At 48.3% G+C, this 128,787-nt stretch overlaps 6 protein-coding genes across 13 annotated transcripts in view; 3 read left to right on the top strand and 3 right to left on the bottom strand.

The window, feature by feature from the left end:
- The window catches only part of Man1c1 (mannosidase alpha class 1C member 1), a 134,314-nt gene extending 132,122 nt beyond the window's left edge, over positions 1-2,192 (top strand). The window contains exons 11-12 of the mRNA XM_051173778.1: positions 668-783; positions 1,403-2,192. Coding sequence (XP_051029735.1) covers positions 668-783; positions 1,403-1,529 — 243 coding nt within the window. The 3' untranslated portion in view covers positions 1,530-2,192. The remainder of the gene's footprint in view (positions 1-667; positions 784-1,402) is intronic.
- A 9,731-nt stretch (positions 2,193-11,923) lies between these two features.
- On the top strand, positions 11,924-24,663 carry Selenon (selenoprotein N). Its single transcript, XM_051173622.1, has 12 exons — positions 11,924-12,150; positions 12,565-12,682; positions 15,950-16,083; positions 18,396-18,605; positions 18,786-18,910; positions 19,448-19,585; positions 21,171-21,252; positions 21,402-21,590; positions 21,880-21,985; positions 22,940-23,052; positions 23,140-23,241; positions 24,434-24,663. The coding sequence occupies exons 1-12, from the start codon at positions 11,968-11,970 to the stop codon at positions 24,602-24,604; spliced, it is 1,671 nt and encodes a 556-aa protein (XP_051029579.1). The 5' UTR covers positions 11,924-11,967; the 3' UTR covers positions 24,605-24,663.
- A 6,572-nt stretch (positions 24,664-31,235) lies between these two features.
- On the top strand, positions 31,236-38,903 carry Mtfr1l (mitochondrial fission regulator 1 like). 2 transcript variants are annotated; one of them, XM_051173509.1, is made up of 6 exons: positions 31,236-31,370; positions 31,709-31,813; positions 33,463-33,572; positions 33,755-33,966; positions 35,211-35,496; positions 37,982-38,903. In XM_051173509.1, the coding sequence occupies exons 1-6, from the start codon at positions 31,356-31,358 to the stop codon at positions 38,085-38,087; spliced, it is 834 nt and encodes a 277-aa protein (XP_051029466.1). In that variant the 5' UTR covers positions 31,236-31,355; the 3' UTR covers positions 38,088-38,903. The 2 variants fall into 2 exon arrangements, with proteins under 2 accessions (XP_051029466.1, XP_051029465.1); XM_051173508.1 differs by having other exon boundaries at positions 35,175-35,496.
- A 2,249-nt stretch (positions 38,904-41,152) lies between these two features.
- On the bottom strand, positions 41,153-55,684 carry Aunip (aurora kinase A and ninein interacting protein). The gene is made up of 3 exons (XM_051173520.1): positions 55,607-55,684; positions 43,434-43,563; positions 41,153-42,084 (listed from the first exon to the last, which is right to left on the bottom strand). The coding sequence occupies exons 1-3, from the start codon at positions 55,682-55,684 to the stop codon at positions 41,264-41,266; spliced, it is 1,029 nt and encodes a 342-aa protein (XP_051029477.1). The 3' UTR covers positions 41,153-41,263.
- A 1,643-nt stretch (positions 55,685-57,327) lies between these two features.
- On the bottom strand, positions 57,328-71,441 carry Paqr7 (progestin and adipoQ receptor family member 7). 5 transcript variants are annotated; one of them, XM_051173502.1, is made up of 2 exons: positions 71,086-71,441; positions 57,328-59,225 (listed from the first exon to the last, which is right to left on the bottom strand). In XM_051173502.1, exon 2 carries the CDS (start codon positions 59,202-59,204, stop codon positions 58,167-58,169), a length of 1,038 nt encoding a protein of 345 aa, XP_051029459.1. In that variant the 5' UTR covers positions 59,205-59,225; positions 71,086-71,441; the 3' UTR covers positions 57,328-58,166. The 5 variants fall into 5 exon arrangements, with proteins under 5 accessions (XP_051029459.1, XP_051029464.1, XP_051029461.1 ...); XM_051173507.1 differs by lacking the exon at positions 71,086-71,441 and adding an exon at positions 70,914-70,975; XM_051173504.1 differs by lacking the exon at positions 71,086-71,441 and adding an exon at positions 70,813-70,948.
- A 21,510-nt stretch (positions 71,442-92,951) lies between these two features.
- Positions 92,952-99,310, bottom strand: Stmn1 (stathmin 1). 3 transcript variants are annotated; one of them, XM_051173488.1, is made up of 5 exons: positions 99,059-99,310; positions 97,501-97,573; positions 96,887-97,059; positions 93,821-94,012; positions 92,952-93,459 (listed from the first exon to the last, which is right to left on the bottom strand). In XM_051173488.1, the coding sequence occupies exons 1-5, from the start codon at positions 99,293-99,295 to the stop codon at positions 93,388-93,390; spliced, it is 747 nt and encodes a 248-aa protein (XP_051029445.1). In that variant the 5' UTR covers positions 99,296-99,310; the 3' UTR covers positions 92,952-93,387. The 3 variants fall into 3 exon arrangements, with proteins under 3 accessions (XP_051029445.1, XP_051029446.1, XP_051029448.1); XM_051173489.1 differs by having other exon boundaries at positions 99,155-99,310; XM_051173491.1 differs by having other exon boundaries at positions 99,193-99,287.
- Between the last annotated feature and the right edge of the window lie 29,477 nt (positions 99,311-128,787).

The following is a 128,787-nucleotide window of genomic DNA, read 5'->3' as shown; positions in this document are numbered from 1 at the left end:
ACAGCGCCATGTATAAGGTTGGGATCAAGAGGTCCCTGAGGCAAGTTATAATTGTGATAAGATTTGTTATTGTAGGAGTGCCAGGGTTCTGAAGAGGGTTTAGTCACACTGATGTAGGGAGTTGCCCTGTTAGACGATTTTGAGAAAGGGGAAGGCCCCACACCACGCAGTTTATAAGTAGTCTATAATGTGTTCTAGCAATCAGATTTCCAAGTGGCAAGATCCATTTTGCCTTTTGTGACTGCAGCAACAGCAGGTGGCCTGCCATCCCCAGCAGGATGTTTGGCCCACAGACCCTACAATGTACAAAACTGCATTCTTGTGTGGCGCAGGATACACACATCCACCCTGACACAGAGACCTCAGCTCCAGGCTTCCGAGTCTGCTCTCTGGATCCCAGTAACCCCTGCAGACTGCCAGCAACAGTTCTGGACCTCATCATCTGGGTGGTGACAGTGTCCGTCACCTGGTCACCGGGGTCCCTGGAAAGTGGAGAAGCCTGGGCTAGACTCTGACCAGGGAATTGCTTAGTTACTTGGGAAAGCATCTGGGCCGAGTTCCCAGGTGGGCAAGGGTCATGTGGGCAGTGGGAGAAGGACTCCCAGATGGCTAGCCAGGGGTTGGGATCTGTATATTCCTCCCCACACTAACTGCTCCCTTCCTCCAGGCCCTGGAGAAACACTGCCGGACAGAAGCTGGCTTCTCAGGGATTCAGGATGTATACAGCAGCAACCCCAACCATGACAACAGGCAGCAAAGCTTCTTTCTGGCTGAGACACTGAAGTGAGTACAGCTGTTCCTGGGTCAGGCCAGCGGCTCAGGAGTCACAGAGAGGGAACCCATGTGGGGTGGAAGCTTAGGTCCACAGGGCTACGCAGCAGGCTGAGCTCCGGCCAGGCCTATTTCTTCCCAGGAGTCCCAGCACTGGCCACAGAGGTACTGTCACAAACCCCTTCACCTGGTCCTTTGCCCCCTGTGACCTCTGCAGGCAAGCTTGGAGTGCTCGGCACCCTCCTGCCTGCCTCGGGTATTCCACTGCCCTATTAGCCCACTGTTCTTCCACTCACAGTCCCTTCCAGTAAGTGCCCACACCGGAGGCTGGGGTCCCCAGAGCCCGGCTGTGTCACTGCTGCAGGAGTAACTGTCGCTTGGGAACCGGGTGAGAGTTTGGGCAGTGCAGACCCTGGACCACCTGACCAAGAGCGAGACTAGGCCCAAGTCTGCAGGGCTCACAGCAGGGCAGCCAGGCGAATGAGGGCCGGGGTTAATCAGATCTTCTGACCCCACTCCGAATCCGTGTGCTTCCCCAACACCAGCCAGCCCTGGCAGGATTGGGTGAGTGTCCCCTTCTGTGACCCTCCTGCCCGCACAGGCACTGACTGCTCTCTCACCTGCCACACAGATACCTCTATCTTCTGTTCTCTGAAGATAACATGCTGTCACCAGAGGACTGGGTGTTCAACACTGAAGCCCACCCGCTGCCTGTCAATCACTTGGACAGCTCCAGCATGGCTGGGCACCGCCACTGACTCACTGACCCCACACCCGTGTCTCAGGGACGCCTCTACTCTCTTGGGATCCGGGACCGTTCTCAGAGGCACTGAGGACGGAAGGCCCATCGTGGGCAGACCCTGGACGGATGTGTCGGACAGGCGACTTCTTTTCCTCTGTGAGGAGACAGGAGCTGGTGATGCACCAGTGTCGGGCCTGGGGCCGTGGTCCCCGGCGCCCACACGTTCCTTTCTATGGGGGAATTTCTGCGCCCCCACACACTTGCTGTCACAGGGCCAAAGGACTGGAGGTTCGCATATCCACCCCATGTATTTGAGTCTCTTCCTTTTTTGATTTAGGGAGTTGGTTTTGCTTGATTTTGCATTTTTCCCCATTTTGAGTTTTATGCCGATTATAAATATAATTTTATAATTTTCAAAATCATGCATCTTCTAAAATGGTGTCACCTAACTCAAGGAGATCTTAAGTGTCTGCACACATGCACTCTTGACCCATCTGTTTGTAATGCCTCTCACCCACACTGCCTCTGTTTTACCATGTTGTCTCCTGCTTTATCATTTGAGGAGGTACCCCTCCCCCTTGATTTGGTTCCAAATGTTACAAATCACTAATGCTATTTTCATTACTGTAATGGGAAAATATGTGAAGTAGAATAAAGGAGTTTATTGAATAAGAAATAAGGTTGAACTCATTGCCTACCAGTGGCTCCTGGAAAAAGTGTTCCAACAATGTCATCAGAAACAGTCACCAGCTTGGCAGCGGAGCAGAGGTGTGATTTAGTCAACCATTCCGCCTCTGTAATGCTCCCTTTAATTGGCCCGAGAAGATCCAGGAAGTGTGAGGCCGGCCCTTTGAGTAGAGTTGAGTATGTATGCTCCGATGGAGGATTGGCAAAAGCCCAGAGAGGTGAAGCTGTTTGTCCGAGGTCACACAGTAGGAAAAAGGCAGAAGTGAGCCTTGCTTCTGGGAGCTCCTGGCCACTGTCCTTTGTTCATCTGCTGTCATTCTGCAATGCTGATGAGCACCTGTCAAGACCAGGTGCTGCACTTCAGGCCAAGGACAAGGCTGACAGTGACATGATCACTGGCCTGCAGGCAGGGGACTCAGATCAGATGGTGCCTGCAGGTCAGTGGAATGGCTTCAGCACTTTGGAAGTACCAACAAGGAAACATGAGGTTGAGCCAGCAATAGCCAGGACCTGGATCGGGTTTAGAGACAACAGGTGGCCTTGAAGCCAAGACCCAAAGATAAGTAAGAGCTATAAGAAAGGCCATAGTGGGGTGAGATCTGCCAACCCAGACTCCTTCCCACCCTCCCTGCGCCTACCTCTGCTGCCCTATGAACCCAGAGGCCATCTGCATGGCAAGGAGTCCACGTCACTACACTGAGGTGCCAGGGTTTCCTTTCCAACCCAGTCCCACTCACAGCCTGGCCACAGCTGAGGTCCTGGGGAAAGTTGAGCCTTTCCCAGCACCTTCGCTGGGTTATGCCTGTCAGCTGGCTATCAAGGCATTAGAGCTCTGGGCTTGGGGATCGTCCCCCCCCCACCCCCAATTGTGTGAGCTTAGGCAAATCACCTCACCTCTCTGGGCTCTTATCCATCAGCATAAATTCAACCAGTGAGATGTTCCTGCCTCCAGGATATACTGCCTCCTTGTTCTGGAGGCTCAGACACTCCTGCTCCTCCTGAGCAGAGCTGTGCATGCACAGTCCCTGTAGCAGGTGCCCCGGGCCTCAGAGCATCAGTCAACTCTAATCAGGTGTCACAGAACGGGATCTCTTGCTACCCACAGCACACACTTCAAAAGAAAAGGGAAACTCACTGCACAAACACCGTAGGACAATTTAAAAACCAAGATGATCAGAAAGAAAGTACAGCCACTATCCCACTCTCCAGAATGAATACCGTTATATTTTCTTCTAGACCTTTTTCAATGAATATATAGAATATATATTTTACAAATATGGTATCAGCCAAATGCATACTGTTTTCTGATAACCTGCTTTTGCGCTTAACTATATATTGTGAACCTCTCTCCACTGTCAACAAATAAATATACATGTATGTCAGCACTCCATGTGAACAAATATACATGTCTGTCAGCACTTTTTCTGGATGTATAGTTTTCCACCGTGTGCCGTCTCATGCTGTGTGCTGGTGGGCATTTGGGTTTATGAATTTGGGGGCTCTTTGTTAAACAACAACAAAAGTATGCATTGGATTACCAGCGAGTGGCTCCCAGAATCTGGGGAACGAAGAAACTGCTAGACCTCAAGAAGGACAAAAAGTCTGGAGAGATGGGTCAGTGGTTAGAGATACTTACTGCTCTTCCAGAGGACTCAATTTTATCCCAAGCACCCATGTCAGGCACTCACAACCACCTGTAACTCTAGCTGCAGCTGATCTGTTCCCTTCTGGCTTCCGCAGGCACCCATATACATATGACAGACGCACATACATACACACAAATCATAAAGAAGAAAGAAGAGAAGGAAGAAGAAAGAAAGGAAGGGAGAGAGAGAGAGAAAGGGAGAGAGAGAGAGAGAGAGAGAGAGAGAGAGAGAGAGAGAGAGGGAGGGAGAGAGAGAGAGAGAAAGCCAGCCAGGCAGTAGTGCCATGTGCCTTTAATTCTAGAAAGAAAGAAAAGGAAAGGAAAAAAAGGATTCGGTGGCCAGGGGTCCTCCAAGAACCAGGGATGCCTTTCCAGGTTCCCAACAGGATGGCTGAGCCCAAAGCACTCAGATTCTGCTCTGTCTCTGTCCCACTGGGCTTGGCCTGGGTGCCAGCTGGCCCATAGCAAGGGTGGAAAAGCATCTTGATTGGCAGGCACATCCACCAAGGCCTGAGTGTCAGATGTTCATGGAGAACATAGTGAGGTCCACTCTTACATAAGGGGCCTTGAACTGAACAGTAAGGAGAGCAGGTGGCTCCATTTGCCTGCCTTTGCCCAGAAGGGTAAAGAGCTGTGAAGAGTCCCCTGGCCTCTCATCCTCCCACCCTGCCCAGCTCATTCCTGGGCTATGTCAACTAGAATGTCTCTCCCTCCAAAGTCCCCAAGCTCCCCCTCTGGGCCCATGTCACATCCTTGCCCTTTGTCTTTCTGCTGGGAGCAACTTGTAAAAAGTGGCTATTTTACCATCCATCCTCCAGGAAGGCCCTTGCAGGTGGTGAAATGCTATCCTTCCAGCATAGAGCATCACACCAGGGATAAGAAATTAGGAAGGCCCGAGGCAGCTATAAAAAGACAGGAGCTGGGGATGACTCAGACCCAAGAGGCAGGAGAGAGCCTGTGGCAGGCCCCAGGCCACCCTTCCCCTACAGCAGTCTGCACCTCACCAACAGCTGCCACCAGCCTCTCTCAGGAGGCCTCACCACCTGCCCAGGTCCTGAGCCCTGGAGCATCATGGTAAGCAGAGAACATAGCCTAGCCAGGCATCTCCATCAAACCTTGTGCCTGTGTTCAGATAGCCAGACATACGGAAGCAGGCAGAGGGGAGGCAAGTGGCTGGGAGACGGCTTAGTTGGTAAAGGGCTTGCTGCACAAGCACGAGGCCCTGAGTTCAGATCCCCAGCACCCATATGATGGCCACACTGAGTGGCACCTCTCTATAATCCCAGAGGTGGGGAGGGGAACGGGTGGCTCGCTGGAGCTCCCTGACCGACCAATCTAACCAAACTAGTGAAGTTCAGGGAGGGAGAGACCCTGCCTCAAAACTACAGCGGAGGCTGGAGACATGACAGGGTTATCAGAGCCTGTGTTGGCACTCCATAACTGCCTGTAACTCCACATAATCCAGTGGCCTCTTCTGCACTCCTTGGGTGCCGGCACTCACACATACCCACACTCAGACACACATAAAAATAAAAAAAAAAAAAATTTGATGGTGGAGAGTAATAGAGAAAAACATTAAAAGTTAACCTGTGGCACCCACACACATATGCCCATATAGGTGTACCCACACTGGGGATCTTCGGGGAACATCCTGAGGCCAAGATGGTGTCTCACACTAGGGGTGCAGATCAGTCTCACAGCACTATCCACACTTGTGTCTGGCCCTGGGTTCCATCCCCAGCATCACAAAGAAATGAGCTTCTTTCTCATGCTTTTGCTTTGGGAGGTGGCAGTCAGTGTGACATGGGGCTGCAGCTGTCCCGGTACCGGTCTGTGGGCCCCTGTGACTAATGCTTACTCACTGGCTGCTGGTGCCACAGCACTGTGGTTGCTTGGCTAGAAACACGCTTGGCTTCCTAGGTTTGAAGCAATGTTTACACCTGCTCAGCCCGGCTCCTAAATCAGAGCTTCTTAAACTAAATGTGCACACAAAGCACCTGGGGACCTTATTAAAGAGCAAGATGGGGAGATAGCTCAGTGGACAAAGTGCCTGCCTCCCAAGTGTGAGTACCAAAGTTCAGATCCCCAGAACCTGTGTAAAAAGCCTTTCTCAAAAGATAAGTTTGTACGCAACTGAGGGAGGTGCCTTACATTGACTTCTGGCCTCTGTATACGTGCACACACACACACACACACACACACACACACACACACACACACACACTAGTGTGGGCAGGCTAGTGTGGGTACGGATCTCCTAGCAGAAATGAAATGAATTGACTAGGGTTCTGAGCAACCAGGCCCTGCTCTGGGGCCACCCCTAGATTGGCTGGCTTCCCTTTGCACCCCTGAAGCTTCAGCGGCTCTAGGATGGAGTCCAAGGACAATCATTGGGTGACATCTATAGGTGTCTGAGCTGTATGCAGGACCTACATCAAAACAGACGTGCTCTGTGACGTCACCTCTGAACAGAACAGCAAGTGAGGTAGGAGCAGCAGCTGGTGACTGAACAGAGCTGGCCAGAGGGATTTCTCGAGGTTCTGCGGCCCAGGCTTGGCCACGTGCCTCTGAGATGAAGCGTTGAAGTTGTGGCAGGTGCAACAGGAGTACAGCTTTAATTTTCTTCATTTCATTTAAACAGCTGCATGTGGTTACAAGCTGCCGCTTAGCCAGCACGGAATTAGAAGGTGGATAGCGAGTGCCCACCTCAGACCCTGCCTCTCTGCCTCAGCTCCACTGCCAAAACGACCTGAGCACAAGACGTTCCATTTGGGATCTCAAGTGTCCCCTGGTACACAAGTGGTTATTTTTATACTGTTTTCTCCTTTGGCTGATTGCCAAGGACACCCCTGGGTTTTGTCCCATTTTGGCTTTTTCTTGCTCGCAGTTTATCTGCAGATGGCTGAGGTAGGTCAAGGTAAGCTGAGAGAAGGAGTCACCTCAATGGAGGGCCAACCCAGTCTCTGAAGCCAGGTGGAGTCTGCCCTGGGCTGTGTGGTCTTGGGCAAGCCCCTTAACCTCTTTGGGCCAAGTTTCTCAGGTGGTGGAAACATTGGGATTACTCGAGTAGTCCCCTGTAGGAATGTTATTCCCCCGCTTCAGCAAGGCAGCAGTGACAGTTGTTATTGTTACTATGCCAACGTCTTTGTAAACTGTAGAGCCCCGTTAAATGTGAGGCAAAACACTGCCATCGGAAGTTCTCCTTTTTTAAACACAATGCTTCGAAACTTAGAGAAAACAGCATGAAGCAGGCCCAGGAGATGGAACAAACTCTCCAAGCAATAAATCCAATGCTTTTCTGCTTTTCTCATTGAGCAAGCATTTGCTGTTAGCCCGAGTCGGCTGAAACTGGGAAATGGAGATGAAGATTTGCCAGCTGCCCATGGGCAGGAGGAGGAGGCCAGGCAGGGGCTGCCACGAAGGAAAGTGCTGGCCCCCTCTGCCTGGGGGGTGTTGGAGGCCCAATTCATTCTGGTTCTAGATGCTTCCTGCTGCTTGGGAGGGATTAGAGACAGGAAATGCCAGCCCCTCACCTGCAAAGAGACAAGGTGGCACAGGCCAATCAGCTGTTCCCCAGAGGCAGCTGTGCCCGCTGCTATTCCCCACACTGTGTCTGGCACCCCAAGTCTGGACAGCTCACATTCCACTCACTAGCCCAGGACAGTTGAATTTTGTTTTTGAAACAGGGTCTCATGTATCCTAGGCTGGCCTTGAACTCCCTATGTAGTCGAGAATGGCCTCTGACTCAACAGGTCCATGATGTTCCCAGTATGTTGTAGAGCAGAACCTGGGACAGTAAGTACCAGCTGCCCATCTGACTTTAACTCATGGAAGGCCGCAGATGTCAAACTGATGTCAGCTATCTCCATTTTCCTGTCTACTCTGGCAGTAGGGTGTGTGTTTGAGGGGCAGAGGGCTTGAACATGGGTTATATAATGGTAAACTCTTAGATCAGACATTCAATGACCAGGGACAACCAGGTGGTCCTCAGCCCTGTCCAGCGATGCCCACAACCACTAGAGGTGTGGCCAGCACAGTGTTTTTTTGTTCAAAGGCCCCAGGAAGCTGGTGGGCAGTGAGATTAGCTAAGCCAGGCCTCTGTTCCAACCAGACTAGAATCAGTGTCTATTTGAGACATCTTTGGGCATCTGCCTTCTTCCTTTGAAGAGTTACACAGGAGCTGCAGGAAAGAAACCTCTCCCCCCTTCCCTGGACACCACAGGAGCCATGCCATGCTCGTCCAGGTCCCCAGTAGAGATCTACCTTCTAGCTAATTAGTTCCAGCCCTGCCTGTGCCTGTGAACCCAGCCGAAGCCATTTGCCACCCCCAGGCACAGTGTCCTGTAGTCACACAAGCCAAAGGCCGATTCTCTTCAGCCCCCTCCAATGACCTCATTGGATCTTGGGGCTTTAGATGCCATTTACAGGCAGCTCAGGAATTAGTAGCCCATGACCTACTTCTGTGTGACCTACAGTCACGCAAAAAGGTGACCCCTAACATTAGCAGTGTGGACCAGCCTGGCAGACTGGACCAACCTGGCTTCTCCCTCAAGATGGCACCACCAGCCAATGAGCTAGAGACCATAGTTGGAACTCAAGAGACATACCGCTTCCTCTCTCCCTCCAACCCACCAGCAAGTGCCAGCTCTGGCTCTAGAACATTCTCTGCAACTTCCAGCCTCTCTCCTGTACCTACACTGGCCCAGCCCACATGATGTTACTCTCAAGGGACAGCTCTGGCTTTTGTGTCCCCCTTTCCCTTCTAATTAGAATGGGGTGATGCAGGCTTTATAACCACAACACTCGAGAAATGGAAGCAGGAGGATCATAAGTTCAAGGTCACCCTCTGCTACATAGCAAGATCCAGGTCATACAAAGAAAAAAAAAGTAGCTTTGCTGATATCATTTACATGCCACAAAAATCTATTCATTTGTTGTGTGTGATTAATATTCTTAGTATATTTATAGTCATTCTGTCATCACCCACATCTAATTTTAAAATACAAAAGAAAAAAGAAAAGAAAAACTGTCCCCATTAGAAGTCACACACACCCTCCCACCCCAGCACATAGCAACCCCTTATCCATTCTATCTCCATGGATCTGCCCACTGTGGGCATTTCCTGTTAATGGACTCCTAACATCTGTGGCCTCTGCATCTGGCTACTTCCCCTAAGGCTTAACTATGCTGTCATATGTATTCAATGGTGAAAATCTAGGTTGTTTCTGCTCTTTGGGCTAGTAGAAGGGTTGTTGTTGTGTCATGTTTTTGGGTTTTTTGTTTGTTTGTTTGTTTTTTGGTTGTTTTTGGTTTATTGGGTTTGGTTTGGTTTTTTCAAGACAGGGTTTCCCTGTGTAGTCCTGGCTGTCCTGGAACTTGTTTTGTAGACCAGGTTGGTCTCTAACTCATAGAGATCCACCTGCCTCTGCTTCCCAAGTGCTGGGAGTAAAGGTGTGGGCCATCACTGCCTGACTTGGTTTGTTTGTTTGAAGTGGCAGCAAGCCATCATAGTACATGCTTGTCATCCCAATTCTCAGGACACTGAAACAAGGTAGTCATAGCAGAAGGCCAGACTGATCTACACAATGAGAGCCTATTTCAAGGGAAAATAACTAGCTTGTGTGTGTGTGTGTGTGTGTGTGTGTGTGTGTGTGTGAGAGAGAGAGAGAGAGAGAGAGAGAGAGAGAGAGAGAGAGAGAGAGACTGTGTGTATGTGTTGCAGAGAGAGACGTGCACAGATAAAAACATGGATGTACCACAGAAAGGCAGGCCAGGACACAGAAACCCTTCCACCCCTGCTTAAAGTGTGGGCAGCCTGGTCAGGCCCCTGTAAGAAGGCTGTGCCCTCCTCAATTCCCACCCCTGCCTGGGCAGCAGAAATCTATGCCCTTAACATAGCAGGGAATCTATGCCTTTAACAAAAACCCAGTGTGATAAATAAAAGGGGCCTGGCAAATCCATCTCCCTCCTTTGTTTCCTGGGAACCTGGCTCATCCGTCTTCTGTCCTGACCTGCACTGTGTTAGCTGTGCTTTCGCGTAGAACAGAATTTGGTTTCCTAATGGCATCTGTTTTGTGTAGGGTGTCCCCAAACATTAGCTATAATGAGTTGGAAGTGGCAGAGTTAGGAGCTTGGGACATCAACACCAGATGTCAGGCCCTGTGAGTCCTCTGAGGATGTGTAGTCAGAGCATAAGGCAAGGCTAGGCCAAGCCCACAGCCCTAGAATGTTCCTGGAAGCCACCTATCCAACAGACATGGGGCATACCCACCTCTGGAAGGCATAAATGGGTGCTGGGAAGACAAGGCTCTGCCTTCTTGGCACTATGGCAACTAGTGACCCAAGTGCTACAGAATATCAGCAACATCAAGTTTTGCTCACTGTCTCGTGTTTTGACCCGGAAGCTCAGCAGTTGTCTAGGGTTGCTGGCTTGTGAGCGCCTCCAGCGTTGGGATGATTATAGGTGGGCCCTACACTGACTTTTTGCATGAGTGCTGGGAATCTGAACTCAGGTCCTCAGGGCTGTGTAGACCACTGAGGACCCAGGTAAACAAAATAAGACAATATTATGATCCAACCAATCCCCATCCAGCACACAATGGCCTGGCCCCCGTTAGTGCTCAGACCCCAGGGGGTTGGGTATGCAGGGTGTGGGGTGGGGTGGGATAGGGTGGGAGTGTCGTGCATGGTGCATGGAAATTGGTGGTGGTCTCCAAAGGCTACGCCTCTTTCCTGTAGCCTGAGTTTTGTCTAGAAATTCATGCCTGATGCTCTCTGGGAAAGAGCAGTCACCTTGGGCCCTTGGAGCCAGATATAATTAAAGGAAGCCTGACAGGAAGCTGGACCCCTGGGGATGGACCGATAGGGAAACATTTCCTCCAATTGCATCCCTGTCCTTGAGCATGCCCAGTGTCCTCCAGAAAAATAAAAAATAAAAAAACCCATTATTCTCCATGTCAGCCAGATCCGGCTGGTACCCACTGGCACTACATACACCACCCGCCAAGGCTATAGTCCCAGCAGCCATTGACTCCTTCTCTCCACAGACCTCAGAAGGGCCTCTGGGACACTCCACACAGGAGGAAACCTTGGCCCTGGGCTGTGAAAGCCTCGGGGCTCACCAGCTGTGTGTGATCAAGAGCAATCTGAAGAAGGGCCCTTCAGCTGGACCATGAGGAGAGGTGGGGGGTTCATCATATGTTGCTTATGCTCCAGATGCCTGAAGGTGCTGCAGAGAACAGGCCAGGTCTGGTCATCATGGTGACCACTGAGCATCAGCCTCGTTTTAATGTATGGCTAAAACCTGGTCAGCCACGTTCCCTTCTGATATTATAAAGTGTGTTTGTGGATAACTGGTTCTGTGAGTGTATGTGTGCATGTGTGTGGGCACGCACAGGCCAGAGGTTGATGTCATGTGCCCTCCTCTATCACTCCACCATATTACTTGGAGCCCACCTGTTCAGCTAGTGTGACTGGCCAGCAAATTCCAGGGATCTTCCCGTCTCTGCCTTCCTATGTTACAGATAGATGTGTTCCGGTACATCTGGCTTTATACGGGTGCTGGGGATCCGAACTCACAGTGGGTTATGCAACAACCCACTGTGCCATCTCCCCAGTTTTTTTTTTTTTAAACCCAATGGGTATCTTAGATCACGATTTCAACAGCATTCTTCAAAAACGACACACACGTTTTTGCAAAAATAACTGACGTCTGGATGGAAGGGAGGAAGGAAGGCAAAGACAGACAAGTTGTGTGTGCAGGGGTGAGAGTGATCATACTTGAAGGCTCGGAAGACAAAGACAGGAGGATGGATCATTGCAAGTTTAAGGCCAGCTTGGGCAACACAGCAAGTTCCAAGCCAGCTTGAGCTACAGAGTAAAAGGATGTCTAAAGCAATTTATTTTATGTATCTTATTTTATTTTTTAGAGAGGTGAGGTAAGGACAGGGACCGTGGGCCGGCTCAAAAGGCGCTTTGCCCTCGGGGCCTCCCTCTTCCCCTGGGCAGAGCCCGGCCGGCAGAGTGGGCCCGGCTGACGCCCTCTCTCCCGGCTCCGCCCCGCGCTGCCCGCGCCGTGCGTTCCCCGGTCCCCGCAGCCGCCGGGAGCCCGGGAGCCGCCGCCATGGCCCGGGCCCGCCCAGCCGCGCGCCGCTCGCACAGCCCGGACCCCGCCGCGCAGCCCTCGCCTCCCCGCAGCCGCGCCCGCGCCCTGACGCTGCTCGGAGCCCTGGTGGCCACAGTGGCCGCCGCCGCCGCTGCCCGGGCCTGCGCGCTCCTCGCCGATGCCAAGGCGGCCGCGCGGCAGGTCGGCGGGGACTGGAGAGGGACGGTGCGCGGGGCTGCTGGGACAGTGGCTGCAGACAGAGGCGCAGAGTGAAGCTCTGCCCCCCACCAGGGAAGGGGACTGGGGAGGCTGGAGGGGACAATGGCCAGGCCAGGGTGTAAAGTAGGACTGGGCCTTTGGAAGGGGTGGGAAGGCACCCACAGTAGACAATGGATGGAGGCGTGGATGTGAGGCAGGGACCAGCAGCGACTGAAAAGGGGACAAGGAACTCTGGGACTGTTGAGCTGGTTATTTGAACAAATGGGCTGGCAAGTATGGAGGGGACTCTGGAAGATGACGCTACTTTATCAGGAAGCAGCTGCACGCTAGGGGACTGGGATGCAGAGGTTGGGGCCTGGCAGCGGCCTGGCAGCTCAACCCCTTCCTCCCAAACAGGAATCGGCATTGAAGGTTCTGGGTACGGATGGTCTCTTTCTCTTTTCCTCGCTGGACACTGACCAGGATATGTACATCAGCCCAGAGGAATTCAAACCCATTGCAGAGAAACTCACAGGTACTGGAGAAGCTGAGCACCCGAGGGCATGCATACCAGGTCGGGTCCCCCCCCCATTCTACCCACCACCACCACTACTTTCTGGCTAGTGGGTGCATGAGCTACTTTGGCACCCAAGCCCATTTCAGTCGTGGTTGTGAATGGTAACACCTGCCCTGCCACATCACCGACGTGTAGCACGTGTAGCAGTTTGTGGAGATTCAGCCTTTACACCTGGCACAGGCCTGGGGTGCTGGACACTGTCCTGTGAGCTAGACTACAGGAGATGGAGACACCCACTTGCCAGGCTAGGAGGCAGAGAACCAGGTTAGACCTGGCCATCCGATTGAGGAGCCCTGCCCTGGCTCACAGGGATGGTGATTCAGACAGGCTGTGTGCAATGGCCAATATGCCTGTAGTCGCCAAACTAGGAGTCACAGCTGCTTGCACTGCTCTTGGTGTGCGAGATTCCTAGCACCTGCCAGCCAGTGGTGCATGGGTGCAATCATTAATTTTCTTAAAATGAAGAACGCTGCCCCCCGCCCCCGGCTGTCAGTGTGTGTGTGTGTGTGTGTGTGTGTGTGTGTGAGAGAGAGAGAGAGAGAGAGAGAGAGAGAGAGAGAGAGGGAGAGAGGGAGGGTGAGAGGGCAACCTTAAGTGTCAGTGCTCTGACGCCTTCCATCATTTGTTTGAGGCAGGGTCTCTCACTGGCCCAGGACTCCTCCACTTATGCCAGGCTGGTGGCCAGTAAGCGGCCAGTGATCCTCTCGTCTCCACCTCCCTCTCATAGTGCTGGGGTTACAGGCGTACACAACTCTGTCTGACTTTTTCTGTGAGGTCTGGAGATCTGAACTCATGCTTGTGAGGCAAGTGAGCCATCTCCCCAGCTGCCACCGTCACACACCCGCCTCCCAGCTTTTGGAGATAGTGGAGGTTGAACATACAGCTTTGCTTATGCTGCTCAAATGTTTTACCACCGAGCTAAGCTGTATAGCCCAGGCAGACCTCTGGCTCAAATGTTCCCTGCCTCAGTATCCCCAGTTCCCTTTTATATTCTCAGACTTATGATCTTAGGTACCCAGTTAGACACCAACTGGTTGTGGAAGTCTGTCAGGGGGTGAGAGGCAAGGAGAAAGAAAGCAATTGCTTTCAGGGGCAGATACACCATAGTACTGTCATGGGCTTGCTAGCTTTCAGGGATGGGGATGAAGGATGGCCACTTGCCGACCCAGGATGCTGTGGTCACTGCTAGAGGAGAACAGTCAGGTGAAAATGCAAATTTTAGAAGATTTATTTATGTGTTTGCATGTATGTCTGCATGTATGTGCACCATGTGCATGAAGTACCTTCCAAGGCCAGAAGAGGGCATCAGATCCCCAGGAGCTGCAGAGAGCAACCAAAGTTCCTAACCACCAAGCCATGTCCAGTCCCATTTTTTTTTTCTTTTGAGGAGGGATTTCAAGACCAGGTTTCTCTGTGTAACAGCCCTAGCTTCCTGGAACTAGCTCTGTAGACCTGGCTGGCCTCGAACTCAACAGAGATCCGCCTGCCTCTGCCTCCCGAGTGCTGGGATAAAGGCGTGCACCACCAACGCCCAGCACAGCCCCATCATTTAATTCTGAAATAGTCTCACTAAGATTCCCAAGATGGGTTTCAGCTCACTCTAAATTCCAGGCTAGTCTTGAACTTTGAAATCTCCTGCCTCAGCTTTTCAAATACCTGGGATTATAGGTCTGTACCACCATACCCAGTTATCTTTGTTTTGTTTTGGGACAGGGTCATTACAACAGTAGCAACAAAGACCTGAGCCAACCAAGGCCCAGTTGTTCTTAATAATTATCACTAAAATCAGTTCGTATACAAGGCGAACTATAAAAACCCTGCATAGCCCTCCCTTCCTTTCTCTGATGCTCAGATTGCTGTTTTAAAATCCTACTGGTGGTAGTCCACACCTGTAATCCCAGCTCTTAGGGGGCAGAGAGGGAACTGTAACACAAATTCAAGGCCAGACTGATCCTCATAGCAAGTACCAGGCCAGCCTAAGACCTTGTCTCAAATAAATAATAACAAAGGTTTTACTTCATTGACTTGCAGATAGCGAAATGACATAAAATTGTTTATATTAGTACATAGCATATGCACATGCACACTCGTGAGCCATAACTCACACCTGGAAGCCAGAGCACAAGTTTTGGAAGTTGGTTCTCTTCCTTGAGGCAGAGCCTCTCTTTTCTTTCTTTTTTTTAAAGACGGTTTCTCTGTGTAGCCCTGGCTCTCCTGAAATTCACTCTGTAGACTAGGCTGGCTTCAAACTCAGATCTGCCTGCCTCTGCCTCCGAGCGCTGGGATTAAAGGCCTGCACCACCACTGGCCTGCTGAGGCTGAGCCTCTCTAGCTTTGTCTGTGTAGCACATGTTCAGGGAAAGGCGTCAGGTCAGGCTTATGTGGTAGGCGCTTTTACTCAAGTCTTGCTAAGCCATCTTGCCAGCCCAGGGCTGCTGTGGGCTTGTGGTTGAAAGGACGGTTTCCTGAGCCTAACCTTGGGGAGTCCACGAACTAGGCAGAGATGGGCTCTGAGCAGCCAGTGTGAAGAGGGAGCCTGGGTAGTCTGGTGACTCTGGTTGGCGGGTGCCAGGCATTGTCTCTGTACCTTCATCAGTCTTGGGAGCCTGTAGGATAGAGCCAGCATGCTCATTCTGTCATAGACAATCATTCTGTCATTGCTTTGGAAGTTAGCTTTCCTCCCCTTAACCCTGCATCGTGGCTCCGTCCACATGGGAAAGATGAGGGATTTTGCATCTCCCTATGGGAGAGCTGAGAGAGGTTATCCAGCCTTAAACTCCTCATGCAGGGAGGCCACGGCCGGCTGCCAGAAGAGCAGGGAGAAACAGGTCAAGTCTCCGCCCAGCGGTGCTCACCCAGTGACATCATAGCCTGTAGCCTGATATGTCTTGCTTCTCTCTTTGCCAAGTTTCCCTTGAATGAGTCCCTCACAATCCTCCCCTACGATCCAGAAGAGGGTCATAACTAATCATGAATTCAGAGTGACACTGGTCTGGCTTTGAGTCCTGACTCCCTCCTTGCCTAGCGTGTGACAGTGGGGAAGTGGCTTCATCTCCCCTGCGCCTGGGCTGTGCTGGAAGGAGGATCGCGTGCACAGTGTTTGTCACCTTGGTGACTGTTAGTTACCAGCCCTGTCCTGAGCCTAGCTCCCTCATCCCAGGCATCCTGAGAGAAGTGAGGCCTGGAGCCCTGGGCAGAGCCTCTCCAGCCACCTCTGTCCCACAGGGTCAGTTCCTGTGGCCAGCTACGAGGAGGAGGAGCTGCACCATGACCCCAGTGAGGAGACTCTTACCATCGAAGCCCGATTCCAGCCTCTGCTCACAGAGACCATGAGCAAGAGCAAAGATGGCTTCCTAGGGGTGAGTCGGGGCACCGGAAGGACCACTGGTGTCAAAACTGCTCCCGAGGACAGGCCTGCGCCCTCTTCCCCTGCCAGGGTCCCCACTACATCCAGGAAGCTGAGCTTGTTTTCCAGTTCGGTCTGGCGGAAGAACAGGAGGGAGGTGCCGGAGCCCCTCTCCACCCAGGGAAGTCTGAGAGAGCTTCCTGGCATGGGTGACCTCTCACAGAGGCTGTCTCCTGGGACAAATGGGTGGGCTGAAGCAAAGAGCTAGAGTCATGGAGCCCTGCTGATGGGCACTGTCTGTCTGTTTCCTGGCCTCATTCCTGGCATGTGGCAGGTGTGTAGTTCTGCATCTGGCAGGGACTGTGGAGGGGACAATCTCCTGCGGGAGAGGAGGGGGGAGATAAACCTGTGTTTGTGCTGCAGCTTCTTTCTAGCTCCAGGCCCTGAGGACACAGTGAGCCCACTGCAGGGTCACTCCCCCCTTGCTGGCTGTCACCTCTCCTATCAGATCCTCCGGGTTCCTTCCTAATCACTGGGTCCGCATCTCTCCTCCTCGTTTGCCCTTCTTTCTGCCACGAGCAGCGAGCGGTCCCTCTGTGCCCAACCTGTACCAGCTCAGCCACGCCCCACTTCTGCGTGAGCTAGAGCCTGTGGCAAAAGGTGGCAGAAGGCCAGAGGGCAGGCGTGGCTGGCCCAGGGCCTGTGAGTGGCATGCTGGCCAATGGGACATGGAGAGAGGAGCCTACAGCAAAGGGCCTGGGGGGTTGGCCGCGAAGTCAGTTTTGTGCTCTCCAGGCTAGGGGTGGGGGAGCAAGCAGACCAGTTCCTGGAGTGGGTAGAGGCAGGGGGATGGATGGAGGGAACAGCCTGGAGGATGCAGAAGGGAAAAGAGCAGAGTGTGGCTGCTGATGCAAAGCCGGGAGCAGAGCAGGTGACTCAAACTCCTGGCTCAGGACTAGTGCTCGGTGTGCTGATGAGAGAGAGAAAGAGAGAGGGGGGAGAGGGAGAGAGACAGAGAGGGAGGGAGGGGGAGAGGGAGGGAGGGAGGGAGAGACTATCACCACTTAGGACACCGCACATTGGGGGGGGGAGTTCTGTGAGTGGAAACATAGTTTCAGCTTTCTGTGGGAGACTGGAGTGGAGGAGGGGTCAGTAGTGATAGCCCTGCCTGGCAGGTAGCTCCCAGGGTGGTGGCAAAGGTGGTGGGGATAGGAACCAAGGGGGTCTTGTGTCCTCAGGGAGGTAAGGCAGTGCCCCAACCCCACCACAGCGCAGAGCCCTCCTCTGGCGCCATGCCCTGCAGGGTTGGCAGGCAGGCAGCTCAGCCTGGCCCTCCTTTGAGAGCCTGCCTCTTTGGTTCTTCTGGATGGAAGCTCCATGGACCAGTCTCCTCCTCGTCGTCCTCTTCCTCCTCCCTCTCCTCCCTCCTCCTCCTTCCTAGCCTGGCTCTTGCCTCTGTGGAGGGTAGAGGGAGTGAGGAGCCTGCTGCCCAGCAAGGATTGGTAGTTTCCCGGTGGTCCAGATCCCCCAGGGGAGGGTGGTGGCCCTCCTGCCCTGGTAATGATGTTTCAAGGGCACAACACCTGCCTGTACCCACAGGACCATGGAGGGAGTACAGAAGGGTGTACATGAAGGAGGGCTCACATACCTCCAGGGTCCGGCCTCTGAGCTGGGTGGCACATGTGGCTGCTGACTGAGCGCTCTGCCCACACACTTTGCACAGGGAGGAAACGGTGTGGGAAGGTCTTGCTCAGGGTCCCAACATGATGGAGCAGGTGACTGGAGGCAGGGTTTTTCTGGAGAGTGACCTAGCTTCCGTTTCCCCCGGTTTTGCTCGTAACTCTGGAGTTTTCTGGATTTTTCATTTCTCTCCATCATCACACTCAACGGCAAACCCAAACTCTTGTCTGCTGTGGTTGCAGGGAAAGCAAGCCTGCCTGAGGGAGTCAGATAGCCTGGGGCAGGCAGGGCCTGGCACCCTGGGGCAGGGCCTGGCCCCTGACACTGGTTGAAGGCTTATGCAGAGGATGGGAACTTTGTGAAGCCATAGCTCAACCACCCTGGTCTAGGCCACTTTGTACCTCCAACTACTCAGCTACCTGCCCTGAGCAAGCTGCCCTGGCCTAGCCTGAACCTGGGAAGCCGCTGAAGCTGGAGCAGGGTGTGTGTGAGATAAGCCTCTCTGTGGCAGGACAGTGCTGAGATTATGGCCATCTCTGAGGCATGACCTTCCCCATGCTCCCTCTGCTGTCCCAGCCTATGGTCTGGGTGGGCTTGAGAGACATAAACAGGGCATCCTTAGAGCACTGGTGTCCCTGTCCCCAGGTGTCTCGCCTGGCTCTGGCAGGCCTCCGCAACTGGACGACTGCAGCCTCACCAACTGCAGTGTTTGCTGCCCGCCACTTCCGGCCCTTCCTGCCCCCTCCAGGTCAGGAGCTGGGCCAGCCCTGGTGGATTATCCCTGGAGAGCTGAGTGTCTTCACGGGCTATCTGTCCAACAACCGCTTCTACCCGCCGCCGCCCAAGGACAAGGAGGTAAGGACAATGCAAGATGAGGCCTCCACCTGGCCCCAGCTCAGGAGTGGCCTTTCCTATCTGAACCTAGACCCAAGTACCGTGCATCCCTCCCCTCAGTCTCCCTCCCTCTGGGCCTCAGCTTACAGATCTAGGCCCCAGGGTCTAACAAGCCAGCCAGGATCTCACTGTTATCCCTAGGTCATCATCCATCGTCTACTAAGCATGTTTCACCCACGCCCCTTCGTGAAGACTCGCTTTGCCCCTCAGGGCACCGTGGCCTGCCTAACTGCCATCAGTGACTCCTACTATACTGTGATGTTCCGGTGAGTGTCACAATACTTGGAAAGGTAGAAGAAGGCCTAGCCATTGACCCCAAAGTTTACCACCTCTCTCCTTGTGGGCTCAGGCTCTCTGAACCCTGGTTTCCTCCTCGGTGGGTCAGGGGAGTGATGACTTCCTCAGAGGGCATACAGTTTGGTGAGAGGTGTCTGGAACTTGGCTTAGCCCTGAACTGGAACTGTTTGGTGGCAAGGGTAGTATCATTCACACAGAGGGTAGATATGGGACATGCGTGTGCACGCTCATGTGCATAGACACACGCGCATAGACACACACATTTGTGTGCGCGCACACACATGTGTACCCATCCTGGAAAAGGGCATTGACATTGAGGGGAGAGAATCAGGGCAAGGCTTCCAAGAAAGGCAGCACAGAGATTGAGCCTTCAAGAGTAGTGGCATTTGAAATGTATCCTGCCTTCTTCCTGCCCCTGACCCCACAGGAGTTTGGCTAAGGCTCCATAAGCCCTGGGGGAGGGGTGTTGGGGGAGGGTCCAGGCTTAGCAAGCCCATTCCCCACAGGATCCACGCCGAGTTCCAGCTCAGTGAGCCTCCTGATTTCCCCTTCTGGTTCTCACCGGGCCAGTTCACTGGCCATATCGTCCTGTCCAAAGATGCTACACACATTCGTGACTTCCGGCTCTTCGTGCCCAATCACAGGTAGGAGCTGGCTCCAGCACAGCCTCAGCACCCTACTACTGCAGCTGCCATCCTGTTCCCTGAGCTCAGACAGCAAGGGGCCCAGAGACCCTCCAGCCCCTGTCATTTCGCTCGCTTTTCAGCACCACCACTTCCGGGGTGGGGGAGGGAACGGGAAGGGGAAGGCGGGTGGGAGTACTTGCTGACCAAGAAGAGGCAGCATGAGGTAGCTAAGTGGCCCCACTATCTACTCACGGACATCTCCAGGAACGCCTCCCACCTCTGTGGGAAGCTAACAGTTTGCAGATGGAGGCCCTTGAGCCCAACAAGCCAGCCGGCGTCTTCACTGTCCCATAGTGGACAGTAGAGCCACCCTGAGGCTCCCTGTCCTCCTAAGACAGGCCAACCTAACCTACTTGTGCCGCTGAGGGGAAGGTCGGCAGCTGGACAGTGCCTAGGGGAGTCCAGGAAGGCTTCCCAGAGAGGGGACATCTAGTTCAGGCCCTTGGGGAGCACAGGAAGTGGCACATGGAGAGGCCTGAGGGAAGGGGTGACCAGAGTCTTGGTGGGACTTCTGGGACAGCTCTGTGCCAGCTATCTGCCTCATCAGAGGACTTGAGTTGGGTAGTGTGGAGGGTGGGGATGGCTTCAGTAGCATTTTCCTGGGTAGCAAGCAAGCTTTAGCAGGCCCGTGAGAACCTGGGCAAGGCTGAGACCGGAGCTAGGAGTCCTGAGGCCCCAATTCAAAGCTTGTTCTTGGTAGCAATGGGCTGTGTGGCTGTGGGCAAGGCCCTGGCTTCTCTGGGCCCTAATTTCCTCACCTTCCAGACAGAAGACTGACTGCTGGCATGTTTCACCCATGGAGCAGGGGTAACCATGGTTGGGAGAGCCTGAACCCACTGTGAGAAAGAGGCAGGACAGGGACACAGTAGTACACCTACCCTCATGAGTTTTGCCCAGTGGGGTGTGGCTGGCCTCAGTGTTCCTGTTTCAGTGTCCTGGACTGAATAACACAGGCAGGAGCTATTGCTTCCAGGCCTCAGGGACAGCTCTGAGGGTATTCAGTCACTTTCACAAGAACTATTGCTTAACAGCGGTCCTGGGGCTCCCCCGTGTGGCTGACCTTCAGATTGCACCACCAAGCCAGACTGCTGTCTTCTGCAGGAAGAGCCAGCCTGAGAGGTTCTTCCAGGGACCTCAGTACCAACGTGGTTCTTACTGCTGCCTCATTCTGTGTCCTGAAGTGATGCAGTGGCCACCTCTCTGCTGCATAGGGTTGTGAGCAGTGTATGGGTCACACTATGAAACCCCTTGTGTACTGCTAGGCCTGACCCAGACTCTGCTGTCAAAAATCCCAGTGATATCTGTGGAGTCTCGATGTCTCCATCTCTTAATAGGACATCTGCTTGCATTAAATTAGATGGCACCAGCTGGACAGTGGTGATGCACACCTTTAACCTCAGCACTCAGGAGGCAGAGGCAGACAAATCTCTATGAGTTCCAGGCCAGCCTGGTCTCCAAAAACAAAACAAACAAAATTAGATGACAGCTGATGTTTGACTAATGGGCTTGGATGGTGATGTTCTTTTACCCTCGTCATCCTCAGGTCCCTGAATGTTGACATGGAGTGGCTGTATGGGGCCAGTGAGACCAGCAACATGGAGGTGGACATTGGCTACATACCCCAGGTGAACACTCAGGTGCCCCCACCCACGTAATATCCAGTAGCAAGGCCTTTCCCTGAGCCCCATCTCCCCACTTCTGCAGAGCAGACCACCCCTGAAGGTTTCTCAGGGCCCCTCTCTGAGACACCCATCACCACTGTCTTCTGGCCCAGATGGAGCTGGAAGCCATGGGCCCCTCAGTGCCCTCTGTGATCCTGGATGAGGATGGCAACATGATTGACAGCCGCCTGCCCTCGGGAGAACCTCTCCAGTTTGTATTTGAAGAGATCAAGTGGCACCAGGAGCTGAGCTGGGAGGAAGCTGCCAGGCGCCTAGAGGTGGCCATGTACCCCTTCAAGAAGGTGAGACTGGGCATGAAGACCAGGGCAAGGCTCCAAGAAGACCAAGGCTTGGAGCTTTGGTCTAGCTATGGGCACTTTGCTGGACCCTTGGGGTTCAAGGCCAGCTTAGGAGTCAGACTCCTGTCTGCTCCTCTAAACTTGGAGAAGGGTCGCATGTCTCAGCTGTGCCCCTACACACTCACACACGCACACACACGCACGCACACGCATGGATAAATATGTGCTGCACATTCACAACCCCGAATGGGACCCCAGCCCCTCAGCGGTTTCTCTCTTGGTTTGACCACAGGTCAACTACCTGCCATTCACGGAGGCCTTTGACAGGGCCAAGGCTGAGAACAAACTTGTGCATTCCATCTTGCTGTGGGGAGCCCTGGATGACCAGTCCTGCTGAGGTGAGGGAACCCCCTGGTCAGTTCTAAGGGAAAGTGGGGAACTTTGTACCCAAATGGAATTGGGCACAAGAGGCTCTGGTACAACCAGGACATGGAGCCATGAGGACCTGGGCCACCTAGAACCGGATCCCAAGGAGGTTTGCTGTGCTTGGGCTGTGCCTAGAAAATGATGCCAGGCAGACATGTTCATATTCAACCTTTTTAGTTTAGTGACCTTGACCAAGCAACTTCCCCTCAAGCCTATAAATCTTGAGTAAATGGGCAGAGTGTACCGACTCCCAAGTCGTGACATTGGGTGTCAGTGTGTCTTGTACTCACTCACTCTGAGTGAGACGAAACAGTGCCAGAAGCTAGGCTTGGGTTTCTTCTGGAAAGTTCTCTGGGTGTCCAACAGTTAGTTCAAAATGGATTAACAGAAGTGAAGTGCGGTGGGGGCAGTTGGACGACTTCTTAGAGAAAGTGACTTTTAAACTGAGACTCTGAGCAATGAATAGAGACTTAGTCACATGACAGGGGAAGAGGGTTTGGGGTAGAGAGTGCCTGTGTAAAGGCCCTAGGGACAGAGTAAGTGGGATTGAGAAGTTGGTGCTGCTAACAAGCTCCCAGCGCAGCCCACGGTGCCAGTGGGTTCCTGTGGTTCCCTCTTCATTTAGCATCTACTCCTTGGGGTCTGCTCTTAGCTTCTTAGCTGTATCACTTCTTGAGACAAAGTCTCAGTAGCCCAAGCTAGCCTATAACTCACTCATCATGTAGCCCAGGCTGGCCTTCAATTCATCACCATCCTCCTGCTTCAGCCTCCTGAGTGCTAGGATATGGGTATGTGCCACCACTCCTGGATAGTATCTACTCCTTCCATCTGGGTGCAGAGACATCCTGCAGCCTGCCGGGATTTACCCAAACTGAGGTCATTGCTCTAAAATCGGCGCTACTCACGCTTGGCCTTGCCCTGAACAGGTTCGGGGCGGACTCTCCGGGAGACTGTCCTGGAAAGCCCGCCCATCCTCTCGCTCCTCAATGAGAGCTTCATCAGTACCTGGTCCCTGGTAAAGGAACTGGAAGACTTGCAGGTGAGTGGGGGGTCAGGGAGAGCAGCCTGTGGAGTGTCCCAGGACGGCACTAGGCCCCGGTACCAGGAAGTATCATTGTCCTCACAGATCCAGCAGGAGAACCCATTCCACAGAAAGCTGGCAGGCTTGCATCTGGAGAAGTACAGCTTCCCTGTGGAGATGATGATCTGCCTGCCCAACGGCACTGTGGTAGGTCCTAGGGGACAGGGAGCAGCGGAAAGGGACAGGAGGGGTGGTCTCTGCCTGAGCTGGTCTCAGCTGGTCTGAGGCTGTCACTTCCATCAATGGCTTAGGGATCCTGAGCCAGAGATCCTGGAAGCACTTTGTGGGGAGGTGTGGGGCAGTGGGGGTTGGGGTTGGGAAGGGCAGCAGAGTCAACAAGTCCCCAAGGGAACCTCATCAGTTCAGCAGACAAAACATGGCCCAAGGGAAGGCTCCCTGGACTACTGTAGCCACGGAAGGAGGGTAGAGAGAAATAGAGGAGGATCTGGCCTGAGCCAACATTCCAGAACCTCCTCTCCCTGGGGGCTTCTTAGAGGGCCTGGCATCAGGTCACAACAGCTTTGGAAAATGTGCCCATTTTCAGAGTAGCAGAGCCAGGCTGCAACTCTGAGCAGCTCTGCCCATCTTCAGTATCAATGTGGCCAGAGTGGAAAGACAGGACTATGAGAGGGTGGTGAACTGGCCAGCCTGTAGGGGGCGGTAGCCAGGAGCAGGAGCCCAGGAGCAGGAGCTGGGTGCAGGGGAAAGAAAGGACAGTGTGCTTAAGGCTTCTGCTGGCCCAAGCTCAGGGGAGAAAAACCCCTGGAAGTGTTGGGGAGTAAAGGCCTGGAGGGACAGTCAGCTGGCTCATGCATGTTTCTGGCTCCTACCCTGAGGTCCTGAAGACAAGGAGACAGGGTTTTGGGAGACTCTGACTGGCCTTCATCTCACACCTCCGTTGCTTGGGTTCTTCATCCATGCCTCACACATTTGTTCATTCCCTGCATACACGCTCCACCAAGCTCTGCAGAAAGGCAAGGGCACGATGGCATTCTGACTGGAATAGAGAGACTCTAAGAAATCACCCTGAGCTCTGGGCACTGGGATAGGTGTTCAGGGGTCATGAGAACAGAAGGAAGGCCATTTGTAAGGCATAGTAGAGGAAAGAGTGGTATTGAAGGTGAGTAAGGCGGGGAGGGGAGGTACTCCCTCGGTAGAGGCCTACATGGGAGCTGAGGAAGAGGGGACCAGCCTGGCCTGGGCAGCTCTAGCCAGTGTGACCACCCTCAGCGTGCTAGCCTGTCTGATGTCACCCGAGTGAAGTTCATGGAGGCTGAGATGGTCAGGGCAGACATGACCTCTGGCCTCTCCAGTTCTCCTCACCCAGCCCCTCCCTCAGGTCCACCACATCAACGCCAACTACTTCCTGGATATCACCTCCATGAAGCCTGAAGACATGGACAACAAAGTCTTCAGCTTCTCATCGACCTTTGAGGACCCGTCCACAGCCACGTACATGCAGTTCCTGAGGGAGGGACTCCGGCGTGGCCTGCCCCTCCTCCCGCCCTAGCGTGCTTAATCCTCAAGAAACTGAACCTGGTGAGAGCCTGGCAGACTCTCGCCACACGCTCTGGAGCCACAGGGTCCTCTGTCCACTTCATACTGGAAATGGTCCCCACCTCATTCCCAGGCTGCCCGGAGAGCTCCAAGGCTAAGTGAGGCTGCTCCCTTTGCTTAGCCCGACTGATGGGGGATAAACGAAGGAGCCCGGATGAGTGTGTAAGTGAGCCAAAGGCAACACTCTGGGGTGATCTCCCTGGACCTTCCACATAGTGACACAGTTCAGGGCCTCAGTGTGAAGAATAAGGAGTAGGCTGGAAAGAAAGACTGCCCCTTCTTGCCTGGCTCCCCTCTCAAGCCAAAGAAATCCAAGAGCTTGGGCCTGGGGGGCCAGGCTGCCAGCCCCATGCCTGTTTGGAGCCTTCTATCCTGGCCATCCCCAGCCAGCTTTCTGTGGCCAGTGCCCACAGCTTGGGGTCATTGTCAGCTGGAGACAGCTGTGGGGAGCCTTGCACAGAGCCCTTCTACAGAGGCGGAGACCGTAGTGTCTCCCTGCCAGCCTTCCCAACACTTCATGGACCTGAGGACCCCAGCCCAGTCCTGTTGGGAAGTTGGAGAAGTTCACTGTGAAGTAGGTTGTACTTCAGCAATGGGGTTCTGGGGGGGGGGGTTCTACTGCCTGCTCCAGTACAGGTTCATGATGTGACTGTTGGAGCCAGTGTCCCCAGCACACCTCCTACCCTGCCCTCTACTCCACACAAGTGTAGCCCAGCCAAAGAGCACAGCCAGCACTGCCTAGGCCCCCAGGATGCTTTGGACACATTCATTTGCCACTACATCGTCACCAGTTCCCCTTGGCCACACTTAGGGACTTGGTCCACATTCTGAACCACTGACCACAGCCAGTCTTTTTTATGCCCACAGAAAAGTGTTTTTATATGAACTTTCTCATAGTTTATAGGTATTTTTTATAAATCTGAATGCTGAGGAAAAAGAAGGGGACAGTGGCTCCCCCCAGCAGCAGCCGTATGATGGCTGGGTCTGAAATCCCAGGTGGATCCTGCCTGATGTCCTCGCAGTTGCACATGGGGGAAAATGTATCCATCTTCTTTCTCTTCCACGTTTTTTACAAATAGTCTTCCAAGGGTCAGCATTTCCCCAGCTCGGTCCTGCGCTTCACACTCCCAAGAGCTGCCTTCATCTTAACCTCGTTAAGGCCTTCTTTACATCAGCCAGTTCCCTGTGTGCCCAGGTCTTTTCCCTGCCCTGTCTTCAGCCTGGCAGAGGCGGAAGTCAGGTACCCATTCCCTGAGCCCAGCTCCCGCTGTCTGCCACTGGAGTCACAGCCTCTGGGGTGCCCTGCAGAGAGCACCCCATGTTTCTCATCTCGTTCTCACAACAAACCAATGAATTAGAGAATCGCCCCCATTTTCAAGCCAGGATCCCTCAGTACTGGAGTTGGGAGTCAAACCCACGTGTGACTCCAAAGGCTGTATTTGGGGTGGAGAGGGACTTTGCTTGATTCAGCATCCGTGCTGACTTCCCCCCTGCGGTGGCAAGGAAATCCTTTGAAATCATGACTCCCAGGTGCTGGTGCATGCCTTCAGTCCTAGCACTCAGACACAGAGTTCCAGGCCAGCCCTGTTTACAGAGTGAGTTCCAGGACAGGCTCCAAAGCAATACAGAGAACCCTGTCTGAATAAATAAATAAATAAGTCGAAATCATAATTTATGATCTGACCGAACAGAGCAGGTGCCAATAGCTCAGCCGGGTTCTCTGTCTTGGCCGGTGGAGGTATGTGTGTGAGCTTCAAGGTGCCTCTGCTGCCTAGCAGGCATGATGTGTATGTGCCACCCAGCCTCAGAAGGGGTCAGAGTGGACTCCACATGGAGCAATTCTGTTCCTATGTGAAGTACTGATTGCTGGGACTTTTGTGACTTCAATGATGCTTCTGCACATCCCCAGCTGCCATCCTGTCACCCTCTGCCCCCATCCCCAGCATGTCCTGTAATAAAACTGGCGCATCTAAGGAAGCTTGGTGCTTTTCCTTTGAGCAGGATGTTTGGTTTCGTCCTTCCGAGGTCTGACTGCTGTCCCTATTGGGAGATGGGCAAGGATGAACACATTTGAATTGGACTGTCTTTGGAGCCTTGCCTGTCAACAGAGGGCTTGAGTCACATGCCTAAGGTGAGTTTGTCATAGAATGATAAAACATACAATGAACCTGGACCTTTGTGTGGAGAATGGTCCTAAAGTTAAACCCGTTGTCTTCAAAGTGGAGCCCATGACAGGCATTAGGTAGTCACGGGAGGAAAGGCGCCTGTAGGGTGGTAAGATCACTCACTGGGTTAGGGTGCTTGCTACCAAGACAACCTGAGTTCAGGCCCTGACTCCCACGTGGTGGAGAGAGCAATTCCTAGTTATCTTTGTTCTCCACGTGGGCATATATAGCGCTCACACATGGCGAGGAGAGTGTAGGGAGAGGGAAGACCTGTAAAAAGAAGGCTTGAGTCAGAGGAGGGCAAGGGAAACATGCAGCGCCAGAGCGTCAGCCACCGCCTAGCCTTCTGCGGAAAAGGGCTCTGGAACACAAACCAGACGGCAGAGCCAAACCAGCCTTTTGTACTTGAATCACTTTGACTAGTGTGGTGAGGGGGATTGATTATAATCATTACATTTCTTATGGGGACCAGTGCAAAATGAAGTACAAAAAAAAAAATGTAAGAAGTATTTAGTCAGGTGCTATACAGTGGCGGGGCTTTGTCAGTGATAGGCTATTTGACAATCCTACAAAGACACTGAAAACTTCTTGTTATCTAGAACTTGAATGGTGCTCCATCTGTGTTTTTTATTTATTTTGTTTTTCGAGATGGGGTTTTTCAGTGGCTTTGGAAGCTGTCCTGGAACTAGCTCTTGTAGACTAGGCTGGTCTCAAATTCACAGAAGCCCGACTGCCTCTGCCTCCCAAGTGCTGGGGTTGCTCACCTGCTTACAATTGTGACACAACTGCCCTGGGATTCAGCACCAGTAGCAGCTGTGCAGGTTTACAGCCTGGAGCAATAGGCTACACCATTTCCTCTAGGTGTGTAGTACATACATTGTTAGGTAGGTGTGTGTACGCACACTCCCTGATGTTTGCATAACTCAGTCACCTAAGGACACATTCCTCAGAGTACCCTTTCTTCAGCAATGCATAACTGTAACTTCAAGGGGACAACAATAGAGAAATAAAGTATACATGGGCGTAGTAAGGCAAGTCTGGGCATAGTGCCCATTGTGACTGCATCAGGCTGTCCACCCACCAAGCCAACAGTTTTGTCCCTGGCAGATGGGGATTACAGGCTTTGGGACCAAGGCAATGCAACTGGTGAGTTAGGCAAAGCCATGTACTGAGGGCAGAAAATGAAGTGTCCCTTTAACTGGATGCCATGGAGACCAGCAGCATGAGCCTGTGAGCTTGGAAGGAGTCTCCGGGTGTCACCAATCCACCCATCTAATCCACAAACTGAATTATGCAGCATGCGTGTGTACGTGTATGCATGTGTGTGAGACAGCGAGCTTTTAAACAGAAGAAAGCTACTCAGAAGCACTGGAGGGTATGCATCGAAGGCGAAAGCATCCATTTTTGCTGGGGGCCGTATCAGGGAACCAATGGGACGAGAGTCGACTAGACAAGAATGGCAGAAACGCCAAGACGAGGATTCGGAGACTTGCAGCAGTGAGGACGACACCAACCACAGTAGGTGCTGAACTGCAACACGGGCGGACCACCGTTGCCCAGAAATTTGTAGAGTACAAATGCGGCCCGCAACACGGAAGCAAAGTCCAGCGAACCGCTCAGCGCCCCAGGAACAACCCGCTACGGGGCGTGGCCTACGGGGGCGTGGCCTCCCGGGTGTGCCGTCCACTCAGAGGCCGCGTCCGCTCCGGCCCCTTGTTAAGCCCGCCTCTCCTGGGCGTGCGGCAGGATACGCAGTTGCGAACGATTGCTTCCGGAGGCGGGTCAGCGGAAGTGACGTTCGAGGCTCGGCCGCCTGCCGGAGTAGGAGGGGCTGAGGTGAGTCCGGAGCTTGAGTCTGAGGTGAGCCCATCGCGGGGCGCTGCGGCCAGCAGGCGCGGTGGGCGCCGCCGGTCCGCCGCCAGCGCCTCCGTCCCGGCGCAGGGGGAGCGCGTGATTGCTATTCTCGTGCGAGTTCTCGCGGGAGGCGCCGCTGTCTGCCCCCTCCCCCGGCGGGGACACGAGTCCCGAGGCGTAGTTGCCCGCCAAGTCACCCAGCCGTTGGGGTCTACCCAGCCGTTAAGGTTGCGACCCCAGGCTTCGCGCCCCGGCCGCGTGGCCTCTGTAGGACCTGCGCCGGCCTGGAGGCACCGACCCGGCCCGTGGGTCCAAGGGCCACGGACACGCCGTGGGGACTTGGCCGACCTTGGCCTTGACCGGCTCGCCTTCGCGGGGGCGGGGGGCGCGCCGTTGGGGACGCGAGGCGTTACCTGGGCTGGCCGTGGGCCCCTCGCGCAGTGGGCGCGGGTGTCCGCCGGGCGCCGCCGGGCAAAGTTCCTCCCTGGCCCGGGACCGCCGGGACCGCCGGGTCGGGGCCCTCCTTGTAGCGGAACGGGTCCGCCGAGAGAGACGGCGCCTACACTGCCACCGTGGAAGGGGCTGCGGCCGCGCCGAGGTGCGAAGACCCGGGGCTGCCGAGCGGATAGCGGGCACGCGGGGGGCGGGGCCTCGGAGCTAAGTTGCTGTCGACTACGGCGGTTTCTTAAAGCTGAGCGCTTGCGGTGCCTGGCAAAGGCCCTGCTGTGGCCGATCGGTTGCTTCGTTTCTGTCTTGAGCAGCCTGGGAAGGCAACCCAGGCGGCTACGAATGATCTGAGGACCCGGCGTGATGCATGAGCAGAATGCTGAGAGACTGGGATGAACCGGATAAGGTTCTGCTGGGTCTCACGGAGGCAATGGTGTGGACTGGGACTCAGGAGGCGTGTTGGGAGCTGATAGCCAGGTAGCAAGCAGTGTGGCCCAGAGCAGAGGACTAGGGAGGGCGTGTGGCACCAAAACGTGCACTGACAGTATTAGAGTTTGGCACCAAAACGTGCCCTGACAGTATTGGTTTGGAGAGAGCCGGATGATGGGGTCCGGGCTATTTGGTAGGCCCTGCTGGCAGGAGGGCTGTACAGTTTAGAGAGAGCTGAAAGGTTTATTAAACACCAGAGCAGTAGAAAGAGCAGTTTGTTAAAAAGTCTGCCTTTGCCTGAGGATTAGATTCAGCTGGAGTCTCTGGAGCACAGTTAGATGGTATTCAGCAAGAAGTCTAGCACACAGGGACTTTGCAGGCTTCAACAGCACTGCATGTATGTACCAGAACCTAGCCCAGACTCTGGGCACTGTCTTCTGTACAGCTACTGAGTGACTGGCCAGGCAAGTCCTTTCTTTTCTCCGTGTGTATAAGGTGACAACTTTGCCAAGGTAGAAGAGGAACTCCAGGTCTCCCTTAAGTGATACTGCTTGTCAAATTCAGCTCATCCCCGTTCAGCACCAGACCTGGGTCCCCTAGGGACTTCTCACCCAGGCATTGCAAGCCCTCATGACAAGACCCTTGGTCTACCTTTTGCATTGGCTTAGGATACTGTCATATTTTACAGGTCGCTCTCCAAAATCGACATGGGGTCTTCTTGGACTGAAATCGACTCATGCACACCTGCCTAGTACACCTCTTAATGATGCCCAGCTTTACTTAGAAAAATGTGTATTCTTGGTGTTTGACAGACATAAGGCTCACCGATTGAAAGCATGCGAGGGCAGCTGTGAAGAATGCAGTCGGGAGTACTGCTTTGTGTGTTAACCTTAGAAATGAGTTTTTATAATAATACTCATGAGTAACTCCGTTTTAAATTTTATTAAGCACTTCACCCACCTACCCCAATTTCACTGACCTTTAGGGTAGCCTAGAGTGGCACTTTTCCTCTTTGTTTGAGACAGGGTTTCTCTGTGTAACAACTCTGGCTGTCCTGGAACTTGCCCTGTAGACCCAGCTGGCCTCCCAAGTACTGGGACTAAAGGTGTGTGCCACTGCCCAGCAGATGAAGCAGATGAAGAAACCAGCATTCAAAAATATTGAGACACAGCCATAAAAGACTAAGCCAGAAAAACAAAACAAACAAACAAACAAAAAAAAAAAAAAAACAGCTCTTGGGGCTGGAGGTGTGGTTCTGTGACAGAATGTTTGCAGTTGTGGGTAGGGTAATGAATTACAGTCACTTAAATCTCTTTTCTCTGTAGCCCAGTAGACTGAAATTAGCATGAGTTGGCTGTTGATTCTTTCTTACCCACTTGCATTTTCAAGAATAAATGTTTGGGCTTGGATGGTACTGAGTTTTGCTTTCCTTTGAGCTTTGTAACTACCAAAGGGTTCTAGCTGCATCTTTGAGGCTTTGCCTCAGTTCACCTTAGAGCCTGGAGGTTTCCCTGGGTTGGCTAAGCTTTCTAAGCAAATCTGGGTTTAGAAAAGCCAGTGATAAGTAAGGGCAGCCCTTAGGCTAGTTTTTTCCTTTACACATTGGAGATGGTTTTAGCAATGGCTGTGCAGAGGTTCGTTTAGAGGTTTGTTTTGTGATCACCAAGTCCCTACTCTCTGGTGTTTGTTTCACAGGAAAGATCTCATGCTAGGAATGGCCTGATATGAAGGAGTCATACCTCCAGCTTTCCCAAGCTGTCCTGTGGGTGCCTTGTCCTTCAAGTGCAGGAGCTGGCTGAACTTTCAGGCATGGAAGCCAATATGGTAAGTAGTCCCAGGGCAGGGGGCTAGAGAGCAGAGTACTGAACGTGCTGAAGAACTATACAGGGTCCTGAGATGCCAGTCCATCTTTATTTTCACTGAAGCCCTGGGATTGGAGCAACTGTCACCCTACTTCCTTTTTGGTGCTTCGTGAGTCCATGCTTTTACTTTTTTGTGCAAAAGAACATGAGGGAACCAGAACAGTCCATACCCACAGCTAATTCTGGTTCCTTCTCTGGACCCTCCCAACCACTGACTTTAGCAGCATCAAGTGTAGAAACCAGCCCTTACAATTGCCTTGACTCACTCTGAGGTTTTTGGATCATCCATCTCTTCTCTAGACTATCCCAATCTGGCAAAACAAGCCACATGGGGCTGCTCGAAGTGTAGTAAGAAGAATTGGGACCAATCTACCCCTGAAACCTTGTCCCCGGGCGTCCTTTGAGGTGAGTGTACTGGAAGGGTAAGGAAAATAAAGGCTCAGAATAAAGAAGGTGGATGCTGCTTCTGTGCAGAAGACATCTTGTTAGTTGCCAACGCTTTAGCCCACTGGTCCCTTTCATTTCCTAAGTGCTTATATAATATGATCCTGGTCATTGTGCCTTTCTGATTGTGTACAGACATGTGACCATAACAATCAGACTTCCAGCTTGCTCATAAATTGATAATCTTTCATCTTATCTTTTGTTGTTGCTAAGTGACTCAGATTTTATAAGCTTGCAGCAATGCATTTTATCAAAGCAGGCCAGAAAGGCTTTGCTAAACCAAACCTCCAGATGATTTATATCAGAGCTGAGGCATTTGTGCCCTGGCAGGTCTATGTGAGTGCTGTGACTCTTTGAGTAGACCTGCTTTTCTCACCAGCCCTATGAGTGGGCCACTTAGACTCTATTTTTAGTGTTTCTCTGTGGCCTCAAATCCCCATCCTCCTTTTTCTGTCCAAATATGGCCACTGTATTACTGGCTGTTTGACAGGCTGACTTGTGTCTATAGAGGAGATTCCTGTCTGGTCTAGGTCTCTGAGACTTCTGTAGTAGAAAATGAAATAATGTTTATTAGAGCCAAATGTCTCCATTAAAAACTCCTGGTGATGCTGGGTGGTGGTGGTATGCTGCCTTTAATCCCAGCACTTGTAGAGACAGGCCCTGTCTACACCATTAGTTCCAGGACAGCTAGAGCTACACAGAAACCTGGTCTCAGAGGGAAAACAACTCCCAGTGACACATCAGCTCTGTGTTAAATGGCTAAGGTGGTGAGTATAGGAAACAGACATGAATGCATTATGGCACAGAGGAGGTAAAAACACATGCATGAAAGAATGTGGGCCTAGGGAGAAAAAGCAAAATGTGTGTGTGTGTGTGTGTGTGTGTGTGTGTGTGTGTGTGTGTGTGTGTAATACATACATATATATATATATATATATATATATATATATATATATATATATAAATGATAGCTGCAGTCTGTATAAGAACTGAATCTGGAGTTAGAAGTGAGATCAGAGTTGGTGTTAGGTGGCAGGATTGAAATTAGAAGTGTGTAGTTAAGGGGATAGTTTCTCATTACCAAACACTGCCCAGAACTGTCAAAAGAACATGGGAATGACCTGTGTACTCAGAAGCATCAGAAACAAGGGGAAATAAAGTTGTGTAATGTAACACTGGAAGTTTCCCAACATTTAACTATACCCATTGTCTAGATGCTGCTGAACAAAGACAAGGACACAGGCTCTTCAAGAAGTACATATGAGTACTATTAATGTTTAGTATATGGGGCTGGGGAGATGGCTCAGGAGCTGTTCTTCCAGGGGGCTCTGGTCTGATTCCCATCACCTATATCACGGCTCACAGCTGTCTGTAAATCCATTTCTAGAAGATCTAACACCCTCTTTTTGGCATACGTAGGCACCAAGCATGCACATGGCACACAGGCGTACATGTAGGCAAAACACTCATGCACATTAAGGGCAGGGGGATTCAGGCTAGTCTCCTTAAATTGCCTGATTTGTATCAGTGTTGGATTAGGTGTCCCATTTTGCATTAATCCGATTAGCTCTCATCAGGTTGTATGAATGTTTAATTTTGCTTTCCTATAGACTCTGCCCAACATTTCTGACCTGTGTTTGAGAGATGTACCTCCAGTCCCTACTCTGGCTGACATTGCCTGGATTGCTGCAGATGAAGAGGAAACATATGCTCGAGTCAGGTAGCTGAGGCAGTAGCTGCTCTGCTGGTGGTGAAGAAGTGGCAGTCAGCAAAAAGGGTGTTTATGAGAGGCTGACACCAACAAGAATGAGAACTGGGCTTAAAGGGAAGTAGTAGAACCTATGGAGTGAAGGAATTTAATCAGGGATACAGCTGTAAGACATTTTTCTTTTTCTGGCTCAGGAGCGATACCCGTCCCCTAAGACACACCTGGAAGCCCAGCCCTTTGATTGTCATGCAACGTAATGCCTCAGTGCCCAATCTGCGTGGGTCTGAGGAGAGGCTCCTGGCCCTGAAGAAGCCAGCCCTGCCTGCCCTAAGCCGCACCACTGAGCTGCAGGATGAACTAAGCCACCTGCGAAGTCAGATTGCTAAAATAGTGGCAGCAGATGCAGGTAAGAGCCCCACTGAGCACACAGTACAGCAGGCTGTCCTTTCCCCTGGTTATTGAGCAAGATAAAGATGAGAAAAATTAGTCTCTGATTCAGGAAGACTTAGGCCTAAGGCTCTAAAGTTGACTTGAGACCCAGATATCCTGTAATACACTTTAGAAGATGTCCACTAGTCATTTATTGATTGTTTTGATTAGGAAAAACAATTTTTTAAGTTAACCAGTTAAGTTCCTTCTCTTAGCCACACAAGCTAATACCCCCTTTTCCAACCATCTTTAATATCACATATCCCATTAACCCAAGGAATCCACTTTTCAATATAAGCATCTTACCAGCACCATGAAGACATATCCTCTTAATTACCTATCTCCCTCTCCTTGTCCTTTCTACCAGAGAATACTTCCCTATGCAGCTTTCTGCATACAGTTAAAGCAGAGCCTTAAATTAAAAGAGAGGGGCCTACCTTAACCAGAGGCAGAGACAACCAATAGGTACCTCTCCCCCAAGATGCTCAATGGCTTAAAGACATAGCTCTTAAACTTTATCAGCTAGTAGAGCACATAAAAGTTGTAAAGTGTGGGGCAGTAAGATGGCTCAGCCAGTAAAGGCACTTGCCACCAAGCCTAACTACTTGAGTTCCATCCCTAGGACCCACATGGTAGAGCAAAGATCAGACTTCTGAAAGTTGTTTTCTGACCTACTCTGTCATAAACCTGTACCCACATGCATCCAATAAATACATGCAATTTTTTTTTTAGAAAATTAAGCCATAGAATATGAAAAAATCACCACTATCATTTCTTAAGAATTCTGAAGACATTTGTCTCAATTAAAACTGGGAAGTTTTGTCTAGAACATTTCAAGCTCTTAGAGCAAAATTCAAAATATCAAGTTGAAACACTGTCACATTTGAGAAAATGCCAAGTGTAGGAAATGCAGGCCTTGCTGGCCTCAGTTTAAAATGGCTGCCAGACTATAGCCCACTGTGTATTGGGAGCATGTAGGGGTCCTGAGTTTGTGGGACAGGATTTTCTCTGCCTGCGTGGAGCCCTCAGTGGGAAGTAGAGTAGGGAAGGCTCCCTTGGGGAATTCCACCCTTGGCACTGAGATGTGAGCTTAGGGAATGAATGTGTTCTGTAGACAGTGTTTGTGAGAAGACCATTGCTTCACTGCAGCCCAATGTCCACCATATCTATTGTTTTCTCTTTCAGCTTCGTCTTCATTAACGCCAGATTTCTTATCTCCAGGAAGTTCAAATGTCTCTTCTCCTTTACCTTGCTTTGGATCCTCATTCCACTCTACAACTTCCTTTGTCATTAGTGACATCACTGAGGAGACTGAAGTAGAGGTCCCTGAGCTTCCAACTGTCCCCCTGCTTTGTTCTGCCAGTCCTGAATGTTGCAAACAAGAACACAAAACTACCTGCAGCTCGTCAGAAGAAGATGATTGCATCTCTCTGTCCAAGGCCAGCAGTTTTGCAGACATGATGGGCATCCTGAAGGATTTTCACAGGATAAAACAGAGCCAAGACCTGTGAGTATCTGACAGGAGCTCTAGTGACAGGAGCTCTAGTGATCTTTCAGTCACTCATAGCTAATGAGTGATCCTATCACTGTATTCACCAAGCTTGCTGACTGACTAGGGTCTGGTTTGAGGAAAAAGCAGCAGTAGTAGCTTTTTAGTTTGCATACTTCTAGCTACCATGTTTCAACATGTTCTACCCTTCAGAGTTGGGAGATCTTAACACATACTGGTGTCTCAAACTATTTTTAAATAAAATAGTTTAGGGCCAGAAAGATGGCTTGGTGTTAAGAGCACATACTGCTCTTGAAGAGGACCCAAGTTTGATTCCTGGTACCCATAATACAACCATTTGTAACACAGCTCCAGGGGCTCTCACCCCTGATGTCTGTGGATACCTGTACTCACATGATACTCTGTAATACAAAACCTCCAAGCATTTTGTTTCTGTGTCTAGCCCTGGCTGTCCTGGAACTTGCTCTGTAGATCAGGTTGGCCTTGCACACATCTTTAGTCCCAACACTTGTGGAGTCTGGAGCTGGGACTAAAGGTATGTGCTTCCACACCCAGCTTTTAAGATTCATAATTAGTTCTTACATCTGACTGCCCAGATGTAAAACTGTTCGGATATGGGGTGTTGGTTGATTTTTTGAAACAAAGTCTAGTAAAATTACCAAAGCAGAATGCCCAGAGAATGGAGATGTGGTTGACTTTGCTCAAGCTTAAGAGAATTTGGGCAGGCCTGCAGTTTGAAGCAAGGCCACTCTCTGAGCGTCTTAAGAAGCTTCCTGGCAGATAAGCTCTAGAACTGCCTGAGAGAGCCCGTCCTTGCAGTTTCTCCAAATGTACTCTGAGCCACTCCACAGAGGAGCTTCTTGTTCAGCTTAGTTGGAGGTTGGCCTTGATTGGCAGGTGCCCAGTATAGCTATACTTGTTGATGCTAGGCAAGAAACTATCCTACTCTGGTCTTCCTATCTGGCCCATAAAGGTTCTTTGATTTCTCACTTCCCCAAATTCAGCTGTTGCCTCACCTTGTTTTTGGTCAGCCTCAAGTCCTTCCTCTCTTCTCCTTGTTCTAAAACATGCCCCTTGTCTGTCTCTTTGTAGTTCAAGCTGGTCTTGAACTTAGAATCGTTCTGCCTCTGTTCCCTGAGTGCAGGAAATACAAGTATTTGTCATCAGGTCACCTTCTGTTTACTTGGCTTCTTAGACTAAATTATATCCAAAAGTTTTGCCAAACCTTTCCTCCTATATGTGCCCTGGCATCTCTAATAGAAGTAACTAAGACTGGTTCATTAGCCAGGTTAGATAAAGTTCAGAAATGTGATGACTAAAGAATCCTACTTATACAATCTTGGTTTCTGTGTATTGCCTCAAAGACCAGTAAACACCTTCATGAGATGTGTAGACATTAACAGCTTCAGAGAACATTCAGGATTCTCTTCTGTGATAAATGTGTGTCTACTCTAGAGTTCATATTGTCCCCATAGTTCCTTACAATGTAAATGTTTGGCTATTTTTTATCTTATTAAGAAAAAAAAAAAAAGCTTAAGGGAAGATGTTAGTAGGTTATCTTATCTCCAGAACTAGTAAGGATCAGAATGGCTGATCCAGTCACTTACTGCAGACACTCTTGAGATTAGATCAGAACTCCAACAAATTGATGGCCCTTCATTTTACCCATATTTTATAGCCATGTAAGAAACAGGCATTTGGGGCTGGAGAGAAGGCTGAGGTTAAGACAATTGGCTGCTCTTCCAGAGGACTCAGGTTCAATTCCCAGCATCCATGTGGCAGCTCTCCAGTTCCAGCAATCTGACACCCTCAGAGAGAAAAATGTGCACATAAAATAAAAAATATTTTTAAAAACAAGAAACAGGCATTCTAGGAGCTGGAGAGATGGCTCAGTGCTTAAAAGCACTGACTGCTCTTCCAAAGGTCCTGAGTTATTATTACTCCTAGCAACCACATGGCAGCTCACACCCATGTGTGATGGTGTTTGATGCCCTCTTGTGGCATGCAGCCTTATGTACATGTAGACAGAGCACTCATACATAAAATACATTAAAAAAAAAAAAAAAAAAAAAAAAAAAAAAAAACATTCTAGTTAAGAGATGGGGGTCTATAAACAGCTTGGCTTTTGTTTTCTTTTTTAAGATTTGTTATGTATACAGCATTCTGCCAGCCAGAAAAGGCACCAGCTATTGTTATAGGTAATTGTGAGACACCATGTGGTTGCTGGGAATTGAACTCAGGACCTCTGGAAGAGCAGCTAGTGTTAACCTCTGAGCCATCTTTCCAGCCCCAAGAAACAGCTTGATTTTTAGACTGTGACTCCATGTCCTTCTGTGCCTAATCTTCCCTTAGGTGTGGGAACATGCACTGACAACTGCTTCACAGAGCAGCTGTGAAGATTGAGTAGGTAAAAAGTGCACGTAAAACACAACCCAGAACAGAGCAAGTACGTCCTAAATACAAGCTCTTGTTGTGTCTCCAGGAGCCGGAGTTTACTGAAGGAAGAAGACCCTGCTGTGCTCATCTCTGAGGTCCTTAGGAGGAAGTTTGCTCTGAAGGAAGAAGACATCAGTAGGAAAGGAAACTGACAGCACTGACTCTGCAGACTGTCTCATGCTCCTCAACTCCTTCAATAGCTGCCTTCCTCGCTGCAGATGTCTCTGCCTCAGTTAGAAGTCTGCAACAGTCTTGCCAACCAGCTAGGGCTCAGACTGAAAGAGAAGAGCTGGGCTGTGTTACTTGCACTTAAACCTTGACAGAAGCTAAGGTCTGTGGTTTGAGATGAGGCGTTTGTTACAGGTAATCGGGTAGGGTGGAGTGTCTGTTTAAAGAGGTGAAGTTCTTGTTTTTCCTAGTCTGTGTGAAAATCTGCCCTAAATGAATGACTCAGTTCACTGCATTAGACTCCATAATTGGTCTCACTGGACACTTTGTGCACAGCTGTCACTCAGCAGCTTCCTTGCAGCACCACAAGGCTAAGGGGGAGTGGCTGTTGATGTTCACAGGGATGATCTTCTGCTGCTCCATCATAAACCTATACCAGTGCCCAGCAATCACCTTTTCCTGTAGCTAGAGCAGTCAGGCCACTGCACCAGCCAATACCAGGCTGCTGCGGGGAGGCCTGGGCTATTTTTTCTGAAACATATTTTATAAAACTACAACCAGATCTACCCTCCAGGGCCTCATCATCATCAGTTCCACTGAAGTCTAGAAAGAAGTGGGGAGAGAAAAAAGAACATACCATCCTTCTTCTAGGAGAGTAACTGATTTCTCTGGGTTGGGCCAAGATTTTATTTACTGCATCATGCATGACTCAGGTGCCCTCAGGGCCCTTTTCTCTATGGTATGAATACTGCGTGTCTGAATTGAAACACTACCTGACATTAAATGAAGGATTTGGAGAAGTGGTGCATTTTCATTGTTCATCTCTAAGTTTTGACCACAGTAGCCTTTGCGGGAGGCTCCTGTTAAATCATAGGTATATGAGCTTTTTAAACAGTCTCCTAGCTTATTTTCTTACTCTGGGCCCAGTGGTTCTCAACCTGCTTAACACTGTGTCCCTTTAATACAGTTCCTCATGTTGTGATGACCCCAATCATAAAATTATTCTGTTGCTAATGTTGTGACTCATAATGTAAATATCTGGTATGCAGGATACCTGATATGCAATCCCAAAGGGGTTGTGACCCACATGTTGAGAACCACTGCCTTAGGAGAAAATTTCCTGGGGGTAAAGAAATGACCAGAAGTCAAGATCATTGGCTGTTATTCCAGAGAACCAGGTTTGATTCCCAGCACCCAAATGGCTGTTCACAATCATCTGTTCCTCCGATCTGACACACTCTTGGGCCTTATAGGTACCAGGCACACACATGAGGTACACAGGCATATACACTCAGAGCCTCTTATTCTAAGGGGTTTTGTCTTCCTTTCCATAGAAGATTTCACAAAACTCCTAAAAGCAATTCCATATGATAACATAATGTGGTAATGTGGTTTGTACATCCTAGAGGCTATTTAAGCCACAGATGTCAAACAAGTTGATTTGGGGCTAGGTGTTGGTGGTGCCTCTAATCCCAGCAGTCAGGCTGATCTCTGAGTTTGAGGGCAGCATGGTCTGTCTACAAAATGAGTTCGAGGACAGTTAGGGTTGTTACATAGAGAAACCTTGTCTCAAAAAAAAAAAGTTGACTTGGGCTGACAAAATGACTCAGAAGGTTGCAACTCAAAAGGAGAGAGATTCCTGGAAGCTGTCCTCTGGTGTAGCACATACACTTGCACTGGCAGTGCAGGATGCTTGTTTTTGGTTTTTTGAGACAGGGTTTCTCTATAGCTTTGGAGTCTGTCCTGGAACTCACTCTGTAGACAGGCTGTCCTTAAACTCAGAGATCCGCCTGTCTCTGCTCCCCACCCCCCAAGTGCTGGGATTAAAGGTGTCACACCAACACTGCCTAGCCATATCTGTCATAGAGTTTTTTATTGCTGTGAGGAGACACCATGAGCACAGCAACTCATATCTTATAAATAAAAACATTTAATTGAGGTGTTTCACTTACAGTTTCAGAGGTTCGGTCCATTAAGATCATGATGGGGAGAATGGCAGCATGCAGGTATGGTGCTGGAGCTGAGTAGTGCTAAATCTTGTGGGCAACGGGAAGTCGACTCACAATCACACAGAGGAAAACTTGAGAAAAACACTTCATAGCCCGTCCCACAGTAACACATTTCCTAATGGTGCCGCTTCCTTTGGGGGCCATTTTCTTTCAAACCAACATCATATCCTTCTAGCTCAGGCTGGTCAAGTACTAACTTTGAGTTGCCCTTGAATTCATGGAACTCCTGTCTCCTAAGTTGCCATACCCATCTAAAAGCTGTTTTTTTGAATTACCACTAGATCCAGCTTTCTAGACATTAACTTGGATTCATAGTTTTCTAAAGGGGGCCTCCCTCTTTCTCATGGAAGAGTGATAAAAAGTTAGGTTGCTACATAGCTCAGATTTGGGAAGGGGAAGATAAAGCAAACAACTTTTTTTTAAAAAAAAAAAACAAAACTGATTTTATGTGTATGAATATTTTTGCCTGCATGTTTGTGGGTTGGTTCCACATGTGTGCCTGGTGCATGCAGAAGTCATATGGATGCTGGGAACTGAACCTGGGCCATCTACAAGAGTAGCAAATTCTCTTAACATCTGAGCCATCTGTCCAGTTCCAGATAAACAACCTATATGGTTAACCATCATTTTAAAAAACCCCAGTGGTAGTGGTGGTGCACACCTTTAGTCCCAACACTTGGGAGGCAGAGACAGGTGCATCTCTGTGAGTTCAAGGCCAGCCTGGTCTACAGAGAGTTCCAGGGCAGGCCCCAAAGCTACACAAAGAAACCTGTCTCGAAAAAACATCTGCCATTTATTTTTCCTTCCCCCCCCCCCCAACCAGCTCCACACATCTTTTAAAATAGAGTTGGGAATAATGGTCCCAAGCATATGCTTGAGTAGTCATATCTGTAAGAAAGGACAGAGTAGCAACTCTGAACTAAGCAATGGTTTCAGTGATTAGTCCTGTCCCGCTGTCACAGTTCTCATTCATTCATGGAATGTCCCAGTCACCCCCCTGAGGGAAAAGCAGGCCTACCACACACTGCCTGCTTTTTACAGGAGAACAATGTTCCATAGTGACAATTGCTTCATGCCCTGTAGCCTCACCTAAACCCTCCTCTCTACCCAGCCCCACCCTACCTTCCTCCATCTCTGACAAACATTTGGAACTAGTGTCTGATAACCTGATTACCTTCAGAGTCCTGGGTAAAGAGCAGGTTTGGCTGCAGATCTAACAGAGTAGGCCCATCTTGGCACTGAGCCTGAGGGCTGTCAGGAAACTGCCCCAAGCCTTGATTCCTAATGTTGGTTACATCTTGAAAGGGCATTTTAGTGTTGTGGGCTATGACCAGCTGGCCTTGGGAATCTTCCGTGAAAAGCTGACTCCAGGATTCCCTGTCATTCCTTTCACTGTCCCAGGAAAACACAGAAAGAGGACAAGGACTTTCTGTCACCAACAGCGGTTTTTTCCTACTCCAGGATTTGAACCTATAGGTTTGAGGATGTTCAGGAGCCTTCCTGTTTTCCTTGGCAGGCCCCTTTTCCCCCAGTTCAGCTTTGTCCAAGGACTGACAGCATTTATCACCAGATGGTCTGATGTGACTTCCCATGCCTGGACAGTTTGTCTTAGATCCATGAAGCCAGTCCCTTTTCCTCCTGGCCTCTCTTTGGTCCAGCAAACAAGAACTTTCTAAGTACTGAGTAAAGGAAGAAGCCAGGGAGGCTTCACATGATCCAGCGTCCATCATGTCAGGTTGTGGCATTGTAGTCAAAGACGGTGTTTCCAAACTGTGGCAACTGGAAATCTGGGGAGATGGAGGAAAATGTCCAGCTTCCTGGATGTCTGCAGGAGTTGAAGTGGCCAAAGGTGATACCAAGCTATCATACCCCAATTCCTGAACCAAACAATCTAGCTGGGTTCTCTTGCATTCTTTGTTGATCTGATTTTCTTTGAAAGACAAAACGCTTTTCTGGTTATCATTTGCCATTCCTAATGAAATGAAAGATAATTACATTAAAGAACAAACTGCCTGGAGCAGGATTTTGTTGGGTTTTCTGAAACCAGTATTAGCTACTGTAACTACTAAGGCACAGGAGTCCTAGGCTCTTGAAATAACTTCATGGCTAATAGACCTGTTTGCAATCTTGCTTTTCTCTGCCAAATGCTCTAAAACTCCCTACTCAAACACAGGGTGCTTCCAGTGTGCCGCTGCTACCTAATATGTCATGTATGGTTTATAGTCAGTTTGACCATGGCTGTCTTCTCCAAATCAGTTTTTGTTACATGATTTTTAACACAGGGCAAAACAAACTGTTTTTTTTTTTTTTTTTTTTTTTTAAACTGTGGTTCTACTGAACAATGGATCCTGCCACTAGCTAATTACACACTCAAATATTATCCATAAGGAAATACTCTCATGCCAGGTGGTGGTGGTACACACCTTTAATCTCAGCACTCGGGAGGCAGAGGCAGGTGGATCTCTTTGAGTTCAAGGCCGGCCTGAGTTCCGAAGCAACACAGAGAAACTCTCAAAACAAAACAAAAATATTCTCAGAAGATTATTTTGTAAAGACATAAAAAAAAAAAAACATTAACTATCAAAGTCTGGTAATAATAAGAGTAAATGTAGTTTTTCCACAATTCAGACATTTCATAGGAAAGTCAATGAAGATATTAGGATGCTAAATCAACCAGCTAGAAACTGAAAACAACCTAATCTAGCTAGTCCATTTCATGACCTGTGGGATCCTGTTCTCCGGTAAGGATGAATGAAACAACTCCCAGTCCACCTACATTATATCAAGATACAATTTTTAAAAAGTATCATGGTAAATTTACTTTTTTCTTCTCTAACACTGCAGAAACTGTTTAGTGAGAACCCTCAAATTTTCTTAGAATTCAACATAGAGTATATAAAGGGAAAGTTGGGTTTTTAAGGGGTAAGGGGAGCCTTTCCTTGTTAAATAAAAGCATAAGTTTTATTTGGAGGAGGAACAGTGCACATTAAGTTTATACAGATACCAAGAATGGGCCCTCCCAACACACACACACACACACACACACACCCTGGCTCTGTATACACACACACACACACACCCTGGCTCTGTATGCTGTAGCCAGCTCTGAACTCAGGTATGCCCTTCCTCACTGCTCTATCGGTGAATACAAATATTTAAAATTAGACCAAGCAGAACAGAACCAGCAAAGCACATGTATAAAAGCATGTATAATATTACTACTTCTCCAAAGAACATCTACAGTTCATACAGTTCAACACAGAGAAATGAACACAGTGGCTCTGCTTCTCAATAATAAGATGCCCAAGCAGGACACCATACCTGGTTGCAAGGTAACAAAGGATGCAATACTGGTCTGTCGAGTGACTCTTCTTTGAGTAAAAGAAGTATCGGGTTTTCTCTCCCCAGGAAGCAATGTCAGCATTTTGGTGCCTGGTTTGATTAAATGAGTCTGAAGGAGAAAAATAATTGAACCTGTTACTATTAACACCAGTGACTCTTGGAAACATTAGTTCCAACCCCATTCTCTAGGCCCTTTGTACTGGACATCACCTCCCACTACTTCTTGTCATGTTGAGGAACCTTACTTCAGGAATCACATGTTCCAACTAGCCCAGTCTTTCCAATTTTCAACAATGGTCAGAAAGGAGTATTTATCAAAGTTTCCAAAGATGAGGCATTCTTCTTTAGATTCAGAAATAATTAATTCTCACTGGTAAGTGATACATTTTCAATCAAATATTCACTTAGTGGTTCAGAACATGACCACAGAACCATATGGGTTGGGTTCAGATCAGTCTAACACCCTTTATGGTCAAAGTCCTGAAGAAATTTAGACTAGAACATAAAGGCAACAAACTTATAGCCAGCATTGTGTTACCTAGGGGAAAACTCAAAGCATTCACTAAAATCAGGAACAAGTCAAAGATGTCTACTCTTTCTACCCTGAACAAGTCCTAGTCTTAGCTGGAGAATAAGAAAAGCAAAAGGAAAGGGTTACAAATAGGAAACATCAAAGCATCCCTATTTATAAATTATAATATACATAGAGACCTCATATACTACCAGAAAATCTTCAAAATAAACACTTTAACAAGGTAGCAAGATACAGTAGCATACATACATCTGTAGCCTTCCTATATAGCAGTAACAAAGATGCCAAGAAGAAATCACAATCAAAATTACTTCAAAAAAGAATACACTGGAATGAACTTAACCAAATGAGTGAAAGGTCTCTATAATTATAATGGAAACTTGAATAAAACAGAGATCTCCCATGTTCATGACTTGGAAGAATTGATACCATGAAAGTGGTTATCCTACCTTGGTCATTAATACTGTCAACTTGACAGAGTTAAAACTGCTGAGAAGGCAAGCTTCTGGGCACAAGGGAAGGGGTCACTAGGTTGTCTTCTGAGGTGGGAAGACTCCCTCTTAAAGTAGGCAGTGCCATGCAGAAAAAGGAGAAAGCTGGCTGAGCCACCAGCACCCTTTCTCTGCCACCACTAGGATTTCACCACCACAAGGTACTATCCCCCCTCCAACTTGGAGCCAAAAATGAACTCACAGGAAGCTTAACAAAGCAATCTACAGATCCCATGCCATCCCCATCAAAACACCAATATTGTTCTTCACAGAAATAAGAGAAAACAACCTTAAAATTAATTTAGAAGCACTAAAGACCTTGGATAGCCAAAGCAATCCTGGGCAAAAAGAGTAATACAGGAGGTTTTGCCACATCCGATTCCAAGTTATGCTTCAGAACCATAATAATAAACAGCATGGTACTTGCACGAAAACACACATGTAGATCAATAGACCAGAATAAAAGACTTAACATTAACCCATGCAGTACAGCCACAAATCTAGATGCCAAAAAAATACTAACTGGAGGGGATGGAGAGATGGCTCAGAGGTTAAGAGCACTCGCTGTTCTTCCAGAGGTCCTGAGTTCAATTCCTAGCAACCACATGGTGGCTCACAACTATCCATAATGAGATCTGGCACCCTCTTCTGGACTAAAGGCATACATGCAGGCAGACCACTGTATACATAATAAATAAATCTTAAAAAAAAAAAAAAAAAAAAAAAAAAAATACTAACTGGAGCCTCTTAAACAGAAGGTGCTAAGTAAAGCTGTAAAACAATGAAACTAGGCCACAACCAGTTCCAAATGATCAGATTTTAATGTAAGAACGGAAATTGCTAAAGGAAAAAGTGGAGAAAATACTTAAAGGTAGAGACACACAAGGGAACTTTCTGTGTATGACTCCAGTTGTTCAGAGTATAAAACCAATTAACAAGCAGGATCTTCTGAAATTAAAAAGCCTCTGTATAGTAAAGGAAATAGTTAACTGAATGAAGAGACGGTCTACAGAAGAGGAGAAAAAAAAAAAAAACTGCCACCTATATATGAGACAGAGTATTAATATCTATAGCATATCAAGAGCTCCAATGACTAAACAAAAAAATAAACCCAATCAAGAAATGTACTAAGGAGGGGCTACAGAGATGGCTTGGCAGTTAAGAGCACACACTGCTCTTGCAGAGAACTGGAATTTAGTTTCCAGTATCCATATCAGGCAGCTCACAACAGCCTGCAACTCCAGCACCAGGAGAGCCTCTATGGGTATCTGCACTCTTGAGCACATATCCACACAGAGTGTGAGACCAGTGTAGACTTACACATCAAGCTCCAGGACAGCCAGAAATACACAGAAAGACCCTACCTCAAAAATAATAAATTTATAATGTGTGAAGGAACCGAATAGAGTTCTCAAATGGATATAAAAATATTCAATGTCCTTATTCCTTATGAAAATTCAAATTAAAACGACTCTGATACGACTCTGATGAAGCGCACACACTTGATCCCAGCACTCAGGGGGCAGAGGCCAGTTTGATCTACAGAGTGAGTTCCAGGACTACACAGAAAAACCCTGTCTCAAAAAACCCAAAAAATAAACTATTCTGAGATTCCATCTAACACTTGGCAGAGTGGCTAACAAGAACATAAATAAGGGGCTTTTCTTAGCTGGGTTTCTAAGTTGCTGTAATGAAACACCATGACCAAAAAAAAGCAAGTTGGGAAGGAAAGAGTTTATGGCTTCCACTTCCATTGTTGCTCATCACCAAAGGAAGTCAGAACAGGAATTCAAGCAGGGCAGGAACCTGGAAGCAGGAGCTGATGCAGAGGCCAAGGAGGAGTACTGCTTGCTTACAGGCTTGCTCAGCCTACTTTTTAATGGAACCTAGGACCACCAGCCCAGGGATGGCACCACCCACAATGGGCTGGGCCCTGCCCCATCAATCACTAATTAAGAAAATGTCTTACAGCTGGATCTTGAGGTATTTTCTCAATTGAGGCTCCTTCCTCTCTGATAGTACAGGGCAGGAGAGACGGCTCAGCGATTACGAGCACTGGCTACTACTCCTCCAGAAGACCCAGGTCAAACGCTAACAAGTTTCAGGAGATCTGGTGTCCTCTTCTGGCCTCTGAGGGCACACTAGGCATGTACCTGGTACACAAGTCATACATGTAGGCAAAACACCCATACTCATAAACTAAAACTTAAGGGGAAGGAAAATGACAAATGTGGGGGGAAACAGAACCCTTTATTCATTGGTGACAGGAGTGTAACCTGATGCAGCCACAGGGGAGATCAGTGTGGACCTTTTCAAAAAACAAACACAAGCAAAAAAATCCTAAAACTAGCATATGGTACACCTCTTCTACTCCTAGGCATATGCCCCAAGGCAGAGATACTTGTTCGTTCACGTTTATTGCTGCTCTATTCCCAACACCAAGGAGATGGCATCAACCCAGATGTCCATCAACAGAAGAGAACAGATAATGAAAATGTGGTATACATACACAATAGAATTATTCAATCTTAAAGAAAATAAAATTAAGCAATTTTCAGGAAAGTGGATGGAATTGGAAACTTACATTGTGAGGTAACAAAGCCTCACAAATACAAATACTGCTTGCGCTCTCATCAGTTTGGACTCAAGTTCTAATTCATACAAATCCACATCTATGTGGAGGGTATCAAGATGGTATAAATTCCAGGAAAGTAGGAAAGGGCCTATGAGAGGAGAAAAAACAAACTTCAAGAGAAGCAGGAGAGTAAAATGTGTAAGAGTGAAAACCCTGTGGGCAGAAGGGTTTGGACCAGGAAAGAGGTGTAGGAATGAAGATGGTACCAGGAAATAGACACACACATACCTCTTAAGGAAACCTGCTGCTTTGCATGCTGTAAAGTATAAAGTACAAGCCATCAAATAGCACTAACACTTCAAGGCTGGCTTCCCTAGCTTGGAAACACTTTCCAGACCAATGTGTACCCATACTGAGCACTACGGTCTTCGTGAAATAAGTCAACAGGAGACTGGGACTTGGGGAAGCTGAGGTAGGATCTGCAAGTCGAAGATGACTTTCAGATCCACAGTGATCCCATCAGTCTACTGCTCAAGCTACACTTGTATTAGGGAAATGGCCATCAGAAACTGCAGGCTGAATGATTGATCCCAGAGCTCACAGACAACAAAGACAATGGAGCTTCCACAACCCAGGTAAAACAATCATGAGTTTCCATATCATATGCTCTCCTGCTAATGTGATCATCATATTTTTCCATGAAAGAGAGCCCTTATTGCTTCACTTTGAATTGGGGGGAAATTCTATGGCCATCTTGACTAATAACCTAAATCCCCAAACCAGAATGCATGCACTTCTGCCTTGCTCCCTGGAGATGCTCACTCTTGGAACCTAGCCAACACATTTTAAGACACCCACGCTGGCATATGGGGCTTTCAATTTTATGGGAACACACACATCTTAAATATGAGAAATATTGTGAATGATATTTGAGAATCTACATGCAAGATGCTGAAGTGCAAATAAAACAGACTCTGCCCTGGAAAAGTTTACAGCTATGAAGAGAAAACAAGTTGTTAATTAATAGTTACTACATATATGCTAAATCCTATAAAGAAACTATTCAGAAAACCCCACGTTAGAAAAGTGTAAGCCCATAAGCCCTCGATTGGCAACCCTGGCTCAGTGGTGCAGGCCTTTGAATCAGCACTCAGCAGGCAGAAGCAGGCAAAGCTCTGTTGAGTTCAAGGCCAAACTGGTCTACACAGTGAGTTCCAGGCCAGCCAGGGTTACACGGTGTAATAAACACACAAAGCTTTTTGCTAAGTTGGTCATTATTAGTTACTTCTCCAATGCTGTGCTAAAACACCATGACCAAGACAACTTACAGGAATTTGTGTTTACAATTCCAGAGGGTCAAGAGTCTGTCATGGAGAAGTGTGGCAGCAAGCAATAGGCATGGCAGCTGGAGGGATCCCTTCCTGGCTGAGGGATCACATCTTGAACTTCAAACATGAGACAGAGAGCACAAGGCAGAAATGGCACAAGTCTTTAAACTCAAAGCTTGCCTCCACTGACGTACTCCCGCTTAGGAGGCCACAGCTCCTAAGCCTCCTCAAACAGCACCACCAGCTGGGACCAAGTATCCAAACGGCCAAGACTATGGGATGATCTCCTTCAAACCACCAGGCATCTTTGGTAGGCACCAAAGGAAACTCAAAGTGCTGTCAGACCACCGCACTGTCTGTCAGCTGTAGCTGTCTTAGAATACCTATGGCCTTGGGGATCTACTGAACACCCTCAGTGGAATATTAAAGATTCTGAGAACAGAGAGGAACTCCTTTGGCTGATTCTCCTATCTCAAAATAAAAACATTCTCTATGTGTACTTTGTACTACTGAAGAAAGCCTGCCTATGAGCCAAGCATGGTGGTGCATGCTTGTAATTCCAGAACTTAGAAGGTAAAGAAGGATTATTAGTTCAAGGCCATCCTCAGCAATACAGCAAGCAAGTTGGAGGTCAGTCAGCACAGGCGGTAGGGGGCGCTATTCTTTGCTGGATATGGGTGTGCATGACTATAATCCTAAATCAAGAGAACAGAGGAGGACTCACAGGGTCAATGCCTTTTATGAGTCCCTGACATTATCCAAACATGTTTTCCTTGGAGACTTCCAACTGGTAGGCTTAAAGAGAGTAGACCTGAGTTCCATGAGTGGTAAGGTTAGTAACCAGTCAGTGTCTGGTAGGTAAAAGCAACAAAGGTACTAAGACAGGCCACACTTGCTGTCCCTCAGGGAACTGGTCACCAGCAAACAGCTGTATAGGGCAGGTAACTGGTTTGACCACACTAAGGAACTCAGGGATTCCAGGTTAAGGTACAAACTTAAAAACTGTTAGAGCGTTCAGACCATCCAACAGCACTTCAATGCACCAGGTAACAGGAGTGGCCTCGAACCAGCAGGGGACAGGGCTTATAAATGAAAATGAAAACAAAAACAAAAACAAAACAAAAAGAAAAAAAATGCAAGCTGAGAGAGGTAAATGCCTTGGCATTATCTGATTGGAGTAAGGGGATGACTCTTTGGCCAACCGACCCTGGGGTCAAGCAAGCATTTGGAAATTCCTGTTAGGACATCTAGTGACCATGATAAGCTGTTTGTTAGTTCTGTGACCTGCTGACTCAACAGATGGGGGGGGGGGGGCCTGAAGCAATGTTTAGCCATTTGTAGTTTCTCGTGGAACTGGATTTAGGGTCCAGTCAGGGACTTCTCAAGATGATGTCTAGTGTAAAATGGCATTAGTGTTGCCTGGTCCCACAAAATATATAGCATACAGTATGCCAGATGGACAATGCTATAGTGAAAAATAAAGGCGAGGAGTGTGTGGCGCAGCCACAAAGGCTCCTATTTTATGGGGGCCATGGAGGTGCACATGCAGAATACAGCAGTGTAACTGTCAGATCCCTCCACACTAGAGCAGAGAAGAGCAAAGCCCCAGGCAGAGGTGATGCAGTTCAGCGTCGGAGAGAACAAAACATGACATACAACAAACCTCCGTGGAAGTTTGCTGATGGGGGGTAAAAGAAGAGGTCCTCACGTCAACCAGGAAAGGGAAGTGACAAGGCGGGAGAGGAATGGGACAAGCGCATCCTGCCAGGTGACGGGGCGGCCAGCATAATGCCTCGATGCTAACAAGAGGTACTTGAAGCAGCAAGGTCAGAGTTGTTCTTTGCTGCAGCTTCGGGTGATGAAACACGATCCACCAAACTCAACAAACCCACTGGAGTTGAGTTTATGGGGAAAGGAGCAAAGGGAGGGGTGGGTGTTAACCCATCAGGAGCAGAAATGAAAGGAGAGAGAACAGGTGTGAGGCCCTTGCTTATAAAGGGAACAGGAGGGTTTAGAATGAGTCTCGGCAGTTGGGGTCATTGAAACTGGAATCATGGAGCTGTTGCTGACCCAGCTCCGTGTGGCCTCAGCTCCACATGGTTTCTGCATGCAGAGTCCTTATGCAGCCACCTAACGCATGCACGACACAGCCACGAAACCTTTGACAGCCTTTGAGCTGTCAGTGAGGAGCAATCACCTGTCAAAGATGGATCCCGGGGTGAGACGAGGGGAGGTAGCCTGGAGAAGAGCAATCCTGGGACGAGGACTTAAGAGGTCCTGAACCAGGAAAGGTTCCTAAGGAGAAGGCACAGGTCCAGGAGAGGGCTGGTGCAGAGTGACAGGTGGGTGCTGAGGAGAAACCACTGGGGCAGGAGGAGAGGTGTGGAGAGCAGAAACGGGGCCAGGTTGCCCAAGACCCGGATATCAACAGTCAGTACGGCTGGAGCAGACAGAATGAGGCAGAGAAATGGACCAGATGAAAGAAAGCTGTAATGGCGGCGTGAGAGCAGATACACATCCAAACAGTGCCATGGGACTTAAAGGGAACTTCTGGTTGTTATGGGGGGAGGGTTACATTTAACTGAGCAAATGGTCATTCTGGCCCGTGTTGAGATACAGGGTAAGAAATATGACTATAAACTAGGCATTGGGGCATACTCTCATGATCCCAGTATGTGGGAAGCTGAGGCTGGAAGATGTTGAGTTTGGGAACATAGTGGGACCTTGTCTGAAGGGGGCAGGGGCACAGAACAGAGGATATAGTAGGTGGTAAAGGGAGGGCTTGCATACCACACAAGAGGCTTAGACACAGTGAGGCCCTATGTTCAGCCAAGGACAAACTGATTGGATGGAAGAAGGAGGAACAGAGCAAAGGATTCTGACTGTATCTGAAAGCTGAGCAGAGAATGTGCTGACTGGGTGAATGCCAATACAGTTGCCCAGGATCCAGGCAGCATGCAGTGCTCCACCACGCTGGCCTCAAAACCAGGGATGACTCAGCCAAAAGATTTCTGGTATGTCCTCAACTCCATTTCTCCTGATCATGTCCTTTAATTATAGTGACATTTAAATGTAACACAGTGGAAAGGGCAAAGATATTAATAGTCTTAAATTGGTGTTGTCTCTCTAATGTGTAGGAAGAAACCTTTTTTCCTAAGGGCTCACTAGGATGTGTTTACACACACACATATTCTATCATACATCTCCACACGCATACAAAGTAGAAAAGATTAAAAAGGCTGGGAGAGTTGCTTAGTGGCATGTTGGAGGCCCTAGATTCCATTCCTAGGGCTGAGGATGAGGAGGCAGTGGATGTTTTTCAATGTTTTTGTTTTTCAAGACAGGGTTTCCTCTGTGAAACAGCCCTGGCTGTCCTGGAACTAACTCTGTAGACCAGGCTGGCCTTGAATTTACAGAGATCCTCCTGCCTCTGCCTCCTGACTGGGACTAAAGGCATGCACGCCACCTGCCACCAACCAGCTAAATATTTTTTTAAAATTAAAAAAAGGAAACAACCACTATCTGCTGTACCAAGACCTAGGTGATGAGGCCAACCCTGCACACCTGTGGTAGTGAGAATAGAGGAGACGCACCCACTCTAAATAGAGGCCGAACTGTATGCTACCCTCATCCTCCAAAATAACAGTTTTATTCAAGGACCAAGAGGCGAGAAGCAGGTTTTCCAAAGCACTGGCCAGTAGAAATGCCCTGTGTGCCTCTCTTATACTCTAGAAGAAGCAGGTTTTTGTATCCTATTTTTAAAAAAAGATGCTGTGTCTTCTCTGGTATTTGAAGTGGTTTATAAGACTATAGTAGGAAAAAAAAATATATCCAACACTCGCAGCCTAGCAACCAATCCAGGCAGCAAACACCAGCTAAGTAGCCAGGTGGTAGTAACGCTCACTTTTAATCCTGGCACTCAGGATGCAGAGGCAAGTGGATCTCTGTAAGTTCAAGGCCAGCCTGGTCTACAGGCAGAGTTCCAGAACATATTTCAAAGCAACAAAGAAAACCTGTCTCGGGAAAAAACAAAACAAAACAAAAACAAAAACAAAAAAAACAGCTAAGTGTCCTCTGACTCAATTCATTTTGATGACCCCATTACCCACAGATGATGTCAGATCCCACAGGTTGAATCGGTCCCTGGGAATACTATCCCTTTAGATGGCAATCCCCAGCCCCAGGGTTGTTTTACCTGTGCTATGTTTGTAAGTCCACAAACCAGTTATTTGCTCCTCCAGGCTCACAGAGCCCAGAGAAACACTAGCATCTATTGTTTTCTTTCAATATTACAAAGAGCCCAGTGTGATAACATACACTGTCATCTCAGCAGGAGGGAGGGAGGCAGGAGGATCAAGGAAAGTTCAAATCCAGCCTGGTCTACATAGTGAGCTCCAAAGAAGGAAAACCAACAAACAAAAATAGTAATAATAACACAGGATACCAAAGAACAGATACACATGGTGAGGTGAGGGAGGATGTATAACATTCATCACAGAAATGGCTTTTGGGTTTTGTGCTTGTTATGTTTCCCAAGACAGTCTCACTGTATGGTTCAAGCTGACCTGGAACTCGTCCATAGCAAGATGGCCTCAAACATTCAATCAATCCTCTTGCCTCCAGTTTCTAAGTCACATGCCATCAAGCCCAGCTTAGAAGCTGTTTTAAATAAGATGGGGGACTGGAGAGATAGTTCGCCAGTTAAGAGCACTGACTGCTCTTCAAGGTCCCAGGTTCAATTCTTAGCATGCACAAGGTGGCTCACAACTGTCTGTAACTTCAGTTCCAGGGAATCTGACACCTTCACACCCAATGCACATAAAATAAATTCAAATTAAATTATTTAAAAAAATGGAAGACAACTTTTCATCAATTAGGGACTACCGAAAAGATACAGACAGACACACAAAACACACACACACACACACACTCGCTCGCACTGCTATGGACACTGGTCACGTGGAGTTCCTATAGTGAAACGTTAACTCCTACTGAGATGGTACTTGAAGATGGAGGTAATTAGTATTGATGAGGTTGAGTGGGCCTCTGATGACACTTAGAAAGCCTGCTGTTTCTTCATCCATATGCCTGCACAGGCATACATCACAGTTATCACCTAAGCACACTGTTTGCAAGAATCCTTACCAGATACAACGACAATGTCACCCTGATCTCAAGACTTACAGTCTTGAGAATTGAGAAAACCAATTCTGTTCTTTAAACCATCTAGTCTATGGTATTTTGTTATGGCCCTGCATGGACCCCCGAGGCACTTTGAGCAAGCCTGACGCTGTGGCTGGAACTCCTTGCTCCAGAGCTATTATTGGTACTCTTCCTATTTTGATAACACACACCTCGTGGGGTTATCAGCCTAAAAATCCTGTTATTTTTCACTGTGCTGTAAGTCAGTATTTAAACCCGCTCCATCCCCTCACTAAACAGCATTCCGGCATTGTCATTGAACAAATGACCCACTGTCTTGTCTCTTTATTTCAATCTCTAGGCCTTCGCCCAATTCGTGGAACAGATCGTAGTGTGGGTACTACACCCTGGGTTGACAAAAGCAATATTACTGCATACAATGAATGACATTCTATACGTGTAACATTACAAAGGCATGAGGCAGCTCTATGAAAACATGATTCTTGAGGCAAGAAGTAAAAACACAAGTTGCAGGCTGGAGACATGGCTCAGTGGTTAAGACAGCTTGCTGTTCTTCCAAAGGACACAAGTTCAGTTCCTAGCACCCACATCAGGCAGTTCACAACTGCCTGTAACTCCAAGGTCATCCATACAGGCATGTATGTACAAATAAAAAAAATGCTTAAAAATAAATCTTAAACACACACAGGCTGGAGAGATGGCTCAGTGGTTAAGAGCACATACTGTTCTTAAGGACCTGAGTTTGATGCCTAGCATCCATAAGGTGGCCTTACAACTGCCTATAACCCCAGCTTCAGGGAAAATCTCACACCTCTGACCTCTATCGGCATTTGTTTTCATGTGCACATACCTCACACACTAATACATAATGAAAATAAAACATCTAAACACACACATACAAATTGCTAAACAATGTATAGCACACTACTATTTGTAAAAAGCGGGGGAAAAGATGCATTTGCTTGCTGCATACATAGAATATCCCTGGAAAAATATAGTAATTCCAGGCAAAAGCTCATTGTATGCACTATAAATAGCAGAGCACATCAATATATTATCTATTCCAAAAGTGTTCTTAAGAGGGAAAAAATACCCCTCAAAAAAATGACTTCATCCAGGCAGCAGTGGCCTTTAATCCCAGCACTCAGGCAAACGCAGATACATGCTCTGGTTTACAGAGCAAGGTCCAGGACAGATAGGGCTGTACGGAGAAACCCTGGAGTGGGGGAATGTCTTCAGTTCCAAGACGGTTTTAAGAACCCTCCATTTTTTTCGCTGAGCATGGTGCCACACACTAACCCCAGCAATCAGGCAGACAGGTGGCTTTCTTTAAGTTCAAGGCCAGCCTGTTCTACAAAATGAGGTCTAGAATAGCCAGAGCTACAAAATAGACTCTGGCTCAAAAAAAAAAAAAAAAATCTTCCATTTTCATCAGTAAAAATGGCTAAGAGCTGGTCTTTAGCCTGCTAATGAACCATTCAACTATTCAAATCTCCACCCGTTCAGTTCAATCTGCCTTAATAGTCCCAAATCAATAGTGATCTTTCTGAACACCAAAAATCGCATCTTTCTTGAAACTTAGGAGACATACATGTTCTGCCTAATTAAACAGACTGGTACTACTATATAGCTGTACCAAAAAAAGATAACATTCATTACCTGAAACCCTAAGCACAATGGCCAGCATAAAATGCTAAACAACAATTATCTCACATTTGCTGGTAATGACCTAATTGGGTGAACCTGGCATACTCAACCCTCCTTCGCTGGTAAAAGGATCAATGACACCGCCAACGCATATTAAATGCCTATTGTAGTCTCCAGCACCCCAGAGATGCCCATTAAATGGGCATTTCGATGCCCCCACCCTCACCCCGCAAAGTTGCTGGTTCTAGCAAGCTGGGGAGAACACATCCTGTGGGTGACCTAGCTAAGCCCCTCCCAGGATGCCATAGGTCGGCTCCAGCTTAGGCAGTGCGCAGCCCATCGCCCCGAAGCTGTCCTCTCTCCATCCCGGCCCCCTCCTCTCAGGCGTCCACAACGCCTCAACGATGGCGTCCCACCTGCACCTTCCGCCTCTTCAGCGCCGCCGCGTCCAGCCACACACCACAAGCCTCTTCCTCTGGCCTTTTGCGTCTCATGGCGGACTCCGCAACCGCCCTTTGCGCCATCGCGCGTTTGGATCTCGCGCCGCTGCGGGAGGAGGGGCCTCGCCGTGGCCGTCAAGACGCAGGCCCCGCCTCTGACCACGCCCAGTGTGCAGGAGAGACTGGGACGTTTTCCCGGGCGCTGGTCTCTTCCCGCCTTCCCAACCATTCCTCTGTGAACTCTACAGAAAGCCCTTTGCGTGCGTGGGTCGCCGCCACGTTTAGCTTGGAAGAACTGCACATTTTTCATATATATAATTTTATTATTGTATATATGTGTGTATTATATGAATATATAATAAAAGTAAATAAGATTAATGTTTATACATGTGAAATGTATATATAATTGTTTTAAATTATATAGGTATGTGTCTACTTGTGGGTTAGTGCAGGTATACGCGGAGGACAGAAATTAGATCCCCTGGATGAAGCTAGAATTAATAGGTTCTTTGAGTTGCCATGTGAGTCTTTTGCAAGAGCAGCCAGTACTCTTAACCACTGAGCCATCCTCCAGTCCCAGACTGCACTTTTGACTACCCGGAGCCTCCCTCCCATAAAGGAAGCTGTGGATCCAGGCTCTGCAATCCACTTCAACCCCCCTTGCCCCATTGCTGACCTAATGGTCACCCCTCACTCGAGGTTGTCACTAATTGGCATGGAAAAGTAACCAAACTACTACATGGAAGATTTCTGAAAACATGAAATAAAAGTTGGAATCAAGGGTTGAGGATATAGCTCATTTGAGATAGTGCTTGTCTAGCATGATGGGTTAATACTAAAACTTGAGAGACAGGCAGATTTCTGTGAGCAAAACTAAAAGTAAATTTATTATGTATAATTATGTCTATGGGGGGTGTACATGTGATGGTTCCTTCAGTGGCATCGTACCCCCGGAGCTGGAGTTATGGGAGACTGAGCTACCCAACATGTGTGCTGGAAATCAAACACAGATCTTCTGAAAGGGTTGCACACACGCTTAACCACTGAGCAATCTCTCCAGCCCCAGGTGCATATTTTTATAAGTTTTCATGTGTCGTTTTACATTAATATTCATATGTATAAATTTCATGCCTTCTATGAAGACTCCCAGAATGTTATCAATGGAGGGATATATCCTATTCACTTCATTTTGCAGTACTTGGGATTGAATGGAGGGCCTCATGCAAAGCTACAATGAGTTATATTACCAGTGTGTCTGTTTCTCTGGCTGACACTCTACCACTGAACTTTGTCCTCGACCCTTAGATTTGAAACACTATTTTAACTACTTCTAAAAGAAGTCGATTTTAAAACTGCTCTTTAATCCCTCAAAATGCCAAATATGTATATATTTGCGCACACACACACACAGACACACATGCACACACACACTCAAGAATCTTCACACACAGACATACGTGCATGCACACAGACACACATGCGTGTGCGTGCATTCCCAACAGCAATTCTTCCCTCAGGTCAAAGTAAAACAAGAGCCCCCCTGCTCCACAGCATCTGCTCAGCACCCTGCAGTTTCCTTCAGAAAAACCTCCTTGCGAATGGGGACACCCCTTACACACACACACACACACACACACACACACACACACACACACACACACACACCCTGAGCAGGATAAAAAAAAAACCGAGGAAGCTGTTGCCATAGTCACTTTATTACATCTAGGACCTATCAGGGACCAGACACCAGCCTTACCTCCAGCCCCACTCAGCTCCCTGCTTTGCACCTCTGAGTCTGGGCACAGGTGTCCCCTTTTGTCTAATGCCCTAAACTCAGTCAGCAAACTCCTACTCACTCTCCCCAGCCTGAGGTTCTGAATAAGCCAGGCAGTGCTCATTAGCCTGGCCTCTGAACTTCCTTTGACAGTTCCTTAAGGTGCCAAAGCCTGGAGTCCTGGGAAACAGCTAAGGAGACAGAACTCAGAATCACTCGTGAGAGTATGGGAGAGAAGCTTGAAGGAGTATGCAGGCCAGATGTGAGGCTTAAGGCTGGGGCTGTCATGAAGGGTTATGGGCAGTAGACTCTGGAACCCAGTGATTAAAATGTTACCCACCCTTCTGGCCTGTTTATTTCCCCTCCACCAGTGAAATGTGGCAGACTCCCTCTCAGCTCAAATCTGACCCTGACCAGTCTCAACCCCCACCTAACAACCTGGAAACCCCAAACCAGGGTGCTGACCAAAGCTGAACCCTAACCTTTATCCCTGATAGGAGGCAAGGGCGGGAAGTCAGGAAAACCCACTCCCTCATCTCTTCTCTTCCCAGGGCAGGGAACTGGCTAGGGATTGTGCAGCTCCCAGCCAATCCCCAGGTCCAAGGATCGGCTAGCACCACCTTGGCCATTGAGCTTGTAGGCAGGGAGTCATGGCCCGCCAGATACAAACAACTTTACCAGGCCTTGTTCCCATCTGGAGCCAAGTCCAGGCCTTTGTCCCTAGCGCCTTCTCTCACCCTGCCGGCTCCGCCCACCCTGCTTTCACTTAGTCTTCTGACGGAGTTTGCGCCTCACTAGCTGGCTGAGGAGCAAGGCAGTGAGGATGCTGCTGCCCACGGTGAGCAGAAAGAGGCCGGAGAAGTTGTGGGGCCAACGGGCATGCAGAGGCTCATAGATGGGCCTCCGGGCCTGATAGTCCAATGTCACTGCCTCTAGCTGGGCCAACGTGCACAGCACCAAAAAGACATGGAAAACTTGGTGTCCCTGCCCAAAGATGTGGCAGCTGCCGGGGAACCAACTCTCCGGCATGACGGTGGAGAAAAACGCAGCAGCCAGAAGAAAGAAAACCACCTGGCACTTGTGATAAAGAAGAGCGGGGTCATCCTCGGCGGGGAGAGGGGACACTATGATGCGGTGCACCACGGGACTGATGTCCAGCGCATAGGCCAGCGCCGAGGGCACCTCCTGGCAAGTGCGGCCCAGCAGGCCCGGCTTCTGGCTGTACTTGTTGTAGCAGGACCCAGCACAGGAAAGCCAGGCCAAGAAGGCAGCGGTGGGCAGGAAGATGGCCTGCACCTGGGCATGCCAGGTAGGCTCGATGGCATAGTAGAAGTGTGCCAGGGCACTGCCAAACTGGTACACGGCTACGCCCACGTAGTCCAGGAAGAAGAAGCTGTAGTGCCAAAACTCTGACTTGGCCTGCAGGAGGTGCGCCAGGGCACTGAAGGAGAGGTAAGTGAAGGAGGCCAGGACGATGATGAAGAGGGGCAGGGCGTGCGGGTCTTCCCAGAAGTCCACGCTCCCCACCAAGATGACCAGGCGCAGCAGCAGTGCCAAGGCCGCCAGCAGGTGAGTCCACACGTTCACAGCCTCGTTGTGCTGCTGGAACAGTGTGCGGAAGTAGAAATACCAGGTCTGATGCAGCGGCCGGTAGCCAGCATAGATATAGGGCTTCCAGAAGAGAGGTGGCACCTCAGCCCGGTCCACTGTGAACACGGGCTCAGGCTGCAGAGGCTTCTGGCCCACGTGCCACAGGCTGGACAGCAGGTGGCTGAACTTCTGCGCTACTGCCATCGCCATGTCTGGGTCCCGGGCAGGAAACTAGAGGAAAGGTCAGGGCACAGTCAAGAGTCCTTCTCTACCTGGGACTTGGATGCCCCCAGACTTCCTCCCTTCTCCCATACCCTGTCCTTAGGCTGAGTTTGAGAACCAAAGAGCGATGCTTATAAAAAGGCAAGTTCTCTTCCCTGGCTTTCAGAAGGGGGCCTGACATAGTATGTGCTCATTGTAGGAATCTAGCAGAGCCACTGTGTCTAGGCTAAATCACGAGAGTGAACAGCCATTTGCTAGAAGTACTTCAACCTTGAAGAATCATTGTGGGAAAATGGTGATTGTTTTCCATAATTGGTAGGATGGTTTTCTGAAGGGGTCGTGACAGCCTTTGCATGACTTGGATCACAAGACACTTCTGGCACCCCTAAAGCTCTTGGGTTATTGTGTACTGCAATTAGTACACAATAAGGACTTAAGTAGCAGGGTCTGTGATGCTTTCCTTTACAGAGGCATATGAATTAGACTAGGGACCTTGGTATGCAGAAATACTTTACCCGAGAAACAACATTGTGTTACAATCAATAAATATTCAGGGTTCAGCCCATCAGAGGCTTGACCTTCCTGCTGACCTCTCTCACCCACCAACTCATGCAATGCAGGACACCCGACACACAGTGCATGTGGAAGGACCTCATCCATTCATAACTTCCTTTCCAGGCCAGTTGCCACACAGCAACCCCAGGAGATGGGACAGGCTCGTTCAGCATGTGATGTTGTGCCACCATGACCTTATTAACAGACCCGACAGCTTCCACCCACGACCCATCCAGAGCAGCCTGGGACTCCCCTGACCACACCCACCCCACACACCGCATGATCTGCTCCTACTTCCTTCTCCAGCCTAGCCACAGTGTACCACATTCCTTATCACAGCCACGCCAGACTTGTGCAGCCACTGCCTCATGTCACACTTTGCACAAGCTGTTCTCTCTACTGACTGAGACTCCTCCCCATCTTGCCAACTAGGCAAACTCCTATTCACGCCTCAAAACCTATTTCTTCTTTGTTCCCCTGACCTCTCTGCTTGACTGCCTACCATCAAACTCAAACATCTCAAGGGTGTTAATTGTATGGCTGTGAGCTCAGAGGCCGGGCAGTCTGTCTCCATACTTCATGGACTTCCAGTGTGCCTCGAGCGGCTCGCACTATTTTCTAAATGAAAGAACAGCATGATACATTCTGGTAGCACTTCAAGAGCCACTTTTCCTGAGAGAAGTCTCAGGAGTCAGTCCTATAGAATTGTCCCTTGCTGGGCAGTGGTGGCACATGCTTTTAATCCCAGTATTCAGCAGGCAGAGGCAGGTGGATCTCTGTGAGTTCGAGGCCAGCCTGGGCTTACAGTGAGTTCCAGGACAGTCTCCAAAGCTACACAGAGAAACCCTATCTCAAAAAACAAACAACAAAAGACTATAGAATCGCCTCTTTACCTCAGCCCAGCCAGTCTCCTCTCTGTTGCCCTTGGATCCTCATCCCTGATAAACCAAATTTAATCCTCCTAGAACTCAAAGCTTGACTGCCCCATCCTGAGACCCACCTAGCCTATGTCACACCCCAAACCAACTTCCTTTCTTTTTAATTCCTCTTTATTGTTGAGGTACCTGCTACTGTACTGGGGTATGAACTCACAGACTGTGGCAACATGCACAGGGCCTGCGCAACTGTAAGCCAGATCAGGGTGAACCCTGGGAGGGGAAGCGCTGGGGGGGGGGGAGAACACAGCCCCACCTCCCTAACCCAGAAGCTATCTCCAGTTGATAGCTGCTCACAAAGAAAATATTTCTTTTCGCCAATGGAGTCCCCAGTGGAGTCTCACTAGGTTTACAAACCACCCCTAGGGACAGGCCATGTTCTTGCAGTAGATGGCCAAACAAACTCAATGGCTTTTTTTTTTTTTTTTTGGAACCCTACATATAGTTTGCTTATATATTATGGTTTCTGATTTTATTTTTTATGAGTTATCTGTGTGCGAATGTGTGTGCGTGTGTCTCAGCATCTATTATGTGTTTCTTGTGATTTCTCTTTAGCTCTTTCCTTTTCCTGTTTGTATGTTTTGTCCTAGTCTGGCTTGTTTGTTTACCTTATTATTAATATTTTAGATGCTTGCTTGTGTTCTAATAAAAGAAAGAAAGGGTGTGGTTTGGGGGGGAGTGGGTTGGATATGGAAGGAGTTGGGGGAGGGGAAACCATAATCAAAATACACTGTACAAAAAAAAGATATATTTTCAATAAAAAAAGTATTTCCTCTATGACAAAAAGAGAAAGAAAGAAAGCGAGAGAAAGGAGAAAGGAGGAAACACACTGGCGATCAGCATTCCTTCCTTTCTGTTTCCTGACTGTCGCTGCAATCTAACTGGCTGCCGCCACTGTGCCTTCTGGACCATGAAGGACTGTTACCCTCAGACTGTGAGCCAAAATAATCCCCCCTCACTTTGGTTGCTTTTGTCAAGTACTTTGTCACAGAAAAGAGAAAATAAGTAATATTTGAGACATAGTGGCGGACTACACGTCACTCATTTCATAAACCCAGCACATTTCCCTGGCACCTGCTGCTTAATGCTGGTTTATCATCTGTGCTGGTTTTATGTCAACTTGATACAAGCCAGAGTCCTCAGAGAAGAGGGAGCCTCAATTGCGAAAATTCCCCTACAAAACTGGGATGTAGACAAGCCTACAGGGCATTTTCTCATTCAGTGATCAATGGGTGAAGGCCCAGCCCATGGTGGGCGGTGCTATCCCTGAGCTGGTGGTCCTGGGTTCTATAAGAACACAGGCTGAGCAAGCCAGTAAGCAGCACGCCTGCATGGCCTCTGCATCAACTCCTGCCTCCAGGTTCCTGCACCGTGTGAGTTCCTGTTCTGACTTCCTTTAACTGTAAACTTCGATGTCTGATGTGAAAACATAATCCAAATAAACACTTTCTGTTAGGACGTACCATACATACATTTTTAATATTGTTCGAGATATTGTACCTATACAACTCATTTAACAATATAATGCAAATGTCTAGTCCTTAATAATTATTATTATTATTACAAACTAGGATAATAAATGCAGGTTAGTGGTCACCTATTACAATCAAACTTGAAGTCATAATAGGTGTGTTTTCAAGGTCAAACAGATATTTTAGATAGACAGGTTGTCTTCAAACACTTTAGAGATCTACAGAATATGGATTTAAAATGTTTTAAGAACAGAATTTAAGATGTTTTAATAATATAGGTTCTTTTTTTTTTACGACAATGAGACATGTCTGCTCCTGGCAGCACCAATCTACTTCAGAGAAGATGATGGACATCGAAGAAATTCCATAGAGTTTACTTTCTTTGTGGAAAGTAAGTCACTACACAAGAAACTGTCCTTGCCTCAACTACTGACAATTATGCTGTCCAAATTGGACAAACAGGACACAAAAGAGTGTGATTGCCAAACCTTGCCAAGACAAGGCATGACAGCCCTTCAAAAAATCCTACTTCATAGAAAACTCTGTTAAATATTCTAGTCCTATAGGCCAAAAATGGGTGCCCCAACATTACAGAGGAACTCTGAGTGACTGTCCAGGCATCCAGCTGTTTCTGTCATTTCTCACATTTTTTTGGAAGTTGCTTACTTACTCAGTTAATATTTCTTTCTCAGGGGCTGGAGAGATGGCTCAGTATTTAAGAGCACTGACTGGTCTTTGGGAGGACCTGGGTTCGATTACCAGCACTCACATGGCTGCTCACAACTGTCTGTAAGTCCAGTTCTAGGGGACCCAACACCCATGGCAAAACACCAATGCACATAAAATAAAAATAAATTTTAAAAATATATTATTTCCTTCTCAGGCCTCTGAGGGAGTTGAAGACTAGTTAGTTATAGTTTTCCTTGTTTACCAGATACAGAAAAGAAACTCACTAAAGAGGTCTAAAATGTAAAAGGTTGAGAGACATTGAAAGATAATTTTGATAATGCAAATTAGAATAGAAAGTGAATCAGGTACAGCCTTTGGGCTCACCAAGATAAAATAATATGAACTATTTTCTCTGAATTTGTCAAATGCAAATAAACTAGACATTGCTGATGTATTTATTGCCTTATATATTGTATAAAGTTACTTATATATATAGTTTTTCTTAGTTATAATCTTCTTTCTTATTTTAAACAAAAAAGGGGAAATGTAGTGATATTTTGTTTGTGATCTAACAAATACAGCTTGGCTGAAGATCAGAGTATGTAGCTAACCACATTAGTTAGCCACAGACACCAGGGAATGATAGCACACAACTTTAATCCCAACACTTGGGAGGCAGAGGCAGGTGCATCTCCGTGAGTTCAAGGCCACTTTGGACTACACAAGATTGATCCTGTCTAAAAGGGATAGAGCCAGTTGGTGATGGCTCACACCTTTAATCCCAGCACTTGGGATCACACGCCTTTAATCCCAGCACTAGGGAGGTGGAGACAGGAGTGATATGGCTGGGCAGAGAGAGGAATATGAGGCAGGAGGAGACAGGAGTTCAGGGCATTCAGTCTGAGGATTGCCCATTTGATCTGAGGATTCAGTAGAGGTATGAGGTCTCTCTTGTGGCTGTCTCCTTTATTTCTCTGACCTTTTGGCATTTACCCTGGATTTTTAATATTAAGACCAATTAGAACGCATGCAACACCTTTCCTCACCAAGTTGCTTGGGCCATGGTGTTCATCATAGCAATGGTAAAGCTGACATCATCATGATTTACTCAAGCATCTCTTGATATCTGCTGGACAACTCCCTCTACAAAGCTTCCTGGACTCAGCAAGCAGGTGTTCTGTCCATGGATCATCAGGTGTCTAACAAGGCCACCTTTGTCCCAGCCATCGTATGTACTGGTGCTTGTGTTCTCACAGCCTCTCCATCACTAACCACCCCCAACCCAAAGGATTCATGCACAGTTCAAGAGCTTGAATAGTGGCATTAGGTCCTGCCCCAAGCCTGCTCTCCCTCCCTAAATTCCGACTAAACTTCTTCAAGAGTTCCATCATGAGGCAGAGGTGGGCAGAGCACTGTGAGTTCAAGGCCAGACTGGTCTACAGAGAGTTCCGGACAGCCAGGGCTACATAGAGAGACCGTTTTGGGGGGGAGGGGAAAAGTTCAGTCATGCACCACTACACCTGGGGACTCCTTGGCCGCGCAGAGCACGGGGCTCTTCAGCTTCCTTCATCCCTGCGAGCCTGACTCGGGGCAGACTCAAGAAGCAGGTCTTTTAGATGGGTTCTTAACAAGGACTATTAACAACTTCCACCTAAGGCTGTCCCTCCTCCCAAGAGACTGCACTTCAGCCGTAACACTTGGGCCTCCGTTCATGCCCTCCATGTATGCAGGGGCAGACTAGGCCTTAGAACACATCTTGTGTGGCTCACAAGGAAACTAGACCTTGGTGTTCCCTCCTAGACAAACACAACCAGCACAGCAAGGTGTCCATTCTGCTATGGAACAGTGAAGCTGGAGGGAGCCATGTACACCTAGTCCCTGTGATCTGTTAAGTTTACTCCTAGCCTCCATCTCCCATTCCTGAAACTCCCTAAGGCATGAGAACACATCAGAGGCTCTGAGACATTCTACTGCAAAGTGTACTTAGCTTTGTTGAACCTACGTGTGCCAAGTTTACATGACTTATGCTTCCTGTCCCAGTCATGAGAGTCAGTTGAAATCAAACAGCTGTTTGTTGCAATCGATCTTTTTTCCTTCTTCTTTCTGTTTTTCAAGACAGGGTTTCACTGGGTAGCCCTGGCTGTGCTGGAGCTCACTCCGTAGATTAGGCTGGCCTTGAACTCAGAGATCTTGCTTGCCTCTCAAGTGCCACCCAGCATAACCAATTCTTGTAACTTCCCTGGGAGGTAAGTCTTACCTAGTAACACTCATTTTGTTGCTCAGATGGTACAATCTAAGGGAGAAGAGATTCTTATTCAAGGGGAGAGGGGGGAAGATGCATGCCTGTAGGTACCCAGTGCTCTGCCTGCACATCTGGACATTTATCAACTTTTCTGCTGCTGACCCGCCTCCTGTGACATCCACCTGCACCTCCAGAACAATGCTGCTAAATACCAATCAGAAGCATGCAGTCTGGGCTTGTATAAGTTAATTCCTTAGGCTTCTAGTCTCCCTCAGTCCCAGTCTCTTGATCTATACCAGGGAAGCCCTCCCTGGCTCACAGCCACCCTTCAAGAGAGGGACAATACCAGCACACAACCCCCATATACCTAGACATGGTGGGCCCTAAACACGGAATCCAGAGGCAACATTCTAAGGGTATAAAGGCCCCATGGCTTGATTTCTGTTAGAACCCTGGCAGAGGCACTACTCCATATAAATAGCTCTGTCTTCAGGGTTAGGCCCCACCCTCTGGATCTACAGAGACCTCAAACTCAGAGGAAAGGAGGGAACAAGGGCAGAGGTCAAGCCTGAACAAGATGGGAAGGGGTGATCCAGAGAGATCCTAGCATCCAGAGGGATCTGCCCATCCAGCAGCCAAGCCTTGCCTGTCCTGGACAGCTGGCCCAGCAAACTGCCGCAGCACCCCACCCCGACTAGGCCTCTCAGATTGCACTGGATACCTGGGGGTGTTTCTCTGCAGCCGGGGCCAATGACATCTGCTGTGCAACTGTAGGCCTAAGTGGCACTTGCACAGGTGAGAGACACTAGGAGTGGGTTTCCAAGGGCCTGGAAGTGTCTTGTGTGATGTCACAGGAGGGTAGGACTAATGATACCTCTTTACTCCCTTTCTCTCTGACCCCCACACCAGTAAAAACCAGGCTCAGCCACAAACAACATCTGTTCCAGACAGTATACTGCTATCTGAAAAGCTGTGACTTACCCAAGATCACCCAAGAAAGGAAGAGCCAAGAGCTGGTACCAAGTGGCTGGGATCTGGGAGATGGATGTCAGATGCACTTGGCAGGTCCCTATCTTGTATTCAGAGGGAATTACAGGGAAAGATAAGAATAAAAAGGGGGCAAGGCAGTGGTGGAACACACTCCCAGCACTGAGGAGACAGAGGCAGTCAGATCTCTGTGAGTTCGAGACCAGCCTGGTCTACAAGAGCAAGTTCCAGGACATGTTCCAAAGCAATACAGAGAAACCCTGTCTTGGGGGGGAAAAGTGGCAGCAGTGTGTGTGTGTGTGTGTGTGTGTGTGTGTGTAAGTGGCCACTTCCTTAGGCTTGTTGGAAGATGAGCTTTAGGGACAATCAAATGTGACACTAGATCCCATAAAACACAAGCTCCGTGACCTTGGGCCACTGACTGACTCTCTGGTTTTTAGCTCCCTTGTGGGGCTGACAAAATTACACATCTTGTAGAATGCTACAGAGATTTAAAGGACTTGAACTCAGTCTGAACACTATTGAGGGACTCAGTAAATCACAGCTGCCATGTTTAGAGTGGCTAGAGAAATACCCAGCCTGAGATTAGCTTGTTGGGCTCTTTAAAAATCCGTCCTTGGAATGCATGTGTGGCCTAGCAGGTGCAGGGCCCAAGGTCCCACCCTAGCACCACAACAAAAACAAAAACCTATCTGAGCCAATGGATTTCGGTGGGGTAGAGGGGTGAGGGGGAGGGACACAGGGACAATATGTTAACTGTATCCTAGCCTAGTTTGACAGCTCCCACCTATAATTTCAGCACCTGGGAAGTGGAGGCAGGGGGATCAGAAGTCCTTGGCAAGAACAATGCCAGCCTGGGCTGCACAAGACCATCTTGGGGAGCGGGGTGATTAGTTGTCTCCTGAAACATTTACCTGATCCTTGGGGACATATCTAAGGACCAGGGAAACTAGAGTTTGGACTCCTGAGGACACAGAACTATTTAATAATTAAATTGTCCTCAGCACAGAACATTCAGGTTGACACTCTTCTGGATTCCACAGACCCAGAGAAGGTGGCTGGGAAGTGACATCCCCAGGAAAGGAGCCTTAACTCCAACTATCCTGTCATGGAGCTGAAGGACACCAGAGGGTAAAGTGTGCAAGCAGGCAGGCCAAAAGATTGCAGCCTTGGACTGAAAGAACATCTCAGTAGCCTAAGAGTGTGTGCTGCTCTACCAGAGGATCTGAGTTCGGTTCCCAGTACCCACAGACTCACAACTGCCTATGACTCCAGCTCCAGGGGATCTGATGCCCTCTAAACTCTATTGGCATCTGCACTCACATGTGCACAAACCACATGCAGAGATTCACATAATTGTAAAGAAACCAGATATACACCCAGTCTGGAGAGATGGCTCAGAGGTTAAGAGCACTGGCTCCTCTTCTGAAGGCCCTGAGTTCAATTCCCAGCCCCCACATGGTGGTCATAACCATATATATAACAACCATCTGATGCCCTCTTCCTGGTGTGCAGAGATACATACAGGCAGAATGCTGTATACACAATAAATAAATAAATCTTAAAAATAAATAAATAAAAAAGATATATGCCCTGGCCTGGGCAGGCATAGGTTGCCAAGAGGAAGTGGGAATTCTGGTCCTCCCATCCCCCCCAAGCCTACTGACTCATATTCCCCTTTTCCTAAACCCCAGGCCCCCCTCTTCACCTTCTCTTCCACGGCTTGCCAACCCTAATTCCTCCTGGAGATCTCATACCTCCCGGCGGTACCCTCTGGCTGGCTGCAGCTCATCAGGAGAAAGTGGGCTACCTACCCCCACCCCCACGCTCAGGTTTCACCCAGTGCTTTCTAACCTGCACCCCCCCCCCCGCCATCCCCACAGAACAGGGAACACAGGGAAGGATGGGATGCCTGCTCTGCTGTTTCGCCCACACAGATGTCTATGGAGGGAAGACAGGCAAAAGGCCACCGCCTGAAGGGTGGACGACTACTACTAAACAGAAGCCAGAACTCCAGGTTTTATGTGGCCACGGAATCTGAGGTCTGGAACTTACCAGCTTGGTAACCTTGTGAAGAGTTCCTTAATCTCTCTGAGCTGGTTTCGTCAGAGGCTTAAAGGAGTTACCACTGGGCTCTTATAAAAAAATGTCACTGCTTGCCGGCCGTTGGTGGTACACACCTTTGATTCCAGCACTCGGGAGGCAGAGGCAGGTGGATCTCTGTGAGTTCGTTTGAGGCCACCCTGGTCTACAGAGTGAGTTCCAGGGCAGGCTCCAAAGCAACACAGAGAAACCCTGCCTCAAAAAAATAAAAACAACAATAAAAAGTAATTGATTGATGCTCGATGTTGGCTGGCACTGGCTGTTATTTTTGCTGGGCTCTCCTTGCTCATCTGCATAAGCCTGGTGGCTTGGACAAGCCCTTTCCACTCTGGTTCCTTTTTTTTTTTTTTAATCACCTACTTCAAAGTGTCCTAAGGCCCTGTGTCAGCTCCTCAGGAGTTACTTTAGGCCTACTATGCTCTGGGAACTAGTGCTTTGACAATGATGAGCTCTTTAGCGTGGTTATCCCCTAGCCTTTGGTGCTTCAGGCCTCACTAAGGAACCAGGGTCAGCAGGCTCGGTCATCCCTGCCCTTCACCTCTTTGCCATGCACAGCATTCCCTGTTGCTTTGTGGACCCTGACAGTTCAGCACATTCTCTTTAAGTCTATTTTATCTTGCCATGGAGAGCAAAGTTTGACCTCATTAGATAAAGAAAATAGAGTCACGATCCAGAAATTACCGTGTACAAATGTCATCTTTGTTCCCCCTTTTGTCCCTTGATTTCTTCCTATTTATGGGTGTGTGTACGTGTGCATGCACGCCCATGCTTATGCACGAACGCCCACATGTGGGTCTATGTGGAGGTCTTCCTCTGTCATGCTCTGCCTTGTTTTAAGGTAGGGTCCTCTCTCTGAATCTGGAGCTCTCTTGTTTGACTGGACTGACTGGCCAGTGAGCCCCTAAGGGACCTCCCCCCAGTCCTGGTGTTACAGGCTTTTCCTGTGGGTGGGTGCTAGCGATCTGAACTCAGGCCCTTGTGATTATCTAGCACTTTACTGGCTCAGTCCTCTGTGTCCTTTTCAGAAAAGAATCTCACTATGTTGCTCAGACCGGCCTTCAAATCAAGACTCCCCCGCCTCTGCCTCCTGAATGCTGAGATCAAAGGTTCCTACCGCCATGCACACCTAATATTTTATATTTATGTTAAAAATAAATAAGTAACCCATTTGGGCATGGTGGCCTATGCCTTTAACTCCAGTACTAGGAAGGCAGAAGCAGATGGATCTCTGAATTTGAGGCCAGCCTGGTCTACAGAGCTAGTTCCAGCACAGCCAGAGCTACACAGAGGAAGCCTGTCTCAACAAACAAACAAAAACAATAAATAACCCTATCAGTTGGGAGGCTGAAGCAGGAGTACTGAGAGTCCCAAGCCAACCTGGCCTCGAAAATAATTTAACTACTTGGAGGCAGAAGGGAAAATCACTTGAACCCAGGAGTCCAAGGCCCATGTGGGAGAAACAGCAAGACTCCTATCTGCAAAAGATAAAAACTAGCAGTAAGTCTAGCCAGAGTTAATATATACTATGAGAGGCAAAGCCTCCAGGGGGTTCCTAAGGGGAAGACAAGGCATGGAGGACCCCCAAATGCTTGCTGTTAGGTGTTCTATTAGTTAGCTACAGTAACTCATTTCCCACATGGTTCAACACAACTTCAAACCTCAGATCTAGCTGGTGATTCAGGCCCAGAGGCAAGATAACAGCAATGTCTAACTCCAGAAGCAGAGCTCCAGTGTGTGAAAGTAGATTGGACAAGCTCTGGCAGGTCTTCAGATCTCTCAGCAACCGGGTCACCTCCCTCTCTGCAAACCAATTCTCCAATTCAGCTCAACCAGTTTAAAGAAAAAGCCCCTCCAGGCCTTCCAGGATGGAACAGAAACCGTCTGTTTGCAACTGTGCTGTGGACCTCCATTTGTACTTAGAAATGTGACCAGAATGGAATTCTTGCCTGGAGCTCAGATGCCCATGGCCCCAAGGAGACTACCCTGAAAGGGAAAACAGCTAGCTGCAGTCACCCAGTAGACGATACGGGACAGGGACAAGAACTGTACCACTGACTGGCAAGGGTTATCTGTGGCAGGGATGGAAGCTGGAAAGGATATCCTCAGGGGACACCTGAGGCACAAAATCCTGCCAGGAGCTTCATTGTGATGTCCCCTGATGTCCAACAAGTATAGGCCAGCCTGGAGAATCCTCCAAACCTCCCAGCACCTGGCCTCAGGCCACCTTGGAGTCTGCAGGAGCTGCTGAGGGAAAATCTCCCAGGTCATGGCTGTGGGTGGTGGGATCATGTCCCCTTCCCTTGCTAGGGCAATCTGGTTTTCCTGACACTAAGGGAAAGGTCCAATATTCTGGCCTGGTGGCCCTCCCACCTCCCTAGAGCTCTCCTCAGGGTTGCCCACCGGATCTGTACCACCCCCCCACACACACACACACACACTTTGGGTGTGATCCTACAGGCCTGCTCCCCTGCCTACCTTCTACAGACTGTATTGAAGTATTCCTTCCCTCCATCCCACCAGCTAGCTCATAGGCCATGCTCTGGTCCTGGTTCTCCTGACCTCCCTGACAAGCTGCCTTTGGTTCCCCCCCATAATCCTTCTGCTCCACCCCCACCCCCCGCTGTTCCTCTCACCCACTCAGGGGTGACCTCGGACTCTGCTTCTTCCTGTCCCCTCCTTGCTGCTGATTCTCCTGGTGGCGCCTCCCAACCCCTACCGGGAGGTGCTCCCCTACATGACTGTCAGGGTCCTGCTGTTCTCGGCCTCGCCCCCTCTTCCGCCACCTGCCCACTTCCGCCACTGGGCACTGCGCACGTGCAAAGCTAGGAGCACACCCCCAAACCCCCCCCCCGTGCCCACAGAAGGACCTTCCAGCCCAGCCCCGGGATCCCCAGGCGGATCCTCACCTGTGGCCAGAGCAGAGCTGAGAGCGGTCTGCTGCGTCCCCGCGTTGGAGCAGCTGATACAAGGGCGGCAGCCACGCCCCAGGCGCGGAGGGCGGCGCTGGGCACCAGGGACTCAGCCGCCTCCGCCAGCCTGAAGCATCCCGCCTAGCGTTATGCAAGCTCGGTCGCATCCCGGGACTTCCTGTGGTCACAGTACAGACTGAAATAGGAGACCCAAAGATCCTAGGCTCGGCAATAGGGCTGCAAACTCCCGCTGAGTTTGCCCACTTCTCCAAAGTGCAGACTTCAATTCAGTGATAGTTGCAAGAGAGTAGAATGCGTGTCCCAGCAAGAGCTCTGAGCTCAACACACCACTCACTCCTCACTGAGCTACTGTAGCTCAGTGAGCTGCTCCCCAAGCTGGGCTCTCTGGCTTCTCAAGGTCTCAACCCATGACCTCGGACAATTCCCCTGTTCTGGTATGTCTAGATCTCTAATGTCAGAACAGCCACTCCCTATTGTCACAACTCTGGCCAGGTGTGGGCACATCCCTGTGCATTTTTAAAGACAGGGTAGGCCTGCCTTCAGTAAATACCGGCTCACAGGGCCTCTCGTGCCCTTTCCTGTGACGTGCAGAGATTCAATCCTAACAAAAATGGAGACCCAGATTGGGTCTTGAGTGCATAGGACCTTACTGATGGAGGCTCTGCTCTTAGTGAGCTCTTGAGTCTGGGATCCTGGCACATTAGCATGATTGGAGCTCGATGCTACTCGAGCTCACCATGTCGTGACCTTGGACAAACCTCTTTGCTCTCTGGGCCTCAGTGTTAGGGAGAGGATAGTACCACCAGCAAGGCTGTTAGGCTTGGAGATCTTTGAAAACTGCAAAATGTGATTTCACTCTGTACTGTGACGAAGCATATAATCTTAATAGAATAGCGTGAAACTTGTCTCTCAACATGTTCAGACAAACCTCCAAATTCCCTAAACCCATGGGGCAAGGTGCCAGGCCTGTCATCCCAGCGACTTTGAGGCTGAGGCAGGAGGATTGTTTGAGCCCAGGAGTTCAAGGCCAGCCTAAGCAACACAGGATGAATAAAAACTAAAGACTTGCCAAGCATCATGGTGCAAGCCTTTGGTCCCAGTACCTTGGAGGCAGACATGGGGGAGCTCAATGTCAACCTGGTCTACATAGTGAGTTCCAGGATAGCCAGGGTTACACAGAGAACATTACTAAAGACCTGGAAGATGGCTTGGATTCAGCTTCCATTTTTGGAAGGAAGGCCAAGCTTAGCTTGCTTTTATTCTTTGTTAATTTTGGTTTGGGTTTTGTTGTTGGTTTTTTTGTTCATTTGTATGTTTGGGTTTTTTTTGTTTTTTTTTTTTTTAATTTGCATTAGTGCTTTGCCTGTAAATATGTTTTGTGTGAGGATATCAGATTTGGAGTTACAGACATTTGTTAGCTGCCCTGTGAGTGCTGGGAACTGAACTCAGGTCCTCTGGAAGAGCAGTCGGTGCCCTTAACTGCTGAGCCATCTCTCCAGCTCCCCACCCCCAATTTGTATGTTTTTAAAGACAGAGTCTCCTGCAGCTTCTGTCTGGAACTCACTATGTAGCAAAGGCTGGCCTAAAACTCCTGATCTCCTGGCTCCATCTCCCAAGTACTGGGCCTGCAGACATAGACCACATCCCCCACAGCTTACATTTAATGTGCTGGGCATGTGGCAAGCATCTAGCCAAACAGTTGCTATGACAACCTCTCTTGATCCAATCAATCCTGTAAAACAGGTACTGTGTTTAACTCACTTTGCAGATGGGGGAAGTGAGCTCAGAGGGATGACAAGGGCCTTCTTGATGATCTTGTCTAAATTTTGAGCATTCCTTTGAGGTGACTGTGACAGCCACCATTTCATGGATAGAAAAGTTGAGCCCTGGAGCCGGGAAAGATGTGTCCCAGCTCTGACAGCTGTAGATGTGTCTGGCCTGGACTCTGGGAAATGGCCCAGGAGGTTTGCTTGGAAGAGAGAAATCATTTAGCCATTACACTCCACTACGGGTATCTGAGAGTCCAATGATTCAGTAAGGACAGTCGTCAGCCATGGGCCCTTGTTGCCTGTCAGCCTCATGAATCCCTTACCTATTCTGTTGGTCTGTGGCATGTTCTGTCATCATATTTGTCAGTGGCTGAGGAAACAGGTCCCAGTGTGCTACCTGGCCAAGGCCACCCAGTTGCCTAGCACTGGGCCTGGATCCAAGGCAGCTCTTATCTGTGGCACAGGGCTTGTATGAAGGAGTAACCCTGGGTGCTTCCTTCACGTGTCCTGATATGCAACAGCTCCTGTTCCCCGCCCAGGCAGCAGGAAAGCAGCACTTACCACAGCTCAGTTTAGGTCACTGGGTGAGACAAGGACTCAGTGTTCCAGAAGCACAGACAGACCTCCTGCCCTCAGAATCCTTTGTGCTCAGGACCACTTGGTGTCATCCAATTGTCTTAGATCCTAGGAACAAGGTCTCCGGTGAGACTGGTTTCCTGGGCCAGCCTCCCTCAAGCCTCTGACAGAATAGGCCTCAGGAGCCAGGCTCTGAACAGGAAACTATCAGGAAAGGTCTTCAAGGCGCTCATGATCAGAGAAAAAATGAATAGGTAGCACCTGTGCCAACCCCCAACAAGGTCCATTCATGAACCCTGCAATGCACCAGCTGTGTTACCGTGAGCGAGTCACATGCCCTCTCTGGATACATCTGCACTAAAAGAGAGGGAGAGGGGCCAGGGGAAGTCAGAGCACAAAGTGTAAGAGTGCATTCCCTCCTCGCATGGGTCTCAGAAACTGAAGTCATGTCCATCAGGCTAAGCAGCAGGCCCCTTTGCCCTCTGAGCTATCTCACCTGCCCAAATGCCTATATTTCACACTCCACTTCCCCATCGACTCTTGCTCCAAATGAGAAAAGAAAGAGTAACCCTGGAAGGTTGAGGCTAGGCTCCAGTGAAGGTTTCTGGCCTCACATACAACAAAGCTGGTATGGGAGACTGTAATTGCAGCCATGCCTGGGATAGGATGAGTTTCCTAGTCGTTGGTCCTCCTGGGACCCCAGAATGAGAGTCCCCAGACCCTCAGGAGCAAATAGGACTTCCAACGGCCAAGGAGCGAAGGCTGAGGACAGCGAGTGAACGAACCAGGAGCTGAGAGCTGGGAGCAAGGTGGGGCTTCTGGAGGACTGAAAAGAGAAATGGCAGGACTCCGGAGAGTGCAGGACAGGTTGGGACTGGGGGGCTTCGATAAGTCATGTGTCCCTATGACAACATGGCTTGGCCTCTTGCCTGGGAATTCCAAAGAAAAATGGCTATAGCGTAGCTTCATTCTGCTCCCTGTAAAGGCCTCCGATGGAGGGTGATGCATCTTCCTGTGGAGGGTGATACATCTCTACGGGTCCAGGTTGGGCGTGTATGCTTCCAGAGCCACTGGATGATGGTGCCAGCTGCCAGAACATCTCCCAGGTACCATGAGCCTGGGCTGGGCACCTTGGGATGGTTGGAAAGGGGAGTGGACCCAGGCAACCTGTTGGTAGAGACTCTCCTTGGCAGGGTGTTCAGGTGCCAGCCCTACAGTGATTGTCTCCAGTGTGGCAAGACACAAGAGTGCTAGATCTCCCTCCTCAGCCGTGGAGGACTTCACCACGTGACTCAGCCACCCCGGCTTTCCTGCCTTGGGGACTGTTGGCTAGTGCAGACAGTTGACACCCTGGGGACACAGTGCTGTCTGGGAGCTTTGGTACAGGCCCTGGCCTCCTGTCTAAATAGAGTTGTGGGCTGAGAGCAAGATGGGTCTTCTGGGGGACTGAAGGGAGAAACATGACAGGACTTTGGAGAAAGTCGGATAGGATGGGACAGGAGTTTCAACAAACCAGGTGTCTCCTGTGACAACATGACTTGGCGTCTTGCCTGAGAAAACCACTCACTCTGTCTGCATGAGAGATGCTCCAGGAATGGACTGCCAGCTATGCAGCAATCTGGGATGGACGACACTCCCTCAACCTGCTTGGGTTCCGGGGTAGGTGGGAGCATAGTGGGAAGGAGATGTGAAGGTACAAAGGCCCAGGAGGCTCCCAGCCCTGTGACCTTTGCACTCCTCATGATGTCCCTTGGGGTGTGTGGGGAGGTGACCTGACATGCCTCAGATGGGACTGGCTGCTGAATATGGAACCTGTGCAAAACCAAAGTGCCAGCCTTAAGATTTCAAGATAGGGACTGTCAGTGCATCTGTCTCTGGTAGTCACACAGTCCCAGAGACTGCCATGCCTGTCTGACCTTCACTCAGCTCTCTATTAAATGTTACCTAATCACAGAGGGCCTACCCACCTCTGAGTCCATCAGGGCCCTCTTCTCCTGGGACGGAAGGACTGATCAGAGGTTCCGGGTGGCACCTAGTCACTGTTGTATCTCAGAACATTCTAGACACCCAGAAAGTACACTGTAGAAATGAATGCAAAGGAAGGAGGAGATCTTCAGGCCTCCAACAGATCTAAGCTTGGGAAAGCAGATAATTGATTACAACTCAGTTACCCAAAGAAGACTGTTTCGAGATTTAAAGTCATTGGGAGTGGGGCTGGAGAGATGGACCAGCAGTTAAGAGCACTGGTTGCTCTTTTAGAGAACCTGGGTTTGATTCCCAACACCCACAGAGCAGCTGTCAACTGTTATCTGTGGTCCTGGGGGTGGGGAATCTTCTGGCCTTTTGGGGTACTGCATGCAATGATTCACAGACAGATACAAAACACTTGTACACATAAGACACATTTTAGTTCCAGGAGTCAGGGCTATATGGTAAGGCTTATCTCCGAAATAAAATTAATATCTTTTTCATAAAGTGGTTGGGAGCATTTTTTTTAAAATGAGTGTTGCTGGGCAGTGGTGGCGCCTATAATCCTAGTACTTGGGAGGCAGAGGTACGCAGATTTCTATGAGTTCAAGGCCAGCCTGGGCTACAGAGCAAGTTCCAGGACAGGTTCCAGAGCTACACAGAGAAACCCTGTCTCAAAAAACAAAACCAAAACAAAAATCTGAGTATCCAATTACAGGAACTGTAAATTATTTTGGTCATGGAACCAGAACCAATCCTCAAGAAGTATCCCAATGGATACCGGAGGCTGAAGGCACAGGAAGCCATTTTCTCTAGAACTAGGGGTCCTACCTTGCGGGGTGTGCTGACCCTTCGTGCACAGTCATTCATCCCCAACCCCTTTGTTCACAGAAATGGTTAAAATCCCTTTAGTGTTTGGAGTTCTCTGTCCCTCTCATTCTTTGATTGTCCACAACCACACACTTACTCCCCCTCTACATATTTCCCTCCACCCCGGAGTTTAACTTCCTGCCTCTCACTTCCGACATCTCACTGCTTCTGATCATTGGTTACAGACAGTACCGCACTGGCTGACCTTTCACCTACATCGTTTTGCTTAAGCCTGGATGTCTGTGGGGCAAAGTCCTAGGAGTAGAAATGCTGAGTTAAAGAGAAATGATTTGGTGCCCTTAGGGCAGAATCTTTCCCCTTTAGTTTGCAGCTTGCATGGCTCCCATGAGTGGGGCTCAATCTCTATCAAAATACTCTGAGGAAGGGTCTGGAAAGATGGTGCAGCACTAAGGGCTTAGTGTCCATGAAGACAGAAGAAAGCACTGGATCCCTGGGAAACAGTTACAGATAAATGGGATCACCCTGTGGGTGCAGAGAATCAACCCAGATTTCCTGCAAGAGCAGCAAGTGCTCTTAACCACTGAGCCACCCCCCACCCCCAGGTCCATCTTTTCTTCCTGTCTTTTTCTCTGTCTGTTCTGCTTTCTTTTGAAATGGGGTCTAGCTTGGGACTCACTATGTAGACCAACTTGGCCTTGAATTCACAGAGGTCTGCCTGCCTCTGCCTCCTGAGTGCTGGGACTATGTGTGTGTCACCATGTCCCGCTGAAGATTTGTTTCTTATTTTTCAGTGTGTAAGTTTGCATGCGTGCGCACGAATGCACATGCAGGTACCCTAGAAGGCTAGCCTTTTCTATTCTAGTTAGACTAATTTCCTAGATCTGGAGTTACAAAGAATTATGAGCCCCTTAGGCCCCAACACGGGGACTAAGAACAGCAGTCAGGCCCTCTGAGGAGCAGTAAGGGCTCTAACCCTTCAGCCATCTCTCCAGCCCCCAAGGGCCAAGGACAAGCTGGGTTGTAAAGCAACAACCCCCAACTGAGATATGTAACCCCCCAGTATATAATCTGTGTGCTGTGAGTCTAAATGTATTTTTCTCTCTGCATGTCTCCCCTCTGAGCTCAGGGAAGATTAAATAGCAAAGACATATAGATGTACGGGGAATAGCAGTGGTGGCGCATGCCTTTAATCCCCGCACTCAGAAGGCAGAGGCAGGCAGATCTCTGAGTTCAAGGATAGCCTGGTCTACAGAGAGAGTTTCAAGACATTCAGTACTACACAGAGAAACCCTGTCTCAAGAAACTCAAAATAAATACATAAAGTAATGGGGACAGAAATGAACTTCCACAATAATTCTTGAAGTTTGAATGAACCAAGAGATATATGTTCACTCACAGTTGAAATCCATCTGGGTGTGGCCCCTGGCTTTGGTCCTCTTTTCCGGATAGGTGAGAGGAATTTAGGGTGTGGATGGAAGTCGACTTCAGCAATCTGGTCTTCATGTGATCCAGGGAATCCCTCTCATTGTGCATGTGAGGAGCAAGGGAAGACAGGAAGACCCAGATTCTAAGCCTTTAATTACTTAAATTGTTTTTTTAAAGCAACTGTATTTGGAGAGGTGTTGTTCTCTCTGCTGCAACAAATCATGTCCTAGTGAGCTGGTCAAGCCAAGTTGCATGGTCTCCTCACTAAGTTCTGAAGGAGAGGAAGGACGTTCAGTGGGAGGAGAAATTACAAGCAGCCATGACTGGATGACTAGCACTCAGAAACAGCTAGACTCTGCCAGGCTCCCTCTCCTACCTAGAAAAGGCCTCTGAGGTTCAGGCCAGGCAAGCATCCTGCCACTCACCTACAAACCCAACCCTAAACAAACAGAATACTTCCCCAGACTCAATGCCTGGTTTCCTGAGGCCTCTCAGAGTTTATGTCAGGCCCTGGGCTCTGAATTCACTGTTTTCCTGTTTGGAACTGAGAGTCCTGGGATCTTTTGTGGGGGGGAAGGGCAAAGTCTGGGAGGACCCTTTGACCAGAGGCAGGCCACAGCTGAGGAAGCAGGGCCCAGAATACAGAGGGCCTGGCCAGCGCCCAGACCACTTGGTGGCAGTTTCTCCACTACGCAGTACAGACTGGCTTCCCTTGGGGACTACCAAGGGACCCACTGAATGAATGGGATCTGGCCTGGGGTGAGGTGGTGCTGAACCTTCTACAGTCCACGTTTCCTAGCACGGATGGTGGTCCTCTTTACTGTTTTCCTCTCTCTAATCTTCGCCTATCTTGCTCTGGAATAGCTCGGGCAGAAGGGAATGTGTCAGCTCCCCTTCCCTTCTCCTCCTCTTTATCAGAGCAGGCTCTCACTCTGTAAGAGTGCTGGTAGCGTAATACTGCTTCTGTTGATCTGGATGGCCATGAACTTACCGTGAACCTCCTGCCGCTGTCTCCAGAGTACTAAGCTGTGGGTCACTCACCGTACCACCAATGCCTGGCTTCAGTCTACTGTCAGAGCAACATCACCCTGTTCTTCGGCTTCTTCTGTTACTTACTTATTATATATGTATAAGTAGGGTTGAAAGTAGCCCAGGCTGGCCTGGAATGCTCTATGTAACTAAGAATGACGGTACACATCTGATCCACCTGAGGCCAACCCCCAAATACTGGGATTTCCAATGTGAGCCACCTGCTCATCTTGGCATGGCCATCTCCATCGTTTCCACACCTTGCTTCCCAGAGCCATTTCCTAAAAGGAAAGGGCAAGATGTAGGAAAAGGATTTCACTGGCCCTGCTGCCCAGTGTGCTTTCTAGCCCTCAGCTTGTGCGTTTACATCCGTCTGCCACAGGAGAGTCTGGCTTGGGCACGGAGATTTCAGAAGACGGATAGCCTCGGCACATAATCACCTTCCTTCTGGAGGTTCTACTGGCCAGCAGCTGGAAGCTGAAGGCAAGAATCAAAGGAGGGAGGGAACAGCTTGTCGATTCAGGCCCAGCTGATACAGCCGGGAGCCCAGGCCCCTTCCTCCCACAGGGACTGATGGAGAACCTCCCTCACCGCCCCCGGGACACGGACACTCACAGGATAGACACAGTCCCCACCCTCCTGGTACACACATTATAATCTGTGGGTTGGGACACAAGAGTCTACATAAGTACCATGATTTTAAAAAGGCAGTGTAGGAACTAGGGAGAGGCTGAGTGGTGGTGATGCACACCTTTAATCCCAGCACACAGGAGGCAGAGGCAGGCAGATCTCTGACTTCCAGGCCAGCCTGGCTACTGAGTGAGTTCCAAGATATCCAGAGCTACCTTCAATGAAGAAAAGAGGGAGAGAGAGAGAGAGAATGTTGGGGGCAGGAGTGGCTATTTTTGAAGGCTCTCCCTCTCTCTTCCAAGAGAGACAGACACACTGTTCCCACCAGCTTGTGACTGGCTGTGCCCTTTGCACATGTTAGGTGGGATCTCTAAACCTCCTTGGAAAATGTAATTCAGCATTTTTACACTCAGCCCCCACCCATCCACAGATGGGTAAACTGAGACACAGCCAGGTTGGTAGTCGATCCCAAGTCTGCCTCAATGTCCTTCTTGTCTTTCATCTTTGGCGTCTAAGGTCCTCTTGCCCAGGCTGTTCCTCGGCCTCGAGGTTACTGCCATCATCACCAGTAAATATTTAAGCACCTAGTGATGGGGATACAGGTCGCCCCAGGTCACCCAAATGGCCTAGAGGGCTGGGCAAAGAGCACAAGCGGAAGAGATATGACTGTTCAGGCAAGGCCTGAACTGAGGCCAGGATGCAACCATCCAGAAACTAACCCTGAGAGCCAAAAAATCCTCAGGTCATCTGCCACCCGGAGGCCAAGGATCAGGAGCCACTAACTAGGGCTCCAACTGTAGCATGGAACCATCTCAGGCCAGTTCTAGATGTTTCTAGACACCCCACTCTGTTTTTGGTTTAGCAATGGGGTCTCACATAGGCCAGGATGGCCTTAAACTACATACCAATGGATGATCCTAAACTTCTGATCCTCCTGCCTCCGCTTTCTGTGTGCCTGGATGATATGCATGCATTTTTTATGTGGTGCTACAACTCAATCCCAGAACTTCGTATGTGTTAGGCAAACATCCCAGCAATGAGGCTGCACCTCAATCACTTCAAACTCACAGAGATCCCTCCCCCTGCCTCTGCCTCCTGAGTGCTGGGGTTAAAGGCATGTGCCACCACCACCTGGCTACTTTTTAAAAATGTATTTCATGGGTTTTGCCTGCATGTGTGTATGTGAACTACATCATGCTTGGGCATTGGATCCACTGGAACTGGAGTTACAGATGGTTGCAAGGCATCATATGGATGCTAGAAAGTGAACCCAGGTCCTCTGCAAAAGGGTTTAATCTGCAAGTGCTCTTAATCACAGAACTATCTCTACACAGACACAGGCAGACAGATAGACAGGCAGGCAGGCAGGCAGGCACACATGCGTGTGCAGGCAGGCACACGTGCGCGTGCACGCACGTGGGCGCGCATACACACCACCTCAAGTTTTTAAGTATAGCGGTTCCTGGAAGGGACAAAGTGAAGGGAAGAGGGACAGGCAGCTTTTGATGTCTTAGGAGCCTTAGGGAACCTGAGGTTTTAAGGCAGAGAACTGGAGGGTGCCGGGCTGGCCTACAGTAGGTGATGGGAATGATGGAGGGGGGTAAGAGAGCAGCTGGCAGCTGGCGTGGGTATAATCAAAATACATTATTTATAGGCATGAGATTGTCAAAGAATAGATAAAAGATACCTGCTTTGTCTTAAAGGAACAGATTGAATTTGGTGGCCGGCTTTGATCCCAGCTAGATAGACTGGACCCTCCAGTGCAATAAGCCCAGTTGGAGGACCACAGGTCTGCAGACTCCACCCACTCTCCAAGCCTGGCAGAGGTGCAGACATAGGCGTCTGTGAGCATCCATCCCCACATGACCCAGACAGTCTCCTCACTCTGCAGCAGAACACGGTATGGCAATGGAAATTTCCACTCAGCCCCTCTAGCCCAGCAGGGAAATGAGGCTGTCCTTTTATCTTCCAAGTGGAAATTTCCACACACAGATACACAGATATACACACACACACAGAGGGGAGGAGGTGGGAAAGAGGGGGAGAAGAAAGAGAGGGAGGAGAGAGGGAGGGAGAGAGGGAGAGAAGGACAGAGAGCCGAAGCTGGCAGGAGATTCAACAGATAGGGATCATCACAGTGGAGGAGATATGGGACAGCTTCTGGTCCCCTGCTACATGGGGGATAGTCAGGGGTCTAGGTATCTTCCTCCTAGCAACACTGAGTACCTCATCTGCTACGTGCTGGGGCCTATTCCAGTTGCCAGGGACATGGCTGCTAATAGACTGGACATCTCTATCTTCCTGAATGATATCACAGGGGAGAGGGTTACTTAATTTGCTCATTGCTGCAACCCTTACAAAAAAGGCTGCTATGGAAGAGAGCATCTATTTGTGCTTACAGGGTACAGAAGAGCAGTTACAGGGCTACAGCACATCACAACAGCAAAGGCACAGAGGCAAGAGTGGCTGGCCACATCGCTCCAGCCAAGAAGCAGGAAGCAGCCAGGTGTGGTGGTGCAACTTTAATCCCAGCACTGGGAGCCAGAGGCAGGCGGATCTCTGACTTCCAGGCCAACATTATCTACAGAACGAGTTAAAAAAAAAAAAAAAAAAAAAAAAAGGAAAGGAGGAAGAAAAGCTTCGCTCTCCATTTTATGCAGCCTGAGTCACCAGCCCATAGAATGGTGTGGCTCACATTTTGTTTTGCTGAGTCCCACCCAACGGTCCACATTTAAAGTGGGACTTCCCACTGTAATTCACCTAATCTAGATACTTCCTTGTAGATCAGTCTAGAGATCTATCTGTTCAGCATTTCTGAGTCCTGTCAAGTGACAGTCGATCTTAACCCTCAAGGAGAGGAAATCCACATAACTGTGAATGAAAACCAGGCAAGGGGGCTGGAGAGACGGCTCAAAGGTTAAGAGTACTGGCTGCTCTTCCAGAGGTCCTGAGTTCAATTCCCAGCAATTCCCAGCACCCACATGGTGGTTTATAAACATCTCTAATGGGATCTGGTGCCCTCTTCTGGCCTGCAGGGATGCATGCAGGCAGAACACTATACAACAAATAAATAAATTTAGAAAGAAAGAAAGACAGGCAAGGTAGGAAAGAAGGAATGGTACTGGGCCCAGCAGTGACTGTGTCAGAGAAAGCCTGTCTGATTAGCAAGGAGAGAGCAGGCGCACAGTAGGGGAGGCTAGCAGAGGAAGAGCCAGGGTGCTGGGAGCCTGCAGGTCATGTCATGGGTTGCATTTCCTGTTTGGTGCCATGGAGACCCCATGGGAAGTGTGATTTGCAGAGGAGTTACAATTCTCTTTAGAAGCTTCTCAAAGGCTTTTTCCTTTCCTGTGAGGCCACCATAAATGTGTCAGTCAGTTGGGAAGGAACTGCTAAGAGACCCTGTGGCCATGACACTTGAGACATGAGAATGGGCACCCTCCTCTTGCTAGTAATCAGCTTCTGACAGATTTGGAGAAAGCAGCTGGGACCTGCCAACTCAGGATCCTCGGCTCTAAGCATTGTCACAGACCTGGGCAATATCATGTTGGCGATGGTGGGTCTCAAGTAACAATATCACGCTGCAGAACCAACCTGAGCACGGCTCGGAGACCCACCACGTGGTCTCTCACCTCCTTGGCCTTCTTGAGGCAGCTGTGGAAGAGCCGAATGTTCTCTGTCTTTGCAGTGCTGCTGTGGAACCAGGGTCTTCCACATGCTACGGAAGCACTCAGCTACACCCCAACCTGAAAGCTCTTCCTAGCAGAACCTTCCTGAGCTGCCTCTCAAGCCACGTCAGCCAAGTCCAGAGGCAGACTGGGGAATGATTCTCAGGCATGGGCACCGGTGGGTGGTACCTCCAGACAGCCACCAACAATGCTGGTGGTATGGACAGATGCAGTGGAGGTGGGTGTCACCTTGGCTTAGTGAATGCAGGGTTTGGCACATGTTGGATACTGGCAGAACTTTAGGAAGCAGATATAAATTCCTGAAGGCAGCATGAAGTCTGGGTGTACTGTGAATCTTCTGTGTTGGCCAGCACAGTGAGTCAACCAGGAATCCTTGTTAACAGATTCCCAATGGCTCTCATGCGCCATGCTACCCACCCATATACCTGTCTCCTACTGCCATGTTCCATAGCCAGCTTTGCCTATGTCACGTCAGTGAGGAACAATGTCACAGCAGCTTTATTTTTGTCCTGCCCATCAGTCCCACAGCTGCTTATAAAATTATCACTCAGAGGCTTAATATTAATTAAATTGTTTAGCTGGTGGCTTAGGCTTATTATAGCCAGCTCTTACATTTAAATTAACCCATTTCTATTGATCTGTGTATTGCCACGTAGCTGTGGTGTTACCTCATTTTCTACAAGTCTTGCTTCTTTTGCAGCTGCTGCCATCTTCTCTTGATTCTGCCTTCTTTCTCCTTGTATCTCTCTGCTTGGATTTCCTGCCTAGCTATATTCTGCCTAGCTACAGGCCAAAACAGCTTTATTCATCAACCAAGAAAAGCAACACACATTCACAACATCCAGAAGGACATCCCATTGTAAAATTACATACAACAAAACAGGTATGTAGCAAGAATTAGTTATAATATGTAGGCTATTTGTATTTGGAAAAATTAAGGAAATACCCTATCATTTATCCTATCTTTGAGTCTAACTAAAGTTTTATATCTAATTTATCTTTTATCATAACTAAGGAAAACTATAACTAGCTGGTCTTCAACTCTATCAAAGACCTCAGAAAGATATAATATTACCTAAGCAAACAGGAAATGCAACTCTAGAAATGACAGATATCTAGCCCAAAGTGCTATAACCCTGGGCTTCCATCTTCAGCCTATAGGCCTACAGTATCTAGCAGAGTTCTCAGTACAGCAGGAAGTTTGGACCTGTCCTGCCTATGTTAGCAGTTTGTCAGTCATTTTCCTCTGTGTCCCTGCAGAACATCTGGCAGACTCTTCTATGAAGCAGGAACCCTGAAGGACTGTCCCATCTTGTTCTGGCAAGTTCAGCAGTCCCTTTCCTGTGAGTCCTGCATGTCCAGTTTATACAGCACACAGTCGAGCAGTCCAGGCCAGGGCAGTTTCTTATGTAAATGGCCAGTCTTGCCACATTGAAAGCAAACTCCATAAGGAGCTTTTCCACTGTCTGAACATGGATCATGTGTGCTGTCCTGTGGCTTGTCCCACATTCCTCAAACCCAACATGCAGTGAGCTTCTTGAAAAGCACATACATATGTGGAGGGTGCAGGACCCTTTTTGTGTCTGACCACAAAGGACAGGTGACAAGAGTAGCCTGTGTCTAGAGCAAAGAGAGGGGGCAAATCAGGAAACGGCTTGCTCCATATGAACAGAAGAGGCTCAGGCAAAGGTGTTATGTGGAGGGAGTGAGGCTTCTGGAATCAAAAGCTCTGGGTTTGAATCTAGCACAGCCAATACTAGCCACATGACTGAACTTCTCCATCTTGCTATAAAATTGGGACAAGTACACCTCCCTGAGAGAGAATGTGTTGAGGTATTTGGCTCACACAGAAATTTCGGATTGCCTAAGGTCATGTGTGGGTGAGAACAGCTGTGCCCCACCCCTCCTGAGACATCAAACTCTAGCACCTAAGAAACTCTCAAAGTTCAGCAGTGCAGAAATGGGGTCTGTCTTCCAGATTCCACCAGAGGGCGCACTTCTGAAGGATGGAGTTCTGTCTATTGCATCATTGCTAATTATTAGCCCCTAGGATAGTATCTGCTACACAGTTCAGCAAATTTGTTTTTCTTTTGGTTTTGGGGCTTGAACCAAGACCTTATGCATTCTAAGCACATACTCAAACACCACCCCATCCCTTAAGATTTTTTTGAATGACTGAATAGATAACTTGGTACAAGTAGGGAGTCCCTACACTTTTTTTTAAAAATTGTATTCATGGTACATGTTATGTGTTCATGTGGTTATGCACATGTGTGTGTTAAGGCATACATACATGTGTGTGCACATTCAAGTGAAGGACTGGGATCGACACTGGGTTCTTCAATTGCTCTCGTTATTTATTTATTTATTATTTATTTTTATTAGTGACAGATTCTTACTATGTAGCCTCTAGCTTGCCTGGAACTCATTATGTAGACTGGGCTGGCCCTGAACTCACAGAGATTCTCCTACTCTGCCTCCTGAGTGCTTAAAGGCTTGTACCACCTACCCACCCCACCTAGCTTTTCTGATCAGGTCCTCTCATTAAACCCAGACCATCAGCCCGGCAGTGCCGGTGCATGCCTTTAGTCCCAGCACTTGGGAGGCAGAAGCAGGAGATCTTTATGAGTTCGTTGCCAGCCTGGTCTACAAAGTAAGTTCAGGATAGCCAGGGCTAAGGCTACAAAGAGAAACTCTGTCTCAAAGAGAACAAAAACCAAAAATAAAACAACAAACACCCAGCTAATCAATTGGCTATACTGACTAGCCAGAGAACTCCAGGAACTCTCCCGTCTTTCCCCTCCCTTTTCCTCCCAGGCTGGGGTTACAGACATGCACCATGCCTGGCTTTTTAATGTGGGGGCTGGGCCTTTACTGACTTGGCTCATACGACCCCAGTTCCAGCACCACAGAATCTCTGCTCACATGTCACACTCAGCATGAATCTATTAACACTGACTTTATTCAACAGTAATGACAAGTCAACCAGCAACCTAAACAGATAACCAGATTAATTTGCTTCTTGCAACAGAACATGACAGGTGAGTCCTAAATGATCGGGCAGCTAAGTGATATCACCAAGGCCTCAAGAGTTTTCTGTCCCCTGTTCCAGTCACCTTTATCTTGGAACTTTTAACTTCCTGGTCATGAGATGGCTGTTGCACTCCAAGCATTATGTCTCTGCACCAGGCAGGAGCATGAGGATGACAGAGAGGGGGATGGTGGTGTGAACAGAGGCTATACCAGTGCTTAGGAGAAACTGCAGGCTTGCTGTTGGGAGAATGGGTCCCGGGGAGGCAGCTGGCAAGCCCACCCACCACGATGGCCAAATGGAATCCCTGCTTCTCACATGAGCATGCTCCTCACTGGCTCCTCGCCGGAGTTCTGCTGTAACCCAGTCTAACTTTGAAATTCGAAGCCTCCCTTCTGCATTTTCTGAGTACTGGGATTACAGGTGTGTGACTGCCAGTTTATGCAACACTGGGGTTCCAACTCAAGAGCCTTCTTGTGCTAGAAAAGCCTCTACTGAGTGAGCTGTATCAGCAGCCCTTGCCTGGCTTCTTCCATCCACTTATCTCCCCAGGTGTGAAGCCCAGGGCCATGCCCAGCCCTATGGCCACCTCTAATCTTAGCATCCCGTCAGCTCATCCTCAACCTGACATGCCCTGTCCCCTCCTGTGCTGTCTAGGCTGCCCTCCTCTCTTCTCCCTCCTGGGCCCTACCCAAGGCCTCCATCACTCAGAGTGTCTCAAGTCCCTGGCTCTGCCAACCGCTGCCCACCTCCAGACCCCTCTCCTTCGCTTTGCTTATCCACCCGAGCTCCAGCTAGGCTCCCTCCTCACACCTGCTTGTTTCTGCTTGGGGCCTTTGCACTGGCGCTTCCCGCCTCCAGGAAGGCTCCCACCTGGAGGGAGGGGTCCTTCGGGCCTTCTCCCATCAGTCAGTTGCTGCACACCTCCCTCCTCACTGTCCCCACAGCACTCCCTCCAAACTGACTTTAGTACTTCTGTTCTAGCTCACTGTGTAGACCAGATTGGCCTTGAACTCACAGAGATCCGCCTGGGATGAAACGTGTCGCCACAATACCTGGCTTACAAATATTTTAAGTCTCAGAAAATGCATCCAGAAAGCCAGCTGCAGAGAGACAGTCCTGTGGGCTGGTGCAGTGGATTGTAAGCCTGGTCTCTGCCCAGGAAGGCAAGTCATGGGCAGGCCAAGAAGACCCAAGAAGCTGTGGATCAGTCGCTGGGGGGGAGAGGGCAGGCAGGCCCCTCGTCTTGATTCTCTAAATCCAGCACCAAGCTCCTCCCACTCAGCTGTGGGGATTATTATGCCAGCTTGGGTGCCCAAAGCCCCACACAGCTGTTAGACTAGACCTTAAATCCCATTCTTGTGGCTCAAAACAATTTTTGTTTGCTTACGGTATAGATATCGAAAGACTTCTGAGGCCATTGCTAACTGCCTAAGACAGTTGGCAAATCCCTTCTGTAGCCTGAGTTTCTCTAAATAAGGCGGGTAGACTCCACCAAACACAGGGAACTATCAGCTAAATCCAATGTGGGGATCGAAGAAAATGTGCCCCACCTAAGGCAGAAGGAAATTCTGCAACCTCATTAGCCTCAAGACAGATACCTCCCTAGTCCAGGATAAGTCAAGAGGGCCTGCAGCCTTAGAACACCCCAATGGTCACTCATCCATACATGTGCCCCAGGAGTTCAGGGGGAGTCCCTAAATCCTGCTGTGACACCATGCCTTCAAAGGTGGTGCCTCTTCAAGGGACTGGATTGTAGCAATTGTACTTAGGATAGCTCATCCTGAGCATTTTCCTGACTAAGCAACAAAACCACTCTGGGCTGTGTGTGTGTGTGTGTGTGTGTGTGTGTGTGTGTGTGTGTGTAAGTAAGGCAGAGGTCAGCCTTGGGTGTTGTTAATCAGGAGCTGTCCAGCTTGGGTTTTGAGACAGGATCTCCCACTAAACCTGGAGCTCTTTGATTAGGATAGACTGAGGCCAGACGACAAGGCCCGGGCCTCCTGCTGGTGATGGCCTGCTCAGGCTAAGAACACCTGGAGGAGATGTAGTGCATGAGTTCTGCCTCCAGGGGGCAGCAGCCACCAAGAGCTGGCTGTGGGTGGGGCTGCAAGCCAAAGCTAACCATTTTTCAAGAAGCCTAAATCCTGATTCTTCTGTGGAAATGTCAACTAATTCATTCATTGAAGACACAGCATGGCCAGCAACATGTCTGAGAGCTGTTGTTGGCTTCTGGCCACCAACTTGTCAGCTTCCACCTTTGGGTGTAGGAGGATTCATTACGAGTTGGCGGAACTGAGGCAAAGCCAGCCTTTGTCTCTAGAAAACTGAACTGACAATCCACAGGACAAAGCAGGTGCCCTGAGCTAGACTATGGGAATCATTAAACTATTATTTTTCTAAACATTTTAACATTTACTTCCTTGGTGTGTTTGTGTTTATGTGTAAGTGTAGGCTGCGGGTTCTGAACTCACCTTTATTTACTTAGCCAGGTTGGAAGACTTGGTGACACTTGGTAAGGACATCCCTTGATTGTGTCACAGCTGGGTACACGAAGGTGGTAACTGTGCAGGGGTCACAGAGGTGGAGTCAGATCTGAGCCTACCACTCCCTAGTTACGTCACTTTGGACAAATGGCCTCATCTGTGGGGCGATTTGATGAGATCATGCAATTATTAGCTGTATAGTACAGAAATCTGTGAGAGATGCTTAGGAAGGTGCCAAGGTCAGCGTAGAGAGCCCTCCAGCCTGGGCTCTGTGCCAGTGGGGAGAGCAGGGAGAGCCACAGGGTGGAGTCCTGACCCAGAAGTCCCTGTCTTCCCCCCACCCCCAGGTCAGTCACCTCTCATTTGCCATCTGCAGAGATGACAGTCATGGGACAGCTGGCTCTTTCCACTTGTGTCTTCCCTTGTAACCATCTTGTCTCTTGGTTTAGGGATCAGAGTCATGGGTATAACCCTAGTCATGTTGGGCAAGGGCCTGCCCAAGGTGCAACCTTTTGGAGCCCATCAAAGCATTAAACCATGCTTTAAAAATCTCCATGCATGGGTGAGTCTATTTTTTTTTTCCAGACGGGGTGTTATATATCTCAGGCTGGCTTCAAAGTCATCATACAGCAAGATGACCTTGAACTTCTGGTCCTCCTGTCTCCGCCGCCGAGTATGAGTACGAGGACTGTAAAAGTGCACTACCACATCTGATTTCATGGTGCTGGGGATGGAACCCAGGGTTCCATGCATAGGAAGCAAGCACTCTGCCAACTAGGCTACATCCCCAAGCTCTCCTGCCTCCTAAGGACAGAACTCAAGCTTCCACTGAGAGTGGGCCCAGACACAGGGATGCTGTGTTCCACGTGAGCAGAATCGGGTGTCAGGAGACTTCTCTATCAGCAGTTTCTGGGACCTCACTGGGGGATCCCTCCGCATCTGGTCACAGCAAGTCAGCAGTCTGCCCAGGCAGAGCCAGTCTTGGACCTGGCAGGTAACTTCCAGGGCACATACTCTAACCTGCACCCAAACAGGTAAGCACCGACATACACCGGGCTTGTCTTCTGATTGTTCTAATCTGTTAACATCTGGTCAAAGTGGCTGAGTTGTCAGTGAAGGCAGCCACTTTGCAGTACACTTACCAGGAAAGGTCGGCCGTCACTGGGAACCACAGCTCTCTACTGTGAAAATATGCAGAAGGGGGTGGGGGGCACTGTACTAAGTGCAGGGATGGGACAGAACCTCTCTCCACACGTGCCAGAGTATGTTTGCGAATTGCTTCGTGTAGAGCTTTCTGCTGGTGTCGAATGAATCCAAGAGTAGGATAGTGGGCTATCCAAGACTTGAGGACACTGGGCCTGCAGGTCCTGCCCTCTCCTGCCCCTTTAGGCAGCCCAGGCCTGAGATGGAGTTTTACAGGTTCAGGTGGGGCATGTGAGCTGCTTCTGGCACTTCATCGCCCCCCCCCATCATTTACATGACTTGTGGGCTCTATGGTCCTCCACATTGGCTCTAGCAGCTGCTCTACCCTATCCTTGTCAGCTACTGAGTGGTTTTTCTCCATTTCCCAGGTTCAGCTGCACAGTCCAGCTTGTTTCTCAGTACAAGTCACATGTACCCATTTATTTTGTTTTCTGAGACAGGGTTTCACTGTGTAGCCCTGGCTGCCCTGGGACTCACTCTGTAAACCATGCTGGCCCCTAACTCAAGAGATCTGCCTGGCTCTGCCTCGGAAGTATTAAGATTGAAGGCGTGAGCCATCACTGTCTGGCTACATGGACCCCTTTAGAGCCCTCTGGCCCACACACTCCCTTAACTCACCTGTGTGGCTCTAGCCACAGAGATCCCCAAATTGTGGTCTGGTCTCAATCTATGTTGAGCCACTCCCCTGTACTTTCTCTTCCTTAAAAAATCCCTGTGTTATGCTTGTCGGTGGTGTATGCCTCGTGGCAGATCTCTAAATTCAAGGCCAGCCTGGTCTACTGGCATGTCTCACCTCCTGGCTCAACCCTCTTCCTCAGAGGCCAACCAATATAAAATTCTTAGGGAGGACTGGGCAGTGGTGGCACACACCTTTAAGCCTAGCACTCAGGAGGCAGAGGCAGTCAATCTTTGAGCTCAAGGCCAGCCTGGTCTACAGAGAGAGTTCCACAACAGCCAGGGCTACACAGAGAAGCCCTGTTTTGAACCCCATCCTCCCTCTCAAAGCAAACAATTCTTAGGGAGGGGTACGTTTCATTGTTCACTCAGGATGGAAGGCATGCTCCACAGTGGCAGGCCCTGGTTACAATAAAACCTACTCAACAAGAAAAGTGCTGGCACCTGGCCCTCTGGATGAGGGGCAGACTTCTGAGCACAGCTGGCCCTCCAGGTAAGGGAAAGGCAGCAGACTCCTGAGGCAGCTAGGCACCCAGGCCTAGGAAAAGACCCCTGAGTCTCAGTAGTATTTACCTAAATGTGTGCTATCCTTTAAAAAAAAAAATTTACCAAGAATTCCCATTACTCTTTCTCCACATGGGTACCGTGGAGTCAATCACAGCTAACATTCGTGTTCCATCCATTGAGAAATGGGACCCAGGAGTAAATGCTTATCCTAAGGTCAGGGCTTCTGGCTTTGTTAAGATGCATCATCCCTTGCAGTTCCCAGAACAGCACTGTTGCTCGAAGGGCTCTGGGGCCACTGGTTTGACTGTTGCCTGGGGTACAGATAGACTTCAGACCCACTTTGCTTTCTTGGGACTCCTCCCTTTTCTGCTCTAACAGAAGTGGCGCCACCTGTAGGCCACAAACGCCATTCCTGCTAATTCCTACCTCCAGGCTCATTCTGAATTCCCATCTGCTCAGTTCTGACCTCAGTGGGTGCCTAGGCTGGCCTTTAGCACCCCTCTATGCCAGCCATGGAATCCAACGAACACAGCCAAGCCCCTACACGCAAGCTCCCCTGACCTCTGGACGGCTCAGAGTGTACTGCCGTACTTATGAAGCTACACTTGATTCTGTTTCTCAGAACTCCTATGATAGTCTGCCTTCTGCACAATTGGAAAGTCAACTTGAGGCATACCTGTTGGAAACTGGCATTCTGCTGACCCCACCCCCTAACCATGGGCGGGACAGCATGGTCATGTCATGGCTATGTCACTCACTAAGGGGCTGCATAGGGGACTCAGTTATGCATGAGTGAGTTTCCCTTTTTAATCAAGTGCCTCCCCTTTTCTCCCCCCCCCCATTCTCTTCTGTTCCGGCTGCCTCTATGTTTCTTCCCTTCCCCCTCATTCCCCTTTCTAAACTCCTCATTTAAGCTCTATCTGCTTGTCGTGTTATTCCCTCCGCCTTGGTCACCCTCACCTGCTATGCTCTCCCACATGGTTCCTTACCTTGGGACCCCACTCAGTTAGGACCCACCCCCCTTCTCCAGCTTTTATTCTTGTAACTGTCACAAAGGAACAATACCAACATTGCATAACCATTCCCAGCTCAAGGTCAGAAATGGATCACTCATTAGTGTCTGGTTGAAAACAGGAGTCATGATTTATAGTGCCAAATATAGAACGGCTCTAAACATGCTCTCCACACACTCAAAACCCCGCTCCCCAACTGAACTTTAAGACAGAAGGTCCTCTGTGGCTCTTGCGCTTGGTAGAACCCAAGTGAAGCATGGTTGCAGGAGTCACCCAGAGCTCTACTTCTTTGTCTTAGTGTAGGGGTTGCTCTGTAGCCTAGGCTGGCCTTCAATTCCCCAACACCCTCCCATGGCTGCTTCCCAAGTGCTGAAATTACAGGCACAAGCCATTAAGCCTGGTCCCCAAGGCACTGTTAGCCCTCCTGCAAGCAGGCTCTTAGCTTCTAAGAGCTTTATGCAGATGTGAGGGGCAGACAGATTGTATGTAATTAAAGCTATTTCCCAAGGGGCTAGGAAAGATGCCTGGGCTTCCCTGAACTGAGGGGCAGTGTGGTGTGCGGACAGGACAGCAGTGACTAGTATCGTCTCTGGATACAAGGTGAGGTGTCTGCCTCAATGGCCCTCTCCCACTCTTAGAGGTGTCACCACAGCCAGTTTTGAGTATTCAGAATCAAGACATCACTTAGAAGGAAGGAGCATTAGCTGGCACCTCTACTCCGAAATGTCATATTAAGCAAACAAACCAAATATCCTAGGACCTTCTAGGATATTCTCAACTGTTCTCTAGAAAATACTTTTGTGCCTGTGATCTGCCTTTTTAACGAGAACAAAACCCTGCTTGTTTGCACATAAACCTCTGAAAGAAAACAACAGCTGATCTGGGTGAGGCGACAGCACAAAGCCATGATTGTGGAAGGAAGGGACTGGAGCAGAGAACTGGCTGGGTGTCTGCAGGGCTGGCCGGGGCCTCATGTAAAGCAGCCTGTCACTACCTGAACAGAAAGGAGTCACTGCCACAACAGCACTGTGCAGTTTATTAACCATTCAAGTACAGTAGCATCTGATAAGGTTGGGACAGAATTGGGATCGCAAAGTGAACAGATATTCAGCATCTAACAGGTTGGAAGAAGCCACTACATACTCTTCACAAACGTCTTCCACAGAGTCAATACAGTACTAGCCATTAATCCAGCACACCAAGTGTGCGGAAGTGGAAAAGATGCAACGAGAAAAATAGCTACGTTAGAAAGACCAACACTTTAAAAAAGAGTAAAACACTTTCAGTTTCTCCCCTTGAGCCCCTAAAACATCTCACGGTCTGGATCTACCTATATGGTCCTACATCAGCTTCTAGAATATTTGTCAGGAGGGAAAAAGTAAATGACACTGGCCAGTACAGTCTTTGGATATTTAGGAAGGGGTCGGGGAGAAAGTCAGTTCTCAGAACAAATTAGTCAGCCTCGGTCTCATCCGCAGGGTCTTTGGATTCTTTGTTCTTCCGCACCTCTTCAACGTGCTTGTCCTAAGGAGAAAGTGTGTGTAAGTGTCATCTGTCAAAAAAATAATTTGTCAAGCCCTGCCCACTGCCCACTAAGAGGTCAAATACAGCCCGAGTCACACAACAGCCCATGGGAATCACAAACCCAAAATCCCAAGACACCATATCATCATCTTCAAACCTGTTGGTCCTCTTGGGGATAACAGCTAAGTCTCCAACTGTTCTTCCAAGGAATATGCAATAATACTGAGAATTCTAGAACATTCCCTAAGATGAAATTCCTTCTTAACGAATGTTAAGTCCCAAACTGATGACAAAAAGGAACCAGTCTTATTTTATGAAGACAGTTCAAGCTCCCAACTCCTCTATAAAGCAAGAAACCAACCTTCTCTCGCAAACGCTCCAGCTTGGCAGCCATCTGCGCCTCCCGGTTCTCTTTGTTAGCTTCCATTTTGTGGGTCAGTTTCTCCTCTGCCATTTTGCTGAAGTTGTTGTTCTCCTCAATGGCTTTCTGAAGCACTTCCTTCTCGTGCTCCCGTTTTTCAGCGAGCTGCTTTAGGACTTCCGCTTCATGAGACTGCAAAAGAGTTTAACAGCCCCCTTGAAGTGTCCTTGGCATTAGTTGAAATTGCAAGAGAAAGCATGCATCAAGGAAACAGGGAGAAAAAAGGGTCCCTTCAAACTAATACCCAAGCTGGGAGCTCAAGTATCCTTTATGAAACACTGAAAATCACCTTTGTTTTCCAATCAACATATTTACTTTGGAAAATTGTTCATTTAGGGTTTTTTGTTTTGTTTTGTGACAAGATCTCATGTAGCCCAGGCTAGCCTGGAACTCTATGAAGCAAGGGCTCACTTGGAACCTATGATCCTCCTGCATTTCCTTCTCAGTGTTGGGACTATAGTCATATACCACCCCAACCTAGCCTGTCTAGTTTTCCTTCCAAATTATTTAAGACTCAAAGTATTTAGATGACTTGAATAATCTATTTAAGAATGGCACTTTAAAGAATTTCTGCTATTTAATTCCAAAGATTATGAAAAGGACATTGTCAGCTGGGCGTGGCAGCTCATGCCTTTGATCCCAGCACTTGGGAGACAAGAGCCAGGCAGATCTCTCTGAATTTGAGGCCAGCCTGGTCTAAAGTAAGTTCTAGGAAAGCCATGGCTAGAGAAGACCTGTCAAACTTTTAGCAGTAGTCAACAAACAGATTCAGACATATTTGGAAGAATCAACTTGCATGGTCTAAGTGGCAGGCATTTGCCACTGATTCTACCAGTTCTCTTCCATAGTACCTTTGTCCAGACAGAGTGCACCACTTAGACAGTTACTATGGATATATAGTACAAGGCCTAGCTTTCCTGTCTAGTCTCTGATTACATTGCTTCCTCCTACTCCATCAACTCCCAACTCCATGAAAGAGCAGGCAGATGGCACACTGGAGTAAACACTGCCATTCTTTTTATTTGCTTTTTGGGACAGTCTCAGACTCTAGCCTCGAACTCATTCTGAAATTCTGATCCTCCCAACTCTGCCTCCCAAATGCTGAGCTTATGTGGTGCCAGGGACTGAACTTGGGAATTAATGCATGCCATGCAAGCACTCTACCAACGGAATTAAACCCCATGGCCAGGTTGGCCTCCAACTGGATGTGTAGCTAAGCATTATCTTTAACTTCTTATCGTCCTGTCCCCACTTTCCAAGTACTAGGATTGTAGATGTTCCCAGCTAACATCCCCATTCTCCCTGGAGATGGTAAGTGCAGACAATAGAGTATAGGAACTGAAAAGTACATGTGCTGTGGCAGCTAAATGTACATGTTAGACTAATTATTCCATCTGATATGTGATATTACTATACTTTAACCTTTTCATGCCTTTGTTCCCCCAATTAAATAGGCCCACCATAATCATAGCTGAGGGGAAGAGAGATTTAATGAAAATTCATGTAAAACTCTTTGTAAAAATATATTTAAGTGTTTTGCCTGTACGTCAGTGTACTGTACTGAACGCATGCCTGGCGCCTGAGGCCAGAAGAGGGCACCAAATCCCCTGGAACTTGAGTTAGAACTGCTATATGCTGCCATGAAGCTGTGCTGGTGATGAAACATGGGCCTCCACAAGAGCAGCAGGGGTTTTAACCACTGATCCAGGTCTCCAGTCCCTATCTAAAGTTCTTAATAAGAATACTATTGAGGGCTGGAGAGATGGCTCAGAGGTTAAGAGCACTGGCTGCTCTTCCAAAGGCCCTGAGTTCAATTCCCAGCAACTACATGGTGGCTCAAACATCTATAATGAGATCTGGTGCCCTCTTCTGGTCTGCAGGAATATATGCATGCAGACAGAACACTGTATGCATAATAAATAAACCTTAAAAATATTGTTGAATGTATAGAAATATATGTTAACAGGGATACTTCTGAAAGTGAAATGACTATATTTAATTCCAGTTATAATTTCATTTCTCAACTCTTCCATAATTAGTATTTGTTAAATTTTCTCATTTTACTTGTTTTATGTATATGGTCTATATGAATATAAGCACATGTGCATGTCAGGCCTTCAGAGGTCAGAAGGCGGCATCAGATCCCTTCCCTCACAACTAGAGTTACAGGCAGTAGGGAGCCACCCAACATGGGTGTTAGGAGCCACCTTCTGGCCCTCTACAAGAACAGCAAGGACCCTTAACTGCTGGGCCATCTCTCCAGCCTCTCATTAGGTCTTATTTTTCAATTATTTTACTTTATGTGCATGGTTATTTGGTGTGCACATTTATCTGTGCACTACTTGTATGTATGGTAGCCATGAAGGTCAGCAGAAGGCAGTTGGATCCCCTAGAAATGTTATGAATGGTTGTAAGCCACCATGTGGGTGCTGGGAACCACACATGGCTCCTCTGCAAGGACAGCCAATGCCCTTAACCGCTGAGATACCTTCCAGCCCTCAATAGCTTTCAAAGATGGCTACTTTATAAAGGAAGTGTTTATAGAAGTGAGAAACAGTTAGAATACCACATCTGTGGAATTTTAAAGTTTTTATTGTATAGCTCTCAAAAAGTAAAATTAAGGAAACAAAGAATTACCTGCCAACAAATAAATGTCCTACTTTTTCTAAGAGAAAAAGCATGAGCTTTGATGAAACACAGGCTTAGCTTGAATCCTGCCTCCAGCTCATAGGACTTCAGGGAAATGCCTTAATAATAACATTTTTCTTGTCTGTTACCTGAGATAATTCCCACCGTGGAGGTCCAATTTATTAGAGAAAGCTCTTGAGTCAACAAGCTGGCTCCTCATAGGAGCTCATTAAATGATGGCTGCTTTCTTCCAACCATCAGCACAAGGATATTTCCTACTTATAACCACAGTAGAGCTCCAATTCTTTTTCCCTTTCTAAGAAAATAAACCAGGGTTCCTTGTTACACTATTAAGTATCCTGTAATTGTCTGGTTTACCTTGCGTCTTTCTTCTGCAGCTTCTAATTTCTTCTGGATTTCCTCCAGGGAAAGGTCCTTCTTCTTTGGGGGGGAAAGGGGAAAATCGGGAACGGATTCTTTCGACCGAGGGCTGAGAATCAGCTCAAAAGCCTGGCCTGAAGCACGCTTCTCCAGTTCCTTCACCTGAATATCTGGAGTTGATCAGATTAGTGATAAACGAGGAAGACCCAACAATTTGATAAACAGAATTAAGGCTGATTAAATTATCTGTAGTTAAGAAAGCAAGCAATATCTACCTTAAAAAAAAAAAAAAAAGAAGCTCAACATTTTTGGGTTAACAAATACCATTTTAAAGAGAAATTAGTATCTGATAAACATTTTATTAAACAAAGAATGGTTTGTTTTGTAAAACCTCACAATTTTGCTTTGGACCAAACCAAATTATCTAATTATAAACGATGGTGAGTTTTCCATATATTCATCCAAATGGTAAAATTTTAATTGCCTTTTTATTTGTAAATTCAGTTTTGAAAAGAACACAATGCCAAATTAAAAGCTTAAGACCTGTACCACTTCCTATTCTAAAGCAGCAAGCCCATCCCAGTTTCAGCTTTTCTAAATCAATTACCTACCAGAAGATGCCATTTCGAACAGAAGACAAGAGACTGGCCGTGCACCCTCCACAATCCACTGGTAAGGAGAGCCCTGAAAACGATTTCAAAGCATGCAATCAATTTCTCTGCATTTCTCTGTCATCAACACAAAGGAACCTCAAATCACACCAATGCCAATGTCAGGAAAATCATTAGGTGGAATCAAGTGACATCATTAAAAAATCATCTAGAAACACCTAAACATATTGGGAAATTTAAACTGCATAAATACTGGCGGCAGAAAATCAAATTAAGTCATATTCTTAAAAGTAAAAACCTCGAATCTTAAAAAAAAAAAAATCAGAGGTTCATTCATAAGGTTGAAGGATTCCTTCCCATAACCTCAATATTTTTTCTACCCAACATAAGATATTCCAGATTCAACCCAACAATGAGATCGGAGCCATCTTAGTTCTGTGTACAACTCATTGTGCAACTGAAATACCCACCCACCCCTGCTTTGTCTGTCTGCCATGGTGGATAACACCCAAGCTAGTAGCCAATAGTATTCAAGTCCTATTGTTCCTAGGGTTTAAGCTACTTGCCTAACAGTGGGGAAATGAAATTTTATGAACCTCTTAGGCTTTTTTTGAGGGCTAGAAATGAAATTGCAATCGTCTTGCCTCGGCCTCCTCAAGTGTAGAGGGGTGGGGTTTAGCCCAGTGGGTTAGCTGTTGCCTAGCATTTGCAAAGCCCTGGGTTCGATGAACACTCGGGGGGAGGGGAGGAGGCGGCAGGCATTATTCTGGGTATTGGGATTAAAGACATGCGCCACCACACCCGCTTCATGTGTGTCGTTTGCTACCTTACGTCGCAAAAAAATTTTTAACACTTGCCGATTATTTTTAAAAAGACCACCACTCTTAGGCCCGAAGCATATGATTTTAAAGGCTCCAAACGCTACACATTGACCGAGGCAGCGAAAAATACGTTTAGCTGTACCAAAGCACCCAACACAGCAGCCTAGCCAGCATGGGCGTGGTCCGGGCAGGCAGGGCTGGCGGCCCGGGCCAATCAGAACCCGCCCTACGCTCCGGCCTCTGGCCCCGCCCCTCGGCTCCCCGCGCCTTTTCGAATCTCCGCGAACCTCTCTACACTCGGGAGCCCGCGCGCGTGGGCAGCGACAGGATGGGCGGGGCTAACGGTCCTCCGGGGTGGCCCCGCCCCTCTCGGGCTGGCAGCGCGCGGCTGTCCCCCCCCCAACTCCCGCCAAAAATACCTCGCGGCTACGCAGTCCTGGGGTGACTGCAGCGGGCTTGGTCGCACCGCTGCCCAGGACCTCCACTACGGATCCGCGAGAGCCCAGGCGGGCGCCGCCCCTCAAGTGCACTGGTGCCCGCAGCCTTGCTCTCCACCAGACAATGGAGACCCCTGAGGAGCCGCGCCCACCGAACGATGGAAGCAGGGGACGGCCCACGCCCCTATAGTCTCCATGCTCGCATCCAGGGCTGAAGCCCACAGCTGGCCGCGCCCCCTCCCCACCAAGCCGCGTCCCCAGGGAGCAGGGACAAAAGCCAAGGCTCCGCCCGAGACTCACACAAAAGGCGAACGCCCCCTGCCCGCCAGGTCTCAGGGCTCCCGCCCCTCCAGTGTCCCCCGCTGGCTGCCCGCCGCCTTCCAGGCTGGTCCCTACCCCGCCGTCTCTGCAGCCGGAGACAAGCCAGCACCCACCTGCTCGCTCCGAGTCGCCTGGCCACACTCTGAGCACCAACAGACCTGGGCGCGCACAAAAGCGCCAAACAGCGGCACGTGACCTAGCCGCGGGTCTTCGCATTGGCTGAGCGCGACGGCACGTGCCGCTCCCACCCCCCCCAAGCCTGGGGTGCCCCGCCCCTCTGGAGCGGAGCATCTTGGGAGGTGTAGTACGGGCCAGTGGGGCAGGAGGACAATGCAAGGGGTGGGGTGCTCTGGGGGGAGGGTCCCCCAGGTGTGAACCCCGGCTGAACCCCGGGTCTCTGCACAGAACACTGGGACTAAATCGGCTGCGGAACTACATCTCTAGGAAAAGAGCAGGGCGAGGCGAGGGAAGGAGCAAGGGAGGGGGTCTGTTCTAACCTACTTTGGTCTCTTAGACCTTGATCGACTAGATTCTTTAGCTGCCGAGCCGCACGAGTCTGGTTCGCTCCCTAGACAGTGTCCCTTTTGATGCCACACCTCGCCCTGTCGCCCAAGTCGCCCGAGCCCCTGTGACAAGACAGTGCCACTCCACGCCCCTTCACCGTCCTCTACCCTTGGCGTCCTACCACGGATACACGCCAGCCTGTCACCTGCGTTGCAACATCGCGATCGCTAACCCATTTCGTGCTGACAGGTCACGGGCGTGGTCCTTCCCTCGGCTATTTGCATTCTATCCTTCCTCAGCTTCCCGAACTGGGGGATCTATGCTGGACTGTGTGAGGCTCTGGAATCTGATCTTGGGTCTAACAAAGCCACTAAGCTTGTAAGGGAGACTCCATCTCTCCTGCCAAAGCCTTGTGGAGACAGGAAAGGGAAGAGCGATGGTAGTTCTAGATACACTGACTGCAGTAAAGTGCTGCTTTTGTTCTGAAAGCACGTGCTCCCCAAACGGGGCTGGGCTCTCTTTGAAAATGTAAACAAAAGGAGCCACAAGGTCACGGTTCCCTGTGGCCTGGATAAAGCAGAACTATAGCAGAGACACAAAGGAAATTAGCCTGACCCTGTCTCTCTTGGACCCCTCCTCTCTAACTGAAGCTGTGTCCCCATGTGGTGGTCATTTCCCCAAGGCACCTGCTCAGAAACCCTATACACAAGGAATAGTATTTTATTAATGGATTTGGTGTCCCCAAAACCAAACCACACATACCACGGCCTCTGTGGAACCACAGTCCTAATTTTAAAAGAATCCAACGTCTGGCTAACCAAGAGGGAAGTACCCGAGATAAAATACAATAGGTGCACAGGACAATGAAAACAGCAGACAGACAAAGCAAGCAATTGGCAAAGTACTGTTGCCTGAAATATGCTTATAGAGGCATATTTTCCAACAATTGCCCTTGTGTGGGGTCAGTCTCCGCCTAACCCCACCCCAGTCAGTCTGCAGGGTTCTTGCTTAGCCTGTAAGAGGCAGGAGCCGATTCTGCACATTGAGAGACTTTTCTCTTACACAAACACAGCCTCGGATCAGTCAGGTGCTTCAGTTTCCTGAAACGGATCTCAGAAACCATTTAAACCCTGGACAGGCGTGAGACTAAAGCCTTTCTTTAAAAAGACAGACAAGCCAGGGTAACACAGATGAGCAAAGACCTCCAACACCAAGAGGTCTGGGGCCTTCTGAACCAGCATGTCGTCTTGAAGTCTTTGTACTGGATCTGGAAGTGTGTGTGGCAGATCCCACCCATGTGACGCAGGTTTTTCCCCAAATATAAGACACTGCCACACAAAAATCTCATATTTCTATTAATGTTGTGACAGAGAAAAATTAATCCTTCAAAACACTGATTATTTTAAAACACTTATACCATCCCACCCCACCCCCACACACACCTTTCTCCCTAGAGCAGATGTCTATTTCCATGGAAACCCCAGCTAGACATGAAGTCGACGTTAGAACTCATGAAGATTTTTCATCTTTTTTATCGATGCCTCTTGGCTTCTGGATTTGTTGTTGGATGCATGCTTGTGTTGGCATCTGTGACAAGAATTTCTTGAGATTCTCACTGCTGCTTAGGAGGACATAGGGGGATGGGATCAAGTTTCCTCCTGGAATGACCCTGTGAATAGGAAGATGTTTGCCTGTGCAGTGGGAAGATTCTATGCTTTAGGATGGAATGGGGTTGCTTCTCTGAAAGCCAGTTCTCACCGGAGTTCATGGATGGTACCCACAATTTGAAAGGGTAACTAACAGCTCTGCTACTCCACTGTGTAAAGGGCCACGACCTCCTTCTCCCCTAAGACTAGCAAGGTCCCCCGCCCTCTCTGAGGCAGCGAGGGGTTAATGTTTCCCTATTGGAGCTGCCTCTCTTTGCCTATGAGAATTATTTTTGCTTCTGCTCAGATGGCTTGGTTGGATTGTTATGGGGCCAGCTGTAACTATGGATTAGCACAAAGTAAAGTCTAGATATGGCAGCTGTCCAGCTTATTTGATCTGTGTAGACAGCCAAAGGAGAGCACTTCAGGCTTCAAAGCCCAGAAAGGATGTCTACACTGATGAAATGCACCAGGCTGTTGTCAGATCTCCCAGTTATTCCCAGAGAGGCGACAGCCTTTGTTCATTGTTGCTTCTGAGGCCACAGAGGTTGTCTCCCACATAGGCGCCTCTGAGGTCCGCTGCTGCTCCTGGGGCCTGTCTTTAACCAGGGGTGTCACGGGAGAAGTCAATTTTATTGTTGAAGTTTCTTTGTTCCCTTTGTCCCTAGTCCTCAGGACCTGGGCTCTAATGTACCTTTTTCTATTCAAACTCATCCCTGAGAATATTTTACACATCTGTCCCCCCCAGTGGGTAGAGGAAATGTGTCTTGTCTAGGTGTCTAGTACAGGGCTTCATACATGCTGAGGGCCTAGAGGTTTGTAGAGGAGGAGGGGTTGAAGAGCCCTCTCTCACACCCAAGTTCCTGTGGTGAGCTGTTAGATCCTCCGTCACAGGAGATGCATTGAAAGTCCAGAGCATAGAGTCTGGATCAGCCTTGGTGCAGAGAGTGCATTAACCAACATTGCTATAGTAAAGTTCCTTGATTGCTAGAAGTGAATGAATGAATGAATGAATGAATGAATGCATTGGATGAATGTTAGACTTTTATCCTTAGGTTTGCCATTGTCCTTACTGAGTTAAGTTTTCCCATAGAATTATTTTATTTCTTTTTCTTTATTTTATGTGCATTGACATCAGAGTCCCTGGAACCAGAGTTACAGACAGTTGTGAGCCACCATGTGGGTGCTAGGAATTGAACCTGGGTCCTCTGGAAGAACAGCCATTGCTCTTAACTGCTGAGCCATCTCTCCAGCCCCAGAATTATTTTATTTGTAAAACTCTTTTTATCTGATGGTGCTAGATAACTAACGAGGGCCGTGCATGGCATGGAAATGAAATGTTTCCCTGAAGGCTTGTGTGTTGATGGCTTGGTTTCCAAATTGCAGCTGGTGTTCAGAGGTGGGGCCTCCAGGAGGGATTGATCCATGGTGAATTCATGTGCATCAATGTTTTGTCATAGGTATCAGGTGTAATGAGTACGGTTTATCCGCCTGCCGCCGCTGGTCTTGTCCCGCCACCACGCCGCCAGCCCCAAATAATACACAGAGACTCTGTATTTGATACAATACTGTTGGCCCAGTTACTTGTTTCTTATCGGCTAGCCCTGCCTTTAATTATTAACCCATTTCTATGTATCTTCACATGGCCTTCTCTTACCGGGGAGGCGGCTGGCGTCCAGCTCTCTCCAGACTCTCCATCTTGACTCCTCCTTACTACTTCCTATTTCCTCCTTGTCTCCTAGTCCCTCCTATCTTCCTTTCCTATTGGCCAACAGTGCTTTATTATTAACCAGTATGAGAAACTTACAGAATGACATCTCCCATCATCTCCTCTTTTCTGTCTAAATAAAAAGAAGGGTTTTAACCTTAACATAGCAAAATATATTATACAACAGTTATCAAGTAAGAATCACAGTTAACAATATTTAGTCCATTAACATTTAGCAAGATTTGAAGAAAATATTTCATCATCTATTCTATCTTTGTGTGTCTAAAGTCTAAGTAACTTATCTTTAATCCTAACTAATGAAAACTATAACCATAACTATCTGTCTTCAACTCCTTCAAAGACCACAGAAGGATAATATATAAGCTCTAGAAATGACAGAGACAACTCATTGCCTGGTCACCCGAAGTTCTTCTGTAATCTTCCATCTTCAGCCCATAGGCCATAGTGTGTCTGGCAGACTCTTCAGCAACGCAGGAAACTTTAAACTGTCTTCTTGTATTGGCAGTTTGTCAGTCACTTTTGTCTGTGTCCTGCATAATGCTTCGCAGACTCTTCCATGAAGCAGGATCTCTGTAGCAATGTCCATCTTGAATCAGAAGTCACTTTACTGTGGGTCCTGCATGTCCAGTTTATACATCACAAAGTCAAACAGTGCAGACAAGAGGAGTATCTTGTCCAAATGGCTAGTCTTGCCATACTGGAAGCAAACTCCAAAACGAGTTTCTTCAATGTCCATCTTCTTTTCTGGTGCAGGTGGTATTGCCAAGGGCAATTATGTCTCACTGTCACGAAAACCCTAAACCATTTTAAATGCCATATTCTGTAGGTCTTTGAAAGGTTTGAAGAATGCCTATCTATCTCAAATACATCTCTGTGTATCTTGAAAACCTAACTAAGTTAACTCTAAGCTTTGACTATCATAGGTAATTATCTATAATCTGTACTACATTATACAATATGTTTCTGAATGAACTATATAAACACAATGCCTAAACAAAAGGAGAAATATACACATCACAAAATTGACCTTAAATTGTATCAATAAATGAAAATCCATTCCAAAACAAAATAATCATATCAATACCATAATTCCCTTTTTACCTTTAAAAATAATCGGCTGTGATCATTACCCATTTATAACCAACCATTTAAATGAAAACAAACATTTATAAATATTTGGGAATTTGGGCGTCGTTCTTTCCAAACTACTTCCTGCTGACAGGGGGCGCTGTCATGGGGGATCCTGAGAAGTTGCAGAAATCTTGGCTGTAGTCTTCGAGGCTGCTTTGTCCAAGCTGTTTTGAATGTTGGATCATCAGCGACTGTTTCAGGGGGCCTGGCTTGATCAAACCACATTAGTCTGGAAGGAATCCACAGCTTTTTATTTTCTATGGAAACAAAAATAGAAATCCTTTTCCCCAGTAACTTGTCCTTGAACTTAAATGTTTGAGTCAAAGCATTTTTAAAATATATAAATTGAATTAATCCAGCAGTATTTCCTTCAACAGTTGTTGTTTCCTCAGCAGTCAAATGATATAAAGACAATATAATGCCATACAGTAACCAGATTCTCTCTGAGCTTTTCATCTTTATGTGGCTTTATTATTACTCTGTTTCTTTTACTTTTTATTTTTTGAGACAGAGCTTCTCCTTGTAACTCTTATCTGCCCTGGAATTCACTCTGCATACCAGGTTTACTTTGCAAATCACAGAGATCTGCTTGCCTCTGTCTCCCAATTGCTGGGATTAAAGGTGTGTGCCACCACACCCAGTTCCTCTTTGTCTATTTAAAACCATTTTTTTTTCATGTCTACGTATATTTTAAAACACACTGTAAACCTTTAGAGGTTTTTCTTAATATGAATCTGTCTTTACTGTAAATTTTTATCTTTATCTGGCCACAAGTCTTTATCTGTTAAACAACAACATTGTTAAAATGAAAGTCTTTGTTGTTTCTGCCGAGGTTTATAAAAGTTGGCGGCTGCTATTTTACCTCCAGCACTGAAAGCTGCGCTCACTGCCTTGGTCTGCATGCTGCCGGCTTGGAGATGTGGTCACTGCCATTGCCATCTCTCATACACACCAATAAATTGTTAGCAGAGTTTCTTAAAAGATGTGTGGTTTTTTGTTACTTATGATGAGTCAGGAACCTTCCCTTAAAGGAGTTCTGTGAATATCTGCTTGTCTCTCGCAAAACAGAGTCCAACCGAGAAAAATGCTGTTACCAAGAAACCTTGCTTATCTCTGTTCTTTTGTTTCTAAAACCCTTTTTTAAGCTTTTGTTAAATTTTAAGTGGAAGTTCTTATTAACCACGTGGGCGCCATTTGTAATGTGTATGGTTTTTCCGCCCGCCGCCGCTGGTCTTGTCCTGCTGCTGCGCCAGCCCCAAATAATACACAGAGACTCTGTATTTGATACAATGCTGTTGGCCCTGTTACTTGTTTCTTATCGGCTAGCTCTATCTTAATTATTAACCCATTTCTGCTGATCTATGTTTTTCTCTTACCGGGAGCCGGCGGCATACTGCTTTCTTCAGACTCCCCATGCTGACTCCTCCTTACTACTTCCTATTTCCTCCTTGTCTCCTAGTCCCTCCTATCTTCCTTTCCTATTGGCCAACAGTGCTTTATTATTAACCAGTATGAGAAACTTACAGAATGACATCTCCCATCAATCAGGTCCCCTGGAACTGGAGTTACAGACACTAGTGAGCTGCCACGTGGGTGCTGGGAATTGAACACAGGTCGCCTGGAAGAACAATCTGTGCTCTTAGCCACTGAGCCATCTCTCAGCCGGTGATGAACCCACAACTTAATGAATTTTTGGAGGCAACAGGAACTTTAGGAAGTGGGCTTTGGTTGGGGGGAATAAGTCTCAGGAGGTATGCCTTTGGAGGGTGTTTTTGTGTCTGCCTCCATGAAGAGCAGTTTTGCTTCCTGCCATGCTTCCTAGACTCACCTCTACCCCGGGTACAATGGAGCCGGTGACCTGGAGCAAAACCTCCGACACTCTGCACCCAAATCAACTTTTCTTCCTTCAAGGTAACTTTCTCCGATATTTTGCCATAGTAATGGAAAGCTGACTAAGACACTAGAGGAACTCTCTATTTGACTTCATTTTTCTGTGTTGGGCATTAAACCAGCACTTTCTTTTTTCTTTTTTGTTTTTTCAAGACAGGGTTTCTCTGTGGCTTTGGAGCCTGTCCTGGAACTTGCTCTTGTAGACCAGGCTGGTCTGGAACTCACAGAGATCTGTCTGCCTCTGCCTCCTGAGTGCTGGGACTAAAGGTGTGTGCCACCACCGCCTGGCTCTCTCACCAGCACTTTCAACATGCTTTACTAAGCTGCCTTCTCAGCCTCTCACTAGGGGAGTGAACTTAATCAGTCAACTTAACTTTTTTTTGCTTTGCACTGTTGAGGATCAAACCTAGTGCCTTCTGCAAGCTAGGCAAGCAATAAACACCCGTCTCCCCGTGGAGGGGGGCAGAGAGACAGAGAAGGGAGTGTTGTGTGTGTATGAATGTGTGCCTGTGAGGGTTGTTTATGAGTGTGTGTGTTGTATGAATATGAGTGTGTAAGTATGTGTATGAGCATGTGTGTATGTGTGGGTGTGAGTGTGTATGAGTGTGAGAGTGTGTGTACACACTCTATTGTTCTCCTCCTTATCATCTTGAGACAGGGACTCTCCCTGTATATGGAAAGTTCTAGCTTTTCTGACCGGCCAGTGAGCTGTGTGGATCTGTCAGTCTCTGTCCCTCTATGCTGGGTTTTACACACACACACACACACACACACACACACACACACACACACACGACACACGCGTGCGCACACACAGCACGGCACTCCTTATATGGGTATGAGGACTGAGGACTCTCAGGCCCTCGTGCTTGTAGAGCAAACACTCTTACCCACTCAGCCATCTCTCCAGCTCCCCAGGGAGTATGTTTTTATAATTCAATTAATTTTATGTTTTATAGAAAACATTCAAGATTTAAAAATGAAACCATCATGCAAGGGCACATAGCTATAATCCCAGCACTCAGAATGCAGAGGCAGGAGAATTGCAAATGGGAGGTCAGTCTGGGCTACAAACTGAGACCTTTACTCAAAGAAAGAGGAGCTGGAGATGGAGAGTTGAGAGCACTGGCTGCTTTCCCAAAGAACCTGGGTTCAGTTCCCAGCACCCACGTGACGGCTAACAGTGATTAATAACTACAATTCTGGCCACCATGGCGCTGTATGTAGGTGGTGCACAGGTAAACGTGCAGATTAAACAACAACATATAAAAGAAAATTTTAAGTGTGTGTGTGGTGGGGGAGGAGATGCTCAGCAGGTAAAGGTGCTTGCTTGCTGTTAAGTCTGACAACCTGATTTCAATTCCCAGAATCTACACAATAGAAAGAACTGACTCTCAAAAACTGTCCTCTAGCTGGGCAATGATGGCACACACCTTTAATCCCAGCACTCAGGAGGCAGAGATAAGCAGATCTCTGAGAGTTCAATGCCAGCTTGGTCTACAAAGGGAGTTCCAGGACAGCTAGGAATGTTCCACAAAGAAACCCTGTCTTGGAAAAAACAAAAACTTGTCCTCTGATATCCACATATGTGCTATATAGCATACCTGTACCCACAGACACACACATAGACATGAACATATGTACATGCTCACAAAACAAATGTCAAATGTTTTTAAGTATAAAAATCTCTCCTCTTCAAGGACAGCCCGGTCTATAGGACAGCTAGGGCTACATAGAAAGACCCTGTCTCAAAAAAAATAAAAATAAAAATAAATAAATAAAACATCTCTCCTACGTTATTGATCTCTATCTGCTAATTACTCCACCTCTCTCTTCCCACAGTAATCAGGTAATCAGGGTCTTCATAGTGACAAGCAAATTTGTAGATACGTGCTCCTGACTGGCTTTACACATGATTAATAGTAGCCATGAGTCTCCTGTATTTAACCGTTTAGTTCTTCTCACTTAACAATATACATCAGGGTCTTTCCACAGCTCCTAAGTCTAGCATGCCCTTGATCTGCTATTCACAGTATGACTAACCCATGACAGAGTTCAACTGTGCTCACTCCGTAGCCCCCAGGTCAGCCCTAACAAGTTGCTCTTTCAAACAATTCTGTGGTGAAGGACCCAGTACACCTGGCATTTCCCATGCAGGTGAGCCTATCTGCAAAAACACATCCCCTAGACACGGGGCTGCAAGGTCAAAGGGTGAGCCCATTTGGAATTTGTATAGTGCCAAATTGCCTGCCACGAGAGCGGTACCAATTCAGCACTTACCATGTGGTGGTTTAATTCATTTTCTCAATTCATTCAAGAGCAGTTGGAAAGGCTTTGTCTCTGGAAGGCTCAGGCTCCGGGGAGAGCAGGGGGAGGAGAAACACCACTGAAGACGTGGCTGTCAGTTCCTCGAGTATATTAATAACCTGTATAAAGGCTTGGAAAGAAGCAGCTGATCTCAGAACAGCCCGGGCTGCACCAGAGCGATTGTCCCAGCAAGTCTTCTGCAAGTGTCTGCAGGTGTGTCTCTCGGAGGAGAGTGAAAGGTTTTTGAAGGCAGGGTCTATTTCATGGCTATTCTGGCCTCCCGTTCCTCCCCCGTCCCAGCCCCATGAACATAATTATTTGGCTAATTCCAAACTACATCTTCCCTGCATTTTTTTTCTGATCTTGAAATATTAGAATAATTGACAATGACTTTTCATGGTGATAATTTAAAACAGGCGCTACTGTGTGGAAACGTGTCTACACTGTGTGTGTATGCACAGAATAGTTAAGACATGGTTACTGCTGTCCTAGGTTCTTTGTTAGCTTTGCTTTCTTCTTTTTTGTCTTTCTCTTTTGGTCTCTTTGTGTAGCCCTGGCTGTGCTGGAACTCTCTCTGCAGAACTCAGAGATCTGCCTGTCTCTGCTCCCCTTCCACCCCCCACCACACTGGGATTAAAGGTGTGAGCCACCACCCACCACCACTGGCTATTTCTTTCTTCCTTTCTTCCTTTCTTTCGATGTTTTTTGGCAGAGTTTTCCTGTGTGGCCCAGGTTGTCTCAAACCCTCCTTTGTCAGCCTTCTGAGTGGGGGTGTCACAGTGTGCACCCCCAAACCTGGCTCTTACTCTATGTTCTATGTTTTATCAGTACTTATGGAAGGCTCTGCCATCTTCTAATGACCCCTCTTTATAGGGTGACTCTCTGATTTTCTCCTGAGCTCACACTCCTGAGGCCAAAGAAAGGAACTCAGGGGTCCCGACACCCTGGTTTTTAGGTCACCTTCCAGAAGTCCCCTGCCAAAATGATGGTGTATGAATGCTAGCTCCTTCCTCTCAGGGCCAAACTTCCTGCCAGACTCTTAGAGCGTGGGGGGAAGGGCTGCACATGGGGGCTGGGAATGGGAAGTGAAGGGTCTGGCTTCACATGTGGTGATTCAAGGAATCCAACAGTTCTCAGCTTTAGACTGGGGAGATAGATGGTTCAATTGGTACAGTCCTGCTGCACACCCATGAGGACCTGAGTTTGAATGCCCGGAACCCATGTAAAAAGTCACTCGTGTTACAAGGCATCCATGTTAAAAGTCAGATGCAGAGGGACATGCCTGTAACTGGGCACCGGGTCAGCAGTGGGCAGATGTTTGAAGTCCATTGGTCAGATTCACTGAGAGACCCTATTTTAAAAAATAAAGGTTGAGGGCTGGTGAGATGGCTCAACAGGTGAAGCCAGGACCCACATGGTAGAAAGAGAAAAACAGCTCTGCAGACTTTCCTCCACATACATGCCATGGCATTCATGATCTCACACACACACACACACACACACACACACACTGTAAAAAAAGGATATAGCTCAGCAGTTAAGAGCACTGGCTGCTCTTCCAGTGGTCCCAGGTTCATTTCCCAGCACCCACATGGCAGCTCACAACCATCTATGACTCCAGTCCCAGGACATCTGACACCTTTTTCTGGCTTCCTTAGGCACCAGGCACACAGAGCTGGACAGATAGACATGCCAAGGACACAGCTTCACACATAAAATAAATATTTTTAAGTTAAATTTAAAAATAGACAGCCAGGCAGTGATGGCACATGCCTTTAACCCCAGCACTTAGGAGGCAGAGGCAGCCAGATCTCTGTGAGTTCAAGGCCAGCCTAGTCTACAGATCAAGTTCCAGGACATCCAGAGGCTAGAAAGATGGCTCAGTGGTTAAGTGTATCCATTGCTCTTACAGAAAACCCAGTAGTTCACAGAAACCACATCAAACATTTCTCAGCAGCCTCTAACTCTAGGGGATCTGATGCCCTCTTCTGGCCTCCACAGACACATGCACTATTGTGCAATACCCATCCTCCCCCGCCCCCCAAAAAAATGTTGAGTATGATCAAGGAGCTGACCAAAGAAGCTCTGATGTGTCTAAGTGATGAAAGATCTGCAGATCCGATGCTGAACCAGGCCAGGGGTAGAAGAGAGAAGCTCATACATCATATGTCCCAGTATTTCAATTACAGATCAAGTCAGCAAACTAATTTTAAAAAATGAATGTTCTAGGGTGCTGCAGAGATGGCTCAGAGGTTAAGAACACTGGCTGCTCTTCCAGAGGTCCTGAGTTCAATTCCCAGCAACCACATGGTGGCTCACAACCATCTATAATGAGATCTAGTACCCTCTTCTGGCATGTAGGCACACATGCCCACAGAACATTGTATACATAATAATTTTTTAAAATGAATGCTCTATTCTCCCACTTCTATACAGATTAGGGCATGTGCCAGCCAAGATCCCCATAAAGGGACCAGGGCAGGGCAGCCAAGCAGGAGGCTAGGGCAAGTAGGAGGACCCTGCCCATGAATGTGATGGGGATGGAGATGGGGATGGGTTAGCCATCTCTGGGCTGTCTTAACAATGTGCCTCAAACTGGGTGGCTTATGGGAGCCCAAGGGCATGGTGTCACGGTGCTGGTTCCTTCCAAGGTTGAATCTATTCCAATCCTCTTTGGGCTTCTGGTACCTTTGTTATAGGTTGATTGACACACTGAGTTCTCCTTTAGTCATTGCCTCATTTTCCCATCTGTGTTTGCCTCTGGGTCCACAAATGCCCTGCTTATCCGGACACCAGTAGTACTGGATTGCTGCCCAGCTTGATGACCTCATCTTAATTTGGTCATCTCCCAGGACTCAGTTTCTAAATAAGGTCACAAGGATGGGGGATGGGAGCAGGATTCAATCCACAGTGGTGACTTCCACTGAGTTTCAGTGATGCCTCTCTTGGAACCATGTGCGCTGAGAGATTTCTTCTGATTTTTAAATATTGACATCTAATCGACTACAAGTAAACTTTTCAGCTGAAAGGGAGTCAGCCTTTGTCACCAGTGCCCCAAGGGGCTTTCTAAGGTCTGACAATCACCCTGTGCCTATGAGACGGATGAAAGGCCAGCTCTCAAATAATGACACGAGGACTTCTTATTAATTATGAAAGCTTGGCCTATAGCTTAGGCTTGTTCCCAACTAGCTCTTATAACTTAAATTAACCCATTTCTATTCCTCTACGTTCTATCACATGGTGTTACCTCTTTTCCACCTTCTCCTTGTTTCCTCTCCGTGTCCCCTGGTGTCTCCTGTATGCCTAGATTCCTTGTCCTCTTCTTCCTTCCTCTCCCCAGAAATCCCACCTATACCTCTGCCCAGCTATTCAGCTTCTTATTACACCAATCACAACAAATGCATCTTCACACAGTGTATAATATCCCACAACAATAGTCCAACTGTTGCTCATCCCGAGGGCCCTTCCCTACTGCCCGTGAGAGTATTTACTGTCGCTTAGACATGACACAGCTGTACCTTGTACCCTCCCTGCGCCTTGGCACGTCTCTCTGCTTGTCTTGCTCTGTCACCTCAAGCCTGCAGAGATTTTTCTGGCCATCTTTCAAATGCTTTCTCATTGTCATTACTTTTGTAAAGCCTTCCCTGGCCACCCTATCCCTCAAGTTAGCCCCTTCCTTCTGTAGGCCTCTACCACACCCAAAAACTCTATCATACCACACAGTCTGCGTGCAGTTACTTGATTGTACTTCTGCCTGGACCATGAGCCTGTGATGGGCAGGACTGTTGCACCGAGCACCTGATATCAGCACACACGGCCTGCATCTCCGCCCACTGTTGTACCTGCCCATGGCGCCTCTCTCCTTATACCCTCAAGCATCCCTCCCCCAGTGCCTTCTTCTGACCTCCTCAGGCACCAGGCACTAAAATAAAGGCAATACAATACAAATTAAAAACACATATACTACCTACGCTGCTAACTTGTAAATGTTAGTTTAACTTTATAAAAACTGAACTTGTAAATGCAGGCTAGGTTCATGTTCTGGACTGTGGTCTTGTTCACCAGCTTCTACCTTGCGCCTTCAGTTGGTCGTCTCCACATAAGTGTGGCCCAGGCTGAACGTGAACTCCTACCCTTCCACTTGGCTCTTCTCATTACCCCATGGATGGTATCCCCTGGGCACCGGAAGGCATCTTATTTAATCATTTTCTGTGTCCTTTTCCATCCCCGCTCTGGGTTTAAATGTAAATAGATTCGTGGCAATAGGAGCTGTGTCCACTTTTCACCATAGAACATTCCCCAGGGTTTGGTGTCTGAAAAAATTAAGTCCACTAGGGGCTCAGAGTATTGTGGTTAATAGTGTGGGCTCTGAGGGTTCCAGGGGCAGTGGCACAGAGCTAAGATGGGAGTACAAGTGAATATGATCAAAACACATTGTATACGTGGTTCAAATAGTCAAAGAATAAATTTAGATATTTTTTAATGTGGGGGGGGGTAGCTGGAGAGATTGCTCAGTGGTTTTTCACTGGCTGCTTTTCCAGAGGGCCTGGATTTAATTCCCAGAACCTAATGGTGGTTCACAACCATCTTTAACTACAGATCCAGGGCACCCAACAGCTTCTTTTGGCTTTTGTGGCCACTGCACACAGGTCATTGTCATATATCCAGGCAAGACACCCACACATATAAAATAAAAAGAGATAAATCTTTGGAGAAAAAGTAGGGTGCTGAGACATAGTTAAGGGTGCAAAGTGTTAGCCAGAGAGGATATGAGGATCAGAGTTTGATCCCCAGAACCTAACATGAAGAGCTGGGCACATGACCCGCATGATGGTACACACCTTTGATCCTACCACTCTGAAGGCATGGTGAGTAGTTCCAGGAATCTGAGGCCGGACTCTTCTACATGTTGAGCCAGATCTACATAATAGAGGATCCCCTCTCAAAACAAAGACAAACAAGCAAACAAACTCTGGGCACAGGCTTGTATCCCTAGCACAAAGAAGGCAGAGATGGGGCTCATTGGGGCTCACTGGCCAACCAGTGTAGCCGAATCCTCTAGCTCCAGGGCCCAGTAAAAGATCTTGTCTCAGGAAACAAGCAGAGTTGCCCCTGAGGTTGTCTGAGATTGACTTCTGTCCTCCACTGAAACCCACACACTTGCCAGGACCAGCACTTCCATGACCATGTACATGTACACACACACACACACACACACACACACACACACACACACAGAGAGAGAGAGAGGGGGGGGAAATAATTATATTTGAAAAGGAAGTGAACTATCTTGAACAATGTTCATGTCTTTGTTAAGAATTTAATATGTCCTGAGCTTTCTGAAGTGAGCTGTTTCATAAACTGTAGGTTTAGAAATTGCATTTGATTTATTTTGTGACATTAAAAAAATAATGAAAGAAGATGGGCTCTGAAACCAGAGTCTCTAAGTTCAAATCCTGGTTCTGCCTCTTAACAGGAGCAAAATCCCCAGAATGTATCAGATGAGCACCAGAGAACTCACCCCAGAGATGAGTTCTGTCCATTCATTCAACAGATAAGGAACCACGAAGTATCAGGTTCGGAAGGCAAATCCCAAGGAGGCCACAGTAGATAAACTATCAGTTCAGAACACTGAGAACAGCCAGCCCTAACCCAAGCAGGGAAAGCCTCTAGGGCAGGCTGACCCCCCACCATAAAACTATTTTCATTGCTATTTCCTAACTGTACTGTTGCTACTATTGTGAATAGTAATATAAATATCTGTGTTTTCCAATGGTCTTAGGTGACTGCTATGAAAGGGTTGTTTGATCCCCAAACGGTTGTGACCCACAGGTTGAGAACTGCTGCTCTAGGAGAGGGGGCAGCCAGAAGAGACAGGAAGGACGTTTTCAGGAAGAGGCAGGGGAGAGGGTGCTGGAAAGAGGAAACAGTATGCCTGGCAAGGATAGTGAAGCTAGGAATTTGCCCTGGATGCCAAGCCCACAGGGTCAAGTGGAAGGGAGTTGTGCTGACCCTGAGATCTGGGAGGGGTCTGGGACAGGACCTCTGCCCAGGTTTTGGGGGTAGAGTGGGAGTGTGCAAGAGCTTTAGGGACGATTGCTTAGAATTGCAGGGTGGCAGACTCTTTGAGCTGAGGGATTTGGGGAGTCGTGCAGCCTTGACTCCTTCTGATAGTGTTTAAAAATTAATGTAAGGGCTGGGATGGAGTGCAGCTCAATGGTGGGACATGTGCAAAAATGTGAGTTTTGATCTCCCCAACACACGCACACGCATGCACACACACACACACACCAAAAATGTACAAAATAAATATAGCTCACTCCCTAGGATTAACCATATTTGTCCTGAGTATTTTCTTTCTAAACATTTTCTTAGGAATATTTATTTATTTATTTATTTATTTGTGTGAGTATGGGGCTTATTTTGTTTTTGTTGTTGTTGTTTTTGAGATAGGATTTCTCTGTGTAGGCTTGGCTGGTCCTGGAACTCTGTAGACCAGCCTGGCCTTGAACTCACAGAGATCTGCCTACATCTGCTTCCCAAGTGCTGGTATTAAAAGCGGGTACCATCACCACCCAGCCGGTGAATGTGTTTTTGCATTTGGGGCACGGTGCATGTGTGGAGGACCAAGGACAACCTACTCAGTTCTGTCTTTCACTAGGTGAGTCCCAGGGATTGAACTTGGGTCATCAGGCTTGGCAGCAAGCACCTTTAGCCACTGAGCCTTCTCAACAGTCCCTGAGTGTTTTCTTACAGACATATAACTTAGAATGCCTTAAGTGATCTGTGAGTGACTTGCCTCTTGAAGATTTATATATTTATTTGGAAGACTTGAAACCCAGGACCTGGCATGTGCTGGGAAGACCCTTTACCAGTGAGGTACACTCCAGCCCCTGAACCTTCCTCTCCACTTACCATCTGCAATTGCTGCCCTCTCCCCACCCAGAGACAGCCACTGTTAGGAGTGTATTTTTCCCTCATCCTTTCTTTTTAAAAATAGTATTTGTGTGTTTGAATATAATCATAAAAATACCAGTTTTGTTTGATATGTTGCAAAAATTATATTGTGTTGTGGCTTTATCCTGTATTCTTTTAGTCGTATTTAATGTATTTTAAGTTCTACTTACATCTTTGCACATAGCTAGCTTATTGCTTCCAGCTTCCTCTAGTGACCCATAGCCCACACAGACTCTATCTTACTTACATATCCCCTAATGCTGGCCCTTAAACTGTATCAAAAGTTTGCTTTTAGATGCAATCTAAAATGGACAAACTCCCTGAATGCACGCATTTTACTAGGTTAAAAGGAAAAATAGAATGGCGGATGTGTTGTGAATATTTTCAGTTTTATTAGGTGAAGATAAATTGAGCTAATCTATCTGCCCGCCTCCCGCGTCTGCCCCGCACCCACCCTACTCTGCCCGCACCCCCTAACCTCATCCATACCTGCCCTTATCTAGCTTTAATCTTTCCCTCCCACAGATGAAAAGACTAAGATGTGGGGGTTGAGTCCAGCGTGCTTTGGTGCAGAATCCAGACTAAGCCTTGAGGTCGTGACTTCCCGTCTCCCCCTCCTGCCCCCCCAATCTCCCCGTGAGAAGCACAAAGCGGTTGGTGTTTGCTTTCCCTGGAAAATCGAGTCCGTAGAGAAAGAAAGAGAGGGTGGGGAGAGCATGGCTATAATACTCCAACATGGTGATGACAACACGAGTGGAAATTTTTTTGCAAATCTGCCCAGAAAATGGCTTCGCCCCTTTCGTTGGAGCTGCTCCCAAGCCACCTGCAGCGCGCACAGCTGCACGCTGGCGTTGTCCTTGGCTGGTCGCGGGCGGGGCGAGGGTAGGAGCGCTGTGGCGTCTCCGCCGCTGACTTCTGGGCGCTGCAGCTGGGTGCTGGGAGCCGGAGCACGAGGCACAATGGACTCCGGCGAAGCCCGCAGGGACCGTCCCGAATGCGGGCACAGGTGCGAGCGCGGCTGCAGCACCCAGCACCAGGCACGGGCCCTTTGGCGACCCGGTCAGTCCTGCGGAGTCCCGCCGAAGCCCTCCGGCTCCCGGGCTGGGGTGGGCGGCTGCGCCGCTCACCCGGGGGCTGGTGACCAGCCCTCCGCCCCTTGCACTGCTGCAAAGACCTGTGCCAGTCTTTGAAAGAACAAAGCCGCGGCCCCGCCCAGACGCCTTTTCTCAGCCGGGAATCCTTCTTTCCTCAGGTTTTACATTTGACCCCGGCAGCTGCCACTTTTTGAGACCTCGCCGAGAGGGGTGGGGGTGGGGCGAGCTCGTTACCGAGTGCACGTCACTCCCTCCGCCGAACAGTTCTAAGGCATCACGGGTTCACAAGGACGAGTCCTGTGTCAGGGTCACACGGAAACAGTGGTAAAACTGGCGTAAGGAAATTCTTCCAGATCCCAACTTTAAAGTATTTGTTTGGTTTGGGATTTCGCAGACAGGATCTCTTGTACCCCAGGTTGGACTCAAATTCCCTAGGTAGCTGGGACTGGCCTTGAACTCCTTGATTCTCCTGCCTCGGCTCTCAAGTGCGCATCACCGTATTTTAAGATTTAAAAACTGACCACTTTTTTTTTTTTTTTTTAGATTTAAAGTCCACTTTTGCTAATTTTAAACTTATCTTTTTCAAAAAAGGCGACCGAGGACAGATACTGTGCAAATAGCCACGCTGTTTCCCTGAGTGGAAGGAGGAAGAGAGCAAACAGGTGTCTCTCAGCTGGGCATTTGTATGAAGAGCTTCTAACCTTGTCCGTTGTGTCTGATGATGAAATGGTTACTTGTAAAGGAGACAGCAATAGCTACTGAGATGAATGTAAGAGGCTAATCCCTGGGACGTGGTTCCACCTACAGGAATCTATTGTTCAGATGTGTGTGGATGATGTATGAGTAGTAACACTATTCATTGTACTGGCCCAATACTTAAAGATGAAAAAACCTAAAATATATGATAAAATGGATTAATTTAATCAAGACACATCCATCTAAAGGAATTCTATGCAATGTTCTTCTGAAAAATCAGGCAGTTTTCATATGCCAACCAACGAGTAACTTACCTGAAAAAATGTAAAAATATGTCTCTGATATACTACCACATCTGTATGAAAAAGGAGGATGTGTTTATAGTTTTCCCATTAGAAACCATACCAAAAGCTGGGTGTGACAGTATATGGGTGTTGGTAATCTGAGGCAGGAGGATTGCAAGTCCCAGGCCAGCCTGGGCTACACAATGTGACTCTCACAAACAAAAACATACCAAGTACATATCAGTTGCCCACAGGGAAGAAAATGATGCGGAGGGACTGGCGAGAGGAAACGGCTCTTTTCACTCTGTAACCCTTGGTTCCTTTAGAATTCTGTACCATGTACACAAATTAGCAATACAAAATTCAACTTACAAAATAGATTTACTAAAATCTCCTGTTTTAGAACCACTACTTCTCCTTTGGGAAATGTGGATTAAGAAAATCGTTGAATATACCATGGCTGCCTGACATCCATGGGATGCCCACCTGTATCTGAAAAGAAATAATGGAGGACTGGGGGAAGAGGGAATGGAAAGGGGAGGGAGGGGAAACTTTGGTTAGGATGTTTAAAAAAAAAAGGAAAATAAATAAAGAAAAATCATTGGAATTTGGACATAGATTAAAAAGAAAACACTGAAATTATGTAGTTAAAAAATGTGGGCATAGAAAAGACCAACAATGGAGAAATAGGATTTAAAAACTATAGTTTGTGCATATAATAGCCAACATACTATCATAAAAAGAGTATTCGTACAAATACTTTAGTGATGTAGGAAGATGCTCACAAGGTTTAGAAAAGCTGGTTCAGAAATGATACAGTTTGGCTGGATCACCGTACCAATAACAGCATAAGAAATAGGGCTGAGAGGTGGTTCAATGGCAAAGGTGCTTGTCCCAGAAGCCGGGTGACCCAAGTTTGATCCCTGGAACCCACAAAAGGTGGAAGGAGAGAATCAACTCTATACTACTCAGTTGTACACACACACACACACACACACACACACACACACACACACACACGGACAAGGGGGATGATAAATAATTGGAAGAAAAACATGTCTCAAATTTTGTAAACATTCATGGCTGCTAGATAAGAAGATTGAGTGATTTCCCCCTCCCTGAATAGTTTTTTAATTTTTTCCCCCAGTGGACAGCTTTGTCTGGGGTAATTAAAAAACAAAACCAAAAAAAAAAAAAAAAACCTTAAAAATAAATCCCCATGGTATTTAGGAAAATTAGATACACAGACTTGTTACCCCAGCAATTCCACATCTAGAAATAACTTACACCCCCGTGCCCCACATAAGCAGCTGTATGAGCGTCCAAAGCATTATTATTCATATTAACAAAAGACTATAAATAGCATGTGACTCTTAGTGATGATGTAAACAAATCACCGCGCGTCTGTAGCAGAGTGTGGATCAGCGGCTCCTGAAGAACAAGACTGAGAAAAATTACAGTGAGGAAAACTATAGAACAAAGTAATGTGATGGCTTCAATTATGCTTAAGAAAGAACAGAGACTCTAGGAGAACATGAAATTGTTACTGTCCAGAGAAGAGAGGGTTCAACAAAGGCCACTTTAGTTCTGGTGTTTGCATCTTTTATAAAAGGGGTTGATTCTTAGGCCAACAGCATGGATCAGGATGGAAAGGGACTTTCTACCAAACTTGATGGCCTGAGTTCTATCCCTGAGAATCCACATGGGAAAGAGAGAACCAATTCCTACAAGTGTCCTTTGACTTTTGCACGCGCGTGCGCATACACACACACACACACACACACACACACACACACTATTTTTTCATTAAAAATTGCTCTGGTGCTGGGCAGTGGTGATGCACACCTTCAGTCCCAGCACTCGGAGGCAGAAGCAAGCGGATTTCTGTGCGTTCAAGGCCAACCTGGTCTACAGAGTGAGTTCCAGGACAGGCTCCAGAGCTACACAGAGAAACCCTGTCTTGAAAAACCAACAACAACAAAAAAGTGCTATGATATGATATTTGTGTAGTTTATAAATAATAGTAACATGGGGGTGGGTGTGAAAACACAGAGAAAGAGCTAGAAAACGGTCCAAGAGAATTCATGATGTTACCACCAGGAAGAGTGAGGTTTGAAGTGATGGTTCATGTTCTCGTTGCCTTTGTTTTCCTTGGTATAGGTTTTTTCCTTACATAATGCCCGCCTTCCTGTGTTTGAGCTACCCAGGAAGGCCAGGCCCGTCTGTGCTTTTCTCTGTCCTCCCTTGCTCCTCCACCTCTGCCTCTGTCTCTTACATAAGGGCCCTGCTCACATGCACAGCGCAGGAGCTCAAAGCTCCAGATAACGCCAGCCAGCTCTGCATCTCCTTTCACAGAATAAGATGAAAGCTAGATGCTGGCAGCTGTGCTGAGAAAGAGGACAATGACCTGGATCCTAGGCACCGCCCATCTTCTGTTTCCTGAGATAACCTGTTGGGGAGGTACTGGGCTCTGGCCTGCAAGGTCCCAGCCTGAAGGATGCCAACCAGGCAGCAAATTAATGATATCAGTGTAGCATCAAATGAGGGGACAATAAAGCCTGTCACTTTCCATTTGCCTCTGGGCTTGGCTTCAGTGAGCTCCCTGCCCAGATAATGGCTGTTCATAGACCTCTGGCCAGCCAGGTTTTCTAGACAGAAAGCTGGGCCAAATAGCCTCTGGTGGCTAACACACTGGGATTCACTTCTAAGGACATGGTCCCTTCGGGGAGGTGTTTCAGAAGCCCTCCCAGGGACCCAGGCCTCAGCGCTAAAGGTCTGTTTGCCCAAAAGCTGAACAGAAGGCAACTGGTATACTGGGGTGGGCATTGGCCTAGAGGCAGAAGATTGGGGTTTATCCTAAGCTGGTTTTGTGATTTGGCAACTGTGGCGATCCTGGGAGCCTGAGAGTTGGGGACAGACTGGCCTCTGCATCCAGGAAGAAAGGAAAGTATGCCACCCCCTCCCCCACCATGGTTGTCTTCAGATCTTAGATGTAGAAGCTGCAATTTCTTCTTTCCTAGCAGCTGCTGCCTGTCTGTCTCCATGGCAACCAGGCCAAAAGACTAATTTGACAGGGTCCCAGCTCTGGAGCTTACCTTGGAGCTGGGTTTTCAACTTGTCTTTCTAGAAGCCAGGCCATTGCCATTCCCTGGGGCTTCTGTCACCATCATCCCTGCCTGCTGCTGTGAACAGCAGGCTCAGTGCCAGCCAGAAAGACACTCCCTGCATCCCTTCTCAGGAAAGACAAAGAACATGGTACCCGAGGCCTTCTAATCACTGATGATTTGTGTTTTAAGACCACCAGCTTCCCCCTCGATGCTCTGGGCTACTGAGTAGGAATCTGTAAGCACATATGTCTCAGGGAACAAGTCACAAGCCATGAGGTCACCCAATGGTCCCTTTCCATTCCCTCAGGCTCCTCCTGCTATGACTGCCCTAGGGTTGGATCCAGAAGTCCTGCTGTGGCCTGTCTGGTTCTAGGAAGGCAAGACTGAAATAAAAACCGGCTTGGGATACCTGCCCCAGATGTCATCGAAGGTCAGGCAAGTGTCAGAGACTTACAGATCTCTCCTTTGGACATGGTATAATGTGTCACCTTCTTCGGGGGCCATTTTCAATCCTACAGTTAGGTTTCCTGAGGAATGACTCTGGATTCTTAGCCTTTCTGCCTTAGCCTTCCAAGTGCTGGGATAATGAGCATTCGTCATCACGCCTAGCCCTCCCTGCCTTCTTTCTATACTTTACAGTTCCCTGGACACCTCAAGGAAAACAGAACCTCTTTCAAAAAGGCCTCCCGTCAACAGCCAGGTAGCCTGGGCTACACAGCAAAATCCTGTCTCAAAGCAGACAGGTTTTGTATCTATGTATCATAATTATTGTTTAGATCTGTTTCCCCCTTCCTCTGAGTTCCTAAGAGCCTGTGGGTGTCCTCAGTACCTGGAAAAGAACAGTGCCTGGTACAGGGGCAGGATTCTCTTGGTGCTTTTCCAGTGAGGCAGGAATGAATAGATGGAAAGAGGGAGGAAGCCTGGACAGCTCTGGCTCCCATTTTGAAAGAATATGTTCAGAACCGTGCCTTGAGGTTGTATGGTACTTTTGGTAGTTCCGAACTGCTTCTGACTTTGCCAGTTTTATTTGCTTCTCACCATACCCAAGAGGCACACAAAGAAAGGAAACCCGTGCCCTGACAAGCCCCCAGTGTGCAGAGAGGGATGATGCTCAAGGTCAGAGAGGACCTGAGTTGCTAGAAAGCCCTGATCTCCTGACCTGAGTTCATTTGACCTCCTTCACCAGCTTAAACCACCTCCTCTAACCCTGTAAACCTCTGGCACAGAAAGCAGGAAATGGAAGAATCCTGTGGCTTTTCGGGGGCAGCTAATGGTCATTTCTTCTTAGCAAAACCCAGTCCAGGACTTCAAGGAAGGAACCATCTAGTATCATGGATGCAAGGACTCAGAGCCAGCAGAGCTGTGATCTCTACTTTCCTCCCACTGATCTTTTCCTTGAGGGGTGAGGGGGACAAGTGAGCTAGGGCCTTGTCATGTAGGCCAGACTGACCTTGAACTTACCCTCCTGCTTTAACCTCCCAGGTGCCAGGATCACACACATGCCACTACACCAAGCCTCCTATTGGATTATGTTGTTTACTTTCTCTGAGCCTCAGTTTCCTGAGCAGTGATGGGTGCCTATTTCACAGAGCTATTACAGAAATGGTGAGGATCCAAGGTCAGAGAGGATGGGTGGCCTGTGAAGTATCCTATGCATGCCCAGGGATGGTAAGGTGCATTGTGGGGAGGAAAAGATTCAGCCCTGATTGCCAGCTGAGGGAGGGCAGGGCAGAGTTTTCGTCAGCCTAGACCAGCAAGGAGGTTTATCCTATGCTCAGGGAAAAGGCCCGTGGGTTCCAGCTCACAGATCCAGCAACTTCTGGCCAACACATTCTTTGGCTACTTTTCAGTGAGGTTGGTGAGCCGTGCAATTTGAATCATGGTCCCTGGCAGTCTTAATTGTGCCAGTAGGAAGTGAAGGTAAGGGTTGGCCTGAGGGACAATGACATTTTTTCAAGTCCCCCAGAAAAGACGTCTTCATCTATCTCTTCAGTTAGTACTGAGTCTTACCAGACTTGTGGAGGATAAAACAGAATCCCTGGCTGCCATGACATTTTGTACACCTCCATGGAATCGGCCTGCCATTGCCCTGTTATTATTTCCTTTTGTGTTCCCATTATCTAAAGCCATGAGTTCAGTCTCTAGTCTCACCCAATTAACTTCCCCAGCAGGTAGGAGGATGTATTCCCAAGCTATGGATTCCACAGTCCCAGATAGCACCCCTGCCAACAGGCAGTGTGTGTGGGCCATGCCCCTTACCTGCCTTAGCCACAAGCCTTCGGTGGGAGGGCCCTGTCTTTTCACTTCAACTCTAGCGGCTGGTGTGGGATTGGCACGTTGTAGGCATTTATTAAGAAGTAGGACTACTGTTTAGTGAATCATTTGCTAGATGCTTTATTTTTAGACATGGTCTCATGTACCCCAGGCTAGCTTTGAACTCATTGTATAGCTGACCATGACCTTCAAACTTCTGACGCTTTTGCCTCTACCTCCTAAGCGCTGGGGTTACAGGTGGGCAATGCCATGCTGTTGACGTAGCGGTGGGGATGAGACCCAGGGCTTTATGAGCTCCAGGCCTCGTTCGCTCTCTCAGAGTGAACTCCACAGAGGAGGAAGCCGGGGATTAAGCCCAGACACTGAGCATGCTAAACTGAGAAAGAGTTTTACCATGGACCTAAACCTGAGTCCTGGAAACAGGAAATAGTAGTCTTTCCATTTTACAAAGGAGGAGACCAGCTCAGAAAGACAGAGAAGTAACACATCGAGGGTGACGTGGCCACTAGACAACAGGTTCAGGGCTGGCCAAAGGCTGAGTAGCTTCAGAGGCTGCCTGCTGTTTCCTGCAGCTGGCCATCTGCCTCCAGGGCTGGAACACAGCTCAGGCTGAGGCAAAGGGGGCCTGCACTTCCATCCTTACTCTCTCCAGCTCTTACCCTTCCTGGCTTCCCAGCTCCTATGGTGCTCCCCGAGGTGCTCCAACCACAGTAGGCCTTCCATTTCTTTTTTCTGATGTCTTTCCTTGGCGCCAGTGTCTGCAGGGAGAGGTTTTGGGACCTCTGCTCACAGGTGCTAACTGAAAAGGGAAAGCTAACAATGATTAAAATAATGAGGCAGTTGAAAGACACCTCCGGCCTATCCTCAGGGGAGCCTGGCATCCTAATCCCTCAGAGTGTGTGTGTGTGTGGGGGGGGGGTGGGGGGGACGACAGATCATTTACTCATGAAGTGATGACGGTCACACACGCATGCTGATCCTGCTGGGGGAAGAGAAGAGGTTTGAGGGAGGACATATGGCTAGGACAGGAGATTGGAGATGAAAAAGCAAGAATTGCAGACTGATGCTAAAGCATGATATCATTGCTTTCAGGGAGCAAGAGTTATCCCTCTGCCCTGCCATGGGATTGAACTCAGGACCTGATATGTGGAGCCCAGAAGACATCCTTAGGTGTCTCTTGGACACCTTACTTATGAGACAGTCTCTCACTGGTCTGGAACTTGCCAAGTAGGCTAAGCTGACTAAGCCTTGGGGATCCATCTAGCGCACTTCCAAAATACTAGGGTCATCAGCACACACTACCACACTTGGTATCAGAGCATCAAACTCAGGTACTCATGGTTGTTAGGAAACCGCCTTACTCACTGAGCCATCTTCCCATCCCCAAGAATCTCTTCCTACCCCATCCCCTGTTTTTTTTTTTTTTTTTTTTTTTTTTTTTTTGGAGGGGGGCTGGTGGTGAGGGTGGGCAGAGTCTCACTATGTAGCCTTGGCTGGCTTTGAATTCTATGTAGACCAGGCTGGCCTTGAACTCACAGATATCCACCTGCCTCTGCCTGCTGAGTGCCAGGATTAAAGGCATGTGCCACACCCAACCTAGGAGTCTCTTTTTAATATAGAAAATGAACTAGCCTTTGGAGAACCGTGTCTTCACCAATTACTCATTTCCTCCTCTGAAAGAGAGGCAGTCTGGAGTCTGGGCAGTGGGGTTGCTGGAATTCACTGGTGAAATACTGAAGGCCCCCAACCCTAACCCAGGAAGGAAGGAGGAGAGGGAGGGGGGAGGGGGGAGGGGGAGGGAGGTAGGTAGGAGGACTAAAAGAGAAAAGCTAGCTGCAGTCTGTGGCTGGCTCCGTGGGTGGGGGAATCCCTTGGAAGAAAGACAGGTCATAGGGAGATGAGGAGGGGTCCTTTATAGACTGTTCCTTTAGGTCCAGGCATGGACTACTTAAGCAGATGCTATCATCTAAGGATTCATGGGCTGAGCCAAGATAAAAATGGTATTTAGCAGAGGAGAGAAAAATGAATTCAATTCCCAGTCCAGTTATGAGTTAGATGTGGCTGTGGGCAGAATAGCAATGAGCTCTTTATTTTGAGCAAGTGGTAGAGAGACGAAAATAGATCAAGTGTTGAAGCAATCTGGGTTTTTTCCCCCCCACCGAATCAGTGGATTTAAGACCACTCCTTTATTAGTCAGGGAGGAGAGGGAAATATGATCTTCAGAAATAAACCCTGGGGATTACCGGATGGCTTGGAGGTAAAGAGGCTTGCTGCCAAGGTTGACAGCCTGAGTTCGATCCCTGCCTCCCACAGGATGGGAAGAGAGAACTGACTCCCCCAAGTTCTCCTCTGACCTACAAGTACATGCCATGGCACATGCATGCCCACACATATAAATAAATAAACAAATAAACTTTAAAAAGGTAAAACAAACCAAAAAACTAATCTCCCCTGGGTAGATAATAGCTTTCCCAATCATTGCTAAAGAAGACTTAGTTTTTCTTTTTCTTTTTGTTTTTTCTTTTCTTTTTTCTTTTTTTTTTTTTCAGAGACAGGGTTTCTCTGTGTAGCCCTGGCTGGCCTGGAACACACTCTGTAGACCAGGCTGGCCTGGAACTCACAGAGATCCTTCTGCCTCTGCCTCTCCAGTGTTGGGATTAAAGATGTGTGCCACCACTGCCAGGCAAGACTTAGTCTGCATCTTGGGGCTGGCTTCTAGAAGGGCAGGGGCACTTCAACCCATCTCCTGAGCTTTTGGATCAAAGCAAAACCCCTGAAAACAAGGGCATCTGAGAGGGGTTCCCATGTGAGTATCTGGTACCAGATATATTACATACATCATTGCATCTAGACTGTCATACCTTTTATCCTGTGACATTAAGGTTCAAGGTAAGGGTATTGGCTAGTTTTTATTGTCACTCTGACACAAACTAGAGTCTCCTGGGAGGAGTCACTCTTTCAGCCAGGCCTGGTGCTGCACACCTGAAATCCCAGCCCTGGAAAGGTGGAGGCAGGAGGATTCCAGTCTCAACAACTCAGCAGGATTCAGGCTAGCCTTAGGTATGTGAGATGCTGTCTCAAAAACAAAACTGGGACAAAACCAGGACTGGGGATGTAGCTGAATCAGTAGGATGATTGCCTAGTGCACGTGAGTTTGAGCTCTGGTACACAAGTGTGTGGTGGCTCAGACTGATAATCCCTGCCCTCCCCAGGAGGTGGAGGCAGGAGGGCCCGAAGTTCAAGGACATCCCTGCCTACATAGGAAACTGAAGATCACTTTGGGCTAGAGACCCTATCTCAAAACAACAACAAAACAAAAACAAAAATTCCTAAAACAAAGATTATCAAGATGATTCACCTGCTAGAGGTACGTCCTGCCAAGTCTGATGATCTGAGTTCAATCCCCAGGACCCACTTGTTGGAACAAGAGAACTGAGCCCTGGAAGTTATCCTCTAACTTCCACATGTGTGCTGTGGTACACACACCACTTCCTGTGCATGAATGTAATCTAGAAGTTAACAAAACAACATGACAAATCAGCCATGTAGTACATGCCTGTAATCCCAGCATGTGGGAGACAGAGGCAGGAGGATCATCACAAATTTGAGGCTCGCCTGGTCTATATAGTAAGTTTCAGGCCAGTCAAGGGTATAAAAAGCAAGGCTGTGGTTTGAAATAAGACGAAACAAATAGTACAGAGGAAAAATTTGAACAAAGACCTGCCTAACACCCAAACCCAGGCTTTCTCAGCCACAGACACTTTGGTTCAACTGTTGCTTCATAGCAGGGTCTCCCTGACTGACTCACCAGGAAGGGCTTTTTCCCTGGCCATCAGTGTGCCCACCCCCCTTTTATTCCTGTTGTGTCATTAGATCTGGCCTACCCCTCCTCACCTGTTTGTTTTTGGGAACAAGGCCTCACTCCATAGTTCAGGTTGGCTTCAAACTCACACAATCCTCTAGCATCCATCTTCCAAGTACTGGTGTGGTTTGGAACAAGAATGGCCTTTGCCAGGCAGTGGTGGCAATGTCTTTAATCTCAGCCCTCAGGAGACATGGGCAGGAGGATCTTCAAGGCCAGCCTGGTCTACAAAGCCAGTACCAGGTCTTCTTCCTTTTATCCTGTCTCTTCACAGCAAGAGAACTCTAAGACAACTGAGATCATCGATATGTGCCGCTTTGATACGAATAATCTAGGAACGTTAGAGACCTTACAGGTTCCAGCCTCTGCAAGGATAAATGGAAGGCCAGGGGCAGGGCACGCAGGGGTGGGTGGGGTGGGCCAGGTGGGCCGGAGGTGCTCATTCACAAGTTAGTTTCAGCATGCACAGAGCTAAGCAAGTGAGAAAGGAGAGCAGGGACTGGAGTCTGGGCCTGGCAGTGAGGGTTCAGCGTCTGGGCAGAACCACTCCACAGGGTCATGTGGCACGGGTTGCCTGCGTGTTGCCAATGCTTCCTCCTGCCCCTTTGTCTAGAGAGATAAAAGGGTAAAGGAGGCTTCCCCACAGCACAAACACTGACTAGTCCAGGCAAGAGATTACAAGTCACTTGGGTGAGATGGTTCTCCAGCTAGCTCAGGCTTAGCCTTAGCGGAGGATTAGATGGGATCACACTTGGAAAAGCCTTGCTTAAGGCAAAGCATGGCATGGTGCATGGTGGGGTAGAGTGGGAGGGTGGCATACATTACCCAGTATCAAATAAAAATCTCTTTTTAACACTCTGGTAAACAGTGTAAACTCTCTGGTAAACACACATTTGATCAGGTACTGTTTGGCAAGCAGTTCACAGAGTGGTAAATCTTTCGGAGGCTACTGAACCCGGAGACAGACTACAAGGCTTGATGGCTAAACATTCACGAGCCTGAAGGAACGAAGTGTTTATGGAACAGGAGTTAGCAAACCACAGAAGCCCAGGAATACTAACAGGCAAATATAGGCTGTCCCCTTTCAAGTCCTGCAGAGGGGGTGACTCCCTGACCCCCAAGCCCCTGTATCTGTCCCGGCATTCATGGTTTGGAACTACCATGTAGAGTCTTTGCCTGGTGTCTTTCCTTTTTTTTTTTCTTTTGGATGTATGTGTGTATGTGTGTGTGTGTATATGCAGGTGTGTGTGTGTGTGTGTGTGTGTGTATGCAGGTGTGTGTGTGTGTGTGTGTATATGCAGGTGTGTGTGTGTGTGTATGCAGGTGTGTGTGTGTGTGTATATATGCAGGTGTGTGTGTGTGTGTGTGTATATATGCAGGTGTGTGTGTGTGTGTATGCAGGTGTGTGTGTGTGTATATATATATATATGCAGGTGTGTGTGTGTGTGTATGCAGGTGTGTGTGTGTGTATATGCAGGTGTGTGTGTGTGTGTGTGTGTGCAGGTGTGTGTGTGTGTGTGTGTGTGTGTGTGTCTTGGAGGCCAGAGGTAAATTTTAGGTGTTCCTCAGATGTTGCACTAGCCTGGAGCTTTCCAGGGATCCTGTCTCCACCAAGCAAGCATTCACCACCACCAGCTTTCTTATAGGGGAAGTAAGGGTGGAACTCAGGTCCCTAAGCTTGCAAGCACTCCGCAGCCCCTGATATCCTTTTCTCTTTCTGCTGCATTGAGCATCAAACCCATGGCCTTAGTCACTCATCTAGGCAGGTGCTCCAACTTGTGCTACATCCCAAGTCCCATTGGTCTGATAGCTTTAATTTGAAGTTAATGCTACTTACACCCCTTTGTCCGTTTCACCAATCAATCATCCATGGCTCCACCAGTGAAGGGCCAAGAGGGAGAGCATGCTCTGACTGGGGACAGGGCTTTTTCTGGTCTCCCCACTAATAATCCACTTAATTTTTTCATTGAAAATTAACAAACCAATATTCTGGTTTTGTAGGACACTCTGGGAGTGTGGCTAAAGCCTCTTCACACACACACACACACACACACACACACACACACACACACATCTAAGCCTTCTTGGAGGTAACCAGTAAATTCCAATATACTGATTTGACTGAGAGCTCATTTATTATTGATTTTCTTTGCAATCTCTCTCCTGGGAATCTTCTGGAAGAGAATAATTAGAGGTTATAGCATCTATATGTACATATGGAGTTATT

This window comes from Phodopus roborovskii, unplaced genomic scaffold (genome assembly GCF_943737965.1).
Source record: "Phodopus roborovskii unplaced genomic scaffold, PHOROB, whole genome shotgun sequence".
Lineage (NCBI taxonomy): Eukaryota > Metazoa > Chordata > Mammalia > Rodentia > Cricetidae > Phodopus > Phodopus roborovskii.
The sequence above is the reverse complement of the archived record's forward strand: the minus strand, read 5'-3'. Positions and strand labels throughout refer to the sequence as shown.

Bases quoted from the DNA above. Each gene is read 5' to 3' on its own strand.
- Stmn1 (XM_051173488.1), bottom strand. From the start codon at position 99,295: ATGCGAAGACCCGCGGCTAGGTCACGTGCCGCTGTTTGGCGCTTTTGT. The intron at 97,574-99,058 runs GTGAGTCTCGGG...AATCGTTTTCAG, and splicing joins AGGGGGCGTTCGCCTTTTGT to GGCTCTCCTTACCAGTGGAT. The intron at 94,013-96,886 runs GTAAACCAGACA...ACTCTTTTGCAG, and splicing joins CTGCAGAAGAAAGACGCAAG to TCTCATGAAGCGGAAGTCCT.
- Paqr7 (XM_051173502.1), bottom strand. From the start codon at position 59,204: ATGGCGATGGCAGTAGCGCAGAAGTTCAGCCACCTGCTGTCCAGCCTG.
- Mtfr1l (XM_051173508.1), top strand. The intron at 31,814-33,462 runs GTGAGTGTACTG...GCTTTCCTATAG, and splicing joins GTCCCCGGGCGTCCTTTGAG to ACTCTGCCCAACATTTCTGA. The intron at 35,497-37,981 runs GTGAGTATCTGA...TTGTGTCTCCAG, and splicing joins ATAAAACAGAGCCAAGACCT to GAGCCGGAGTTTACTGAAGG.
- Aunip (XM_051173520.1), bottom strand. From the start codon at position 55,684: ATGAGACGCAAAAGGCCAGAGGAAGAGGCTTGTGGTGTGTGGCTGGAC. The intron at 43,564-55,606 runs GTGGGACGCCAT...TTTCTCCTTCAG, and splicing joins TGAAGAGGCGGAAGGTGCAG to ACTCATTTAATCAAACCAGG. The intron at 42,085-43,433 runs GTATGGTGTCCT...TCATTTCATTAG, and splicing joins CTTTGTTACCTTGCAACCAG to GAATGGCAAATGATAACCAG.